Source organism: Vipera berus (genome assembly GCF_964194415.1).
Source record: "Vipera berus genome assembly, chromosome: 1".
NCBI lineage: Eukaryota > Metazoa > Chordata > Lepidosauria > Squamata > Viperidae > Vipera > Vipera berus.
The window spans coordinates 228,361,546-228,505,724 of NC_138202.1; the positions used below are offsets into that span (position 1 = coordinate 228,361,546).

At 37.8% G+C, this 144,179-nt stretch overlaps 3 protein-coding genes and 1 long non-coding RNA gene across 5 annotated transcripts in view; 3 read left to right on the forward strand and 1 right to left on the reverse strand.

The window, feature by feature from the left end:
* The window catches only part of LOC308675616 (microcephalin-like), an 11,446-nt gene extending 1,572 nt beyond the window's left edge, over positions 1–9,874 (forward strand). The window contains exons 3-7 of the mRNA XM_081341060.1: positions 1,676–1,794; positions 6,022–6,106; positions 6,532–6,646; positions 8,183–8,323; positions 9,401–9,874. Coding sequence (XP_081197186.1) covers positions 1,676–1,794; positions 6,022–6,106; positions 6,532–6,646; positions 8,183–8,323; positions 9,401–9,495 — 555 coding nt within the window. The 3' untranslated portion in view covers positions 9,496–9,874. The remainder of the gene's footprint in view (positions 1–1,675; positions 1,795–6,021; positions 6,107–6,531; positions 6,647–8,182; positions 8,324–9,400) is intronic.
* Positions 9,875–19,389: 9,515 nt separating this feature from the next.
* On the forward strand, positions 19,390–52,318 carry LOC308675621 (microcephalin-like). 2 transcript variants are annotated; one of them, XM_081341075.1, is made up of 5 exons: positions 19,390–19,548; positions 20,976–21,013; positions 22,810–22,972; positions 26,301–26,378; positions 51,887–52,318. In XM_081341075.1, the coding sequence occupies exons 2-5, from the start codon at positions 20,994–20,996 to the stop codon at positions 51,953–51,955; spliced, it is 330 nt and encodes a 109-aa protein (XP_081197201.1). In that variant the 5' UTR covers positions 19,390–19,548; positions 20,976–20,993; the 3' UTR covers positions 51,956–52,318. The 2 variants fall into 2 exon arrangements, with proteins under 2 accessions (XP_081197201.1, XP_081197202.1); XM_081341076.1 differs by lacking the exon at positions 51,887–52,318 and adding an exon at positions 45,688–46,125.
* Positions 27,223–74,853, reverse strand: ANGPT2 (angiopoietin 2). The gene is made up of 9 exons (XM_081341092.1): positions 74,425–74,853; positions 51,462–51,617; positions 45,671–45,792; positions 39,178–39,410; positions 37,316–37,446; positions 34,363–34,473; positions 33,014–33,180; positions 31,563–31,693; positions 27,223–27,509 (listed from the first exon to the last, which is right to left on the reverse strand). The coding sequence occupies exons 1-9, from the start codon at positions 74,713–74,715 to the stop codon at positions 27,349–27,351; spliced, it is 1,503 nt and encodes a 500-aa protein (XP_081197218.1). The 5' UTR covers positions 74,716–74,853; the 3' UTR covers positions 27,223–27,348.
* Positions 74,854–133,722: 58,869 nt separating this feature from the next.
* Positions 133,723–141,978, forward strand: LOC308660643. Its single transcript, XR_014024770.1, has 5 exons — positions 133,723–133,884; positions 134,590–134,733; positions 136,650–136,856; positions 139,621–139,708; positions 141,801–141,978. It is a non-coding gene; the product is annotated as an uncharacterized lncRNA (long non-coding RNA).
* Positions 141,979–144,179: the final 2,201 nt, after the last annotated feature.

The following is a 144,179-nucleotide window of genomic DNA, read 5'->3' on the forward strand; positions in this document are numbered from 1 at the left end:
GAATGTGTGAGTGAATAGGTTATTTCAGTTCTATTGATATTAAAGATATCAATAGGCACATACCAAAATGATTTCAGAATTCACCAGTGCCTTCCCCAGTCTCTTGTTGAGATGAAGGAACCAAAATAGTTGCTCACCAACAAGCAAAATCTTTCAGTAGTTGTAGAGAAAATAGGCAATTTGTACATTAAAAAAACTGGAGATATTTTTTTAATGGAACCCAAATCAGGTACCCTTAATAGCTATAGAAAGTTTAAAAGTGATGTTTTTCTTAAGTCAACTTCAAGTAAAGCTGCCTTTCAAAACTCCTTTGTGATGCAACTCCATCACTTGTTTTATTTGCTTGCTTTTGTAGTATTCCCACACCTGAATACTGGAGATACGAGAAAGGAAATGGTTTCCTTATTTTTGTTGCTGCTGATTTATAACATTTTGCTTGCTAAAGTGTTCCTGAAATTCAAAGGTTGCACATTATTCAAAGATCTGGGATAGCTTCATCTTTGATTTCATAATGTCTCCATGAAGTCTTTGAACTACATCCTACTCCAACACCAGATTGCAACTAAGTCATTTCATATTTCTTTTTTATATATTGTCTGTTTCTTTTTAATTCCAACTACTTTTTATATACCTTGCATAAAGTGTATACTGTAGATCCACCATGGCTATTTATCAGGTAAGGTGCAGCATATGAATCTCAAAGGAATAAAAATGGTTAAAAAAGGAAAGTAGGAGATAATAGAAGAGGAAAGCTAATTAAATTTAGCTCACGATCACACCATTCACTATATCAGGGTCTCTACCCACAGCCTACTACCTTGTGTGAATAGAGGGCACTCGTGCATGAAGCTCCGTTTGTTCAAGCGGCAGGCCCGTACACCCACCACTTCAGCCATTGGAGCTGTGCACCATTGTGCGCACCTTCCATTCACACAAAACCATCTATCTTCCCCCACTACCAGACCGCCAAGCCATAAAGATTGGAGACCACTGCGCTATATCTTTCCATGCTATCCTTTTTTTGCAAGCTAAATTTCTGTTTACTATATATCTATATCAATTTGTGTATCTTTTGTTTAATATGTCCTTGTCTTTGAGGATTGCATCATCTCAATTTATTTTCTTAGTCATCTTCTTCCTCTTGGCCTGTTCACTCTTCTTTAATAGACGCGGTGGCTCAGTGGGTTAGGACGCTGAGCTTGTCGATCAGAAGGTCGGCAGTTTGGCGGGTCGAATCCCGAGTGCCGCGTAACAGAGTGAGCGTCTGTTACTTGTCCCAGCTTCTGCCAACCTAGCAGTTCGAAAGCACATAAAAATGCAAGTAGAAAAATAGGGACCACTACGGTGGGAAGGTAACAGCGTTCCGTGCGCCTTTGACGTCTAGTCATGCCGGCCACATGACCACGGAGATGTCCTCGGACAAGCGCTGGCTCTTCGGCTTTGAAACGGAGATGAGCACCGGCCCCTAGAGTTGGAAACGACTAGCATGCATGTGCGGGGGAACCTTTACTGAAGGAGTTAATTATTGTCACTTAAAATCTACAAATTCCCTGCTTACCTACAAAAAGCACACAAAAACACTTGTCACTTTTCAGTAGAAATGAAGAATCTTAAATATTTTGAAAAACCATTTACATAAATATTTTTAAATGCTTTATTCATTTATATTTTGTAGATTTCTAAGACTTTGAATAAACAAGTTACTCATGTGATCTTTAAAGATGGATTGCTGTCTACGTGGAATAGAGCTCAAAAAGCTGGAATTAAACTAGTGTCAGTACTTTGGGTAGAAAAGTAAGTATTGGTGTTTAGAAATATACCATAGGGGAAAATATTACAAGAATAATATTAGTACAATCAATGTGGATTTCAGATATCCCCAGTACATAATGTTATATCTGAATAAAATGCAAGGAGTAACTATTGGCTACTACTCTTGAGTTATTATTATTATTATTTATTGTAGAAGGCATGATAGCTCAATAGTTGAGTGTGCGTGGTCTAAATTTAGTCTAGCTTCAACCAGCTTGAAGCACTGGGTAAAAAGCTGCTTGAAGAATTGCTGGCAGAGAATAAATTAATAGGCACTGGTAATAATAATGGATAAGATAAAGCGATGATCTGCATCACTGTAGGAGCTTCAATAAATATATCCTGTTGCCAATTGAGAAGTTGTAATAAAATTGAAGTTAATTACAAATATGTTTTAAATATACCATTTAAACTTCTAATCTTCCAAGAAAATACTAGACTATTATAGGCATAATTAAAAAGATAAAATTTGTAATAACATTTTTATTAAAGTTCTTAAACTGCATTACTGTGATTCAGAAGTTAGCTTAGCTCTCCATTGCTGTTTGAGTGATGAGAGCTCCTATGGTAGTTACACATTGCAGTAATTGATTTTTTGTTTTGTGCATCACATACTCCATTGATAAAGACGTAGTACCTAAACTGAAGCTTACCACAAAAAATGCAAGGAAGAAAAAACAATTCATTTTAGAATGACCACATATGCTGTTTAGAATTATGATTTAAACCTTTATTGTACCTAAAATCCTGAGACTCATTTTTGTGGCATATACGTTTTCATCTTTACTAATAAAGTATGTCAAATTTCTTGTGTAGAATGCCATATATTGTTTGCATCTGTTAGATCACTAGATGTCACTAAAACCCCATTGCTAGTGTCTGAATGTTTTTGTTGCAGATTTCTTGTTTTCATAGCTTTACAGGTAGTACTTGCTTGCACATGGTAATTGAGACTGGAACTCTGTTGTTAAGCCATATGGTTGTAAGATACAGTCACATGACTGTATTGACCCCAGACAGCAGTCCCAGTTGCCATTATTAGTTGAATCCCACCACCATGGTCGCTGCATCTTTGTGGTTGCAGGATCACCATTTCCTGATGTCTCCTGCCATTTGATTTTGCTTGTCAAATCTAGCAATGGAAATTGCAAATGGCAATCACAGGATGCTGTGATAACATTATGAACCAATCACTGAACACTCAAATTGTGTTACCAAGACTATAAGGACACTGCAACAGCTACAACTAAAAGGACTTTATATTTTGAGTACAGCTTTTTTGACTTCTGAGGATCATGGTGTTTCCTTGTTTCCTAGAATATCCTATATATATTGAAACATTTTCCAATGTTCTTGTTTTAAATTCAGTGTACAAGTAGTCCTTGACTTGTTCAATGGAGTAAGTTAATCAGACTCTAAATTTGCTATACAGGTACATACATTTGACAATTACCTGAACTTATGACAGTCTAGAAAAGGGTGCTTTATGGCCTGTAAAGGACTTCCAACCATCGCAATGTTGTTGTTAGCTGCGAAGTCGTGTCCGACCCATCGCGACCCTATGGACAACGTTCCTCCAGGCCTTCCTGTCCTCTACCATCTTCTGGAGTCCATTTAAGCTCACACCTACTGCTTCAGTGACTCCATCCAGCCACCTCATTCTCTGTCGTCCCCTTCTATTGCCCTCAATCTTTCCCAGCATTAGGCTCTTCTCCAGTGAGTCCTTCCTTCTCATTAGGTGGCCAAAGGACTTCCAACCATCGCACTACATTCCCATAATCACATGATTACAATTTAGTCTCTTGGCAACCAGCTCATACTTACAGTGGTTGCTGTGTCCTGCTCATATGATTGTGATTTGCAAGGTTTTTTTTCTGGTTTCCTTTTTTTTTTTTGCCATTCCAGCAAAAAATAGCCATTGGGGAAAGCGGATTGGCTTAACAACCATGTTATTCACTTAACAACCAGTGTCTCACTTTATGACCATTAGTCATAAAATCAGGACCAGTTATATTGACTTACAATGGAAATTCCAGTCTTCATTGTGTTCATAATTTGAGGACTACCTATATTTTTCTGTGAAAGAAATAAATCTGTATTTAGAAGTACACCAGGTCAAGGAATAACATATCAACAGGTGGGACAGCATATTACAAAGTAGACAAGAATTTGAATTTGTATTCTGAGCCCTTTTTCAATTTTTTCATTAGTGCTTTCTATGTCTTCTTGATATGAAAATAAAATTGTACATTTCTTGTACATTTCATTCTTTTACTAATACTCTGATGGTTCTGTTTCCAATATTCACTTTTTTACCTCCCTGCTTCTCTTAAGTAGACAGAATGAAGTGTTGCAATATTCATTAGAGTTGCGCAGCTTGTAGCAAATATTAAAAATGAAACAATTTATTAATTTAAAATAAAAATGAGAAACATTGTAAAATAAATTTATTTTTATAAATACCACTGAATAAGTGGTATTTTGGTAAGTAACCCAAATTATGTGTAATACATTTTGTAAAATAACAAATATGTTTATATTTGTAAACAGTAGAAAGTACTGTAGCACTGGCACCCCCTCCCCCCAGCAGAGCAGAGAGATTGAAGAGGAAGAGATTTCAAGAGAATAAGCTGTTTTCTCTGCTCCACATAGGAAGCCATGTGATCATGCCAAAAGCAAAAGGGTCAGGCAAAGGACAGATTGCCTACAGCAGAGGTCTTCAAATTTGGCTCTTTGATGACTTGTGGACTTCAACGCCCAGAATTCCTTAGCCAGGCAAACTGGCCGAGGAATTCTGGGAGTTGAAGTCCACAAGTCATAAAAGGGCCAAGTTTGAAGAGCCCTGGCCTACAGAAACTGCTTGCTTTTTTTTTCTCACTCCTCCCCTCCCCCTCCTCACAAATACAGAGATTGGAGAGGAGATTTCAAGAGAATACTGTAAACCAGACATGTCAAACTCGTGATGTCATGTGACATCGTGCAACGTATCAGAGCCTTTTCGCCATTGCCAGCAATGGGGTGGGCACACTTTCCAGATGACGTGTCTGGCCTGCGGGCTGGCAGTTTGACACCCCTGCTGTAAGCTTTTTGCGTAGGATATCTGGAGCTCTCAGCCCCAGGCTGCCAGTGTGATCACATTGCTTTCGATGTGTAGAAGAGCAAACAGTTTACCCTCTTGCAATCAAAGTCAACAAACAAATTTTATAAGTAAAATCCCTTTCTTTCCAATATCTCTGCTCTGCAGGAGGAGAAAAAAAACATAGGTCAGGCACAGGACTCTTCATATTACTGTAATGGTGTTCATGTGACTGAGGGACACTGTAAAGTGTAAAGGTTGTAAATGGTCCATAAAGTTATTTTATAATACATAGTCTAACTAGATGTCCTGTAAGTTACCCATAAATTATGTTAAATGTTATAATCAGGCTATGAATCCTTGGGAAAGATTATGGAAAGCAAAGAAACATCTCTTTGGCAGTTATTTTGCCTTGTTCTCTGTTACTGACTATAAGGTTCAGTTTTCCAGTTTGACCTGGCTGATTTGATAAGATCAAGCATGACAGATGATTGGAACATCTTGGCATGCTTATAAATATGAATTTACAGTTATGCCGGGCAGCAAGAGGCTGCTGTAGGCAACTGGCTTATTTTTCAAGTTTTCAGAATTGAGGTACTGAGCCAGGAAATTGTCAACTCAAGGAATAGTTTGTTCTGTGTTGTCTGTAACTGAAATTTTGATACACTCATGGGAGGGATCAGAGAAGTGAAGGCCTTCACTTCTCAGAATGGAAAGCAGAATCATTGACTTGATTGACATTTTAAGTCCTGCTATAAAGTCTTGGTTAGGCTCCAACTGCCAGCAAAACTAAAGAATGTGACCTCTGCCTTTACAGTTTTTTTTTCCTATCTAGTGTGTAGCCTACTAGCTCTTTTACAATTGTGTGCTCTATCTTCACCCATCTCTATATGAATATAGCATGGCATTTGTAATGTGACTTTTATAAGCAAACGAGTGGTTTATTTGTTGACCTGGATTTTCTGGGCAAGCTTTGCTTCTCTGGGATCTTAGTAAGATAAAGATAAGGTAAAGATGGTATGAAATTGAGCATGATTTGTTAGAAATATGAGAGGTTTCATTCACTTAGAACCATTAATAATAATAAATCTGTCTAATGCTAAACCAAATGTATATTCTTAATGCTTTCTCAGATGCAGAGAAGTTGGAATGCATATTGACGAGTCATTATATCCTGCAATAAATACTAATGAAGGGTTGCCTCAGTTTATTAAAAAGGTCTGTATATATAATGACCTATTATTTTAAGTGCAGTCCTTAAATTTTATTTCACATTGCTCTTACTTAAAAGCCTTAGTTGACTAAAGAATTAAAATTGGCTAAGTATTTTCTCAGATTCCAATGTATCGATGTAAGATATAGAATTCAAAAAAGTCTAAAGTAATTTGGTCTGTTAACTTGAGATGATTTGCTAGTGAAAATTTAATTTGATAAAATCTGCAAGAAGCTGCTGGTTGCCATAATCCCACTCAACCTTTGTTTTGGCCCCAGGTTTTCATTTGAAAACATTTTGCATCATGTGGAGATACCTCAATACAAATATTACAGTGATGTGTGAAAATACTTTTTATTTTTGTAGAATTGGTGCAGTAAGGAGAATTATTTCAAAGCTTACAAATCAATGTAATGACTCTATTTTGTAGCACAAATGCATGCAGCCCAAAGATTTATTTGGAAAAACTCCAGAGAAAGATCGTAGATTACAAAGAAGAATGGAAACTATGGTTAAAGAATTAGAAATGCAAAGAACAGCAACAGGCAAGTATACGATCCATTTGCACTGTTAAATCTCTTTATCCTTTGCACTGAGAAATAATGCTAACATATGGTAACGAGCATAATTTTCATAATAGCTCCTTGAGCTAATGTTAAAAAGTGGAAGATCACTGTGAAATATATAGAGAAATATAAAACATGGAAGGGGGGTATTCTTGAGCCTTCTTTCTTACCTCCATCTACTGAAATATTTTACGGGAGGGGAGAGAAGGATTGACATAAAGAAAACACACTTCACCTTTTTTTCTCACCAGTTCCCAAATCTCTCTTCTCATTATAGATAGTCCTTGACTTACAATCACAGTTGGGACTGGATTTATGATAGTTGAGGCAGCCAAGTGACTGCCTGACTTTACAACATTATTTGCATCCGTCATTAAATAAATCACTGTGATCATTAAACAAATTCATAGTCATTAATGCTGCAGTTGTAAGTGCCTTCTGAATAGGCGTTGTTTGCCAGAAGCAAAAACTCGCAAATTATGGTTGCATAACCATGGGACACTGCAACCAGTGGTAAAGATCAAGCACCCTAAAATATTATCACATGACTGGAGGGGGATGGCACAACATTTTATAACAATCAGTTGTGCTTTATGGGCCTGTCATAATTTCAAATGGTTTTAAAATGACCAGTCATAAGTCAAGGACTGCTTGTATCTTGCCTTGAACCTAGAGGAGAGATCAAGGGTCAGACAGTGTGCTGACTTTCCGTATTCCTTTGGGGAAGACGTTGTTCAGCTATACTCAGATAAGGTAATAACAGTAATCTTTTATACTTTTTGGAGACAGAAGAAAGGTCATACATAACCTATCCAGGGCATTAGCTTTGAATAGAAAAAGTAATGTTTAATACATTCTCCAAATTTGTCATGCAAATTGAATAGGAACATCAGAGCCCACAATTTAGGCTCTAAACCTTTTCATTACATGGATTGCTATAGGGTATTGCAAAACAAATAACATACTGCATTTGAAATATTTTTTGTTTCTTTTTTTAAGTGTTATGCTTTATCTAGAGGCAATCTGTGTATAAAGTAAATTTCCATTCTGCAGATACTGTGTATTATATTAATATTCCCTCTGATTCCAAATATTGGGCAACTGTCAGTAATAAATACAGTACACTTAGTTACTATGAAAAATAAAAAATGACTATGCAGAAGTACTAACCAGTTTTTTTTATAAAACTAGAACAAAATTTTTGAAAAATAAGACCATCTTGTTGCACATGTCTCTGTAATAGACTGTTGAACTGTAATAAATTAGGTATTTATAAGTGTCCATTACAGGTAAAGAATAGATTATTCTGTCTAATTGGTTAGAATTGACCAAAAGCTTTATTATTGGAAGATCCTAATATGTTGCAACATTTTACTGTAGATCTTTTTTTAGATTATTTTTAAACTTCCAGAATGTTACAATAATGTCCAAGTTCCAAATATTACCCTTTCAAAATATTGTATATATTCTTTCTTCTTAAATCTAAAATTCTGTTGCTGATTTACCATTTTTTAGAAACAGACATACCAGTTTTATTATTTGAAGATGATGGTTCACTGGTGTACAGCCCAGCAAGTAAAATAAAGTATCAATGCAGTGTAATGGAGAAAAGAATAAAGGACATGAAGGAGAAAAGAGAAAATGTTTCCCCTACTGGTATGATGATAAACATTGTTTTTCATTTGTAGGATGCAGAATTATTTTCTTTTATTGCTGGATTTTTATCCGTATTAGTTTCATTTTGCCAATATTCCCCCTCCCTATCGTCACATTCTTGTTAGAGAATTGGCTATTGAAATGAAATTGAATCTATATATTCTTTTAATAAAGAAATGCATCTTTTTCCCCCTCAGGCTTATTTTGGTCTCTTTTGCTTCACTCATTATTTGAACAATTATAAATAGAACTTCGGAAACAATAGGATAACCATATGCTGGGATGTATTTTTTTCTCTAGACCTAACAAATCAATGTTATTGATTTTTATAATCAAACATATTTTTAGACACGGGTGGATGTAAGGTGGTTTTATTACTGTTCCCTGTCCAGTCATTGTTGAACTGGGTGCCTATATATAGATTGATTAAATAAAGGTTTCTTCAGTTATGGCTGCCACTGCCATAATAAAATGAAAAAACACATTTTCAACAGAAGAAATTGAAACTACAAATAAAACTGTTGAAAAGCTTTTATATAAAACTGTAGTGGGGGAATGCTGGAATTCTATAAATTTTAGACATTTAAATGAGTACAATACCGATATATTGAAGATGGAATTTAAAGGAATACTATAAATGTGTTCAAGCAGACATTATGAAAAAAGTCATGTGCTGCAAAGACATTAGAAAATGGTAACACTGTAGGAGAAAATAGAGTAATAGGGAAATAGAGAATATTTAATATTTAAATATTAAATATTTAAAACCCTTGCCAACATTGATTAGATGAGATGTATCATTCAGATGACATATTTAGTTGAAGTCTCACTGTTTCATTTGTGTGGTAGTTTCCTATCTGTAGCGTGCTGAGCTCTTACCATGGCTTCGTATGATAGTTTAATGCAATCCTCAGAATGTGTAGATTGTTAATACCAAAGTATCCAAAAAATTAAAAGCACTGTAATGAAATGTTAAAAGAACATACATGTATTGAATATGCAACTACCTATTAATATTGGAATTAAATGTCTTTGAGAATTGCTTACTTAACAAAAATCTAATAATTCACATTTTAGCTTCACAGTTATCTCAGATGTCTGACACTGACCCTGCTGTTGTGTCTACAACATCAGCATTGACTTCAGGTAAAGAAAAAAGAAAAAAAATGTAAATAAAATCTAAATGTTCACATTCAAAAATATCCAGCAGTTATGTGTAATTGATAATACTGTAAATAAATATTTTGAATGACCCTGCAGTGCTCTCTTAACAGATAAGGAATCTATGGAATATTTTATTGAAGAAAAATGCTGCTGTAAAAAGTGTCAGTGCTCCTAGTATGTTTTATTGTTTTGATAGTGCTAGTATTATTAAAAAGAGCTCTACTAATACAGTAATTATTGGAGCATGCATATGTATTTTTAGTTTTATGTTTGAACTGTTGGGATCACCTACTTTTTATTGCTGATTTAGAAATGATGTCTTGGCAATCATGTCTTGGCTTAAATCTTGATATCATTTATTTACACACACACACACACACACACACACGACAGAATCCCCTCCCTATTTCTCTTCATGGTGCAGAATGATTACACTCACATTCTTCAGTTAACTAAAGCTTCCTGTTTTATCCAAACATGGAAACTGATTGCCCAGTTTGGAGGAACACCAAAAAAAGATGGACGACATTGATGGCAGGAGTAGACAAAAGAGAGCGGTTCTCATGAACTGTCAAGGAGATTTATTTGATTTGTGTCTTATTTCTGCCCAATGAGTTTTGGAACTATGTTCCTTCCCTAGGGCAATCTGCAAATATATAAAAACACTTAAATATGCTATTTGCAAACATTTAAAAATATTTTAAAACAGAATGATTGTAAAATATTGAAATACCAAGTAAAACATCTAAATAATGAAAGCACAATCTACAGCAATGTAATAACTAAGCTGACATTCTTTTCTAATACAATATGCATAGTTTAGAGTTTGTCAAATAATTATTTGGCTCTTCAGGTTCCTTTCTCCTGTCTTCAAGGTTGAAGGAAGGAAAATTAAAGTTTCTGTTTTGAAGTCACCACTATTTGTATGCATGAACCTAAATAAATTAGTTATGGTGTATGCATAAGCTAGTTTCAAAGTGCTTAATAATTCTTTGTCTCATTAAAATATTGTTTAACATTATGTAATAAAAGGCAATCAGAACCCAAGACTACTTGAAAATGGAAGTTTACTCTTATCCAGATAATGAATCTTAGTATTAGTAAATTTAGTATCAGGTCAGTGTAAACAAGAAAACACTTGGTGGAACTGTCCCATTTTTTATTTATATTTTTTTCTGGTTCTATTTTTATTTTATTTTTTAAAAAGTTAAAATACAAAACTCCAATTTTTTTAAAAAAAGAAACAAAAAACACAAAGCAAGTCATAAAAACCCTAACACATATGTACATATTATCCCCTCTAGTTGAATACTAATTAATATATTACAACAACATTAGTTTCCCACCTCTTGTGAAACAGATCAAAAAAATTTTAAACTGTTAAATCTATTTGCAGTTTATTAACTTGTCATCTATATGCTATATTAATGACAAAAAGAGAGCCTTGGTGGAGCAGTGGGCTAATGCCTCCTGAAGTAACTCCAGCTGCCTGCAATTAGTGCAGGTTCGCATCCCACCAGGCTCAAGGTTGACTCAGCCTTCCATCCTTCCGAGGTAGGTAAAATGAGGACCCAGATTGTTGGCGGCAATAAGCTGACTTTGCAATAATGCCGCTTGGGGTGGGGGTGAAAAAGCTCTAATAAGCAGGCATATACATAGAAAGAAGGCTATTGCTAAGCACATTGATTTGTGCTTTAAATTGTAAGCCGCCCTGAGTCTTCGGAGAAGGGCGCGATATAAAATGAGATTAAAAAAAAAAGTTAACAAGAACAATAATAATAGAAAAAGGCAAGATTAATGTTTCAAAACCTTCTGTTGACAAACTTATTGTAATCAACTTTTAGAAAATTTGCCATGGCTTCTTATCTATCCCATATTATCTGAAGAGTTAACTGATTTGTCCTGGATCAAATATCCATGTTTGTTCTTAGTACTGTCTCCTATCAATTGTCGTTAGGTTAAATATAATAAATCCAATCTCCAAAATCAGTCGATCTTCCCAAAAACGTCCAGATGAATTTTTTTCCCCAGTGAAATGTGTCCCCAATCTCCTTAGGGAAAACCAATTTATCACTTCTCCAGTCAGTCAAGTTTCTGCTGTTGAAAAAGAATAGAGGCTTGAACTTCAGGGAGGCGTGTGCAATCAACTCAGCTAGCTCTAAGTCTGTAAAATCCATATTTCCACCAAATCTGCTGCTTTCAGATCACATTCCTTTTGTGAGTCTAATATATCTAGAGCTACATCCATCTGAGTATTTTCTACAGCCTTTATCATTTCATCAAACTTTTTTTTGAAAAAAATTCAATTAGGGATTGCATGTTACCAAATGATCTTTTTTCAGATGTCACCCCCATTTGTTTATAATCTGATACATTTTTGCTCTGTGTAACTTAGCAACCATAGATAAGAGAACATAGGCATTGAAGTAATATTTCTTCAAAATGAAGAAATAGAAAAAGAAGCAAGATGTTTTCTGGATATTTCAATCCAAAATTAAAAGAAAAAATTAAAAAAATAACCTCCAAACATTTTACAAATTGGTAAAATGCAAAAACTGTAGTGAGAATCTAATGTAGATGTAAATCAAATGAAAGTACTTTCACTACTCAGGAACACGCCATGTTTTCCTTACAGAAAAGCAAAAGTTATGTAACATAAATCAAAGGGAAAAGGAAAAAAGAAGAACAAATAAAGTCCAGCAGGGAATTAAAATAATTCGGCATTCAACCTGCTGGTCAAGTTTTAAAAAACAGAAAGCAAGTTTAAACAAAAGCTTCATAAAGTTAAGTTAAAACCCAAGCATGTTTTTAAAAAACAGAACTGCCAAGAGGAAGATGAATAATCGGTGACCTTCCAACCGCCCCCAAGGGAACTGGAATCTTCAAGACTCCCCTTCCCAGGTGGCTCCATGGCCATCCAAAAGCAATCTTGAAGCACTCCTAAGGACTCCCATTTGAATCCAGGGAGCAACACTGCCAAAGAACCAACTTTGATAGCAAAATCAACAGATCATTGGAAGGAAAAAGAAAAGTTCCTACCATTTAGCAGCCATCTTGGGGAAGAGTCCCAGCTATCCCATTTTTTAAAAACAATTACATAAATGATTCAATTCATTATGCCTGAACTCCTTGGTATCATCCATTGTCATTATCCCTTGTCTTTAATTAAATGTAACTATATATATTTGATATTCAAACAAAACTAATTCAGGCCTAATTAGGCTTATTTCAAACAAAGATACACTGCTACATAGAAATATTTTATTTTTTGTAGAAAAAACAATGAATGTACAATAATGAATTCATCCACTAATGCTCCACAGAAGTGGTGGACGTTAACTATGGGTCCCTTAAGTTCCACTTGAGAATAGCCAAAGTATTACAGAAGAGCAGATTTGGTCTTTGGACAAGTAGCATCAAATGTGACAATCTTGTTTTTACTGACTGAACAAAATATTTGCAAAGGGCATTTCACAAAGAATGCTGGAGTGTTTGAATAACCCCTCTTCAAATCAGTGAAGCAATTGTGTTTTTGGAAGCTTGTAGAACTATTTCGGGGGATGTTCTGTTCCCAGTTACCTGTATATGTACGCATAGCCATTTCCCTTCTTTTTGCTGTTAGTCCATTTCAATGTTTCATCTTACTCTAGTTTTTTTTATTCATATTCATTTTAAAAAAATGTGTACTTTTCAATAATGAACTGTTTCTGATTACAGAACTTGAGAGTAATCACCTTTCAAATTCAAGTTTTGCCAATTTGGTTGGATGTCCTGAAACCGAGACCCTTGGGAAAAAATCAGGCAACTGTTTAGCTAATACTGAAAATGTGATGGATGTTTCCAGAGCTGAATTATATACCTCTTCTGATTCCCCAAGAGACTCTCAACATACAAGCTTAAAGCAATTGAGTGGTAAAGGTTTCCATAAAAATTCAATTCTACTTAATGACAAAGGATGTGATTTCCCTTTCAAAAAGTCAATAATGGATATGCCTTCAACCCCAGAATGCAAAGATGGTATTGACTGGTTTTTAGCTATTGCTGATAATCCCCTTCCTCAGGTGAAAAATGTAGACCATACAGTTTCTGCCGAAAATCTGGTCCATTGTGAACTTACTGAAAATACCAGCAGCAATAGTTCTGAGAATGACTTTTCTTTAATTAATCTAATTGATACTCCAGTAATGACTAAAAATTCTTCTCTTCGCAAACAACGACAATATAGAAGGAAATCAAGCCTTAAACTGAAGGCTTCTATATCACAGGATAAAGAACCTCAGAATAATTTCTTGCTTACATTGCTTACTCCGGTTAAGTCTGCTAAAGATCAAGATTCTTCTTTTGAAGATTGTTTTTCATCTTCTAATTTTACTAAAAATAAAATAAGAGCCAGCCTTCTTCCATGTCAGCAAAAGTTACAAAATGATAAGGAAATTATGCATAATTCTCCCAGAAGCAAATTAGAAGGTATGTTGCAACATTCTAGTCCAATAAGTGCAAGTTACAACAGAAAGAGGAAAAGAGTGACTGATATTACTGAGGATGCAGTTAGTGAGGCCAGCCGATCTACCCCTCTTCAAAGGAGAAAAACAGGTGTAAATTGTACATCAAATGGTGAAAATGAAAACATAGTAGAAACGTCAGACTGTTTTTTAAATTCCAACATTCGGGGACAGATCACAATCAGTTCTGCAGCTGGTAAGTTGTTATTGAAAGATAATCGTCCAGCAAAATAACACCCAGAATTATTTTAAATGTTTGAAAACCTTCACTCTAAAATGTAATTGAGCACAGAGGTATTTTTGGAATCTCATTTAAAAAGAGGAAATTTTCTATGCATAAAAATATGTAAAGAAATATTCTATGTTAAAGATAGTTTAAATATACAGAAGGACAAAGTCGTGAAAAGTTGTTATATATATCTGATGACAGAATATTATTGAATACTTAGTATTCCATCCATATAATTTCAGGTTGGTTCCCTGTGTAGTCAGTTTTTAGCAGTGTTAATAAGAATTTTGAAGTACCTGTTTAAAATGCAGTATAACAAAATTGTTTTACTGCAACCAGGAAGCTAACTGGAAATTCCCAAAAATTATAGTTTGAAAATTTACAGCTCTAAAGGAAGGACAATTCATATAAAGAAGTCTATATTTAAGTTTTGTGAACATTTTGCTGAACGAATGAAACTTAGAAATTGTCGTTTTAAATTCTTAAAATCCTGTCTAAGAATCTCAAAAATGAGAACACTGGAAATTTGTGAACATTGTTATTTTATTCCTGAAAACCACTGAAACAGGCAATATAGATTTAATATGTCTATAGACTCAATGAGGTTTTTATTACTGGAAAACATACCTGATGTGATTTTGTACAATAGTAATGCTGCTGTCTAGAAAGCATATATTATTTCTGTATCTTAAAATACATATTAAAAAGATTCATTCTATAAAATCTACAAAGTGCTAGAAATAGGTTATTATGTACAAGAATTACAGGTTTAATGTCTGAGTATTTTTAACAGATGTTAAATGAATTATGAGAATAACATGTTTGGCTTCCTAAGTATAACTGAATGTTCTTTTGCTGATGCATACAGTGCCTTAATTTCAAGAAACATGTCTGTGTACAGATGTATAAAGCACTAACCATGGAGAAGTCTTATTTGATCTTCAGAAAGTGAAATAACTACATTTTAAATAGTTTTCAATAAAAATATATGAAGGCTCTACTGAAAAGAATTACTGTATTCTTTTAATTCAGTTTAAAAATATAATTACATATTGAATGTTCATGATTCTCTGCAGGAATTAACTAGTAAAGTAGGTTCGCTGTTATAAAATGATAGCTTTATTCTGTAGCATTCTCTGCTTTTTGAGAATTCATTTCATATAGAACCTTTGTCTAAGTAAGAGATAAGAAACTTAATTGATTTGTGATGTCAGCTTTCAGGAAGATTCTTGGAGTCTGGTAAAAATTCTGCTGAAATTGCTTTCATATATATCTACTTGGTGATATTCCTTCAAAAAAAAAGAAAGCTCTTCACTATGCTTATGTACTTGATTGCTTAGCCTTCCACGGACTGTAAAATTTAGTGTACTGTAATGTTTCCACCTAACTAAGCCAAGGACTACAGCAATTTGTAATGTTATAGTCTAATTCTGTGCATGTTTATTCAAACTAAATTAAACTCAGGATCTTGACACAGATCAGTTAATAAGTACCGATTGGATTATATGAGTCTTCAGTTAGCTAGGTTCTTTTATATCTAAAATCAAGGGTTAGTCTGAATTCAAATATGATTTACATCTGGAAATTACAACTTGGTTAGTTCATCTGTTAATGGAAATCTATAAGGTACATTGACTGAAACCTTCAGTTATGAAAATAATACATTGATTCTGGTCAGTACAGGAATTAATAATCCTTCAGGATTATAGTATTTGTTTTAAATGAAATTTCTTAGTTTAATGTAATAAACATTGGCCTCGGGTTCTCCTCACATATCATTCTAGAGAAATTGTGGACACCCAACTTTTTACATTGAACTGTATACACAGAACCAGGAGTGGCAGCTCCATTCTGTATATTTAATATTTGATCCGATATACACATTACGACTGCATTGAATCTCATATGTAAGATAAATTACTTATGCTCATATTTCAAACAAAATTAGGAAGTTCAGACGTCTCACAAGCATAGTATCTATATCCAGTTGTTAAAGCCGCCATATCTTTCTTTTAGGCTATATAGAAACCTTGGGGTGGGAGGGGAGACATACTGTAGCTCTGTAATAAGTAACAGAGAGGTGCTGTCTTGTGCAAATTGTAAAGCAATTCTTCTGAATTATTTTTTGCATAATGGTTAGTACATGTGTTTAATATTCAGCCTTACCCAAAATACAGATTCTTTCCTTACCAGGAGCACCAATATTTTAACTCGTATAAATTTCTTACCAATATTTTGTAAATATTTATTTGGATATAAAATATAATTTAGGTGTAATGCTACCTAAATAGTTTGAATTAATAAAAGTATAGTTGGGAAATTTGTTTATCTGAACAGGCATTATTGTACTATAGAGCAGAGGTCCCTAACCTTTAGGCCACCAGGGACCGGTTCCATGGAGAAAGGTTTTTCTGCAGACCGGAGAGTGTGTGGTTTTGTGTGCTGCCTGTATCCCATGGATGGGGCTTTGCTTGTTTGTGCAAACTGGTTGATGGCATGCCACGGACCAGTACTGGTTCATGGACCAGGGGCTGGGGACCCCTGCTATAAGAGTATGTACATGCTGTCTTTTTTACCAGCAAATCCAGGGCAATGGGTTATATAATCACTGAAGCTAAAATTTTAGTTCCAATTATGTTATAGATTTGTTTTCCTTGACAGCTCTCAATATTTTAAAAAATGCATCATACATTGGGAGAGAAGTACTGCTGTTTTTATGATACGCCATTTAATTACTCCACATGTAGCATTATTTGCTGAACGTGTACTTTTTAGTCTATGTAAGATCAAATTCAGTAAACTAGAATGAATATGTACATCTGTACATGATTTGTGAGCCTGCTGGAATCTTAAGTTTTTCATTACTAATCTAATCGTCTTTTTGAATGGCAATAGTAAGACTCTAAATCACTTAATTTATTTCTCATCATTGCACTGGTATCAGTTCACCAGATTATGTGAGAATTAAATATTCTCGTTAACAGGGTTGATTGTAAGAGACTTACCTGGCAAATTTTACAGTGATCAGCATTGGAGACGTGTTTTTCCATGTATTTTCATATTACAAATGCCCAAGTCCTATAGAAGAATTAATAATGCATTTCCTTTTTGGCACAGTGTTATATGTCAAATACTGGCTAGAATTTGAAGTACCCCAGTTCCCAGATGCAACTTAGCACTTTATGAACAGCTATGTCTTTATATGGGCAAATAGATGGGGAAGAAATGGAGGTAGTGACAGATTTTGTTTTCCTGGGCTCCAAGATCACTGCAGATGGGGACTGTAGCCAAGAAATTAAAAGACGCTTGCTCCTGGGGAGGAAAGCCATGGCAAATCTAGACAGCACACTAAAAAGCAGAGACATCACCCTGTCAACAAAAGTGCGTATAGTCAAGGCTATGGTCTTCCCAGTTGCAATGTATGGCAGTGAAAGTTGGACCATAAGAAAGGCTGAGCGCCAAAGAATTGAGGCCTTTGAACTATGGTGCTGGAGAAGACTCCTGCGAGTCCCTTGGACCGCAAGGCGATCAAACCGGTCAGTCCTAGAGGAGATCAATCCTGACTGCTCTTTAGAAGGCCAGATCCTGAAGCTAAAACTCAAATACTTTGGCCACCTAATGAGAAGGAAGGACTCACTGGAGAAGAGCCTAATGCTGGGAAAGATCGAGGGCAATAGAAGAAGGGGACGACAGAGAATGAGGTGGCTGGATGGAGTCACTGAAGCAGTAGGTGTGAGCTTAAATGGACTCCAGAAGATGGTAGAAGACAGGAAGGCCTGGAGGAATGTTGTCCATAGGGTCGCGATGGGTCGGACACGACTTCGCAGCTAACAACAACAACAAATGTCTTTATATGACCTCTTTATACTGTAAAAGAGATTTCTTGTAGAAGTGAAGTATACTTAGTGTTTGAAGCTTGTTTATATTTTTATTAAAAGTCAACATGCACTTGGAGTTTGGGAAAGCAATTCTAAAATAAAAGTTAATGTGGCCAAATCACGTCTAGAAAATACCATACTACTGATACTGTTTTCACTAGCCGTGATACCTTTATTTATACGATCATAATCTTAGAATATCATGTACAATGTAAGAATTTTTTTTCTCTCCCATTTCCTTACAAACCTAAAAGGGTAGTTATAGAAATGCTTAATATATTTTGAGTAGAAAAGTTGTTCAGAGAATGGTATTCATAGGTATCAATAGTATATTTACAATACTACAGTATTGTATATAGTATAGCTGTATACAGTATAGCTAGAATAGAGTGAATTTTCTTACTTCATGGTATATTAGGGCACACACCTCTTTTTTTGTGCCAAGAGATCTTATATCAGGAAATTTGATGTTCACAGTTTTTCCCATTCAGCCAAAGACTTCATTATATATTCCATAAAGCTCAGGCTACTGTCATGTTACATGTTGTAATAATTATGTTTTATCGTTAGTAGGTGGAAATAAGATTGAATGTGGCCTGAAGATACAGAGCAACCAAGTATGAATGCATCTGTTACTAAGGCTGAATTTAAGAGCAGACATTTTAGAATTCAAATAACACATGTGAAGTATATGAAATTGGAGTGTTTTTATAGAGGTGTGTAGCAGTTTCAATCTTGGGTTGTGAAGCTGTTCCAACAATTCTGGAAATGTTCTGAAGTATAAGAGCTTACTATGAATTAGATTTGGTTTGAAATGAACAGAAACATTTCTAGAAAGATCTAAATAGTTGTTTTGAACTGTAAACTGTAAACATTTCAACTTTAAAATATTTTGTCCACCACTGCTGTTTGCTTCTAGTAATATAAAGTTGCAGAATGAAAATCTAACAAAGTTCTGCCATGAAAAGTTGTGAAGAGGTAATGGGCTGCAAGACTAACCTTGGTGCAAGCTGTGGGAAACTCGGCTGGTTTGCCTGCCATAAAAATAAATAAAAGCAAATACTGTACTGCGTTCAATTTTTTAATTCAAATTAGGAATTGCGAAAAATCAATATGAAAGGTGAGTTTTTGAAAGACTAAAATGATTTTTAAAATGTTTACTTAGAACTGCAATTAGTCCTTTTTAGAGAAGCCATAAAATGTAGAGAAAACACAAAAACCAAGGATCATTATGAAAAATATACAGGAAAAATGCAGAACTACGATTGTGCTAATACATTAACAGCATTTACATTTTTCATAGTATAGGTTAGAATTAACTCTGAATGGATCTGGTTTTTAGATAATGCCAAATTTTCAACGAGTGATGCCAAAAATGCTGCTTGTGAACTTTTGGGGAACCATGTGAATGAACCTGATAGGAAATTAAAGATTACTAGGAGAATTAAAAAGGTGAGTTGGTATATCATGGCTATAAGACCAGTAGAAAGAAGTGCCTTTCATTTCTTCCTTTTCCCAGGTTCAGTGATGTCTTTTTGTGTCAGGTCTGGGGAACTCTACAGTCTGCAGAACTAGGTGAGAATCCTAAGGGGAGACCAGAAAATGTAATGTTTAGTGGACACAGAATCATAGCAAACCACTGAATAGCTAATCTATCCAGAGGGAAAATATGATCGACTGGACAAGCTACACTGAAGTCTGCAGCATTTTATTACATATTCTTAAAATTGAAGTTTTCTGGATTTGGTAAAATCAACATTTGATTTGGCAGAACACAGTGTGCCATGCTACAACCATGAAATGGTTCCTATACTTTATAATCATTTTATTTTTCTTTAATTCAAGTATTGGAGCATTCAGAGCCATTACCAGCCACCTGATATAATAGCAGGAGGATTTGCAGCTAAACTTAAGATTGCCTTTTACCCATCCACACATTCCCCTTTCTAATTCATGGAAGCAAAAATTCATTAAACTGATGAGCAGCAAGTTTTTAAGAAGCGTCTGTCACAAGACATTTCACCTAGTACCTGGATTTATTCTTCTCAATGTCTATCAATTGGTCTGTTTATTTACTATACAGACCTTTCCACATGGTCAAAATCTAAGCAATGTGTTTAGGTAGAACATTGTATTTGTTTATTAGTAGTTGGAAGAATTGCTGTTATTGAAGAGATGCCTATAGTTTGTATGTGCTGAATTGTTCTGTACAGCTTTTCAGCAGTCTAGATACTGAAAATACAGCCCAACATTTTATAATAATAAAATAAATGTGCTTCATATATGGGGAAAGAGCTTTACAAATTTCAGAAAGCCGATTCTATTTGATCCATTTAGAATATTCACTTAGAATGGGTGAATCTTTTCTGTAAATTATGGAGACAAATATTTGCAGTTAAAATACAATACTGGCAACCTCATGTTGAATTAACTTAGGTAGCTATAGATTAAAAGTACTAGACCACCAAAGCTGTTTTCTAGGAATAGTCTTTTGCTCAGGTGACCTGTACACCACTTTTTAATACAGTGTTTCCACTGCATTCTTTCTTCCCCATTGAATGTTGAAAAAATATGTTCAAGGATCATATAAGTGCTAATTTTTCATGGTCCGCGCTGAGAGATGTACAGTGGTACCCTCTCTAACTTTGCAGCTGAGAACTGAGGACCACTCAGGAATCCCATACATGAAGAAACCCTACATGTGTGCACAGGGCTCCTTCATGCAGGTGTGTGTATGACAAGAAGCTTCACTTCCTAAATGTTGAGATGTATGAAAAAAGCTTTAATCTTTGTATGATTTAGATATTCATCAGAATTGGACATTGTTAAGGGCAAACAAACATGTTGATTTATTTTTCCTTCTTTCTTTAAATCTTTAGCCTTTGAGAACATTAGTCATGACAAGCATGTCCCCTGAGTAAGTACCAGGTATTGTGATTATGTTTCTATCTACACATATTTTCATATCTCTAGTTCATAAAACTGCCTTCTTTGTCTAGTATCCTTCAATGTTTGGATTTCAGTTTCCTAAAATCTGAGCCAATGTGGCTTCTAATGCAGGCCTATGGTAACATTTGGGAAACAACACTTCCATTAATAGTTTATATTTGTATGCTACAATCAGAAAAAATGTAGACATATATAGACTTCAATCCCTAGGATTCAAATTAGCTTTGGATATATAATATACATTTTCTAAATGTCTTAAAACACATCATAATAATTTTAATTACTTAAATCATTTTTATGTAAGAGGAATGAGTAAATTAGATTGGACTGTAGCAAAAGTATGGTACTTTTAAATATGGATTCTGTTAGCACAGAGTTAGGAAACAATTTTGTTACAATCTGTTTGCTGTATGATGAAAGAATGCATGCTTAGTCAGAACTGCATTCACTATGTGCTGTTCCCTATTAACTGTGCTTCAAATTGCAGTATGGAATAAGACCAATTTATATAAATGATAAGTTATAATTTATAACTTATAAATTCAGAGATTTTAAAAAAACAATTCAAATATCAAATTAATAACAGCACCTACCATCCTGCTGTCCTGTTCCAGTAGTCACCATCAGATCCCACATGTTCTCTCAACACTTGTTATGGCTTTTCCATGGGAGCAAAATGGAGGCCAACTGAACCACTGGAGGTTGCTATTCCCTCCAGAGAGACATTTATCACAGAGACCACCACCACCCTCAATATACTTCATGAAAATGGGCACCTTAAACATTCTTTTCTGGGATGGATAGATAAGAGCTGCTGACTCAGGAATTTTGGGAGTTGAAGTCCACGAGTCATAAAAGAGCTGAGGTTGCCTACCCTTGTTATAATGGATAGGATGCTTCTGCTTGGAGATACATGGGAGCCAAGCCACATGGTTTAAAACCAGGACTTTGAATTTGATCCAGAATCTTATTGGAAAACAGTATAGCACTCAGAAGATTGGTGTGATCTAATTCATACTTATTTATTTATTTTATTTTAATCCCATTTATATCCCGCCCTTCTCCGAAGACTCAGGGCGGCTTACAATTTAAGCACAAACCAATGTACTTAGCAATAGCCTTCATTCTATGTATATGCCTGCTTATTAGGGCTTCCCCCCCCCCAAGCAGCATTATTACAAAGTCAGCTTAATTGCCCCCAACAGTCTGGGTCCTCATTTTACCTACCTCGGAAGGATGGAAGGCTGAGTCAACCTTGAGCCTGGTGGGATGCGAACCTGCACTAATTGCAGGCAGCTGGTGTTATTTAAGGAGGCATTAGCCCACTGCTCCACCGAGGCTTTGATAATAGGTGGGCTTCTACATTCTGCACCAATTTCAAATTTGATTCATGTTCAAAAGTATATAAGTTCAGCTTGGAGGCAATGAATTACCATGCTGTGTTATTGTACCCTTACTTAAGTAAAGATGTGCAAGACATTCAATGCTAGGAACATTCTGACCCCTGAAACATCTGTTCAGACCTCATTGGAAATATCTCAGCGTCAAATAGGGCTGTCCCAAACTCCATTCCACAGCTAGAAAATAGCTCATTGCTGAGATCAGACTACTTTCAATGAAGTGGGCTCAAAGTCAGCATACCTTTTGGCCATTTTAATGTTTTGTACAAACCTCTTATAATGCTTATATTGTAACTATAAATCATTTCTGTAGAAATGTAGTAAGTTATTAAGTTACTATTCTACTCTCTGTTTCTTCTTAAAGAATGCAGAAAGTAACTCTGCAGGTGCTGAAGAAGCTGGGTGGTTTTCTGACTTCTGATGAAGTATGCAAAAGTACAAGTCATGTAATTGCAGGGAGCCCCCGCCGGACTTTAAATATACTTATGGGAATTGCTCAAGGCTGCTGGATTGTCTGTTATGATTGGGTAAGTAATACAATGACTGTCAATAGACTTTCTTTTTCATTAAAAATAGGTTCATTATCTGGTGACATTAATGGCAAATGAATAGATGTAGATACAGTGTGAAATATTAAAGTGTTGCTGTTAATCAATGTTGCTTAAGTTTATTAAGTATTAATCTTACAGCAAAATAAGCATATAAATGCACAACATTATTACCACCTTTTTAAAAAACTGAAGATGAATATTTCCTATAAATCAGGAGTGTGAAATGTTTTGGTCACATTTCACATTATGTGGATGGTAGAGACTTGCAAAGTGAATTTGGCCACATGAATACTTGTAGGTGGGACCAAATTCATCAAATTCACATTCTTGACTCACAAGAGTGGAAAACTATGCTATAATTGTCATCAGTCATGGAGAGAACAGGCCCCAAATATCGAAAAAGTTCCTGGTGCCAGCTCTAAACTTGAGACTCATAGAGTCTAAACAAAGTTAGAGAGAACTCTACATTAGAATAATTTTGCAGTTAAAATGCTAAAATCCAAAAGATTTTCTAAACAGATCCTTCAAGCTCTTCTGTTCTCCCCCTCTCAGACCAAAGTATACTGGAGGTACCAGAAATATGAGAAAATAAGAAAACCTCTCAACAAAAATAAAGGCTGGCTTACGTTTTCCTGGACCTTACCTGTTTCTTGGATTAGTAATGTACAGATAAATTGGAGGCTCCAAAACTGGCTATTGAAATGTTCAACTGGGTGCCTTTTTTGTTTATATTTTCAACTTGGTGTATGATCATTGAAAATCCCTCTTCTAACTTAAGAAATGTATTTATGAGATTTAGCCTTCCTGCTATTGTTACAAAATATCTACTGAAATAAGACAGTAACCTAGGCACTCGAATGATAACCTTGTATTCAAAGTAGACATATTGATTTTCAAAGTAATAGAAGCAGAAGTCAGTAATATCCCACTTTCCCAGACTGGAGAGGAATCAAGTGCAGCTGCAGAAACAGGAAAGCCTTTAATGTCAAGGGATTGATGTCACAGATGGATTGTATTTTCTGTAATCATATTCAAAGAAATTATCTTGATTCAGATGCTTCTGAACCAGGATTGTAAATACAACTGATTACACTCCCCATTATTGTATGTTACATAATTTTTAAATTGCAACTTTTCTGTAGCTGATTTTTTCTTTTCTTTTTATAGTATGGTGTTTAACCTATTCAACGCTTCCTTGCCTGTTTGATTTGTAATACCTGTAAATTGAGTATTTTTCTCACTAACTGGTTTCTTATTACTAATATCCATTCTGATGTGAATGCCTAGAGCAGGGGTTTCAAACTGCCGGCCCACGGGCTGTATCCGTCATGCTGAAACCCCACCCACCCCATTGCCAGCAATGGGAAAAAAAGTCACATACGTCATGACACGTCACGTGATGTTGTGAGTTTGACTCCCCCTGGCCTAGAGGCACATGATCCATGTCAAGATGTAGAGCTGATAACTTTTGAAATAAAAATGTGGAGAAGTCATGCTACAAGATATTAGTGATGTAAGGGTGAACCTTAATTTCAGGTGGAATGGAAAGACATCCCAGAGATTTTGTGATGAAGCCCAGGAATAAAATTACCTATTCCAATGTGATATATTTTCTATTAGAGCCAAGATGAGAGGAAAATTGCATTTTTTCCTGCCAGCTGGCCCCAAAATATGATGGAGGAAAGAATTTTAAGACGGGGTTTTTTTAAAACAAATTATCTCTTAGAATCCTATAAAGATATTATAAATACTTTTTCATCTGATGTCCTGCAATTAAGGAATATGTGTATATCTCTAAATAAACAGTTCACCATACCAAGATTATATGCAGAATATTTCAGTTTCTTATCCAATATTTAATGCTTCTGGGCCATTCATTCTAGTATGATTTTATGGGAAATATAGGGAGTTTCAGCAAGTATTTGACAATGTTTTGCTTCAGATAATAAGAATATTAAATATTTTTACAGGTGAAAAATATGAAAGAGGACACTCAACTATATTTTTTACAGAGGGGCTAGTAGAGGAAATGGCACATTTAAGTAGATAACCACAGAGGATGTCATTTTGTTCCTGTGGAAAAAGTCATTGACTCGTTTTAAACTGCATTTGTTTTGATCTTTTATTATAGAGTCTTTGTAATGTTCCTTCTGGGACTGGCACGTTAAATCACTGTTTTGAACATACCACCTGTTGACCACTGATCAAATGATGAACAGTATTAATTGTTGGAGTTTTTCTTATTTTGCATATATACGCTAACCACTGAGGAATGGATTTGGGAGTGGAGAATCTGGAACTTATTAACAGATTCAGACAAGAAATACTGTTCTTGAGACATACATCGTTTGTTTCAGCTGTGCTTTGTGAAGGAACTGTTTTGTAGCAAATTAGCAATTTCCGGGACTAATTAATCTTAGGCCAAGCAGTTATAAATGTTGGCAACTGTCTAAAGAAATTGTGAGAAAAGTGGGCGGCACTTCAACCTATGCACTGAGAATTTTCTGGTTTCCATCACATCTCCTCCCTAGATGTATCCATTATGATTAAAGACTTAAAAGTCCTCATAAGGAATACTTTTGGGCTATATAAGGAAAACATTTGTATTCACAATCTTGCTGCTGAATACATGATCCCGGTTTTAATCAATTTGTCTGATGGCACAGGAATAGTGGTTCATTGCATGTTGATTTATCAACCAGTAAGTTAAGATTTTCACTTTCCTCAACTATTTTCAGTTCATCTCAGTCAGGGGTGTCAAACTACCAGCCCACGAGCCGGATGTGTTATCCAGAGGCCTCTCCCACCCCATTGCCGGCAATGGCAAAATAGTCCTGATACGTCTCGCAACATCACATGACGTCGCAAGTTTGACATGTTTGATCTAAGTCAAAGTTTCAAATAAGCTTGGCTTTGTGTTGCACAGCCCCTGGGGCCAAGTTCATGATCTGATCATATATATATATTCCAAAAAGCTTTGTGATTAAGGGCTGTTGATTGAACCAAGCATACAAATATATTCAAATTCCATGCACTATTGATTATGTCCTTAAACATCTATTTTAAGACTGTGTATAGTCCACAAATTTAGAAGCCTGTTTCTATTGTGGGGTAAACTTTTGATGAGATTTCAATAAAGTAAAAAAAAAATGCTGTACACAATGTATAGCTAAAGCATAGTTATCTGGGATCTATGAAGCAAAACTTGAATATGCTAACTATTCCGTTGTTAATTATCTACTTACTACTGGATACTTTACACATTTCGAACAGATCTATTAATTCTCAGTGGTTCACTGTGTAGGTTTTGTGGTCTCTGGAACATGGCTATTGGATTTCTGAAGAGCCATTTGAACTGTCAGTGGATTTCCCTGCAGCTCCTGTAAGTAATATTTTGCTTTTTAATTTATCAGAATATGATAATGATGTGATTGTCATATATCAAAGTATAAGCAATGGAAAATGTTGACAGGGAACTGTATATCAATTAATCCCAAATCAATGTTCCTCAAGAGATGTTCAAACTTTTAATTAGCAGTTTCCCTTTAAGCTAAAGTAAATAGAAGCAGATCTTTTAATCTGTCCAAAATACTGATAAATTATCATTAACAGGTATTATTTTAACAGAGAAGAACAAGAAAGAACAACAGTCCAATAATCTTATACATTATACTGAGTTCACATGTAGAGTTCTATAAATTGCAAGGGTATTTTGAGCTTTAGAATACCGATACAAATATCTGATATGCAAGGTATAAAAATAGTGGTCTGTTATATACTCAGTATTGGATTTTGAAGAAAAGATATGTAAAATATAGAAATATTTTATACAGTCATTAAATATACTATGTGCTACCAAATATCCTTGAATATGTGACTACTAAAAGCAATAATCTGTATCTAGGCATTAATTACAAAATATTTACATACTTACAAGGAACAGCATGAATACAATATAGTTTACAAAGCAGTGCTCTTTTTAAAATAACAAGAGTTCAATTGTAAGATATAAAGTAATGTTTAAGACTGAGGAAATTTTAGATAATCTAGATATATTTCACAGTTCCAGTTATGCATAAACTTCATGAATGTTCATGAAAACAAAGTTCTTAAGGTTCTGCAGAATCCTTCTAACATTTTCCTTTTAAAATCATTATTGCATTAGTTATTTCTTCTTGCATGACTGAACTGTGTTGAAATTCAGCAATGCTGAAATCAGGACTAGAAATATTGGTTCCTATAGGATGCATATGCATGTTGTTCAGGCAGAAAAATTGGTCATAGTGTATCCATATTGTCAAAGTATATTACAATTATGTCAACATAATATTCCAAAAAGTGTAGATTTTTTTTTAGAAATCTGTTGGGCGGATCATCATAGTTGTGGCCTTTAGAGAATAGCCTGCTCCTTTCCAGTAGTACCATTTAATGCCTTTAAATTTGTTTGTGTTCTGTCGCAATGGATAGTATAGACCATTTAGATTGGAAGGCCCACATGCATCAAACCACCATCCTGTATAAAAATAAAAGGAAACAGGAAACGAACAGATTCACTCTATTTATATTTCGTAAACTGGATGTACCATTAATTAGAATATTCACACATAGTTGACGTATTTTCCATATTTCTACCTCAAGCCTCAACCTAAGGTTCAAATTCCAAGTGCTAATTCAGAGCACCCTTCTGACAAAAGCTGCTTTAATGGGCTAAACATGAAAAAAGCCTCACAAAAGAGACAACTCTTAAAGTCAATATTTGGTATTATGGAAACCATCTTGATCCTTGTTTATCACTTACACCTCAAATGAGCTACATTGCATGGTGATTGATTATAAGCACTGAGCCGATTAGGCAAAGAGGATCTTTACAGGCCCCCAAAACTGAACATTCTTTAAAACATAATGTTGTTGTTGTTGTTGTTGTTAGTTGCGAAGTCGTGTCCGACCCATTGCGACCCTATGGACAATGTTCCTCCAGGCCTTCCTGTCCTCTACCATCTTCTGGAGTCCATTTAAGCTCACGCCTACTGCTTCAGTGACTCCATCCAGCCACCTCATTCTCTGTCGTCCCCTTCTTCTATTGCCCTCAATCTTTTCCAGCATTAGGCTCTTCTCCAGTGAGTCCTTCCTTCTCATTAGGTGGCCAAAGTATTTGAGTTTTAGCTTCATAATGTGTCTATAATATTCCCTGGGGACTTCCAGGGAAGCAGTGGCAAACTAAAAACTCAGCAAAAGTAAAGTCAACAGCTGCAGTAGAATGAAGAACCCCAGTGAATGGATCGTCCTTGAAATTTCTCTCGAGCAAGGAGAGGACCAGGATTGCCTACATGCATTCCATACAGTGGCTCTTCACAAGGAAACTGTAAGACAACAGTCTCTGGTGAGATTTAAAGTTTTGGGAGCTGAAGAAATGTCATCTCTACCCAAGCTCTTTCTCGCTTTGTGTGTATGTGTGTAAAGATTTTGAAACTAATTTTTAAGAAATGCTCCCATGGAAAATTGGTGTTTACAGCCAGATTGGTCTACTGGTTAAGGACCAAGCTAGAAACCAGGAGTTCTTGTCCCACCTTAATTTTGAAAATCGGGGAGCTTTGGGTCAGTCACTCTCTCTCAGCCTAGCCTACTTCATGGGGTTGTTGTTATGAGGAAAGAAGGAAGGAGTATTATGTACTGTATATTCACTGCCTTGAGTTACTTATAAAGTAATAGATAAGATAAAAATAAAATAATAAAGAAATAATAAATAAACAAACAAACAAATAGGAAAAATGACAAGAGGGACTTTGATAGTTGGACACTAGAGGGAGCCAGAAAGAACTGAAATTATAAATGACTAATTAATATAGAATGGAACAAAAATATATGAACTTGGAAGACTTCAAGGATATTTGGGAACTATGCACTCATAAATTACTCTTTAAATTGTCTGCTATTATAAAAATATATTCAGAAATAATATAGAAGAGGAACAGATTTTACTGGATAAAACAAACTAGGGCTAACTCAGATGTAGTTCTGAAAGTGGATTTAAAAATGTCAGGCTTATATCTTAATAATTAAAGGGGCAGACAAATAATAAATCAGAATGGCTTGGATAACTTTCTTGTCTTGGTTTTACAAAAGAGATTTGTTAGAAACTTCTTATGAGTTACAAAATCAACTTTTGGGACACTAGAGAGATTAAGATTCTTAAAAGTAGATGGAATGAATACAGAATTATTCTATTTGATCAGGTTAAACATCTGTATGTTGTTTCTGATAGTTGTTAATGGATTTTCTTGATTATGACTGAATGATGAGACTTTAAAGATTTCTTTATATGTAAGCAGTAAGATATGGAAAGGAGATCTTTTGCTGTATTGATAAGTTACCATATTACAAATAAAATAAACTTAAAACTAGTTTATTTGCTTAAGATTAAATGAATGTTATATTTCCTGGTAACTCTTAATGGACATTTGCTGATTTGGACTGAATAACAAGGCTTTATCATTTGTTTATAGATAAGAGATGAGATATGGTAAAATGATCTTTTGTAGAATTATCAGAGAGGATGATAAAAAAAATCTGCATTAAAAAGTATCAAAAGAAAAAAATGCTCTGTCATATTAGAATTACAGTCTCTTTATTATTTGTATCCATAATAGCACCATCTCCAGTTTTATAAATATAGCTTAGTTCAAGGATTCCCAATCCTGGCAACTTTAAAACATGTGGACTTCAACTCCAAGAATTCTAGGAGTTGAAGTCCATGCATCTTAAAGTTGCCAAGATTGGGAACCCTTGCCTTAGATCCTTGTAAAGAATATAAAATGCAGCTTTCTTGATTAGATCAAATGCTTGTTTAGCCTAGCATCCGTTTCCCATTGCAATCATCCAGACTTCTATGGAAAACACAGCTGCCGTATTCTTTCTTTAGTTTAGTTTTGACCAAGTTATATGCTACTCCCAAATTATTCTCTAAGGTTTCACAGCATGACTGTATAAACATTAAATAAACCATGAGTGTAACTTTTTTTTAAAGAAAAAAACAAAACACCCAAACTAAAAACTTCAGTATAATTTGCAAACTGATAATAAGACGGCTTCTTTCAATTCAGCAGAACCTGTTCCAAAATGAATTAACTGTATTTCTCAACAATTATTCACAGATATGCTGGTACTAATCTGAAAAGTATTAGATACCCATCAGTAAAATACATTTGGCTCCAACTCTTTTTAATAGAAATGCTATGGAGTAAATAGGGGTAGAGGGCACTATACAACTTCTAGACTTTTCCCAGATTACATTGTTTTCTTTTTTCCAAGCAAATCAGTTTAATTTTTTATTGCATTTCATTCAGTAGCTGATGTTGATGTTAATGCTAATGTAACAATACTTTTGTGGGGGTTTCATGGATCTCATTAAAGACAATCATGTGGAGGTTAACTCAGGGACCCAGGGCCAAGTGTGCTAATTTTGAGATTTTTTCAGATCTCGTTAAATTCTCACCAATTTCCTGAACTATTTCTCTGTATCTGTGCTGTGATTATAGCCGTGCACTGGTGCGAAAGAGTGAAAACAGCATTGATTGGACTATGCTTGCCTCCTCTATTCTTTCAGAGTCTCTCTGCTGTTCCAGAATAACTATTGAAAAAGTGACTTTTACAGTTATAATATTTTGAGTTGGTTTAAACCAGGGGTAGGCAACCTTGGCTCTTTTATGACTCGTGGACTTCAACTCTCAGAATTCCTGAGCCAGCAGGAATTCTGGGAGTTGAAGTCCACGAGTCATGAAAGAGCCAAGGTTGCCTACCCCTGGTTTAAACAGTCTCCTTCTGGTGGAGCTCAACTCCTGGTAACTTCACATATATGTCTGTGTCGTTTACTTTGCATAGTACAGGAAGTCCTCAACTTACATCAGTTTGTTTAGTGACCATTCAAAGTTACAACATCGCTGGAAAAGGTGGCTTGACCATTTCTCACACTTATGACCATTCCAGCATCCCCACATTCACACGATCAAAATTAAGACACTTGGCAGTTGTTTCATATTTATGACAGTTGGAGAGTCCCATGGTCATGTGATCAGCTTTTGCGACCTTCTGACAAGCAAAGTCAATGGGGAAGCCAGATTCACTTCACAACCATGTTACTAATTTAACAATTGGAGTGATTCCCTTAACAAATGTGGCATGGAAAGTCATAAAAAGGGGGAAATTTTGCTTAACAAATTTCTCACTTAGCAACCTAAATTCTGGGCTCAACTGTGGTCGTTAGTCAAGGACTACCTGTACAGAAAGTTTTTGGCACTGCTTCTGGAAAGAGTTTCAGCTTCCCAATCTAGCCTAAAGTGCTGGTAATCTTCCATGCATGTACTAACTAGGCTTGATCCTGCAACTTGCTAGTATAGTATACTGGTAGATTTGCCTTAGTTTTCTTACACAAGTCATTCTGATCTTTCCACTTTTATTATAACAGCTGGCACAACCAAATGTATCTTCTTTTTACTTTATGGTTAGACAAAGTGCCAACAGAAATAGAAAAGTGTGAGAATAGGAAGAGAAGAGAAAATGCCGCTCTTACCTCCTGTTAACATTTGTGAACATTTGCAGATGCATTTGTCGTTGTCGACATCCTTTGTGCTAAACCCATTTCCTGGTTGACTGATGCTGCTTATTTTGCCGGCTGTACCCGTGAGCCCTTTAAGGTTGATTCTGTAGACAAGCAAAATGGGAAACAAATTATTGCAGGCTAAAGTGGTTGCACTGGCTTTTCTGTCGAGAGGAAATATTTTCCAAGAAGTATCCTGTTCCCTTCTCTGGTTAACAATCTACGATTTGCCTTTTGGAGAGTATGCCAGGGACTTTTTGTCAACAGCATATGTTGTTGTGAAAAAAAGATTAATATATTTTCTCCTGAATTGTTGAACTAGCTTTAAAATAGCAACAATAATAACTAGAAGTAGTAAATCTTAATCAGTTGTTTATGGTTGTATCTAAGAAGTGGCATGTACTGTACAGGAAAATACTTTGAAATCTGTATGTAAGAAATTTCTGATAAAGACTTCGATTCTACTTTGTTCCTTTTTAATACATATTGTATCAATCCTTCATCATTTTGGAATTCATACAGAAGTGAGAGGAGAGAAGAGTTAGTTGAATCAGTGACCTACGGTATATTTCTTTGGTTATTTTATTTGTTTGATTGTTTTTATTACGTTTATTTGCTGTCCATCTTGCCACAAGGCTACTTCCAGCTAGGACTGCTAAGGTTCACTATATATGGGGGAAAGGGGAGGGTTGTACATATGAACAAAAGTGGAGTAAAGAAGTTAAGGTGGTGGATAAGGAGTAGGGAGATTTACATTTACATTTCAGAAGGAAGTATATTTGCACCTGCATATGTAGAAATTATTAATATTGTAAAGAATTGGGGTAATAAGTGCTTTTGTTTTCATGAACGTAAGCTCTGTTATACAACAGCTATTTCCAGAGGAAGAGGTAGTTAGATTGCAGTAAAAATGTTTTTTAATTTTGCTTCTTAGTCATAAAACTCATCTAGTGATATCTGGTAGCTATATTCCTGTTTTCAGTCATCTCTTCCTGAGAGTATGTTAATTTAATATGAAAATATACAAGAATTGTGGATATAATTATTTTGTGATAAGTGAGATTTGTAGCACACATTAGCATAATATTCTAAATCCCTTATTGATACAAATGCCAAAGTAAGTTTCTTAAAATACTTTTCAAAATACTGATTGCTGGTTGGTATTGTTTGGAAAATTATGCACCAGTGATCAAGGACAAGTAAAATGAAAATTGTCCCCTTCAAGTCTTCTTAAAACAAATAATCATTCCAAGCTCTGAGTAGAGGACTGGCATATGAGATAGGTATGTTTACGCATTTTCCGCAAAACAGATCACCCTCAGTCCCACTTCTACGTAACACAAGAATAGCATGCAAATGGCATTAATGCAATTACTAGGTAATGTCATAGAAGAACAACTGTGCACTCTTCTGTGTTTACTTACCTGTATTTTAATTCTTCATCTGCTAAGGAAAAATGCTCATATAAAGAATATGCCTCATTTCCTTCCCAGTCTTTCAACTGTATTCTCAGAACATATTGCTTCTGGTTGGTTAGGTGATAAACCAATTCATTTCCTAGCCAGTATTCTCCAGAAGGGTTTCCAAATCCCTGTAATCCAAATTAAATATTTAAATGTATTGTTTTGTTTCATTTTGAGGTCAGCACTTCACATCTTTAAAAAAGTAATGTCGTCTGAATTATGTCAAACACTCTGAATTTCTCCATTTTGGAAAGTGAACTTGTTTAAACACGGATTTAGAAATGGGAAAACCAAGTGGAGTCATTTATTTGTTAGCTCTCGAGAAAATTGCATAAAAAAGATCATACATATTTTTAAAAACATAATTGTAAATTAAATATTACTGTGTTGATAGACCATGTACAACAAATGAAATCTATATTTCATTTTACAGCAGAATTGCCTTATGTATTTTTCTCCATTGACAGGAAATAGTATTCAGGTTTTAGTGAAATAAAGTAGTAAGTAGGAAGGAGATGGTTGCAATGATTCTTGGGATTCTTCCGATTTTGTTACAGCAAAGTTTTAAACTATGTCATCAGAATACATTCTTTGAGATAATACCTCTTGAAAAGATTATTAGTAGCTGGTAACAATTAGGTGATAGTACTCAAGGGATGTCCAGTAACAAAGAAAACCCAGGGCATGGGTAGATACAATTCAGCCATGTTTATCTAAGTAGGCAGATGGGGGGGGGGATTAGGCCTTTATTCAAGTTTGTTTTTAATAAAAGCAATTCAATAGAGATAGCAGTGGAAAAGAGAAACTGCCAAAAATATCAGTGTATGAATCTTTTAGCATGGATGAATCCTCTACAAATCTGAAAGGGGAGTAATATCTGTTGTGTATTGGTACTGTAGTCCTTTATTTACATATTTCTAAAACATATACACATATTTGTAAATAAACACCGGTACTGTTAGATTTCCTGTGACTGCATTCAAGAAAACCCGTTCCAGGGTAAATACTAAAATTTTGAGATGCCCAGCACAGAATATTTGAATACAGTATTTATCTGCATGAAATGCTGTTTATCTTTTATATTCTACCTCAACAGTACAGTCCATGGCCTAAGAAGCAAAAGACTATAGGTTTAATTTTCTGGCTTCTTCAGTAAAAAAAGTTATTGGATGTTAATGCTGGAAAAATTTAAAATTACAACTTAATCAGAGTGAGACTATGTCACTTAGAGCACCAAGGAGATATATATTCAGAGTCTAATAAAAAATACTATTCAGAGTTCACTCAGCTTATCATATTGTTCCGCTTACCATTTTATATTCTGCCCACGTTCGGTCAAAATCTACATTGCCATCTAAGCGTCGCTGAATAATTGTCCAGCCTCCTCCCGCTGTCTCCATATCACAATATGTCTGATAAGTCTGTCAGGACATACAGATATAGAAATCGTTACTCATTTAATTGATTTTTATGCAAGTTAAAGAGTTAACAAAACTAGGCCTGTTTATGGGAGGCAAAATTTGCTTGCGTGTGTGTGTATACACACACACACACACACACACACACACACACTTCCCATGTGACATAAAAATACAGTTCCATAATCATGTTATACTCTAGTATTATGCCTGGTACATAGAAACAACTATGAGTAGAAGTATGACAATGTACTCCAGCAGTACTTGCATGCAAACAAACATTCAGCTTTCTCTCTGTGTTCATTTTGAACAGTACTAGGAAACTTTGTGTCAGGGCCTGTAGTATTATGTCTGTTTATATGAACACATATAATGAAAACATGTTCCTGAAGTGACTGTGAAAGCTGTCTAATTCTCCATCAAACAGATCCTGTATTTTGCTGCCAGTTTTGATTTTCCAAACACTTCTGTTTTTGTTTCTGAAACTTTGTTGTTGTTCCTTTTGGGGAACCAGGCAAAATCTGTAGAATTAAGGTTTCCATAAGAAATATAATGGCATAGAAAACATGCTCTCTTTAGAAATCCATTTCTCGCTTCTGGACTTTTGTGCTTGAGGTGAAAAAAAATGAAACCTTGATTTTGGGTTTTGTTGATGTGATAGGTTTAGTATTAGAGAAATAGCTAGTATATAATTAGGTAAAAGTAAAAAACTTGAGGTTACATGTTATTACTTATTCTGCTGTGCCAAAAAGAGTCAGAAGTCAATGCTTTTATTTTTCTTTTCCCTTTTCCCCTATACGTTTTACTCTTCCCCTTTTCCTCCTTTGTTTTCCTATTATTTTCATTTTCTTTGTATTTTTGTATTTTATTTTTGATAAACTAATAAAAATTTCTGACCCTCCAAAAAAGAAATACATGACTAATTCTAGATATTTAAGGAATTACATTTAATAAGGCTATTCATTTAGGGCTGAATATTATTAAAAGGCCTAACTAAGAGTTGAAAAGTGCAAGAGGGTCTCCTGTTTTTACACAACATTCACAACTATACCAAACATTGCAGGTGTGCAAAGCTTGTTGCGTCATACCCAAAAAGACTTGAGGCTGTAATTGCTGCCAAACGTGCTTCAATGTGAAAAGTCTGAATATTATGCCAATGTGATATTTCGGGGTTTTTCTTTTTAATTTATAGACATTTCTAAAATTCTCTTTTCACTTTGTCATTATGGGGTACTGAGTGTAGATTGAGAAAAAAATGAGTTTCAACAACTGTAGGATCAGGCTGCAACATAACAAAATTGACAAAAGTGAAGGGGGTCTGAATATTTTCTGAATGCACTGCAAATGTGGTCTATTACATCAGAACTGGGGGGGCGGGAAATGTCCAGTTAGATCAGGGGTGTCAAACTCAATTTCATTGAGGGCCGCATCAGCTTTGCAGTTGCCCTCAGGGGGCTGGGTGGGTATGGCCTGGGTGGGCGTGGCCTACTGGGTGGGCGTGGCTAGAGTGCATATGGCCTGCTGGGTGGGCATGGCCAGCTCTACATCGTTCGCATCAAGGGTGCCTATGGGGGCCTGGGCAGGAGTGGGACAGATCTGAGGGTCTCTGGCAGAAGGAGGGTCTCTGGGCCAGGGCCAAGGCAGTGGAGGCCGTTCCCTCACTGTTTCCAGGATGGCTTCGCGGGCCACATGAAACCACTTCGCGGGCCAGATCCGGCCCCCGGGCCTTGTGTTTGACATGTCTGAATTAGATCTTGAGTTGCACCTCTCAACAATAACCTTCCACCCCACAGAGCTAACAGCTTCTGTATTTATGAGGTATTTATGAAAGGTTTGCAGGTCAACCATTCATTTATTCATCTTCCTGAGTTTAATACAAAAAGACAAGGCATTTGGCCATTATTTTGTAATGCAAGAAATAGGAAAAGCAAGATGATGTTAACAATATCACAGTAGTATACCTTCAACAAGAAAGCAAGCATGTCAGTTTTGCACTGTGCTTTTTAATGAAAGCTTGCAGGGGGAAGAAAACAAGATTAGCAACAGTACATTGTGCTGCAATGTTTATAAGTCTCTGGAGAGGCCAGAGTGTGCATTGACAGGAAAAGATCAAAACATAAACAGCCGAAGTCTGGCAAATAAAAGGCAATTTTGCCCAAAATAAAATGTAAAGCAACATCAATAGCACCGTAAATCCTGGTCTTACAAAAAGGCCATCAATATTTTCCCTAAAAAGGTAATGACAGTAATTCTGGTGTTTGCATGGGCAGAACGAAATCCACTAGGACTGTTTCTGCAAAACTTCAGTTTTCCTGGAGTAGTATGTGGGATTCCAGGCAAGTTGCACCAAAATTAATGAAGGTTAAGCAGTAATAGTGTTTGATGGATTACACTCCTAAGGCTAAGGATAATCCATTAAACTGTTGCAAATAAAGGAGGTGATGGCAGTCTAAACACTGTAATCATTCTACTCTGTGCAGCAGGTCTGGGAATAAAAATTGTCCCATCAATCATCCTGCCTAATTGTTGACCTAACATTGACCTCACTTTGAGACAGCATTATGCTCCTATAGATATTTTTAAAAAACTAATATAAAAACCCATACTTTGAAATGCATATGGTTGACGTATTCTACTATATGCTAAAAATAGTATCTCTGATCAAAACTGGACTTAAGATAATACTTTCAATATGTTCTGTTAACCTGAAAGTTAAGATTCTCCTTTTTCTAAACTTGAAAACTGAGTGATTAAACTTTTTAATTTACACAACTTATAACTTAAAATATTTCTGATACTGAAAAAGTTTCCCATTCTGATTAACATAACCAAGAGAGTGTAATACCTTTTTTTCTTCTCCTGTGTTAGATATAATTAATGTGTAAATACCACTTGCTGTAAACCCCATCTTGAATGCTTCTGAGCAGTCTTTGAAACTGATCTGTTCTTTTCCAGTGATCAAGGCACTCTTAGATGCTAAAAAGCGAAATGCAAAAACATATTTAAAAAGCTGTTATAAAAATGTCTTAAATTCAGTTGCAATGGAGATTTGATCTATATACTATATACTGTTTTCTCCACCTGCCCCGTCTCTACCATTTTTCCAGCCTCTTCAGTCTGTTTACTGTTTAAGTAAGGTCTATAAATCTAGTTTCCTTACAATACAAGTTTGCTTCCAGTCTTTAATTGTTTTTCCACACTTCTTTGATAGTTAGAACTTAATCCTCTTGACACTGGCAAATGTTCAGGATATTTTTTCCACATTGCAGTTAAGCCAGTATGGTTTATTTACTTGTTTGTGCGCTACTTAAGAGATAACATCAGCAAAAACATTAGCAGTTTCAGAAGTTCTCAAAGAAACTATTTTTAAACTGTAATACAAATTGCACAGAATCAACTTCCTTAAACAAAACAAATATCTTATGAATTGATTGTGGAATGCTTACAAAGACAAGCCAGACCCTCAACAGTATGGTAACCAGTGGAAAGTTCTTGTTCAGATTGTCATTTGATCAGATCTACCTTCCTTCAGAATATTTTGTTCTTTTCTGCTCCCCGTTATCCCATCTCCCCTGCCTCAAATCATTTGCCCATCATTCCTTGCCCACCAAACAGAAGTATCCACAAGATGCAGTTAAAAAAAGGCAAGACGGTAGCCATGACAATGCAACCAAAGCTCTGCCTGCCTGTTATGCATGTCACATGTATATCACATGTTAAAATCAGACAAACGATCACACTTTTCTGCCTTTTTTTTACTATATTCTTGCTATATTCTGAGGATGCTCTGCCACTTATGAAGTTGCTTAGTCCCAGCTGAGTATTTTGGATTTCATTTGTTAAGATTTCTGTAATGGATCAGACCTTACAGATGCTATACATCTGCTGATAATTCCCTCCTGTTGAATTCTGGATCCACATTCAGTAGCTACATTAGACTTAATTATCTCATAATTTTGCAAAAGAAAAATAGCACATCTTTTTGTTGAGGAAATATTTTATTTCGAAGGGGTGCTAAAACAGCAAAACACTCACAAAGCTAGAAAAAAGTCAGCTTTGACTCTTCAAACAATGGTTTTAACTCTGATACTGGAGAACACAGAGAATTGTATTTGGCAGAATTCAGCCCACCGTGGTTACATTCTCACAGTATTAGAGCTTGTTCTGTCCCTCTGAATGACCCACTGGTTTACTGTTTTCCATATTAGTATGGTATGAGGTTTAACACCCACACATAGAAGTGGACTCCCAAGATTTAACATTAGTGCCAAACTGAGGGTGGTTTGGCCACTCTTAATCCTTCCTTTATTCCCAATATGTGGCTAGGGAATAGGTAGGGAATAAAACTTTCTCAAATCAATACAAACGTGATATAATTAGGCTTTATATTAACAAAGAAACTGAGGGTGACTGTGGGAAGGGAGGATTTTAAAGCTGAGGGAAATTGCAGGGAACAGAAAATGCTAACCAAAAGCAATTAAAGAAAATATTTGTAGTTCAGGATTGAAATGTGGGGTTCTTGATGCTTTCTGAGCTTGGTTGTTTTCTTGCAGATGTTTCATAACCCAACCTAGGTAACATCAGTACGCTGATGATGTTACCTAGTTTGGGTAATGAAATGTCTTCAAAAGCAATTCTCTAGCATTGCAAGAATGGTGTACGTGTATTCTACATCGGCAGGATAATAGTGACTTGTATTTTACTTACGTTGTGGCATTGAAATCATAGCAAACAAGTTTTGCACAGTTTCCCTCAGGTCATGTTGCTGCTTTTGCAGGAATGAATTGTTAGCTGTAGCATTGACTAGCTGTTTCTCTAGTTCTTCTATTATGGAGTTCTGTCTAGAAACAAGTGACTGAAGCTTATCTTTCTCTTCTTTCATTGACTGTAGTTGGGATATGTGTTTGCTTTCCATTTCAAGGACCTTTTTTTCCAAAAGGCTAGCAGAAAGAAAAATCATCAAGATTTGATTATGGCAATATTGTTATGCAAATTAAATCAAATAAATTACCTGAGCTAGTGGAAGTGCTCATAGTGGTCTATTATATAGTCTGATCAAAATTTACAAAAATGACATTCTGCTCAACCCCATACATAACATCTCCTCTTTATTAGCATGGGCTAAATAACCTCAGATCCTAGTTAGTAAGATTATTTGAATTCATCATCTCTTTGATTTCTGATATCTTTCCTCCTCCCACCAGATAAGAAGTGTTACAACAACAGGGTGATCCCCAGTGCTAGGTATGTTTTATTCTGGAGAAAAATAAAATGCTATGTCCAAATTTATAACCTATGTAAAAGAAAGACAATATGTATTATTTTATTTAATATACAGTAAATCTACAACAGTTCTTATTTTGCATAATTTAATCTGATCTTGATAGACATGAAAAAAGAGTTGGAATATATATTGATGCTAAATCCCTGTTTCTAAAGATTGCTTCATTTGCTACTTTAGAAAATGAATAGTAAAGTTTTCAGGACACTGAATTCTGCATTCAGTTCCAAGTTTTATATTCCTCCAAGACTCGTAAGCTTGTTTAAGTGAGAATGCTTTAGAGCAGTGATTCTCAACCTGTGGTCCACAGACCCCTGGGGGGGGCGCGATGTTTTCACGGGGCCACGAAGAAATGTTATGATTTAAATCTTAAGTTAAATCTCAGGGGTCTGTGGCCACAAAAGGTATTTAAAGGAGGTCCATGGGGAAGAAAAGGTTGAGAGCCACTGCTTTAGAGTACTAACTATACAAGTCCATTGAATATAGCACTGCATTCAGTGGCCAAAATAATCTCTCTTAATTCTGCAATTTTAGAATTGTTATATGTCATACCTCTGTATACACCACTTTCAGATAACTACAGTTGAGCTTGTGTCAATATTGATACCTATTAAGAATCTTTTCAATGTTCTCTGACCTCTGTTTTATCATTATGATTACCTCTGAAAGTCATGGGAGGCCACATGCCACATTGATCTCCTTTCTTAGCAATTTACAGAACACTTTGAATCAGTATGATTCAGTTTGATTTTTGTTTTTGTTTTGAACGTGCTAGATTGATCACAGTCCAACAGAATTTAAAACCTTCCACCACCATCCAACAGCTGCATCATGCTAAAAATCTGAGCTCTGCCCAGTTATATGATATAAGCCTTCACTGCCTACTATAGCCTTGGTTGCCAAAAAGGTCCTGTCTCCAGATGCCAAATGATTATCTCAATCTACCTAGAACACTACCCTAGACAATTGGTCTCATAAAATCCAACTGTTAGGGTCTTCAAACCTTCTAGTCTCAGTGAAAAATGTACTAGTACCACCTTTGAAATGATTCAAGCTCTGAGTTAGCTATCTAGATATTATTTTGCTTTTGCCTCCAGAAAGTATAGAAACAGATTTTATAGTGTCTGTTCCAAAATATTCTTGTTTTACAAATATTTGTGACTTGTTAATAGGTAGCAAATGACATTTGTTATGATCCAAATCTATTCCTTCCCTTATCCCATTAGATGACATATAAATAACGAACCCATGTTGATTTTGCTCCTCCAGGAGCAAATCTTGTTTGCATAAAACAAGCCTAGCAGGAGCATACACAAATATAGCAAGAGAGTGAAGACAAAAGTGAAAACATGCCCTTTCCCCTCAGCGTTAATGTTTACCAGAAGTGAGAGGTTCTTCACGCATCGGAATTTCTACCGAATAATAGTTGAGCTCATTGTAAGTGCAAGCCTACCTTATACTATTCTTAAGAATAAGCCTCCATTGTTTTTAATTTTGGAAAGCAGCTTGTTGATCTCCATTATCTTTCCACTAAGATGTCAACAACTCACTATAAAGGCAAGAACTATTCAGCTGAATGAATGTGCTTGCTATCCAATTTAAGAAACAGTAAGGTTGGCTTCTCAACACATGGATCTAGCCAACTGCATAACCAGCCAACAGCAGACAAGGTTCACGGAATAAGTGAAGGTCACAATTCTCCAGCTGGTCTAATGTGATCCCAGTCCAGCAAGAAATGTTAATAATCCTGTTGACTAGCTGCCATTCAAATATCTTGATTAAATAACAACAGATTCAAAATTGTTTGATGTTGTACACCAAACATTGATCCAGGCAAAAATCAAATATGTCTCATTTGTACTGGATTTAAAAAGAAGCATCCCCCAAGATTGGATTTCTTTTTATAACTCAGTGGTTTAAAAATTGTTATGTATCTGGAAGGTTACATATTAAGATAGATGACTTTCTATATCTGGAAGAATGATAAATGGGAGGAGGGATTTCAAATCCCTAATGGGTTAAACTCCATCGAATTTGGATAAGAGTTCATAATGTAACTGATTGATTGTTTGTTTTTAGGGTGTTAGAGTCAGTACTAACCCCCGGTGACTGACTGGAATACTCCCTGCAAATTTTCTTGGCAAGTATGATAGAATCTCCCGCTAGGCTGCAGGGAGGTGTTAAGAGAGGCCCAAGTTTGGAGTCGTTGTACTGCAGGAAGTGGCACAGGCCTGACCGCCCTCAGAATCCCTGAAGCCTTATCTTGCCATTTGCAATGGAATGCAGTCAATCTGGTGAGATTCTTGTAACATGCTGGACCATGTCCACTATGGACATAAAATTCCTATTGAGACTCTCCATGAGTGGTTCTATTTGTTTTCGCCAGGTTGCCTGCTTCGTAGAGCTGAAAAAGAATGACTGGCTCAAGGTCACCCAGCTGGCTTTGGGCCAAAAGCAGAACTAGACCTTATGGCCACCTGGTTTCTAGCCTGATGCCTTCATCACTACACCAGATGACTCTCTAAAAGGCTACAGTGGAAAACATTCAACCTTGCATTCTTAGTTACTGAGTTATTTTTAGACTATAACTCCCATTATTGCTGTCTTCTGGTCCTGTGGTGGAGAATCTGGTGGTGGTGTTCAATATCGGGATCTGAAAACAGGAAATGCAACTGTAAAGGAATTCATGAAAAAGAGATGGAGCTATTTGGTTTCAGGAAGCAACTCCTTGCACCTCAAAAAATATTGTTGTTCCAATGTTGCTGCAATGTTGTGATGGTGATGATGATTGGCCATATAGTTAACCATATGTTTAGATGGGATTTGGTCTTTTTGTCCACCTATCAAGTCCTTCCCAAGGACCAGGGATAAAAGCAGATGATGTTCGTTGATGGTATTAAAGATATCTTTGCTTGATTGTAAGCTGTTCTAAATAAACCTGCCTTTTTCAATTGGTTATTTGTCAGTGCTGGTGGTGTTCAAATGGCATTCCAGATGTTTTGCAATTATACACAAGGCACCTATCATTATTGGTGCTTTCTTTTGCTACAGTTGTTCTACTTCTGTTTGCAAGTATTTCTATTTTGTGATTTTTCTCCAGTTCTTTCTATTCTGCTCTCTCCAGGTACTGTATTGCAATGTCTACTATCCAGAGTTTTCCTTTCCCATATTGGCACTTGTTAAATCTGGAGTGTTATGTGGCAGATACTTGTCAGTTTGAATTCTAAAGTCTGAGAGCACTTTAACTTCTTTATTTTCTATTACTTTGTCTGTTTTATTTATATAACAAGAAAATGTATATGGACATCCAATAACTCACAGTGACTTCAGGCAGCTTACAGAAGTAAAATCCCAATATAAAACCCAATAAACCTCCAACAGTTCCTGCTTGCAGGCTATAAATAGTATTTCTTGCAGATCTTCCAGTGCACCATTGTTGCTACTTCTCATGCCTTTGTTTGTAGTCAGTCTGTACAGTCTTCTTGCAGCAGCTAAGTAGGTGGTCCATTATTTCTGTTTCTTCAGCTTCTTTGCAGATACTGCATTTACTGTCTATAGCTGTCTTCTCAATTCTGACTTTATGCATTTGTCCTTAAGGCTTGGTCTCATGCAGCCAGAGTTAGCTCCTCTTCAACTTCCCTGCTCTTAGCCATTGCCAGGTCTTGTTATCTGCTTTGCCTGCTAATTATTTTATGTACTGGCCATGTCTCTTTTCTATCCTTCATTTGTTCTTTCTTATACTATCTTCTGTATTCAGTAAGCCATACTGGTATACTAACTTCAGGGCATCTTCTTCATTGTCCTTCCAACATTCTTCCAGTGCCCTTTTTTCTTCTTTAATTGTCCAGTGTATTGTAACATTCCATATCCACCTATGCTCCTTGGTAAATATACTGTACCATGTCAACATACTGTAGCTGTGTGAATGAAGGGCAATGAATGACAATGTCATTATTTTTCTGGTCTTTCTATTCAGGATTTCAGCTCCATTCCACCATTCAAGCCATATATCTAATAATTGGAATTGCCAGGTTTTAATTGACTTTACGGTATTTCCACCACTGACTTTGGTCTTTAAGATCATCTTCGCTCTTTTGATATATTCACTACAAATCTTATTTTTATTGTGCTTCATGTTGTTAGCTTGAAGGATGTCCAAGTATTCTTCATCCAGACTCTTGATGTTATTTCTATAACACGTCTTGATTCCTTCAGTTTCTTATTCAATTGCAATAGGAGATTCTGCCTATAGCGTGCAATTCAAGCTTTGTATCTGCTGATCTTCTTAGCTGTAATTGTTATTTTTGTTTTATTATTTCCAGTGTTTCGTTAATCTTCCTTATTTCTGGTGATATTTCTTGATCAGATATTTTTTTGGTCTTGTTCTTCAGCTTCTTTCTTTCATGTTCTAGCTCACTTCCATCTGATCATAGCATGGTGATTTTATTTTCCAGCCTGACCTTCCATTTTGGTGGTGCACTCTTTGCCTTTTTTTGTTCTTTGTTGGTTTGTCTGTACAGTCCAAGCTACTTTTGGCAAGGCTTCATTTTATTTGCCCTAGGTAGACCTTTGCAGTTCTTCCAGTTCTGCTTTTGTGAATACTTTATTTTGTTTTATAAATTGACGTTGATCTGCTAGCCTCTGTCCTGTTATTTCTGACTCTGGATGTTGTTCTTTCCAGAACTCATGCATTTTTTTTCAGATATCCTCTTCTTGTTGATTTGTAATAACAGATCATTATTTTGTTTTGTTTTCAATCTTTGTATATTTGCAGTAGGTAAGCACCTTCCATAGCCCTGCGGCTGCTGGCCCTAGTTGCTCAGCCAACAATCCTCAGTCCTATAGCCCATTTTTCACCAGATATCTAAGAATTTCAAGCACTTAGTGGGGTTCTTGTTAATCCGGGCAATGACCAATCTGTTATAGGTTTGTATAAATTATGTTTTACCATTATGTTCTCCATTCAGCTCCTTTGAAGAGCTCTATCCAATAGGCATAGTTCTGTTCCTCAGAGCACACAAGCCCCACAACCATGTCAAGATAGTGCTAATTTCACAGAACTGGGGGGGGGGAATATCTCCCATAGTACAGGTAATCTTCAACTTACGACCACAGTTGAGCCCAAAATTTCAGTTGCTAAACAAGGTACTTGTTAAATGGATTTTGCCCCATTGTACATTTTTTTGTCACAGTTGTTAAGCAAATCACTTCAGTTGTTAAGTGAATCATGCAATCATTAAGTGAATCTGACTCCCCCCATTGACTTTGCTTGTCACAAGCCTTCTGGGAAGATTACAAATGGTGATCACGTGACCTCGGTACAAGGCAACTGTCATAAATACATGCCAATTGCCCGAATTTTGATCATGTGACCGTGGGGATGCTGCAACAGTCAAAAGTGTGAAAAGCAATGCTGTAAGTCACTTTTTCAATGCCATTGTTACTCTGGTCACTAAATGAATGGTTGTAAGTCAAGGACTGCCTGTAACTGAAAATATGTTGTAAAATAAATTGAAATTCATTTATCTGTATTGTTACACTGTCTAAGCAAGCATGAAAAACCCTAGGGATATGTGAATTGTTTTCCCTAGAATAGTTTGCTTGGTAATAAAGAAAAAGTCCCTCAAGTTTTGGCATTAGTGCGAATTGAGTGACTATAAATAATATTTTTTTTTAATCATCAGTTTTAGTTTTTGCCCATTTTGCCTGTTTATGCATTGACTAAAGACATTTTTGTATTTTATTTCATTTTCTTTTTGAAAGTGTGTTAGAGGATACTATAATTATTTATTTATTTGTTTGTTTGTTTGTTTGTTTGTTTGTTTTATATACCGCCCTTCTCCCGAAGGACTCGGGAATTATACTATAGGAAAAAAGATAATTGATTTCTATATTCATGAGTCAATAAAAAACTGTTACCTGTTTTTTTCTTGCAGTTTACCTATCTCATTGGTCTGATCTGAAATCTGCATTTCTAGTTTGTTAGTTGAGATAGAATGGGCCAGCAGTTGAAGCTCCAGTCGTGTTGTCTGATTTAACACCTACATTTGGAGGAGGGGGAAAATGAAGCATACCTGATCATTTGAAATAAATTACTATCAATGTTGTAAAAATAATAACCTTATAATCCCAATGTACCTAAATCAGCAGAAAATAAACACTTTCTGAAATATGCGTTGCTATACAGTCATAAAGCTACATGGACTTAATACCTGTAATTATTTTTGTTCTAAGAAGGGTCTCATACACAACCAAAAGCATCTATAGAAGTGACAATAAGATAATTCTGATGTGTATATACTTGAGTATAAGCCGACTCGAGTATAAGCCGAGACCCCCAATTTCACCCCCAAAAACTGGAAAAAGTTATTGACTCGAGTATAAGCCGATCTGCCGTTCTGCAAGCCTCCGATCCGCGCTCTGCAAGCCTCTGCCGCCAGCAGAGGCTCGATCCGCCATTTTGCAAGCCTGAATACACAGGAATACCCTGTGTGGCCGCGGCTCTCGGGGAAGCCCTGGCTGTCCGCTTCCTTGCTCCACGCTGCCATTCAAGGCCCGCGCGTTCCCCGGGCAAATCGCGGCGCCCAGCAGGCGAGGAAACACGCCCGCTCCAGTCGCCCCCCCTTCCCTCAGGAGACGCGAAGCAAGTGACCGCCCAGAGCTTACCGAGGACTTGCGCGCGGCCGAGGCTTCGGTGCTTCCAGGATCGCGCGCACCTCTCCCAAGCCGCCGCCATCCGGAGACCTGCCGAAGTTTGGGGAGGTTTGGGGAGGTGCGCGCGCACCTCCCCAAACCTCCCCAAACGTCGGCAGGTCTCCGGACCTCCGCGCCCTGCCTGCCTGCTTCTTTCCGCAGCGGAAAGAAGCAGGCAGGCAGGGCGCGGAGGAACGGAGACCTGCCGACGTTTGGGGAGGTTTGGGCGCCTCCCCAAACCTCCCCAAACGTCGGCAGGTCTCCGGACCTCCGCGCCCTGCCTGCCTGCTTCTTTCCGCTGCGGAAAGAAGCAGGCAGGCAGGGCGCGGAGGAACGGAGACCTGCCGACGTTTGGGGAGGTTTGGTCGGCAGGTCTCCGTTCCTCCGCACCCTGCCTGCCTGCTTCTTTCCGCAGCGGAAAGAAGCAGGCAGGCAGGGCGCGGAGGTCCGGAGACCTGCCGACGTTTGGGGAGGTTTGGGGAGGTGCGCACGCACCTCCCCAAACCTCCCCAAACTTCGGCAGGTCTCCGGACGGCGGTGGCTTGGGAGAGGTGCGCGCGATCCCGGAAGCACCAAAGCCTCGGCCGCGCACAAGTCCTCGGTAAGTTTTTTTGTTGACTGGAGTATAAGCCGAAGTGGAATTTTTCAGCCCAAAAAGTGGGCTGAAAAATTCGGCTTATACTCAAGTATATACGGTAATTTTTTTGGTAATCTAAGGTAATTTGACCTTAAATTACCTTCAAGGTCAAGCAATATGGTGTTTTTTTGATATTTTTCACTCTGCATTCCACAAGTGCCAGTCAGTGTCATCCAGGATCAGTGATTTTGGTAGTAGCAGTCTCAAACATCTAGAAGGCATCAAGTTGCCTTTTCATGGTAGAGAGGAAGTCAAATCCCCATTCTGTCAGACAGCACACTGAGTGATTTGGGCCTAATCTTTAACCTTTCTATTCAGCCTGCCTCAAAGGAGACAAAATGAATGGAAACCCTTCCACATAGTATCTTACATTGAAAAGTGGGATATAAAAGCAACAACCATAACCATATCATTGTGTTGCAGAAATAATACCATTTTTGAGTTGATTGTGAAGTAGTAGAGTAGAACAGAACAGAATGCTTTTGTAGTTTCCTTTCAGTCATTTCTGTGATTGATTAAGATGAGTTCCAAATTATGGATTGAGATAAAGCACTTGCCCAAATTGTAGCTTTGCTTGTAACTTTCTGTCAATAAAAAGTCAGTGCTACCCTGATGATACTGTCAAACCTGTCTCCTATGCAGAATGATTCTTATTTTAAATGCTTTAAAGGAGATAAGTGTTTTAAATGAGATAAAAAGAAGGGAAAGTTGGGAATTAGCAGTTGAAATTCAACCCATCTACTTCATTCCAGTCATTCCTCTTTATTATTTAAAAACAATACTGGAAATGTCTTTTTTTTTCTATGTATTCAGAGAGAATTTTTATGGGTGTATGTAGTGAGGATCCATGTTCCTTTTTGCCAAAATGACACCGTGGTTTCGGTTTTAATACGCTACTTTAATGACTGCTTCTTACACCTTTTTTAAGTCTCAAGAATGACATCTGTTTTTAAGAATGAGGAAACAAAACTGTCATGTGGAGCTTTGTTTTCCGTTCTATTCTGCTACATGTTTTGTAAGCCGTTATTGTGTTTCTCACTGTGTATTTTTTAAAGTTTTAATTCATCAAGATTTGGCTTCAGTTGGCAGGATGAATTTATTACTCACATCCTTCATGTTGAACAATCATTCAGGACATGATTTCACACTTAAGTGTATTTCCAAATTGTTGGCAAAGCTTTATTTATTTATTTATTTATTTATTTATTTATTTATTTATTTATTTATTTATTTATTTATTTAAAAAGATTCTTAGGGTTGCCTGTTCTGGTATCAGATTTTGGATGTTATATGGCATAAGGCAAATATAAGGGAAAAAATAGTCTAAACCTTTAATGAAAAGCCTTACAATAAACTTAGTAAATCATGTGATGTACTATCCAGCAGTCATCTCTGGTGAGAGCATTTCATAAAGTATGAAACTCTTTCCAATGAGAGAAAGAGCATCTTCTTTGCAAAATGTCCACTGAAAGATTTTAAAGCAGGGGTCAGCAACCTGAAACAGTGAAAGAGCCACTCGGAACCGGTTCCCTCACAAAAAAAAAAACTGGGAGCCGCAAAAACTGTGTGCACATGCGCGCAGGCGCAGAACAGGGTTTGACTGAAGAGTGGAGCCAAGGCGAGATATGCACCTACCCTGCATATTTGAATTGATTGGTTGAACTTTCTTAGTCCCACTTTTTTTTTTGGACTGCACATGGCAGAGGACTGGGAGCCACAGGAGATGGCTGAAAGAGCCACATGTGGCTCCAGAGCCGTGGGTTGCAGACCTGTGTTTTAAAGGATGAGCAGCTTGATATGGAGGCTCACTTTTAAAAAGATGTTATACCAAAGCCAAGATATTGGAGGCAATAATTTTTCAAGTATTCAGGTCATTTTAGGATGAATCATTGGCCTACATTGTGCTTAGAAGGAAACAGACAACTAACGAAACACTTTAAAAATTGGTCTTTATTTATTGAAGTTTCTGAACTATCTTTAAAATTAGTCATGTCAGAAGGATAGTGAAGTAACTTATAAAATCACTCCAATGCAGCCAATTTTCTATCACTAGAGCTTTGCCTTTTGAACTGAGATTCTGGGAATTTTATTTTTTTTGACAAGTTTTGCAGCTGAACAGGTTTGAAGACTCCTGGTTAGTTAGCCAATTTATTATGTTTATTAAGTCCTGTTCAGAATTGATTTACTTAATGTGAATCTTCTGTTTTCATGGAGAAATTGGTCTGTAAAAGGACCTTTGAAAAACATTTGAAAAACTCATCTGTAGTTTAAATTATATATATTTTTTTTCATTTCCTTTTGCATCATGTTTAGATTGTTTTGTGTTTTATGCTTTGTAAATTACACAAAAGCATTCCAAAGTGTTGTTCTTTTAAAACAGTCAGCAAAACAGTTTGGTTCACTATTCAACATAAATGTTTCAGAAACAGTTGTTGCTGGATGCAAATACTTTGCAAACGTTTTTCATTTATTGTGAGGTATGTAAGGAGTTTCAAATGAATTTATTATTTCAAGAATTCTATATTGTTTATTCTGTAAATGCAATCATTTGTGGTTATTCCATAATAACCACAGTTTTGGATGAAATTTGACTTGAGATCTCTAATGAAGGGATACAAAGAGGCAGAGAGAGAATGAATTTGAGTATGGGAATTTAAAGGAACCACAATTGATTTGGGACTTGGACATCAACTTGAAAAAATGTGACCATTTATTTTTCCTTGGCACTTCCTGTTATCCCCTAACCTTTCTCCCACTCAGTTTAGTCTTTTCATTTATCCTTCAGTTATAACCGTTGAAATACTAATGCTGATTCAATTTCCTCACAGATTATGTCTTACATAAAGGGCACACAATTTGGGCCCCTCTAAGATCTGCTTCAGCTCTGTTTGATGGGCTGTAGCAGATTAAAAATAAATAAATCTGGATTTGGATCTGGGTTCAAGTCAATTTCTCTTTGGTTTCTGTTCCTTTCTATGTTAAGAAAAATGAGAATCAAACCTAAAGAAACATTTTCAAAAATTCTCTATAAACAGAAAGACATATATTTTCCAGGGCTAAAATCTCAAAAACTGTACTGGTATTAAGAATGGAATATAGTCATCTTCCAATAATGTACAATGCCTTTATTAGATATTGCTCGACATTAAGTCAGGTCCTTCTTGCTCACTCCCAGTTTTCTTTGCTCATAATCTAGCCACTGTTAAAGGTTAAAGGTAAAGGTTCCCCCGCACAGCGCTTGTCCGAGGACGTTTCCGTGGTCATGTGGCCGGCATGACTGGACGCCAAAGGCGCACGGAACGCTGTTACCTTCCCACCATAGTGGTCCCTATTTTTCTACTTGCATTTTTACGTGCTTTCGAACTGCTAGGTTGGCAGAAGCTGGGACGAGTAACAGGCGCTCACTCTGTTACGCGGCACTCGGGATTTGACCCGCCAAACTGCCGACCATCTGATCAACAAGCTCAGCGTCCTAACCCACTGAGCCACCGCGTCCCTCTAGCCCAGACATGTCAAACACAAGGCCCGGGGGCCAGATCCGGCCCGCAAAGTGGTTTCATGTGGCCCCCAAAGCCATCCTGGAAACAGTGAGGGAACAGCCCTCACTGCCTTGGCCCTGGCCCAGAGACCCTCAGATCTGTCCCACTCCTGCCCAGGCCCCCATAGGCACCCTTGATGCGAACGATGTAGAGCTGGCCACGCCCACCCAGTAGGCCACACACACTCTAGCCACGCCCACCCAGTAGGCCACGCCCACCCTGGCCATACCCACCCGCCCCCCTGAGGGCAACCGCAATGCTGATGCAGCCCTCAGTGAAATTGAGTTTGACACCCCTGCTCTAGCCACTGTTAAAGCAGCTATCAAAGACAAGGCCCATACACTGCCCAAGTCTTTCTCATATAAGTTTCTTTTCTCTATCCAACTCAGTTGCAAATAGATCAAGGCCAGATATTTCAGGGTATATTCATATGAACCCAGTTGAAGCTGTTCTCTCGGGAATGAGTGATTTTAGAAAGAAGAACATTTGTATTGAGTTTCGGAATACATTATTAGTATAGTATTACATTCTATATGTATATAGAATTAGATGGGGGGGGAAACATGGTTATCCATGCATCCAGCAGATGCTCAGTCTAATATTTCCAGTGCTGGAATGTATACAGTTCAGAATAAGAAGAGGTGGTCATTTTCCTCACAGAGGCATTTTGAATGATAATTTAACTACAGTCTTCTGAAATACATTAGTTTTATTTTTCAAGGTTGAGCATGTTCATTTTTATTAGGCAAATGTTTCTCATGAAACTGCAGATTAAATGCTTTTCCAGGGCAAAAATATTACTCTAGCTGGCAAAACATAGTGCTCTTGTTACGGTACTTACATGTGCTTCGACATCTGTTAATTTGCGGGTCTGTTCTGCTGTTTGATTTAATAGGTTTGTGCCTAATTCAATCATCACTGCCGTCTGATTCTGAACTGCATTCTGCTGAATCTCAACCATTTCTTTTTTCATATTATCTTGGATATAGTTCTCAATCTGCATACAGAAGAAAGAGAAGATTTGTTACCTTAAAGTCCAGACACTGTTTTGTCTTATTTTGTTTTTAGATTTTGTTTAACAGGTAAGACCAAATGGGGAAGTCTGTTGTAAGCCACACAGACTGACTTCCTAAGCTAAATCTAGTACATCTTGTTTTCAAATAGCCAATGTTAAAAAAAGAGAGGAGATAAAATTAAAATAAAATACTGTTGGCTCCAATGTAATATAGACTATTGAACATTAATTATTATTTTTGGTCTTTTCAGAAAACTCTTTATCATCATTTCTTGCTTAAGAAAAATGCAGACAGATTGCCTAAAGAAAATAAAGTATGAAGAGAGTTTAGATGTGAAGTATGATGTGACTAAACATTGTGATACAAGTGTGTCCTTTTTTGTCCATTGAATGTTGAAAAGTATATGATTCTAGGTCTCTCTGGATATGCTATTACACATAAGAACCTTGGAAAGTTGAGTGGATATTCAAACTTATCTACACGGATGCTTCCCACTATTGTCACCTCTGGTGGCATTGGATCATTGTACACTTTGTTTAAGATGAGAGTAGTTTAGACAAATGCTCAGCAATTTAGTCATCTTCCTGAATCAAAAGTTCAAATATGTAAGAATATCTCAAACCCATGTTGCTGAGATTAGACATGAAGTCTGGTATGTTATTTGTACATTGTTACTCAACTTTAAGACAAATAAAACATAAAAAGAGTGTGAAACAATATCTTTCTTCGAGGAATGCCAAAATAACAACTGTTTCAAAATTATCTTGGGTCACGTTCCCATAAGTGTTTCAGCATGTGTGGCCAACATCATAATCCAAGATTTAATGTTTTTTTAAAGGTGCTGTTTATATTAAAAATTTCTTGGTAGGGTATTTTCTCATAGATTATAAATTCTTTGAAAACTAATTTTCTCACAGTCCATTTTTCTTATTTCTAATACAGGCCTTAAAACTATTGTCCTCAGCATTTCAATTGCTGGATGTCTTGTCACCTTTCATCATTAAATTCACTTCAACTAAAAAAATAAGTTAAAATCTAATTTGTAATAGGAAATAATTGTTTAATATTTGTGGATTATGTCCCTTCATTTTTCCTTCCCATACAATATTCAATTCATACTATTTTAAATTCTTTCAATATAGAACATTCCCTAGTTTTATTTCCTCAAATCAGCCTTCCTAACTTAATGCCCTCCAAATATGTTAAATCTCTAACCTCAATAATTCTCAGTGAAGATTCTCAGTCACCCAGATAGAATTATCTGGAAGTCAACTCAACTTCCAGATTCAATTATTCTCAAAATTGAGAATTGTATATATTCCAGATAATAGCACATATATATTTTTTATTTTATTTGATCAATAAATATTCAGGGTATTTTTCTTTTAACATTCCAATGAGGCAAATTTATTTCTATTTATATCTTATCTTCTGGAACCTCAAAATTGCATGCCACCTATTTCCTCTATTTTTCTCCCCCATAAGAACTCTGCGGGTTGGTTTGACATGTGAATGAATGATTGATAGGCCCAAATTTATACTGTGAGCTTCAGTATCTGAGTGAATTTTCCTCATCCTAGCCCAAAACCTAGTGGCTTTAAGGGGCTGGCAATTTTCTTGCATTGTTAAAACCAAGACCCTAACTAATTAATGTTACCTAGAATCTACTTGAAGAAATTCAGCATTAATTCCATTGCTTGCTATGACTTACTTTCATTACTATTGAAGATTCATCAAATCTTCCTTTGGACTTTGCCTGACAAACTAGATTCAGACTGTCTGAACTGACTGCTTCTCTTTGGAAGAATGTTAGTGGGACATTCATTCTTTATTTGAGGCAGGAGTAAACAGTCTGTAGTCAATGGCCCATAGATTAGGCCCATAACTATCACACCAATGACACTTAATGACAGATGCCAATAGCTTGCAATACATTTTTTCTAATTTAAAAGGTGTCCAGTAAGCTGAAACATCTGCTTTACATGTTAACCACCAACCCCAACCGGCTTCTCCGAAGCTTAACATCTTATCCCCACACTCTCTTACAATAGCATCCTCCTGCCCTCTCATTTTCAAAGGTTTTATGTATGTATGTTTGTAAAATGTAGCTCTGACTCAGGAAAGTGTTCTCGGCCTATGCTTTAAATGTTGTGGGAAAAGGGAATATAATTAGTAAAGATAAAAAAATAAACTTTTTACTTAGATACAATACCATTTCTTGAGCACTAGTCTCAATGACATTATCCAACATTTGAAAAGGAAGGATTTGCAAGTTCCTCTTTAAAATAAGACTGTTCCTGAATCTTGTGTACATTTATTTCACAAGGGGAAAAAATCAAATGCTAGATTAACAAATTGTACTTTCCCAGATATTTTTACTTAGTCTTCATCTTTGTGATTTATAGTTCCACTTCAGTGCAAAACAACTAAACCTTCTCCTTAACAAGACTTAGTGTTCCTTTTATTAATGTCACCAGGCATTTTTGTTCTTGGCAGTAATAACGATATATGGAATGATATATATCAATTTTTGCCTGCTAAATGCTACCTTTATGAAGAACATATGTAAATGTTACAATACATGATGCAGATCATTTTGAAGAAGAAATATCTAGCTAGAACATTAATAAATAGTAACACCAAAATAGGTTGTGGCCTGAAGGCAATGAACTAGAGAAAATCCAAAGAGTTTGAAATTGGACAGCTTGCATTTTCTTTGAACAGTAGATCTCCTGCTGTCATACGGTTTTTCAAAGTCATGTTTGAAATTTCACTCCTTCACACGAAATCAGTTGTTTGATCTCCAGCCCAGGGCCAAGACTAAGAAATCTACTTTGAAGAATTAGGGTTCCTGTTTGTCTTGGATAGATAGCAAATTTGGAAAGGTATGTACATGTATTCAAACAACATGTGTTTAAACTCATCATTTGCTAATTGCTAATGTGCTTGTCTAAAATTTCTTTTGGATTAGTAATAGAGTTGTGTAACTTCATCAAATGTAAACTTGTCTAGGTGAAAAATAAATACAGATAGTCCCTGCTTAATAACATTAATTGGGACCGCTCAATGAAGTGGTCTTTAAGCGAAACATCACATGACAATGTGACTTACAATAGCAGTTCCAGCAGCTGTGTTCATTAAGCGAATCACCATGGGTGTTGAGCAAAATGTCACATGACTGCGACTTATGACCTATAGCTTTTCCATTGACTACTTGTCAGAAGCCAACTGAGAAAGTGGCAAATGGCAATCACATGACCATGGGATGCTACTATCATCATAATGCATGATAGTTACCAAGCAAGCATGATAATGGGACCAAAGAGCTACTGCAATGGTTATAAGTGAGAGGATCGGTCATAATTCACTTTTTTCAGAACTTCAAACATTTGCTAAATGAATGGTTGTTAAAGCAAGGACTACCTATAAATGCAAACTCTAGATGCAATGAAATGTTCACTTTGAATGGCCACTGCTGATACTGACAACATGATCAGGCCTATTAGTGGATTTGTTACTAGATTTGTGTGAATCAATATTTAATTTTTAGGCCTGGGCATATATTACAAACTATTTTCATTATTATATTATGTTTTGTCAATTTGAGCCCTCTCTGTCATAATATGGACAGTGATATAAATTATTTAGATAAATACATAGACCTGCTTCAGAAGTCTTAGGAACCTTAAAATATCTTCTATATGCCAAAAAAGGCTGTGGTTGTCACAGCAGAATTAGAGGGATATTTCTTTGGATGTAGGCTTTTTTATTAGAAATACTTAACAATCAGAGCAGTTTTCATGGCAAAAACTTTGGACTGCCCCTAGTACCTTGCCAATCAGATTTATCTAAGAAGTTAAAACACTTTTTAAAAAAGAATTAGAACATGTGTTTTGGTCTCTTCTTGGATATATTTTTAGAGCACTTGAACATGAACTTGAATGTGTTCTATAGAATATTGTGATGAGTTGTAAATTGTGAGAGTGTGCTACAGCAATAGGTTTGGTACAGCAAGCTGAGCATGAATTTACTGAATATAAACAAGTTGCCTGGCTTATAAAATCTTGATTTAGAAAATAGGAATGTAAAAAAAATGTTCTGTCACTGATTTACAATCCCTTAAGGTTTTGATCTGTTCATTTTTGTAAAAGAAAACGTAATGCTAATATAAGCTCAAAGCATTCTCTACTACTTTCTTTTTTCTCATGCAAAGCTGGGTGTTAGGTGCCAAATACATAACAAAAAAGTTAACTACAAAAAGTTAAAAATCTCAGTCTGGGAATTACATTTTTAAACAAGATTGTGCATCTATAGTATCATGGCAAGCCTTATTTCAGAGTAAGAATGGCTATGAATAGTCTGCTAAAATGGCATATATTTCTCAGAAATAATCATTTTAAAAGGAATTGCACCATTTTTTTCCAGATGATTCTCTTCAACTACAACTGTCTAGCCCCAAACCCGATGGATGCTCGCAGTTTAGCTCTTCTGTGAATATATCATAATCTCCCATGCATCTATATTTGGTTGTCCTTCCCCTCTTTTTTTAGCTTTCATTTGCTAAATTATTTGTTGGTCACGGTGTTCCTAGCAGAGCCAGTGAACTATTTGGAACTTGTTCTGACATTGGGATGTTTGGCTATTTGTACTGATAGCCTATAATTAATGCACTTTAAATCTGGACACTTGTATAATTTAGTAGTTTTATGAATTGGTGCTGCTCCCTATATTCTCACAGAAACCATAAGTGATTGTGGTACAAAAGAGAACAAAAGATCTTTCATTTTCAGGTTATGATTTTTACAAATAGCCGATAACAAATGGAGGCCCTTGGCATCTGCCACCCTCCCCCTAACAAATAGAAGCTTCCTACTCCCCAAGAAATGTTTTTATTGGACTCAGCTATCCCACAAATGAGAAAGCCTGAGAGTTCCCACATTTCCAGCCTGGTGTTGATCACGTCTTCAAGTCAGGATATACAAACTCTGAACAGGATTATATTATCATGGTAAAGTTGTCAGTAAGCTGTCATTAATATTTGCAGTCCCTTCTAGCTAGATTTTGAAACTTATTGGTCTTCTTTCAGTGTTTGCTTTAAGATAGATATAGATATAGATATATAAAGTGTTTGTTAAGTATTTAGAATACCTTGCTAGGCCCCAAATCTTATCTCCTGTTTCAGCCTAACCCAAGGCCATCCACAGGTTGTAGTCACAATAGTGACAGTTCATATTTGTGTAAATTTTTTTGGATTGCTAACAATCCCTTTAACTCTTTGTTAGCAATCCAAAAAAATTTACATATATATATGTAAAAAAAATTACACAAATATGAGCTGCCACTGCTGTGGCTACTGCCTGTAGATGGCCTTGGGCTAGGCTGAAACAGGAAATAAGATTTGTCCCGTGTCTGGGACTAAGCAAGTGTATTCTGAATGCTTAACAAACATTTAACACATATCTTCCTTGCTTCTCAGCTAACAGAGAGAGAGAGAGAGAGAGAGAGCGCCTGTGGCCTAGGGGTTAAAACAACTGCTTAAGACGCAGTTGGCCCAGGTTCGAATCTCAGAAGGGTATGGCTGACTGATGAGAACAAATAAGTTTGAAATGATCATATCGGTCTCCCTTTATTCTTTGTTAGCAAGCCAAAAAAAAAATTTACACAAATATGAGCTGCCACTGCTGTGGCTACTGCCTGTGGATGGCCTTGGGCTAGGCTGAAACAGGAAATAAGATTTGTCCCGTGTCTGGGACTAAGCAAGTGTATTCTGAATGCTTAACAAACATTACACACACACACACACACACACACACACACACATATATATATATATATATATATATATATATATATATATATATATATATATATATATATATATATATATATATATATATATATATATATATATATATATATGTATATGTATATATATATATATATATATATATATATATATATATATATATATATATATATATGTATATGTATATGCAAATCCCAGAGAGAGAAGCTGTAAATGTAAACATATGCAGCAGAATCGGAAGTCAAAATTAGGAAAGTTTACAGAATGGAGAGTTTTTGCCATACTCCTTTTCCCATTTTCCCTGATCTGTCCCTACCCATACCCTCTCCCATGCTTTTTGATTTGTGAGCCTGTTCCTTGGTCTCAGTCCAGAAGTAACATGACTGTTTTCTACATGCCCTCTTGTCCAGTTAAAAACTGGAACAGTCATCTTACAACTGACAAGATTAAGTGCAACATTCCCAATGTCCTATCAAGTAGAGCAATTAATGTGTTGGATTAGGAATAGGGAAATCTACAGTCAAATCCCCAGTTACCTGCAAAGTCTCTGAGTGACCTGATCTCTCAGCCTAATTTACCTTCTAAGATTCTTACAGACCAGTAGCAAATTCTTAGTTTGCCTGTAACATTTTGTTCCTCTATATTACTGTTAACCTTCCAAAGGAAAATCTATGATCTGGACTCCTTTTGTAGGCTTCTAATATCAAAGACAGTGTGGGAATTAGCAGCACTGCCCTTGAAAACGTAAAAAGGGGACTGGAAGGCGTTGCCACCCTGAATAAATTCACATGGGCAAAAAGTCTTTCTAAAAACCAGAGGCTTGGTATGCAACCTGCCTTAAAGAAATGTATTGGCTAGAGAAGTTTCAAGATGAGATATGAAAAGTGAATCAGCTTCTATTGTGAGAGATTGACAAAAAAAGAGAAGATGGGGAAAAACTGTGTCAGATGCCCATAGCTTTAGATCATGATTATTTCTGTCCTCCTTGCTTGTTCTATGGCACTAATTCCAGCATGTCTGTACTATTATGACAGATGTAATATATCAACTACTTTACCTCAACTTTTCTTAGGCTTTCAAAAGTTCTTGCCTTAGTATTTCTGAGTTAATGGCTTTTTAAATGGAAACTCCACATTTTAGAAATAACTTTTCTAGCTGTAGCTGCAGAAAACAAAAAATTTGCAATGAAAAGAGGTTCAGCTGGCACATATTATATCACAATAATAATTACCCTCAATATATTTTCTTGACATCTTTAAGATATCCTCTTGCTTATTTTCTTATTGATCATTGAAGATCAATATGGATTTCTAAATTATGAAAGGTCCACATTTGATTCCAGTCATAAGGAGAACATTGTGATAGTCCCTTTAGCTATGCTGTTTCATAGCAGGATACATACTGAGTTAAAATTAATTTAAGCAGGGAGCAGAATTTGTGAGCTTCATTGTGCCTTACATTATTTTTTCTAGTAATTGAACACTGGATAAAACAAAATCATAACATTCAATGCAACATACAATAATTACAAAATTCAACAGTACTCATGAAAATTCTCTTCTATATAAAACTAACTTTCAAAGGATTATACATTCAAACCACTTTGATTAGGAAAGCTAATATTATTTTTCCCACTTTTGTTTTATGCTTTGAATGTTAGAATTTGTTCCCGTCTACAACTTCTTTTAAAATATGATTCCAGTAAAAAGGATTTAAATATTTTGAATATGCAGGAAAATGAAAAAGCATTATACCAAGTACATAATTAGAGTCTGGAAAAGAGTCAAAAGTGGTTTGCAGCCTTTTATATTTCAGGCAGGAAGTCCCCGTAGATTTCTGTTGTTTGTCAAGAAAAAACAATCCCCTTGAGAATGCAGATGGGAATGCTTGGGAAGCCTACAGTATTAGTTTTAAATACGGCCTGCTGTGAGCAGCTCTGTCGTTTCAGACCTCCAGTAAGCTTGCTTCTCTTATCTCTTTTTCCTGTCAACAATTCTTTTTTTTTAAAGGTGAAAGTGGTTAAATGATGCCCACCTAGGCTGAGCGAGATTAGAAAATGGTCAAAACAAGAAGCCTAGCACATAAACCCTCCTGAAAGTAGAGGTGGGAACCAATATCACAGAATAAGAAATCATATTTAATGAAAACCATTTGGGTGCACAATGAAAAGAAAAGTTATTGCCTCTGAAGTCAAACATAGCAACATATTTCTCATTGGCTTTTTAAATATTAGCTTGGTTTTCCTGTTTCTAGATAATTGGCACAACTCCATCCTGGGGCTTATTGATAAGGATACTGGATGAATGCAAAATCATTAGGCAATATTTGCCTAAATCAGAAAACGATGGTTGCACTCAAATCAATTATCCTCAATGTAGATCAAAAGCTACCATCAGAGTTTCTTAAGCTTTTATAGTTGGATATGTGTCCGTTTGTTCTGTTTATACTTGTCTTTCAACAGGATCACTTTCAACAAGTGCCACTGGGCAGTTTACAATGAAAATGCAATAAATGTCAGGATATAAAACTGTTAAAGGTCTTAAAGATCTTTAAAGATAAATGTATTCCCTAAAAGATGCTGGACAATTAAATAAGAATAGGGATAGACTAAATGGATTTTTGTTTTGATTCCAGTATGAAGCTTCTTCACCAATATTTACTACAATCTATTATGCTAAATGTAACTTGTGTCCATTTTTCATACTTTATCTCTGCTACGCTGAGAAAGTGTATATGTATTGCTATTATTGCACTTCTGGATTTTTTTCAAGAAATGAGAACAATTTCATTGCTTTCACAGGTTAAGTTTGGAAGTATAATCATTCTCTAGTATTCTTGGTTATCAGGATCATAATCTCCAGCAACTGTTAAAAAAAAAACCTGAGCACTTTCCAAAACTGAGAAAGTAACTGAACCAAGCTATCATCCATCAAATTTAATAAACCTCTTGTATTTTACTGAACTCTCCACCAACTATACATTTCCTTGGAATAAACAGATATGCTATATCTTCATCGAGGTGAACCCTGAAATCAAAAAACTGTTCATGCAGAAAGGGCAATAAATTCAATAGGAATCAGTATTTGAAATAAAAAGGAAATAAATAAAAAGATGAGTAGAGTTAAAGTAAAAATTACCGTGAGCACCAAGCCAAATTAACTTCAACAGTCCACAGGAAATAGTTTAATAATGTAGCCTCCACAGATTTTAAACAGAAAGCAATTTTATACAGAAACGCTCACTTATGGATCAGAATCCAATATCGCACAAGTGATAACACCATTCCCTGTTTTTTTTCCGCAGCAGGCAGTAGCTTTCCAACCCATTTTCTGCCTGGAGGATTAGCCAGCGCTCTAGAGCAGGTTTTCCACAATCACCAGGAAAGAAAAAGGAACCTCTCCATCCCAATTCTGCTGACCGCTTTTACCCACTCAGATTGTGTCAGGCGAAAAGGACTGGAAAGAAAATGCCTTCTAATGCAGGACCCATAGGGAAAAGCATGATCTTATACTATTTTCACAGCATTTCACACCATTAGAATATTTCATTTAAATTCTCCTTTCAACAAAATACTGTGAGATTCAAGCAGTTCCTAACAGACAATATGTCATCTTCACTGCATTTTTTTTTACATGCCATGTATTGAAAGCCAAATGACCTTTCCTTAAAAGAAAGTTGGATTTCATTAGCAAATGTTTGTACAATTCTGCTATCTCCAGTATTACAAATCATTAGCAGCACTGCTTTCTCTATACAGCATGGAACAGTAATTCCTGGATTTGGTACTAGGCACGTTGTATATTATTTGGCAGAATGCATTTTTTTTAACTGGAAAACCCAATTCTGTGGTGGTTCCTATCATACAAAGATCCTTCCTCCCTGCTTCCCATAAAAAGTTATTGGGGCTACAATCTTTATCTTTGATGTATTAGTTATTTCATTAATTTTTACACACACACACGTAATATACACACTTGCTCAATAGTGGCATCTTTCACTGTAATCTAAGTGACCACGACTTGTGATTTTACTGCCAGCTTTTCTATTAACGCCACTTGTCAGAAGATGACTGTGACGCACACAGTGTTGATCACATGACTGCAAGGACACTGCGACAGTCAGTGCTTTTTTTGTAAAAGAAAAAGGTGCCGGAACTCACACATGTCATACAACCCGCCTTGCCTATCCTACAAGGTTCCATCCAAAAAAAGGTGCCGGAACTCCGTTCTGAGGGTTCTACGACAAAAAAAGCCCTGGCGACAATCATAAGTGCGAGGATTGGATTAAGTATCTTTTCGCTTCCATTGTAACTTTGAACAGTTGCTCAACAAGCGGTCAATAAGCAAGTACTGTCTATACTGCATTAGTATGTAGAACATATACAAGTAAACATGCTGAATATTTAATCAAATAGATAATGGGTTGTCATTTTTCTCAAGTAAAATATATGAATGGAGGGAGTCCAGTTGATCATTTTTTCCTTCCTCAACTGTCCCTACCCTCAGTCATTCTGTTACTCCTTTCTTGCTGACTCCCCTGACATCTCTATCCTACAGATTGCCCTGCACTGTCCCTTGTTTTCCTGTTCACCATCTTCACTTATTTCAGTTTTCCCTTGCCTCTTTTCTGGTCTTTTTCTCTTGCTTGCCTACTTTCTATTATACTTTTTGCTTTCTCTTCATTAACACTACCAAGTAGTCTTGCTGGCGTAAGATTTCAGAATAAAGAGTAATGTGCTATTTATTATATTTATTATCCCATTGGCTTTTATTTTATATTCAATCAGAGCTTAGTCGGCCTGTTAGTTCGCACCTTCTGGCCTCATTTACTTATGTTTGAGAGGAAACAAATCAAAGACTGTTTCTAGTTTGTTGAATCATAAGACTTATTTGCATATTACTAAGTAGATGGATGCAGCTTATGGGACAGACTGTGTTTGTAACACCTGGTCCCTGTCTTCACAGAGAATCATGACTTGTACAGATCTCCTTTAATTTTTTTGTCAGTCTTTTAATTTAATGGAAGTTTCTCTCTTTTGTCTCAGCATTATTTTTTTTGGTTGAATACAAAAAGAAAAAGCCAAGAAAAGAGAATTCAGTTCAAATAAGAGCTGTACAGAACTGGGGGGGGGGAAAGAATCTCAATCCTATAATTCAAGCATTTTAAAAATCTGCAATAAATTTACATCATTCTAGTATGAAAATTATGCTATGGTAATTCAATATTAACCCTCTAAATTCCTTTTGAATATAGCTAGGCATAATGATTTGGATTGCATTTTTGAATTGGCAGTTTGTTCGCTTGGATTGTTGAAGAATATTATATTATTTACAACATTATAATATTCCAACATATAATCTGTGGGATACATTGACCTTCTGGAGTAGCTTTGTGGGAACACAGGTGGTTGCAGCTCAGTATAAACTGACCAAAATTCTTACAATCATGTGTCCCCAGAGAAGCTCATGTGTAGAAGCTTTGTATACAAGCTCTAATGTTTCTAACTGGAAACACAAGCCCTCATATATCTATGTATTTGGGGTTATGCCTTGCCTTCTGAAAACATTTATATCCTTCAGGTGCCAACTGACAAGCCTCACATTCTAGTTTTGAAAGCAACTTAATTGTTTCTTCATTTCTACATAGCAATTAAAACTAGTATTTTTTATTTTTGCAAGCTCACTGCCTGTGTTATAATTTCCAAAGAGTACCCATCTGCTAATTGTCATAGCCAACAAAAATAAAATAGTACTTTGAAGGAAATTGATTTCAGAAACAATGTATTTTGAAAGAATATCCCAGCTTGCAGCCCATGAAAACACTTCAGAAGCTGCTAAGCTCCTGTTTCGAACGGCTCAAAATTATTCTTAATGGCATGACAAGGTTCCACATGAGCTAATGAGAAATATCTCTAGCTACAGTGGTTTCTGCTAAGGATAGACATCTATTTTCAAATATGAAGGAGGCTTTTATGCTAGAGAAATTTGGAGCAATTTGCTTCTACTAAGTATATCTGTCCTTCTGTTTGGTTAGTTGGGACTATATTTACTGCCCAAAGAATTAAGATTGAAAACTAAATATATCTTTATTCATGTCTATCATGCAACATTTAGTTATAAGCTGCTTACACAATACAGCAAATAGCAGGGTTTGCATATCATGTTTCATTAATATGAAATGCTGTGTAGGTATCTGATCATCCCACTCTTAAGAGTGCTAAATATTTGTCATTGGCTTTGTATTGGCTAAGGTAAAGGTAAAGGTTCCCCCGCACATGCGTGCTAGTCGTTTCCAACTCTAGGGGCTGGTGCTCATCTCCGTTTCAAAGCTGAAGGGCCAGCGCTTGTCCGAGGACGTCTCCGTGGTCATGTGGCCGGCATGACTAGATGCCAAAGGCGCACGGAATGCTGTTACCTTCCCACTGTAGTGGTCCCTATTTTTCTACTTGCATTTTTACGTGCTTTCGAACTACTAGGTTGGCAGAAGCTGGGACGAGTAACAGGCGCTCACTCTGCTACGTGGCACTCGGGATTCGACCTGCCAAACTGGTGACCTTCTGATCAACAAGCTCAGCGTCCTAACCCACTGAGCCACCGCGTCCCTTCTTGTATTGGCTAATCAACATCTTAAAAAGATTCTTTTGATGTTATATTTTATTAGCCAAAGAGGAAAACATATTGCTATCAAGGCAAGACATATTAATATCATGGGAACTAAATTTTACGATAGATTAGTAGTGAGAAAAGAATCAAATGGGGACCTCCCTTCACCCTCCTCTATTTAAACTAACTCCATGGTTGCTTCATTCAGATACCAATTCCAATCCACTCTTGGCTAATATCTTTCATTCCCAGTGCTTCCCGCATCTCTTCTCTTTGTAATTTCATCAGGTATACATTTGAGTAAAATAAGTCACACTGGATTGCTTTCAGTTTCAGCATAGAGCTCCACACAAAAAGGTCTACAATTTCTGTTAAGCATTACAATAACAGCTGTAATAACTTTATCATAAGTATGATACATATTAACTAAAATATTAAAGGATTTGAAAAGCCCGATATTCTTTTTCCTTTGCTTGATTTACATCAATTTACAAACCACAGAATAAAAAACAAGGATATTCCAAAATAACTTTTGGTAATGGGCCAGTGTTTTAAATAAAAAAATTAATATTCTGTCTATACCTTTTCTTTAAAAAAACACGTACTGTACACATCCTTTATTTAACATTTCTGTCTATTCCATTAAATTAAATTTAACAAATCCTACTGCAAGGCATAACAAAAATGTTTATTAATAGCACTGCTTCATTTACTTCCGACTCTACTGATTACTATTGTTCTCTAATATCAGTGAGAGAGAGAGAGATTCATTCATTCCTTCACCACTCCAGTCCTAATGGGTTCTGAGCAATTTTACAGATATTAAAATAACTATAAAATATATTAGTTAAATCACCAAAGCTAAAATAGCTTTATTTTATATAAATTTTATATTTTTATATAAATGTATACCTGTGGCTCCACAGCCAGCACCTAAACTCCTTTGGATAAAGCTAGGATTTCCTCAGCCTCTAAAAGGTGTTCTGCTTTTCTAAGCAAGTAGGTAGAATCCGTGGTGCTGCTGGCATAGCACATATGCTTTTAGAGTGCCACAAGATTGGCCTGTTTGTTGCAACAGCCAAACACAGCTATCCCTCTGGAATTCTGATAAAAACATTGTGTGATTTATTGGAAGAGAAACACATAGTTCCTGGTTATTCATATTTTGAAAGGGAAAAGCAACATTTAAATCTTCTCATCTTGTAGAAAAAAGTATGCCGTTCTGAACACAAATGAATGTACTGCATGAGGCAGACCAATGATTCATTAGGCACAGTAATGCCTGCTTTGATTTGCAGTGGCTTTCCAAGTTCTTGCCTACCTCCTAGATCCTTTAGAACAGACATGTCAAACACAAGGCCCGGGGGCCGGATCCAGCCCGCGAAGTGGTTTCATATGGCCCGCGAACCCATCCTGGAAACAGTGAGGGAACAGCCCCCGCTGCCTTGGCCCTGGCCCAGGGCAGCTGGGAGCCAATGTACAATTTTGTGGTGGCCATCTATGCTGAAATACATTCAGTCTTACCTTCACAAGGCCATCTGAAAACAGTGAGGGACCGGTCCATGCCATGTCGGCACTGCCCCCTGGGTGCACGCTGGGGAGGTATTACCCTTTGTGAGAAATGAAGAAATGCACCATCGCCTGGAAGTGGCCAGCACATGGCCCTGCCTACTTCGGGCAGGCTAGGGGCTGGGCAGCATTGCACTTCTCTTCAGATTCGTGCCACCTGGCTCAGCCTCTCGGCACTGTGAGGAGAGTGCCCTGCTGCCTGCCAAAACCGGGCAGGCTGGGGACTGGGCAGCATTGCACAGGTAACATCGATTCTCATGCTGCTCATGGCATCCCCTCCACCAGAGCCCACCAAGCCGGATATGTGAAGTAGGCGAGGGCCATGTGCTGGCCACTTCCAGGCGATGGTGCATTTCTTCATTCCTCATGAAGGATGGCACTTCCCCAGCTGCGTTTCTTGCCTGTTTTTCTCCCTCCCTCATCTCAAATATTTTCCCACTACTCGAAGGAAAGAAGGAAGGAGACGGAGGGTCTAAGGGAAGTCCTGCTTTAGTCCTTCCCTGCTGCCCTTTCACCATCTCCTTACCCCCTCCTCCTGGCCTATCCTGGGGGGTCTCCCATCCTATTTCTAAGGAAGCTTTGGATACAAAGCCAGGTCTCCTCACATGGGAGTGGGCCTCCCTCTTGACTTTGCCCTCGTACCCATCATAAGCAACCTGGCTAAGGAGAGCAAGCACAGCAGGTGCAGCAGGGCACCCCCTTGGGGAGTGGGGCTGGGCTTAGTGCCGCGGGTGTTTGACGGCTGGGCTGGGCATTTGACCTCTGTCCACTGTCCAGCTTCCCCCCCGCATGGCCTAAGAGGAACAGTGAGGCTCCTCCAGTGGACCATGCCTTGGCACTTGCCCCGGTCCCGTCTCCTTCTGCCAGAGACCTTCAGATCTGTCCCACTCCTGCCCAGGCCCCCATAGGTAACCTTGATGTGAAAAATGTAGAACTGGCCATGCCCACCCAGTAGGCCACATGCACTCCAGCCACGTCCACCCAGTAGGCCGCACCCACCCTGGCCACATACACCCGGCCCCCCCGAGGGCAACTGCAATGCTGATGCGGCCCTCAAGGAAATTGAGTTTGACACCCCTGCTTTAGAAGGAAGTCTGAGATTTTAAACGCAACGAAGTGGGGATAAGGCATGTCTTCTACCTCTATGCTGAATTCTTCTCAACTTGTGACAATACTTGCCTATTACCTGTCCTTGGCAAAAAAAATTCTGTGTTTAATAAGGATGCTAAGGTCTGATTTCTTCTGTCACTAGTTCTAGGAATAGAGTCTTCTGTATGCCAAAGTCACATAACTCTCCTGGTTTAAGAGTACTCATTGATAAAGTATGAACAGAGTTTATTTCTACCATCTATCCAGTAAAATAATATGGCACTGAATCAGTGGGGCCAATAAGATAGTATTTGTTTAACTCTTCTACTGATGGGAAGGAATGGCCAAGACAAACATTTGCTGCTCTCAGGAGAAAATCTTTTCACTCTTGCCTCTGCCTTGTAAAGAAATGTAGCAGCATCCTGTAAGTTCCATATTCCAAAGGTGATAAGAAGCTCCTTTTTTTAAAAAAAGGGCTATGTTTATGCCAGCTGCATCCAATAAGGAAACACAGGCAATGCCAAATGACTCCCCCCACTTGAAGGACAAATGAACAGAAGATTTTGTAGCACCATCCTCCATGAATATAATGCCAAAAGAAAAGAATCATTCTTCACAGACCAGAGTGGGAGGATAGCCAAGAGCTAACGAAGATACTCATCCATATCTCTAGTAATCAGGGCAGCAACAAGTGCTTCAGTTGTGGAAAAAGCTTCAAGGATACAGATACAGTACCCACCTTCCAGTCAAAAAAGGCCAGGCACATAAGAGAAGGGCTAAAAAAATGTTAGTGAGTCAGCTTATGGCTGTCTTATTTCTGGATTTCATTTAGTTATTTGCTTGTTAAATTTGTTTGCCCCCTATCTTACCATGGGGCTACTCTAGGCAGCTTACACTAATAAAAAGGATGAAAAATGAAAGTGAAATAATAGAACAATAAAATACACAATGACAAAAGAACACGGCAAGAATAATGCATCAGTACGATAACCCAAAAGATTGGATGGGTGGAGAGCAGAACACAAGGTGGGGGGGGGGGAGGGAGAGGTAAGTTCTGCCATCAATCTAGCAATTTTTATATACCGTCCAATTCTCAGGGAATCTGGCATGGCAGTCTGTCAGGAATTGTGCCAGAAACAACAAGTAGACCACAAGTCCAAAGCTAAGTTTCTATCTAAACCCTTCCTGGGAGGGGGGCTAACTACTGAGTGAGACCCAGTGCTAATAGAGAACAACAAAAAGAAGGTCTTGCTTATGGGATGTAAGAAAGATGAGTTCAGGACCATGAAATAGCCCCTTGTCCTCTTTTTGGAGCTGAAATAGGATACCCTCCCCTTTTTGTTTAGGGATCAGATGCTGTAGATGTCACTGGTCCAAACCAGCCCTCAAGACTACCACTCCCACATTGTAGAGGGGGAAAAAGATGAGGCTCTGATTGGAATGGCATTACAACCATTCAAGTAGATGGCCACTTGCAGAAATTTTGCCATAACTGAGAAGCACATTCCTCAGACAGACATAATTGAGATTTGCATATGTCTGGAATTTCCAAAACAAAGCAGAGGACGGGGTTTTTTTTCCCCTCACCATTCTCTAAGAATTAAACATCAAAGAATTAGCAATCATTCATTAATCATAGACAGTGTACTTACTGGACAACTTTTCTCAGGAGCGTTCTCCATTTTTTAATCATTCCCACAAAGAGCTGGAACTAGAAAGCAATTCTGAATATCCCGCATCTCATCAGAGAGCTCTCAAAATGAAACTAAAAGCAACAGTAGATCAATTTTGTGGCACTGGTAGACCATGGTGGAAACATGCCTCCATATTTCTTTATTTTTCTTCAATTTCATTTATAATAGCAATCAATTTCAGTTCAAACCTCTTCACATTGTTCTGGTATTAATCTCTAGAGTGTTTACCAAAGTGATGGCTACATTCATAAATAATCTGAGGACTCATGATATGCACATCTGTGGATGCCTCGATGATCTACCAAATCCAGCACCCAGACCAAAGTTGCCTGGAAAATCACAGCTTTATACTGAATATTTCATAGACATGGCCTAACAAAAGAAAAAAAAACCTGGGTTGTGTTTTTTTTGGCAGAATATGCACAAAAAATTCAGAAGGTAATATAAATGACCTTCAGATCATTTGTGTTATAAAGCTAGCATACTTGTAGGATATTATGATAGTTTCATAGATTAAATTAATGGACATCCATCTATTCCCAAAGCTGACAATTCCTAGATTCAAATTGCCACCAAAGCATATCTCCAGTCTTCTCATTGATGGCTTAGTCCAGTTAATCTGTTTCGGTCAGAGACCAATCAGGTGCAAGTCATGATCAGTTCCAGCCTATTGATCTGAGCAGCTTGCCTAAGGGATTATTCAGAGCTGGTGGTCAAATCACCTTTTTTGATCAACTGGTTGGTGCTCAGAATAGTATGCTGCATCTGGACTGCTTGAGAACCAAAAAGTTACTGTACTGTGGCAAGCAACCTGGCTTGAAACCTCTGCAAAAATCTCCCAACAATAGTTGCAGAGTACACAAAGGGATCCACTAGTGTCATAGTCAACTAGTAAGCCAACAGAATTTGTTTGGGGGACAATGGAAACTATTTGCAAATGTATTCCTGCAGATTGCAGAGAAGTGAAGAACACCAGAGATTAACTTGTTTGTAGACACACAGCACAAGCAAATGTAGGAGAACATACCAATGGAAGCCCCATCATCACTTTTTCTCCAGTTCTGACACCAGTCAAAATGACATGCAGGAATCAGTAGGTGAGGGCTTAATTCATCCTTGTCACCTACTATTGACCCCTGGTTTTGGAATGAAGTCAGCAAGGCAGACACCTGCACATTTGTCAACAAACCCCATCTGCCTTCTAGATAGCAGCCAACATAATTCAATTTAATTCTCATCTTTAAATACCCAACCATGTCAAAGTTGTATCAGATGACCGAATAGAACTTCCTAGGATATTGGAAGGAAATGTACCAAAAACAGAACACCAGACGTTCTATTCTCTTAGGAGATACTGTGGTATTCATTTAGGTATGTCCCAATAAGTTGGATAAGTTGTTTTAGTTGTATTACGTAGTGTCTATGCAGTAATAGTGAAAATAACACACAAATCTTGCAGCTGAAGGGGAGGTTACCTAAAGGACAGGAAGGAAATTCTGCTTTGGCCCTACCTTCTGTCCTGGCAGGTTCATTGTCTAGTGACCCGAAGGCCACTTTGCAGTAAATCCAACTACCATTTAACTGAAAACACTTCAAATCAGTACAAGGTTTTAGGATTCAGGAGCCCACAAGAAACGAAAACATATACTATGAAACTATTGACAGACATCTAGACAATATCACCAATTAACCCTAGCAAGAATATTGCATGTCTGGCTCCATACAGTTGCCTCCCAACAATATGACCGAGGCAACAAGCTAGCAGTTGTTCAGCCTGTTTTCTGATGTATGTGTTGATCTCCCAGAATGCTGATCATGGTAATCAAATAAACGTCACATGCCTATTATTCCTCATGCAAGCTATGAGTGAAAGTTAAAGCAGATCGTACAGTCTCAATTGCTTACTTTTCCTTAGGTGTTGTTTCTCTGTGAGAAAGATCTTTAGAACATTCTTGCAAATACTTTAGTGTACTTGGCAGAATAATCATAAATAAAAACTGGTACAGTTCACAAGTTGCTAGGATTACTGCCAGGTCAGTTGTGTTTATTATGGAGACAAAGCGAACTTTAAAACTTCTGTAATCTACTACAAATCAGCAGAGTTCTGTTAATTCACTAATGGTATTAATGCTCTGCAGTGCTTTTTTTGTAAAAGAAAAAGGTGCCGGAACTCACACATGTCATACAACCCGCCTTACCTACGCTACAAGGTTCCATCCAAAAAAGGTGCCGGAACTCCGTTCTGAGCGTTCTATGAGGAAAAAAGCCCTGATGCTCTGAGCTGAATCTATGCTTAAATGCTAGCTAAACTGAATCCCCTGATATCATACTTGCTGCTAGTCCTATCTACCAATATCCATACATTCAGTATAGACATTTTCAGTGTAGAAAACTAGGTATTTGAAGTACGTGGGTGATCCAGAACTGTCCATGATCAAGTGGCTGGTTCACTGATTATACAGACATCAGAGATAAGGCAAGTTAGTAGGTGTGAAATCAGCAGTGGAGATAAGCAGTATGATAAGCAGTCCATATACTTTATTACCATTTCAATCTAATGAATGGATTAAATATCTGACTAGCATATGCAGTTAAATCAATTAAACCATGTATTTGATAAATAAAATGCTAGCCAACTCAGTCAGGATAGCTACAGTGTAGAATCTGTAGGTTTAACCTATGTGAGGGATCTTCAAATGTTATTCTGCCTTCCTGTAACTGTAGAAGAATAAAATATAAGATGGTTCTTATGCAGGTTCATTGCTTCTGCTTCATCAACAAGCATTATAACAATATGATAGATAGATAGATAGATAGATAGATAGATAGATAGATAGATAGATAGATAGATAGATAGATAGATGATAGAGAGATAGAGAGATAGATAAGAAAGAAAGAAAGAAAAGAAAGAAAAGAAAAAAAGAAAAAAGAAAAGAAAAGAAAGAAAGCATAACCATGGTTTATATAATAAACTTCATTGAAGACAACCCCGAAATCCTATCATGGAATACTTTTGCTGCAAAGTCATTGGAGCTATCTACTATTACAAAATTGGGTCTGGTACCTGCTTGCAGTCTGATAGAATATTTATTAAATATAAAATATTCCTACTCTTCTATTTCTTGCACCTATTATAGCTTGCAACTGAGTTCAGAAATAGAATTCTATTATCTGGTTAACTCTTTTAGAAATTCATTAATCAGTTGTTATTATTTAGTCTACACCAGACGTTCTCAAACTTTGCAGTACCATGGCCCCTAAAATGAAAAATGAATTTTGGGAGACCACCCCACCTCTTTAAATAAAATTGATGATTTAATTGGCGTTAGGATTGGGAAAGAAATAATACTGTATACCATTTAATTTTAAAATTAAATTTTAACCTAGATACAGTTAAGTCTAAACGGTTACTTAAAATTAAAAATTGGCCAAATTGGTGAAGCTAATACAGAAATTCCAGGATTTGTGCTTAAAAAGAAACAATATGGTACAGAGGATTAGAAGTCCCATATATTTTATTTTTTTATCTTTCTCCCAAAATGTGATTTGTAGAATTTGTTGAAATATATTGTTGTGAGTTGGTTTTTAGTTTTAATAAGATATCAGAAATATTAGTATTTTTTGCAAGAGGTTAAAAGAGATTACACATTACACATTTATACTAATAACGTTAATCTTATTTTAACTGTAAGAACAAGAGTGCCCAAATGTAGTTTTCCAGGAATTTGTGAAATGTTAATTTTCTTTTAGTATCCAGGATGTAACTTGGACATTGTCCAGCTTTCTATTGTAATGCAAGCACAGTGAATTCAGTCTCTTCCATTCAGACAGTTCACTGTCCATTCAGAAACACAACACTTCCTTTTGATGATTGATTCAAGATGGGAAATGCAATACTGCTTGATGATGCAGGCAACATTATGAGTAAAACTATTATAGATAATTGATACTAGAAATAATTAAATGTAGACAGTAGTAAACAAGGTCTGTTCTCCCAACATGAAACTAATATTTATAAAAGCAGGAACAAATCTACATTAATCAGATTTTCCAGCATAGAAGTGTTGATTTTAAATATATGTACTAGAGATCAGAAGGTTGCAAAAGGCTAAGTTAAACAAATTATAAGCTAAAAATAAATGTGAGAACCAAATGTTAAAAATGGAAAGGTGGCTCTCCAAATGTAGGACTGTAGTTCTTATGGCTTTGCTAAGTTGAATGGCCATAAATAATTATAGAGAGATTTACAAGCAAAAAGTAAAGATAATGGAAGCTAAATCCAAATAGTTTTAATCCAATTTTTTTGTTCAACTGACAAATGCACTGTGAGAATGTTGAATGTAATCCAGAATTTCCTTGGTTGGTTTTTTTAGGATTTATGTTGTTAGTCCACATTTTCTTTTTGAAATTAACATTAGCATCAAACCATGCTCATCTCTGCCATTTCCACTGAATGCCTACAGCTTATAGTACAATCAAAATGTTTAGTTGCTTAGGAATATATCTCATTCATTTCACTGGGATTTCTCCTGAGTAAATATATATAGAATGACTCTATGAGAAAAACACATCTTCCTTCCCCTGTCCTGACCACTTTCTACAGGGGAATGATCGAGAGCATCCTGTCATATAGCATCACAGTCTGGTTTGGAAGCATCACTGCTATATTGACTATAGCAGCTATCAATTGCCATTCACAGTGCAAGAACAGTTCAAACAGACACCTTTAGACAATAAATTAAATGATGTGCAATGCTTTTACAGTATTGTGTGATGTAGCTACAGAATCCTATATAATATACAAAGAAACATACTGTAGCAAAAGCTAGAATTCTTATTAAACTTCCTGTGGAATGAGTGTCGCCTACCTAACTGGAATCTAGTTTTGAATAAATCTGACATTTTTAAAATTAGAGCACATGGGATATCATGTGACCACACATTTTTATTTAGGTTGACATCAGTGCCTACCTGGAAGTAAAGCTCATTGTAAAACATAGAGATTTTCTGTATTGGTCATGTAATTATTAGGTTTCTTTTGTGCAGGAACTTGTTCTGACATTTATTTTATTATCCATACTTCACATTTCCCCGCATTCAACCAGATGAGTTACTGGCATCAAAATATAGTCTTGAGAAAACATAATTTCTCACTATGCAATGTTATTTTACCAAGAAGAATATAATCTAATGTTCAGTAAGTATTATCCCTTGAAAATGGACCTTCTTTTGCTCTAGACTTAAGTTACTTGTAAATCATAGACAATAATTAATACTTTACTGTCAGATTCTGTCGTTCATAGATCTGTTATTCCACAACATGGTCAATGATATTCATGTTTTTGGCATTATGACCCAAATGCTTTGAATCTCACATAGGGAAGTTACATGTCTTGCTTTTTAGCCATATATACCCAGTTGGTTTTCATTCCTTATAACTGGTGCACAGGTGAGGGTGAGTTGCTTGCTGATTTTTGCATGAGACAGCTTTTAATAGGTTTTCCAATGTGTAACCTGCATATAATCCAAATCTAATTTTAAACTGGGACTAAATTCTGATGGAATGAATATCTGAAAATGCGATGCCAGATATAACTCAGGAGCATGGAGGTATGCAGACACCCACACATGCAGCACAGTTTTCTGAAAATATGAGCGCACACACACACACACACACACACACACACACACACACACACACACACACACCATTCATAGATGGCTCATATCAGAGCTTTCTTCAAAAAGCAAAAGTATAACATTTTAAAACGCATTATTCGATGAATGATTCTGCCCAGGAAATAAGCTTCCTCACTCTGCTTTCTTTCTGTCACTCTGCTGTCACTTTCTTTCTGTGACTCTGCTGTGACAACATGCAATTTTATTAACTTTGGGCAAAGTTGTTTACTAAGAATATCCAAATACTTTGCCCTGAAATATAACCTACTCCACTATAAAAAAAAGAAGAGCATATTAGTGCTATTCAGCATGAGCTTCTATATAGAGCAGAAAAGAGACTCTTTGTTACCTTCATTAGCCATTGAGTGTTGTTTTCCAGCATATTTTCCAGCAGCTGAAGCCTCTGTATGGAATCATCGTACTCTAACGGGGCATCTCTTTGCACAGCATTAGAGACATACGAGGTAGTGGAGGAAGACCGGCAATTGTCCATCTCAGGCAGAAGGAAAGTATAGCTGCACAATCCGTGCTGGACTTGGTATTGCTTCTTGCCTAGAGTCTCGAGGCTTCTCCGAAAGGAATTATAGCCTGCTATTAGAACAAGATTGCAGCTCAAGAGAAAACAAAGAGGCAGTTTCATCTTCTCCTTGGTTAAAAAAAAAAAATCAACCGGCTGAACTTTGTCAAAGATTCAGATGGATCCTGAGAATCTCTCTGAACAGTCAGTCAGCACCCCGGTGACATGTGCAAAGACAGACGAAAGAGTTTCTTCCTGTGTCCCGAGAGCGTGGCTGAGTGCAAACTGTCACAGGCAGATTTTCCTCAGCTGCTGCTTGATCTGTGCTCCATTTTCAGGTGTTGTATTTTCATATATTTTTTCTTCATGCAGAGATATAGATATAGAGAGATACGATAGACACACCAGCAGTCCACTGTTCTCGTCTTCAGAAGCACTCCTAAGACAGCTCAGGAGGCATGTGCAGCTCAAAACACTCCTCTCTCTGCGGGTCTCTGTTATCTTTCTGGTGAGGACTGCTTTGCAAGGCAGCATGACGGTTCAGAGCATGCTGTTTTATTCCTGTCCTGAGTGGCAGGAAATCTGTCTAGGGGGAACAAGGGATCAGCTGTGAGAGCAGTGTAAACTTCCTCAGTGAAGGGACTGCGACATCTGTCATAGACGCTGAGACGTAATGCATCCTTCTCTTATGTAGGGTGCGTTTTACAGCAGCAAGAAGGCAACCATTCTTGTTAACACTTTAGAAGCAGTCACATAGATTCCTTTCTATCTTGCTGGGAAGATGGGAAAAATCCCCTTGAGTTTCACCCGGTTGACATTGTGGGATTTCCTTAACATTCTGTGTAAATGGAATCTTTCTTTCTGACAAAAGCAGACTTCCCTTTAACTGTGGAAGAGAATTCAGTGAATATTTGACCTAACGTATTAAGAAACCATTTACTGCTTTTAAGAGGTCAGTATATAGAACCCTGGGAGTTAATTTTGGGAGAAAGAAACCATATGCTGAAAATACACTTTTAAAATCTCCTTTGTCTCCTCCAATTTCCCCCCCCACACACAAACACACACACACACACACACACACACTTATAAAGGAAACTCATGAAGGCCTATTTATGTAGAGACCCTACACTTCAAATATTTATTTATTTATTCATACATTCATCCAATTTCTTTAGCCATCCATCTCAACCAATGCCTCTGGGCAGCTTACAATTCAAAAAAACAGATTACAGTTAAAAAAAACAAGCATTTTAAAACAGTAAAAACACTAAAAACATCCAGATTAAATATACATAGCAGCTGAGATACTTGACCAGTTAGGTGTACAACCAGGAAATGGGGCCCGTAGCACATTCGGCAACCCAGGCAAATATGAACAGCTAATAGGATTGGGACCATTTTAATCTCCAAAGGGAGGGTGTATCATAGAGCAGTGGCCACTGCTAAAAAGCCTGTCTTCTCATCCTCACCACCCAATACTCTTTAGCTGATGGGACCTGCAACATGCCCAATTTGTTAGATCAAGTTGGATGGGTAGAGTCTACCTTTGCAAAAAGATGATTCCCAAGGTACCCTTGTCACAAACCATGTAGGTACCCCAGATACTAACAGACACTTTAGGATTTCTGTCCTCATCCCATCCAAACCCTCTGTGTCCCTTTCCTCTCTCTTTGCTTTCTTTGCCTTGAAAAAAAAAAAATAAGTGAAAGATTACTATAGCATTATTTATGACATTCCATGTGTTTCTGTCTCTGTGACAGCATGCACAAACACAGGGATTTTTTTTCTTCTAAGCCTTTCCCTAAAATTAATACTATGTAGAAGCTGTTAGAATCAATTGGCTTCTTCTGCACCCATTCTTGCAAATTTTTGGGAAAAATGCTTTAGAAGAAATATAGAAAAAAGGCAGACTTTCTTTTCTTTACCATCTTGCCCACTTTGATATCCTCCATAGTGTTGGGGCCATAGTTTCCAGAATTCTTACTCAGCACTAGTCTAGCCAGATGTATCACATTCAATGACCTCTGATTCTTAGGGCAGGCTTTCCCAGTCTTAATCTCTCTTCAGATGTATAGGCTTTAACTCCAGAATTCCTCTGGCAGCATGATCATTGCTAAAAATTTTGGTAGTTTACCAAGAGCAGGGAAGGCTGTCTCAGAGTATTTTGGTATTCCACCTCAGACATCAATGTCTCTTCACTTCATACATCATAATAGTTACGATAAGGTTTGAACTGTAATATTATATATATTACAGATTTTTTGTTAAGGATGAAAAAGAGCCTTAGGAGATGTGTGTGTGTGTGTAATTTTTTGGGGTTGCTAACAAAGAATAAAGGGAGACTGATATGATCATTTCAAACTTAATTTGTTCTCATCAGTCAGCCATACCTTTCTGAGATTCGAACCTGGGCTGACTGCGTCTCAAGCAGTTGTTTTAACCCCTAGGCCACAGGCTCTCTCTCTCTCTCTGCTAGCTGAGAAGCAAGGAAGATATGTGTTAAATCAAAAAAATAAAGGGAACACAAGATAAGACATCCTACTATTATATACAGTACATTTATATATACATATATATATATACATATATATATTTCCTAAGGCTCTTTTTCATCCTTAACAAAAATCTGGAATGGGGAGAGGGAATGCCTTATATAGCCCCTTGACACACTTTCAGAAATATACGAAAGTCATTAGTTTGTGTTTGTAGTGTTAATAAAATGGGATTGTAGTGTGTGTGTGCGTGTGTGTGTGTGTGTGTGTAAGTGATTGGATTAGCACACCAAGTCTGCTCCCAGAATCATTGTGTATGATACCTCCGTTTCTGTATTGCAGAATTTCTGATCATAGGGAAGACCCTAAATATGTTCAGTTGAATTCATTTCAACTTCTTCAGATCTTCCCATTGAACCCTAGAGGCATGCTGGGAGGGAGGGAAGGGAAGGAAAAAAGCAGTACTTCCATGCCTTTGAACCTGAAGAGATTCAGACTTCTCTGTATGTGTTTATCCAAATCCTTTTTCAGAGATGCCCATTGCTAAGCATATTCCTGGGCAAGCTTGTAAATAAGTAATTCCTATCTTTCTGAAAGGTAACGTGGTGGCTCAGTGGGTTAGGACGCTGAGCTTGTCGATCAGAAGGTCGACAGTTTGGCGGGTCAAATCCCGAGTGCCGCGTAGCAGAGTGAGCGCCTGTTACTCGTCCCAGCTTCTGCCAACCTAGCAGTTCGAAAGCACGTAAAAATGCAAGTAGAAAAATAGGGATCACTATGGTGGGAAGGTAACAGCGTTCTGTGCGCCTTTGGCGTCTAGTCATGCCGGCCACATGACCACGGAGATGTCCTCGGACAAGCGCTGGCTCTTCAGCTTTGAAACGGAGATGAGCACCGGCCCCTAGAGTAGGAAACGACTAGCACACATGTGCGGGGGAACCTTTACCTTTACCTTATCTTTCTGAGCAACCTAAGAAAATTGCACAATTTGATAAAGGATGGTTGGAAGCTTTTTTTCTTTTTTAGCCAATAGTTGGGTTGCAGTGCAAGATTACAAGGAGATGTATTTTAAAAACATGGTTTGACTAGTCATAAATTTATCTGTAATAATTGTTGTTTAGTTATTCAGTCGCTTCTACATTTCATGACATGACAGACACCATTTGCAATCTGTCAGTAATTGCTGCTTTGCAAGCCTGCAAACTCAGGTTTGTGACATTAGTGATAGTCTCTAGCTGCCTGTTTCTATTATCTTTGATTTGTCTAGGTACCAGGCTCTTCTGCACTGATTCTTGTGCATTGTGTCATATTTCTCTAGTAAATTGATGCTCCCTCACCTCTCCCTAGATAAAACCCCTGCAATCCCATCTAAATTAAAGACTAGAAGCCTTGTTTACCCTCTCACAATACAGCCCAAGGGCAGCTCTAACAAGTGAAATGGAACCTAGAGGAACCTCAATGTTTCATCCTCAATCAACCTGATGACCTTAACATCTCCTTAACAAGGGACTTCCCCATTTTTTTGCCTAACAATAGAAATAACTCCAAATATACCTATGAGGACCTACCTAGTTTCCCCCAAATTGACCAACAAATAGGATTGCCAGGTAAAGGTAAAGGTAAAGGTTCCCCCGCACATGCGTGCTAGTCGTTTCCGACTCTAGGGGCCGGTGCTCATCTCCGTTTCATAGCCAAAGAGCCAGCGTTTGTCCAAGGACATCTCCGTGGTCATGTGGCAGGATTGCCAAGAAGCATAGAATTAAGTTGCTTGCAGGGAGTACTTCAGAAGTGTGTGATAAAACAAGAGAGGATCAATAATGAACAAATGCTGAACGAATGTGGATTGAATTCAAAATTGGATGACTAGTAGGAAAAAAATATGTTGGGGTAGTGTGACATATAAGGAGAATTAATGAGGGCTGAATCACAAAGCAATTATATAATGAGGAAAAAATGGCTTGAGCGGATAAGAAAGACCAAGAAAGAGATGGTTGGAGGAATTAATGAGATCATTGTAGGGAGAAAGGTGAAAAGAGGCAATACATGAAGTAGAGTATGAGTGTGATGGAAGCAAGAGTGGTTTGCAAGGTAGAAAAGTATGGTGAGGTATACTGAATGATGCTCACCTGAGCTAGGTTTGACTATTTTTCCTATTTAATTTCTTCAGTTGAATATTCTGGACATCTTTTCTGTACTTTGCATATTGCTGCTTACCTCAAAAAGGAGCAATCATGGATATGTATGTGCATTATATTCCCTGAGTTGACCAAAACCGCGCTGAACTGTGCAAGCTTTATTTCCCATTATTGATATTTGCCACAATCAATATCAAGATAATTATATTGCATGTAGTCTTGGAGCCTTACCCCGCCCTCACATCTTTATTGCAATACCACTGCATAAATGATGGAAGGAGGACACAATAAAAAATAGAGTTAGCGGAAACTAGTGGACTTTCTTGAAATGCTAGACTTTTTTTCACATTTTACCTAGTTTTGGTCTCATGCTGCCACTGACTAAATTAAGCATCAAACTGCTAAGGACAAGATTCCATGGCAAGCATAGCAAGAAGCCAAATCAAGGCAGCAAGCAGAAAATGTAATCTCTTCCCTACCATTTCCCTATTCAAAAAATTACAAGGAACACCCAAGGAGTCAGAGAAACATTCTAATGGTCCATAATGTCAAAAGTCATTGATTGATTGATTGATTCTTCTACCAATTGGCTGCAATTGGGAGAGACTCCAGAGGCATTACAGATGTTTTTAAGGGTCTACATGTGAACCATAGATTAGAGGTTGCCAACTCTTAGGTATTTTCTAGTGTGAGAAACATTATTGTCTATAAAAATATCTAAGTTTATTATAAGAATGCTTTTCTTTTCCAGAAAAGAATAATGCTAGTATAGACAACATACTACGTTAAGCATATTTTACCATGCTTTGCTTGGCTAAGTATATTGACTTTTCTGCTAATAACTATACTTTCTGAATTTGTTACACTAATTGGATGTTGGCCTCCAGAATAGTTGCTTTCTCAATGGTGTCATTGTTGAATGAATGAATGAAGGAGAATGGTTGAAATCTCCCACATAATCCTAGAATACAGTTTAACCACAGGAGCTGATGAGGTGAAAGTGGTAAAACCAGAAGATAAATTTTTGCCATAGTCTCCATGATCTAAAATGTACTTCTCACCCACACTGCTAGGAACTCTCATGATTCCATCTCCCAAACTATTATGAGTCAATACACCACTGATAACCCACATAAAGATCCTTGTATCATGGAAATAAGTTTAATTTCTGCAATGTTCACATAATTGCTAAATAATTGTCTTTGTTGTTTTGCTTGGCATCCAAAATATGCTTGATTACTTATTATTTCAGTAAAAGTACAAATAGTTGTTCATGGGTTCAACTTCACATGATGACAGTTGCTATAAAGAGACTGGTCCTAAAAATATAAAATAATAGTTTTTGCCATTTATTGTAGTTTTTAACCTTGGTTTTTGTTATTTTAACCGTGGGCAAAATGGAGGAATGGCTTCTTGTCCATAAAGTAGGTTGTTTTTAATATCATTATGCATAGTTTCATTATAAAACACCTTCCTCCTGGGATCTGGCAGTCTTCTGCTCTCTTAGCTTTTTGAAAAGCAATGAAAACCTGTTTTTACCCCACAACTGAAATGTGCCTAAAGCCTAGAAAAATTATTAGATATGTTGCTTTGGAGGATAGGAGTTTTTATGCTGTTTTTTAATACTTTTTATTGCTTTAGCGTTGAAAGCCATCCAGGGTTATGATATGTCAGATGGGTGGATATGTTATGTTACATTATGTTATTATTTAATAAAAAATATGTCAAATTGTGAGGCAGGATTGGAATCCACATAAACAGCCCCCGCTCTTATTTCTTTGTGAAGAAATCTCATCAACAGAAATCATCATCCAAGAAGTGTTCATTATTTACATTAATCAATTAAATAAAATAATCATTATTTGTATGGAAGCTTTCTTACTCATCTACAGGAATATTATACTGTATGCATATATAGCTATCACTTGCTTCTTTTTAAAATATATCTTGTCTCTGAGAGCTCATATAGTTAATGAGTAGCTGTTTTCAGGAATGCTGGTGGTATCTTCCAGCATTTAGAATTTATCTTTATAAAAATACTAGGGCTTTGCACAGAAGATGAAAAGAAGTGACTTGAACCTCACACAAGCACAGCACAGCACTTCTCTTTATTAAAATAATATGACATTTTAGGGCTGAAGTTACTGCTATTTGAAGAGGTCAACTCATTAAAGTCAATGCAACTTTTAAGGAATAGGAGAGAATTACTGTAGCACTTCAACCAAATAATTTTTGAAGCAGGCATAGTCTTAATAATGAGGTGACCACTTTTCATGTCTTCCTTATTAATACCTGAGAGGTATGAATGGCTAATATTTTGGACATTCAAATAGAGAATACTATTTGTAGAATATCTGCAATGAATATGGAATTCTGTTTTTTCTTGTGATTGTTCTCATATCCCATGCAGATGGAAAAATGCAAGAACACAGCTATGAAAGCTTAAGGAAGAACACTACACATTTAATGTCCATAGAAACTTATTAGAAGAACCCACTGCATGGAGAATCTTCTGAAAGGCTACTGATTATAATGTGTTGAAACAAAATAGCTTTTTTCCTCTAAAGTCTGGGACTCCTTTGCTAATTTTAAAATTAGCTAGCACATAACTTTTGTAGCAGCAGAAGTAACTTCTTACATCAGAGGACTAGTCTGTCAACATCATTTCCCTGTTATTTTAGCCAGACACCCCTGCCACAGGAAAGAGCCAGGACCCACAGTCTATTCTGTGTACTAAAAGATGGAATCTTCTCCCCAGGGACCAATTTAAGATAGCCCACTTTGTACTTAAAGTACAGATTAGAATTTATTCTTTTTTCGGAAAAAGAAAGTATTTACTCAACATGCCTGTCTTATAAAATTCGGAAAAGCCTTGAAAAACTGGCTCTTCCCCCCAGCACTAGGCCAGCCTGGTATGTGACCTAGTTTTACTGTGTAAGATATGAGTTGTTTCTTGCACAGTACGTATTACTGATTTGTCTCATAGTTTGAAGCCTATGTTAGCATCTGCAGGCAAGTGTAATCAAGTAAGCTTTAAGAGGCAAGTGTAATCAAGTACCGTAAACAAATTCCTATTCCTTTTTAAGTGTGAGTGCCTGCCATTTTGAAGCCAGTCACCATCACTGTAAATGCCATTAGTCAAATGCCAGAAGGTCCATGGTGAATGGGGAGCCATGTCAACTGAATAAGAAAATAAGATGAAATGTACAGATTTCCAGATGTATTGTAAGCAATTAATTTTCTTTCCTTGGACTATTGAAGATGTTATCCATTCAGTTGTGCATGACTCTTGATGATTTTATGGGCCAGGTCTCTCCACATCTTCCGATCTTGCACTACTTCTTTAAGTTTTTCTATACTGTGGCTAGTGTCAGCTTGGATGGTGTCCAGCCATCGTGTTCTTTGGCAGCCTGATTTCCTTTTACCACTAACTCTTCCAAACGTAATTGCTTTCTCCAGTGAATTCCCCTTCATGACATGGCCAAAATAAGTGAGACAGAGTTTTGTGATAGTTTTATAATTATACACCCCATTCAGACAACCTGTTAAAACATGGGGGGAAAGAATATGAAAAGATCTTGGGCCTAATTAGAACATCACAGTGAAATACTGAATGAAATATAAGTGTTGGAGTTCTTCCTTCGGATTTTGTACAGCAATAACAATACAATGAAAGTAAAGTGGGAGAAAAAGTAATTATTTAGGTGCTATGCTTAAGACAATGTTAAAAAAAAAATAAAAGCTGTGCGGTCTATTAGCACTTATAATTTCCTGCTGTTTAGTCTATTTGATGGGCAGGTAAAAAAAAACATTTTTGCAAAAATTTCTGGCTTCAGAAGAGGAAGCATAAACCTAGTGAAAAAATATGGTACAATATGGCATGACTAGTTGTTAGGGTTTCCTGAAATTAAAGATCCAAAATATTTCACAATCTGGGTTGACGTTCATGAAAATCCTACAGCATAGGTTTTTGCAGCTGGTATGCAGAGCAATTCCTTCTCCAAGGAGTTATTGCTTGTTTGTTGTTGCTTTCTGTTTCCATCCACTCAGTGATAAGCCTGAATGAAAATTTTTAACAATACCTTAATTTATGCTTATGATTTATTTATTTATTATTATTTATTTATTTATTATATTTGTATACCGCCCTTCTCCCGAAGGACTCAGGGCGGTGAACAGGGCACATATAAAATGCAAAATACAAAAGTTAAAAGAGAATTAAATAGGAGCCCGAGATAAAACAATAAATAATAGTATAAAAAACCCGCAATAAAAACCCCAACACATCCCCCATCAGGCCAGGCCGGCTTGTTCAAATAAATAGGTCTTCAGATCGCATCGGAAGGAGCGAAGGTCAGGCGCCGTCCGGAGCTCAACCGGCAACTGATTCCATAAGTCCGGGGCGCCCACTGAGAAGGCCCTCCCCCTGGGGGCCACCAGCCGACATTCTCTGACCGGTGGCACCCTGAGGAGGCCCTCTCTGTGGGAGCGCACAGGGCGGAGGGAAGTTGACGCCGGCAGCAGGTGATCCCCGAGGTACTCCGGACCCATGCCATGTAGGGCCTTAAAAACCATAACCAAAACCAATTTACTTCATTGGTCATTTGTTTATACCTGCCTGTATAACAACAGCATTTTCTGATTGTGGAATATTACAATCTGATTTTTAACCCACTAAAAAAAAAATAGACCGCTGTCCTATGCACAGAGGGATTTAGTTCCAAGTAAAGATGCAAATGAAGTAAAGATGCAAAAGAAAAGAGAAATAGAAAAGCAACAGTTGCAATCTCTGTTCACTCTTTATTTTTAGTTGCTTCCTTTTCCCATCTTCTCTCAAAGGCATCCCATTCCTTTGCCGTAGCAAAGCAATTGCTTATTTCCCTTTCATGTCCCTTTAATTGGTGGTCTTTGAACCAGGATTTTGAGAGTTAAAATATAAACCTGAGGTTTGCCAGTCAAGGTTCATTTATTCTGCAAATTGTTCAGATGAACTAAATTAGACCTTTCACTCTGATTGCCTTAGAAATCTTCTTCAATTTTTTTTTTGCTAAGCAATCTTTGTAAGCTTTATAGCAATCAGTTTTCCTGCTATATATTGATTTGAGATATTTGGAATTGAATTTAAAATTTAAGCTCTTTATCTCATACAGGAATCTCAGGATAGTTTTTGCTGAACATTCCAAATACAATATTTTATCCCATTTCTTTGTTGTCTAGGTTTTTCTTACACTTTTCATTCTCTTTCTTTACTTCTGCATCTTCCAGATTAATGGACTGGAGGTTAATTATTTTTTTACTATAATGACATATTTATATTTTCACTCAATCAATCTTAATGAAGTCAGACATTAAAAAAGTAATTATAACATTTAGAAAATAGACTAGTAAGGAGATATATCTATTTCAGTATTTAAGTTAAGTCAAAACATATGAAACCAAAACAGAAAATTTAAAGCAACTTTTCTGAACCATAGGTCCTGCTAGATCAGCATTGGGATTTTATTGCTAAGTTAAACAAAAGATAATTTAAAACCACAAATAGCACAGAAAAAAACCCCACTAAAAGCTCAGTTTTTAGGACATACTTGATATTTAAAACAAGACCAAGGAATGTGCATGCACATTTCCGTGCTCATAATATTTATTCCAATATTAAATCTGACAGTTATCCATCCAAGATTGTCTTCTTTTGGGGATCCCATTTAGTTTCACAGGAAACCAACCCTTGTCCAGTTGAAATCCGTGGGGTGGGGTTTTTTTGGTTTGTTTTTTTATTTCCATTGGTTGCAATTGCTCTACCACAAATAAAGTAGAAAGAGTATAGTGAAAGTGCTTGCTTCCTTGTATTTGCTTAAAATAGTTTTAATAGTTTTTGAAATAGTATTTGTTATTTCAGTTTTCCTATCTTTAAATAACTTTATTTTTGATAATGGGAAATCTTTAGTTATATTCAGTTAGCATAATTGTTGACTTCAATATATTATATACATTTACTTTTTGCTATTGAGGTCAAATTAGGGCTATTAGATCTTGAGGGCAAATATCCAGATGATCATTGGATGGCAGCAAAGAGATATAATTTCTACTGAGATACAGGAAGTTATTATGAAATTATTTTCTTTAGTAAGTGCACAAATCTTTGCAGGCCAGATCTGATAGCCTAGTTAAGGCCATGTCACAGCTTGGGGATATTTTTGATATATCCATGTTACATATTCAAAGGATTTGTCACATATAATAATTTTAAATTGCTGAGATAAAGATTACTGCTACTCATATTATTATTATAGTAATTTTGTAAACTAAATCATATTAATATGACTAAACTAAATTTCATTTTTGATGTGTGCTGTTGTACCCATAGTAAAAGATGACAATAAAGATTTATCTTATCTTATCTTATCTTAATCTACAAATATTATATACCATGTTTTCTCTACTAACTTTTATGTTGACTTTTTAGAGGAAAAAATATGCATTATTTTTCACAGACATATATATATATATAGTATGTGTTTTTTTAAAAAAACCTCTTAAGTCTTTACTCTTACTTTTAACTTTGAAGCTTCCCTCCCACACACACATACATACTTCATACAATAAGAGCTCTCCACCTGCTTTAAGCTGATAATCATTCATCAGTGGATATAAATACACGTTACCTCAACTTTGGAGTCATGCAGCTCATTAAAAAGTGATGTCACAAAAAAATGAAAAGGAAGTGAGAACTTGCATAAAAGGAATAAACAACAGTTCTAGAGCAAAAGGATGCTTATGGCAACAGTAAAGTAATTAGTTCCTGACATCTGTTTCCCTCACACACAAAAAGGGCAGTCATATGTTAACCCCTTTTTAAATGAAAGCTGAATATTTGTAAGGAATGTTGATATAGATTATGATGTCTATTAGTGTATTGTTCACAATGAATGCATTTCCTACAACCTAGATCCATCATCCCAGCTGGTTGGCCAAACTGAATAGTTGAATGACTACAAGCCTGTTGCACTGAATAGCACAGAATGGAAAGGTGATTGCAAAGGGATATCTTAGAATCCCATTAGTAATGATGGTGAGGATTTTTCCTACATTCAGTTGTGTGGATTTAGAACCACATAAAAAGGAAAATTCCAAAGAGGTAGTGCGCCTCAGCCCAATTGCATGAAAGTCTTTTCTTTTTTAAAAGTATATATTTATTCATCAAATTTATATGCTTTCTATTTCACTATCCTGAGTGGGTGGCTTACAATTAGCATTAAAGCAGAAATATAAAAACATTAGAATTGAATGAACCTTTTATTGTCAAAGTACAACCATGTATACATTGAGATTGGCTGAGCCTCCTTTCGTCCCCCCCCCCACAACTCACAGTGACAATAAACCCTCCATCTTAACATTAATTAACATTAACAACAATTAAATAGTTGGTCCCTTTACATCTCCAGATATTTATTTCGTTTAAAATTATATCTGACCTTTATTGCATGACTAGCCACAAACACTGATCAAAAGAGTTGACTAATTTGTAAATAACCTCTACAATAATATCCTTGTTGCTCCTGTTTGTACAACAGTAATTTAAAAGAAATCTGATAAAATCAAATCCAGTAGCATTGAGCTTGCTGTGAATAAAGAATTTGCCATTTAAAAAATCCTGACACTTGAAGTTCCTTAAACTAGATTGTAGAGAAGCAGTTCTGGAGAGAGGAAGTTACTCTGAGTATCTGAGGGATGTGAATTAGAAAAAGATCTCTGATCAGCACTCAGATGTGGTGATGCTACGGGTTATAACTGGACAAATGCCAGAGTCCTGGAGAACCCAACAGCAGACACTGCCTTTAATATCATGGTTTAAAAACAGAGTGAATATGGTCCAGGGTCAAGAAAAGAAGAGCCAAGCGCCAACATCGATAGACCAAAAGCCATTTTAGATCAACTGAAGGGATTTGAAATCAGTGCAATCTTGCAGGTTTCAAGGTGTCTTCATTGTTCCAGTTGGAGAGTGCAGAACTGGGTAGAAAATGGAAAATTATGTCTGACATCTGAATCTGTTTACATAGGGGTAAGTTAATAAGGAACATCTGAGTATGTCATTTTAGAAGTTGAAAAGGGTGATGAAGGGACTTGGTACGTGTGCAGACACACCATACACACACACATACACAGTCCTTGATTTATGACTACAACTGAGCCCAAAATTTCTGTTGCTAAGTGAAACATTTGTTAAGTGAGCTTTGCCCCATTTTACAACCTTTCTTGCTGGAGTTGTTAAATGAATCACTGTAGTTAAGTTAGTAACATGATTGTTAAGTGAATCTGGCTTCCCCATTGACTTTGCTTGTCAGAAGATCGCAAAAGGTGATTACATGACCCTGGGAAACTACACACACACACACACACACACACACAAACGAGAACAGAGAGCTTAAAAACACTGGAGCAAAAGGTAGTCTGTACCATATTACAGCTTTCTTATGTGAATTTGGAAACTTTGATATTCAGGCAAGGGCTATAAATATTAACTGATTACTAAGGTGTTGAATATAGAGAACCAGTACAGTATTTGTCTGGTTAATTAGAGTAATAAACATGAGATTAACCATTAACCATAACCATTTCATAATAGGAATATTGGCTTATTGAGGAAATAAAAACATACATATAAAATAGATAGATAGATAGATAGATAGATAGATAGATAGATAGATAGATAGATAGATAGATAGATAGATAGAGTCTATTTATGTGCATTATTAAAAGTAGCTTTATCATATGGATTATTACACTTTTATCACCAAAGATCTGAGGGGCAGAAGAAGATATGCTGGGAATCTAACAGCAGGCTGTACATTAGACTGATGGGGCAAGATAGTTGCAAGCGGTCCCACTTCTAACTTTTAGTATTCAACCCTAGATCATCTGATCCTAAATGCTTGTTGGCTGCAGTTGCTTGTATTGTGTGTCACCCTGAGTCTCTGTGGAATCCAACAGCCTTATTAATTTGATAAACAAGCAATAACATAAATAATAGAGCATTCGTTATATGAAAGCAGTTCCACTCTTGTCTAGTTTATGCACATTATTTACAGATAAGTCATTTCTTTATTTTTAAGGTTAATATAAATGAAATTAAGTTAGCTACCAATGTTAACATGATTATGTTTAAAAGATTCTCTAACTCAAAAGGTATGAAGATTGGGTCTTTTAAATTTTATGACAAATGCTGGTTTCTTAGTTCTGTTAATAGTGTTTTCCACACAATTTATTGTAGCTATGACAGAAACATTGAGAGAAACAAATCTGTAGAATGTACTATTTATAGTTGTCTTGTATCATAGAAAAAAAATATCATATTTTGTCAATGTTAGACCCTGGCCGCTTTGTAGGAATCTTTATTGGCTCCTGCTTATCACTCACTTGGCATGCTATTTTCAGCAATAAAAATGATAATATTTCAGCTTTTTGAAAAAAATAAGGATTTTTGAGATCTTAAACTAGCTGTCAGATTTAATCCTAAGAAGCCAAAATGGTAAAGGCTTGATTGATTCTATTTGCTATGCTGAATCCAGTGAAGGCTGAAGCTGTCCAAGGCAGAAATAAAGGAGTCGGAGGCCAAATAAACCAGTATACATACTTTGCAAGTGCTTTCAACATCCAAGGCTGAGAAATGAGTGGCAGAAAGTCTGCAATCACATAAGAGTGGGAAAAGAGATGTAGGATGAAACCCAAGTGTAAATATGGCCAGATTCCAGCAGTTACACTGATGTCTGTCATCCTAAGAGCTTCTTTTGAATCTGCAGGACAAGGAGATGATCTGTCTGAGATCCACCCTTGAAACTTCTACCACTAAAGTAGAGCCAGCTTGGTTAAGGCTCCAGGCTAGAAAGCGGGACACCATGACTTCAAGTCCCCCCCCCTTACCTATGAAAGCCAGCTGGGTGACTTTAGGCCATCACTCTCTCTCAGCCCAGCTGCCCATAGTTCCTTGGATAGATAAGTAGGCATGTATATTTGTATATTTGTTAAATTAATAAAATAAAATAATGAGGGAGTCTCTGCCAGCCAACCAAAGATTTCTAGTTGTAGAGCAAGCAGTGGAACTTGCAGATAATAAATTAAGTAAAACACATTAGTGCCAGTCCTTTGAAGTAGGCCAGATCAGGAAATGATGCAAGGAATATAGAAATGCTATGTTCTTGTGTAGGGTATAACAGAGGAAAAAAAAGTCTCTGCTCCATCTTAGGGGTGGGGTGGGGTGAGCCATATTGAAATCTCTTGCTCAAGCTTCCACCTTTCCTACAACTGAATTGTGGGGTTTGGGTTATTGTTGTTGTTGTTGTTTTTGCCTTAACTATTTCTACAAAGCTTCTTCGAAGTTTTGCATGTATGTATTCTACTGTGTATGTATTCTACTGTGATTGGCACTCACCAGGTGTTGAATCTAGCATTAATACCTCCTTCTGCACATGTCTTTGAAAATCAATACCATACAATTTGCTTCCAAATAAACATGTAGAATGAACACCAGTAATTATTTGTGTAGCCATTTGTTTTTCAGCTTTATCATTTTGCTCCAGAAAAACCCTGCTACTTAAACTAACAGTGTGGTTCCTCAGTATAATAGATTGTTATAGTTTTATACGTTTCCAAACAAAGATATTTGCCCATGAATCCTGCTTTTATGTTTTCAGGTGCAGCTGTTCAAAACGTTAGATAGGAAGAGGACTTGCTATTACTTCTGTACACTGTTATAAACAGTGTGATAAAGTATTTAATAAGACAAAAGGCGTAAGTTCCCTAAAATCTCTAGCTTGTTATCGCTAAAGAATGCCCCCCCAAAAAATTGTATTCTGCACAGGGTATACTACTGCAATTAAAGATTAATGTCTGTTGTTCATTTACATTTTAATCCAAAAAAGAAATCCCTACAGATCTGGAGGAATGTTGAAACGTTTTTCTTTATATTTTCCTGCATACTTTCTATTAGCATATTAAATATAATAACGTTAGCACTAACATTTGGTTAAAATTATTAGGAACATGCAAAACATTTTTCTCTTCAGATGCCTCGGCCTCAAAATGGCTATTTTGAGTACAACATAGGCCAGGGGTGGTGAACCTTGGCTCTTTTATGACTTGTGGACCAACTCCCAGAATTCCTGAGCCAGACATGCTGGCTCAGGAATTCTGGGAGTTGAAGTCCACAAGTCATAAAAGAGGCACGGTTCCCCACCCCTGACATAGACCATAAAGCAAAGTGTGTATTTTTCCTTTTGGGTACAGTTAGCCCTCAACTTATGACCAATCACTTAGCAACCATTCAAAGTTAAAAACAGACCTTAAAAAGTTAAATAGCCTGCATTTATGGCCATTTGCCACATCCAACGATCCGGTAATTGCAATTTAGAATGTTTTTTGCCAAAAACTAGCATTTACTTCTGGTTTCTGAAGTAAAAATTGTGGACAATGGGTTCATTTAACTATTACGGTATTAACTTAACAATCGTGGTGATTCACTTAAAGACCAATTAAAAATGTCATTAAAATCAAGTTGCTCACATGACACCTTGCTTAATGACCAGCACAACGTATGGCCATAACTCTGGGCTGCATTACAGTCATAAATCAAGGACTTCCTGTATGCAATAGAACACATTGCTTTATTCCAAACATGAAACAAATCTTGCTTTTGAGTGGCATCATCTCAGTTTTGGGGCATGGCACCAGATTTGGGGCTTTGTTCTGTGACTTGCAATTGTGATTTTTTTTCCCCAAACTTTTTCCAGCCCCCTTAGTATTGTAGTAGGGTCCAATGAGGTCCCTGCTGCTACTGGTTTAGATTAGATGAGGGGATGTTGTGGGAATGGAGTATTAAGGGAAAGGAAGCACATTCCTATAGAGAAAATAGCTTGCAGCTGTTTTGTTTGTCAGCTAGTCAGTAAATTGTTGTATTCTGAAAAACCTCACATATAAATGGATGAGTAGGCGGGAGCTGTTTTATTATTCAAAAGAATGTGTGCATGCTAGTTTGCATCACCTCCGGTTATGGTAAAAATGACTGCTAATGAAGTCTTGGAATGGTTGGCAGGACTTTGAGGTGAATGATTATGTTTTTTTGTAGAGTTAACATTATTCATGCAATGAAGAAACGTCAACAGTCTCCATTTTGACAGCCAGCTGCCACCCCATGTGCAAGCAGAAATGTCTTGAAAGGACAAAAAAATTTTTGCTTTTGCTGAGTTTGCACCTGGTAAACAGACTGCAGGAAGAAAGATAAACTCCCACAAATACCAAGCTAAAAATGCAAAATCATAAAGAAATTTGTCAAGGGGAGAGATGTATGGAAAGAAATATTTTTAAAAATTGTTTGCTTTCCTTGTTTGTAATCTCTTGGTTGGTGACTTAAGGAAATTGAAAAGACCTTCATCCTTTCTGTTGTAGAGGGATTTTTGATAATAGATACTAACACAAACAGGTATCTGATTTGGTGAGAATAGAGTTGTGTGTTTCCATAGTTTGCTATGTGGAATTTAAAAGATGCCCTTAGTCAAATGTATGCAGTTTGATTGGTAGGCATCCTTTAGTATGGACTACTTTGGTAATAGATTAGTAACTTAACTTTAACTTAGTGTACAATAAGGACAATGCAATACCACAATACAATAAACAAAAATACAATGATCAATTACTGCAACCATTACCTATTCGCATTCACCCATACTTTAAGCAATATTATTTTTCTACTCCCATAAAGCTAATGAGAAAAAGAAGTATTTCATGCATTTTTTTAAATTTCAAAGGTTCAAATTCCAGTTACAATTCTAAGTGGAATCTATTCCAAAGTACAGGTGATAGATGAAAAAAGCCAAACACGAAATGATCATTCTAATGTGAAAAAATACCGTATTTTTCTGTCTATAAGACACACTCTTGTATAAGATGTCCCCCCCAATTACAGTATTGGTACTTCTCGGTACCATCACACAAGGGAGGCAACTTCCTCCAATCAGATGGCGCTCTGTGGACTTGGTCCTCGTCAATCACTACTGAGGCAGCTTCCCAGGGCCTCTTGCGGCTTCAGCCCGAGCTGCACCAGTGAAAAACTGGTCATAGAAGGTGGATTCAGTGGGACCGGCGGCATCCTTCGGGCAGCACGATCCTCCATCACCAGGCGGCATCTCGGGCCAGCTTTCTCCCCATCCAGGCGGCATCTCGGGCCAGCGATATCCTCCTGCACCAGACGGCATGGCAGGGGCATGTAAAGAACCCACACAGGCCTGCCCTGGCTGCGGAGGTTACCATTATTTTTTCGTGTATAAGACGCTGCACTTGTATAAGACACACCTGATTTTTGAACAGGTTATTTGCAGGAAAAAATAGTGTCTTATACAGAAAAATACGGTAACCAATCCTGATTATGCAGACAGAACATGATGCAGGATCAAATTATTAAGATTACTAGGTTTTCCTATACAAGGTATTCAGAAAGTCAACACTGATAGTTTCAAATTATATTCCCAAAAATCCAACCAGTTTAAATATTAGAGAAGAGAAAGCATAGGGATCAATTGGAAGAGGTCCCAAATCACACAAACTGTGCAGTTCTGATCCTGAATCAAAGCACGAGCGTAATCCCAGGAAACTCTATCAGCAAACTGCTATAATAATCTAGGCAAGACAACACTAATCTATAATTAAAACATGATTACACTAAGTAAGATCTGTATCACTGATTATGTTCTTGTGGCTATTATACTGCTTTTTGTTATGACAGGAGCAGATTATACCTGGATAGTGTTGCCATAAATGTGAAAAAAAAGAAATCATCTAACCTGAACCTAAAAACTAAGCACTGAAGTACGCTCACAAATAATTGAAAGGTATCAGAACAAGAATCATTCCATGTAGCCAAACAATGCAACAGGATAGATAGGGAAGAAACTAATGGGGGGAAAAGCAATCAGCAACAGCTAAAGAGTTTGAGAAGGACTGTAGTATTTGGTGAATAAGGGTGTCCAAAGCTAGAGAGAAGTCCAACAATGCCAGTCCTGATGAACAACTATTAGCCTTAACGCTCAGCAAATCATGAGCAACTCCAACCATTGCCATCTCTGTTCAATGAACCATGTTCAGCTTGACTCAAAGGCCTTAAAAATTGTGAGCTTTTTCTGATGGAACACCAAACACATAAGAGGTTTTGAATTTCGTTTTCACAGCACTAAGTCACCTTGAAATTTCTTGACCATTTCAAAGACTACAGGTTCAAAACAATACATCTTTTTTTTGTGTCCATTCCTAAAACTATTCAGTATAGTTTTGACTAGTGTTGATTCCTTTTGCATCTCTCCCCCTTTGTTTATTATCTTCAACCACAAGACAAAATGGAAAGCCTGCTTAGAAAATAAATTGTATGGATCCATTACATTTTTAAAAAATATTTCCCTCTAGGAAGTAATATTCAGTCCCAGTCTCTCTGGAAACTGGTAGAAGTCTGTCTGCTATTGGCATCACTTAAGTCTCATAACAAAACTGAATCAATCTACATGTTCAAGTAGTGAAGTGCTGAGAACAATGATCCCACGTAGGGAAGATCCTTAAGGCTTTTGCACTTAACCAAATACTTGAAGAACCTCTAAAAGAACCTCTGACTTTGAACTGAACTTCTATTGACTAGCCATCACCCAGCCTATTTCTGAGTCCATCTACGTATATGTTCAGAATGCTATTTTTCCACATGTACATGATTATAACCAAGATAGAAGGTTTTTACTCTAACCACATATAAAATATGGTTTTGGACAAAAAATAAAAATACAGAGGACCCTTTTGAAAACTTTTGAGGGAAAGATATTGTCTACAAAATAGTGGAGGTGCCATCATCTCTTGGGATTGTAATACAGTACAATAAAGAGCTTTGCCTCGTGGCCCAAACCTTTTTGTCTTCTTCCCTCTCTGTTGTTTCCTGTTCTAGAACAGAGGCCTGTCAATGGCCTCTTATTCAGCTCTACAAATTAAGATAGTAGTAAAGAATTAATCACATTACAAATAATTTGCTCTTGGAGCAAGCCTGTCCTCTAGAGCAGATGCATAAAAATAGTCTTGTCATTCTCTTGGTATCCAGTAAAAGAATCAGGCAGTGCAATGTTCTTCAGATGTTTGCTATATCTGCGATGAATGATGCTTGTTTTTGTGAGCACTTTAATTAGAACGTTTTTACATTTGCCAAAGAAAATGTTGGACTTCAGACAAAACTGAAATGGTAGGAACAGGGCTTGATGTAATAGCTTCTTTGTAAAGGAAAGCCAACATGTTTGGTATTTTGCTGAAACAGGAAGTTCAGCAACCCATTAATAACAGTTACAAAAAAAAATTATCAGGTGTTAGTTGAGTCATCCACTCTTGAATATAATCACATTATCTCCATTAAAAAAAGTTTTAGCTTCGTTTAGTGGGGGGGAGAGAAAAGAGGAGGAAATTATGCACCTCTTTACATTTTAAGCAGGAAGTAACCTGCTGCAGTCATTCAGCACTGTCAGCCTTGTTATGTGGAATTTAGACAGCCTTTTGCATTATAAAATGTGCCAGCATTCTACAATTTCTAGAATCATCTGCAATGTATGCAACATTAGCTTAGAAACAGAATTTGAAGTTTTTCTTTGAAGGTATTCTTATAGCCTTCAGTATCTTTAAAGCAACTGGATGCTTGATAATGAAGATTCTTCTCATTAGTCATAGACCTTTAAGAAGAACAACTTTATTTGGGGGAGAAACTGCTTCAGTCTTAAGCCTTAAATCCGTAATGTGAAGATAGATAAGCTTGGTGTATTTCATCTTAAATATGTTGAAGAAAGCTGCATGAAAGAGAAGTTCTAGTGTTTTCCAAAAAGTTATTGTCAATTATTCTAGTAGCTGGAACACAAATGATGTTGGCACATTTTGAGGTGCTGTTGGATATCTAACAGCAACTCATCTAAACTTAAAAAATAAAGAACATGCTCTGTGCTTTTAATAATTGTAGATTGTTTTATATAGAACAGATCTAATGCATATTTTTGGTTAATAAAACAAAAAACTCACTCTTCACATTATATTCCATTTGTTTAGCAAATAAATCTTTGGATAACTTGTTTGCCAGGCTTTTGGTTCAGAAATCTTTATGATACTATTAATGTATTGTCATTCCTGGAATAGAGGTTATTTCAGTACAGCTGACTAGTAAACATGCAAATAATGTTCAGTATAGCAAAGGCAAAGATTACATTAGACCCTGACCCAGAATATATATTATTGTGATCCAAAGAATTGTGAAACTAGCATCATGAATCTGAGGGCAATGGTCTAAAATAGGAGCTCTGTTTGTTATAACCAACCTAACTACTTATAAAACAAAGGAAAAGGATTTTTACTTGAATTTATTTTGTATACAGGTACTTTCTGAGAGTTGTTATCATTCAAAATATACACTAGAGGCCTAGGTTATCTGTAAAATGTATTTCTGTGCTCCAAGGAGAGTTTCGGTAATAGTCTACAATAATCATCACTGAAAGAAAAAGCAGCTAAATAACTTCTTAAAAGGAGCTTTAGGAGCTTTTTGGAATCCATCAAAATATCATCTGCTACAAACTCTTTACAATCAGATTTTTTTATTATATCATTCCCCTTATTAGTAAATTTGGTAAGTTAGAAGTGAGGACCTGAACAAGAGAAATGGAAAAAGAATAATTGGGCTGAGGGGTGTTCTGTACCAGCCTGCTACCGGCCCTGCAGAAAAGGCAACCCCTTTATAAACGGCAAGAGGCTGGAATGACGTCTGCCAAAGTTATTACTACAAAAAACAAACAAGACACGAACCAAGATTCAGGAGCTTTGAAACACTATCTGAGCGGTTGCTTTCAGCAAACCAGCCCTCCCCAAACATTCCCTTTATAAAGAGTTCAGGGCGTGGCCTCTCTCTGCCTCCTTCCGAGAAGCCCCACAGCCTTCCTCTGTTTACCCCTACTTGACTGCCTCCTGCGTCGGGCGTCCTTGAAGAGGGCCAGCTGTGGGTCATCTTCATCCACACTGTCAGGCTCACACATCTGGGTCTCCATGGTGACCAAGTGGGAGGGGCCTGCCTGAGGGCTATCATCAGCAAGATCTTCAACCCCCCCAGCAAGGTCTTCAACACCCCCCTCCTCCTCTGATTCGTCTGACCCAACTGCCGAACCCACAGGCTGACCCTGAATCACAACAAGGGGGTCCTTGCTCTCCAAGCTTGGTTGTTTTTTTTAACAGACATTTGATTATCCAAATCAGGTAACATTATCAGCGTTAATAATTGGGCTTCTAGAAAATCACAAAATATAATGACCTGCAAATAGAAATAGAATGATTGTGGTAGAAGTAAGGAAATACGGTACCAATAGTAATAGTGATTAAGTGGTTAAGGCATCAGGCTAGAAAGTGGGAGAGAGTGAATTCAAGTCCCACCTTAGGATGAAAGCCAGCTGGGTGACTTTGGGCCAGTCATTCTCTCTCAACCCTACTCATCTCACAAGGTGGTTGTTGTGGGGAAAATAAGAGGAAGGTTTGTTGGATATGTTCCCTGCTTTGAGTTATTTCTAAAGAGAATAAAAGCAGGATAAATAAAAATAAGTGCCTTGGGTACAATCCCAAAACATCTGGAGCACCATTTGAACACCATTGGCATTGACAAAAGTCATCATTTGTCAATTGCAAAAGGCAGCTATACTTGGGACAGCTCATGTCTTGCAAAACAACTTCTGCCTATCCCAGGTCCTTGGGAAGGCCTCAATCGGTGGACAAAAATGTCAAATCTAAACATCTGGCAGACTATGCAATCAACAATTATAACCAAATCAACAACTTTCATATTGGATAAAATAGTTAACTATTAATTGATAATTAATGCATTTTTACATTTCTTTAATGTAAAGCTCAAATCTGCTCTTTGTCTTAATCATGTTTTGAATTGAGGTGCGCGGTGTTATTCCTGGTGGACACCGTGTTTGCACTGCAGAAAAAAGTAGTTCTCAAGTACAAATTGAACATCTGCCAGAAAACAGATTCCTCTGCCAAACCTTTTCACAAAATTCCCACGGAACACTGCTTTTCAGACAATTGCAGAAATTAACTTTTCTTATCAGTGTGTGAGAGAAGTAGGGTTTATCTGTAAAGCTGTATTTGCGTCACATTGTCAGCATTTTACTTTTTTTCCCTCTCTGTTTTAGGGCATGGTACTTACATGCATTAGTATAACATAAAAAAGATTTTTAAAAGATAGTTGTAGTAATCCACGACAAATTGGCCGAGCTGTGATTCATAGGGTATTAACATTTGTTAGAGGCAATAGTGGTATATAAATCAGGATAATATAGGCAGTCCTCGACTTACAACCACAACTGAGCCCAAAATTTCCATTGCTAAGCAAGACAGTTGTTAAGTGAATTTTGTCCCATTTCTTGCCATAGCCGTTAAATGAATCACTGCAACTGTTAAGTTTGTAACACGTTTAAAGTGAATCTGGCTTCTCCATTGACTTCGTTTGTCAGAAGATTGCAAAAAGGAATGACATGACCCCAGGACACTGCCACTGTCATAAATACATGCCAATTGACAAGCATCCAAATTTTAATCATGTGACCGTGGGGTTGTAAGTATGGAAACCTGTCATAAGTCAGTTTCTTCAGTGCCGCTGTAACTTCAAACAGTCATTAAACGTTGTAAGTTGAGGACTACCTTATAGTGATGATTGGAAAAGGGCTGATGTGGTTCCCATCTTCAAAAAAGGGGGGAAAAACAGACCCAGGAAACTACAGACCAATGAGTCTAACATCAATACCTGGGAAGATCTTGGAAAAGATAACCAAAAAACAGATCTGCGAACAACTACTGTAGAAACAAAGTTATAACCAAGAGCCAGCACAGGTTTGTCAAAAATAGATCATGCCAAACCAATCTTATCTCATTCTTAGATAAAGTGACTAAATTAGTAGACCAGCGAAATGCTGTGGACATAGTATACTTAGACTTCAGTAAGGCATTTGACAAAGTAGATCACAACCTGCTGCTTAGTAAGCTAGAAAAAGGTGGGATAGACAACAACACCATCAGATGGACCCTGTAGCTGGCTGACAAACCGTACTCAGTGAGTAGTCCTCAGTGGTACTACATCCACATGGATAGAAGTAAGCAGTGGGGTACCACAAGTCTCCATCTTAGGTCCCGTAGTCTTCAATATCTTCATTAATGACTTAGATGAGGGAATAGAAAGGGAACTCATCAAATTTGCAGATGACACCAAACTGGCAGGAATAGCCAACACACCAGAAGACAAGCTCAGGATCCAAAAAAATCTTGACAAACTTGAACAATGGGCCCTATCCAACAAAATGAGTTTCAATGTGGAGAAAAGCAAAGTTTTACATTTAGGCAGGAAAAATCAAAGGTACAAGTACAGATTAGGCGAGACCTGGCTCAAAAACAGCAACTGTGAGAGGGACTTTAGAGTCCTAGTGGACGATCACTTGACTATGAGCCAGCAGTGTGCAGCAGCAGCCAAAAAAGCTAATACAATCCTGGACTGTATAAACAGGCATAAAATCAAGATCACACAAAGTATTAGTACCGGTTTATAAAACCCTAGTAAGACCACACCTGGAATACTACAACCAATTTTGGTCATCATACTACAAAAAAGATGTTGAGACCTTGGAAAAAGTTCAGTGAAGAGCAACTAAAATGATCAAAGGCCTGGAGATTAAAACATACAAAGAACGGCTGCAGGACTTGGGTTTGGCTAGTCTAAAGAAAAGAAGAAACAAGGGTGACATGATAGCAGTATTCCATTATTTGAGAGGCTGCCACAAAGAAGAGGGGGTCAAATTATTCTCCAAAGCACCAGAGGGCAAGACAAGAAACAATGGTTGGAAACTGACCAAAGAGAGAAGCAACCTGGAATTAAGGAGAAACTTCCTGACAGTGAGGACAATTAACCAGTGGAACAGCTTACCCCCCAGAAATCATGGGCGCTCCATTACTGGAGATTTTTAAGAAGAAACTAGACAGTCACTTGTCTGAGATGGTATAGGTTCTCCTGCTCAAGCAGGGGACTGGACTAGAAGACCTGCAAGGTCCCTTCCAGCTTCTATTCTATTCTACTCTACTCTACTCTACTCTACTCTACTCTACTCTACTCTACTCTACTCTACTCTATTCTATTCTATTCTGATCAAAGTATTAGATTAGGAGTAGGGAGAGCAGGTTCAAATTCATCCTCAGCCTTGGAAGTTTACTATGACTTTGGTCCACCTCTCTGCTGTAGTCCAATTTACACCTCAGGGTGGTCATGAGGAAAATTGGAAGAAAGAGAATGCTTTGTATGCCACTTGAACTCCTGAATGAAAAATGGAATAAAAATCTAACAAATAAATAGAGAAACCAGGCCATAGATAGATTGTAAAGGAGAAAATTATTCTATGTGATCGCTAGTGTCAAGTATGACTTGATGGCACATAATCACCAATCAGATCTTATATAAGTCTGTTAAGATGTAAATCCCAATGTGTCCATTAAGGCTTAATCTATATTCTTTGAGATTAAACATTTAGCCTCTTTAAAATATGGCTCATGGAAAATGCCTACAAAGGGATTAGGCAAGCCACAAGATGACACGGGTTGAGATGCTAGACATCAAACGTTGGAAGTCCCTCCATGTTCTTTGTCTCTGGATCCTGTTGCATTTCACTGTATTATTGTACCGTTTAGTTCCAAAATGCAAACTATAAGTGCATGAAAATATTGATCCTCTGTTTTGGATGGGATGTTGCAGTGCTATCAGCTTTGAGAGCTCTAGTTTCTTGTTCAACCATACTCTCGAGTCAGTATGTATGTCTGAAATAATGCCAAATTATATGAACTTTTATGGGAAAAGGGGGGGCGTGACAGCTCAGCAGTTAAAGACATTGAGCTTTTCAGTTGGGAAGCTGACAGCTCAGGTTTAAGACCCGCTGCATGATGGAGGGAGCTCCCAGTCTTGCCCCAGCTCCTGCCCACCTATCAGTTCAAAAGTATGCAAATGCAAGTAGATAAATATGTACCACTTCGGTGGGAAGGTAACAGCCATTCCATGCTCCTTGGCGTATAGTTATGCTGGCTGCATGACCACGGAAGTTCTTTGGACAACACTGGCTCCCTCAACTAAGAAACAAAAGGTGAACACCACCCCTAGAGTCAGACACGGCTGGACAGGGGAAACCTTTATCTTTACCTTTTATGAAAAAAGAACATACTAATAACATTGGACAGTACCTTCCATGACTTATATCAAGGAATTTGTATGGATATTTGCAAGCCTTATTTTTAAGTGCTTTTGAAAAGATGGTGGCAGTAGCTCCGAGAAAACATTTCTGTGGATTTCAGAACTATCTTTGGAGGTACAAAGTAAGCACAATGAAGGATATGGAAAGGAGCGAAGATAGCTTCCTTTTTCAGCAGCAGATTTTTATGAAAATGTAGAATTCTCTACATATATTTGCGATGGGAAAAAATGCTGCTAATATAATAGCCAAATCCTAAATTCAAACATATTATTCAGATCTTATCCCACTGATTTTACAGTATGACCTTTTGTAAAATCAAGCATATATTATGTGCTTACATTTGAACGATTTCTGTATAAACTGAAAAAAGCTACAAAATCAACCCTTACCTAACCTGCATTTGGAAAGAAGTTCAGCAGCCCAAACCTCAGATTTTCTATTCATAATCCAAGTTTTATTTGTTATAATAAGATAAAATAATGCATTTAAAAGTATAACACGCAACTTGGCTTCCCCAGTTTGAACTTTTCAATTTTGGCTGATTTTGATTGTTGTAAACCTATAAAATAACAGCCTTTTTCATATAGTTTTCTTGTCAATTTAAGCTCATTTGTAATATAATAGGAACCACAGTGAGCATAGAATGGCTTTTCTTTATGGCCTCAGCAATTATAAGCTTTAAAGAACAATGTTGAAGAAACAGGAGTACAATAAATTCTTTAAACCATGTCTCTCAAAAATGTGTAAAACAGCAGGATTACAATCAAGTTAAAGCTTAACATAGGCTCTTTCTAACATGCAGACTCTGCTGGATCTGAACATAAACAGAGTTTGTCAGTTCTAATCAGCTTAGATTAGAAACTTTAGAGCTCCATGCTATCAACCTCGACAGGACAATTTTAGCACAAGGTCTTTTAAAATTGGGTTTGATTATTAATTTTAGATATGGTAAAGCTAGATTTATATCCCGTGGAGATTGTTATTCTTCATTTGGACTTCACTTGTTAACCTAAATGGGTGGCATGAGAGATTAGTAAAAAATAAAATAAAATAAATAAGCTATTTTGGGTTTTATGAGAAGTTTGTCTCATATTTATCCTGAGGTACTTCTAAGATTAAAAAACTGTACATGTGAGCTAGAATATTTGGCTCACCATGGGGAAGAAGCAACTTGGGGGCCTAATTGGCCATAGAAGCTTCTCTTTTGACTCACAAGACTTTGTTACAGAATGCGGCCACCCTTTCCCAAGGCCCTAATTTTTTTCCAGACTCAGAGACTTTTCTTTTTCCCTTCCCCATCCACAGCTGTCTTGGAGGGGAAGGAAACTCTGATGTCGAAACAACAGCTGCAAATTTAAATTGGCAATCTGTTCATTATACAGGTAGTCCTTAACCTATGACCACAATTGAGCCCAAAACTGATCCTGCAATGATCATGTGTGAAAAATGGTCATAAATCGCTTTTTCCAGTGCCGATTTAACTAAATGATTGTAAATTGAGGACTACCTCTACCTGCATGATATGAAGTGAACAGCATGTTTTTTTTTCTTCCTCTTGTATTCGCATGAATGTCTCCACTCTATTTTCAGACTGAATCCTGTCTTTTGTTTACATGGGCACTGATGGGCATTGTCCTAATTACCAATATCAGTAAGAGCAAAACTCTTAAGTTAACTCTATGATTTAAATAGTCATCATAGATATGTAAGTCTGCTCCACTTTATATTTTTCAGATGTATTTATTTTTTTAATGTTGCATTTATATCTTGTTTCTTCTCCAAAAGCACAGATTAGTGCACTTGGCAAGGTGTTCTTCATTTTATCTGAACAACCAACACTACAACTCTGTGTTGGGTTAAGAGATGGTGGTGAAACCAAAGTCATGCACTGTTCAAGAGTCAAATGTTGATTTGAACCCGGGTTTCTCCTCTCTCAGATACAGTCCATTAGCCGATATGCTAGATGGATAGAATGCCAAGATAAAGCTATAAAGATTTATGAGCTGCCTTTTTGGAAAAGAAGCACAACATATCTTATGATATTATTCACCGTTTATATCAAATTCCAACTTATTTTACTTTCCTGCACAATAAGTGAATGTAAACAAGTCTTGTGACTCCTGAAAAAGTTGACTCACTTCCTGTTTTGTGAATTCTGATGCCATTATGCTGGTTCATATCCTGCCTTTCTTCCATCCGAGAGCATAAGGCCATGTCACATAGGGCTCCCACATGTCACCCAACTAAAGGCCAGACCAGCTTGGCTTCTGGAAGGCTTCTCCTCCTGGTCACCAGGTCCCTTAAATGTTAATAATACCATTATCTTTTTCTCCCCTAAAATAAGAAGAGACAAATTTGTGGGCCATGCTACAAACTTGTATCATTTAGAGGGCTAGGATTGGAGTAGGACTCACATAATTCCAATTTCTCTCTGAAAAAAACCAAAAATTCTTAGATTAGGAAAATAGACATACCGGGATGAACAGTTATATTTAACACATAGTAGCCTGTATGGCCCCTTCATGGATTACTGCCTCCCCTTCATGGATTACTACCTTGTCGTGGCAAAGGGGCTTGCGTAATTCAATGAAGCTATGAGCTATGCCGGGAGTTCCAGAAAAACATCTACTTCTGCTTCATTGACTATGCTAAAGCCTTTGATTGTGTGGATCACAACAAACTGGCAAGTTCTTAAAGAGATGGGAGTACCAGACCATCTTATTTGTCTCTTGAGAAACCTATATGAAGGTCAAGAAGCAACAGTGAGAACTGGACACGGAACCACTGATTGGTTCAAAATGGGGAAAGGAGTCTGGCAAGGCTGTATACTGTCACCCTGCCTGTTTAACTTATATGCAGAGCACATCATGAGAAAGGCAGGGCTAGATGAATCAAAAGTTGGAATTAAGATTGCCAGAAGAAATATCAACAACCTAAAATATGCAGATGATATTACTCTAATGGCAGAAAGTGAAGAGGAACTAAAGAGCCTCTTGTTGCAAGTGAAGAAGGAGAGTGCAAAAGTTGGGTTGAAACTAAACATTAAGAAAACCAAGATCATGGTATCCAGCCCTCTCAATTCCTGGCAAATAGATGGGGAAGAAATGGAGGTAGTGACAGATTTTATTTTCCTGGGCTCCAAGATCACCACAGATGGGGACTGCAGCCAAGAAATTAAAAGACGATTGCTCCTGGGGAGGAAAGACATGGGAAATCTAGACAGCACACTAAAAAGCAGAGACATCACCCTGCCAACAAAAGTGCGTATAGTCAAGGCTATGGTCTTCCCAGTTGCAATGTATGGCTATGAAAGTTGGACCATAAGAAAGGCTGAACGCCAAAAAATTGAAGCCTTTGAACTATGGTGCTGGAGAAGACTCCTGTGAGTCCCTTGGACTGCAAGGCGATCAAACCGGTCAGTCCTAGAGGAGATCAGCCCTGACTGCTCTTTAGAAGGCCAGATCCTGAAGTTGAAACTCAAATACTTTGGCCACCTAATGAGAAGGAAGGACTCACTGGAGAAGAGCCTAATGCTGGGAAAGATTGAGGGCAAGAGAAGAAGGGGACGACAGAGAATGAGGTGGCTGGATGGAGTCACTGAAGCAGTAGGCGTGAGCCTAAATGGACTCCAGAAGATGGTAGAGGACAGGAAGGCCTGGAGGAACGTTGTCCATGGGGTCGTGATGGGTCGGACACGACTTTGCAACTAACAACAAGAACAAAGCCTGTATGGAGGGAATTTCTATCACAAGTTTTTTATACAGTAATTGGGTGGAAACCAGTTACTCATCCCCTCAAGTTAACCCTCTTGAAATCAATCCATTGTTTAGCTCCCTTGATTTCAATTGATTTATTCTTAAATTTGCACATCCCTTTGCCCAGCCATTGTATCAATTAGTGGATTTAATACAGACCACTCTCTTGATATTAATGAGGGATGAATAACAGTCATGGGGGAAAGTAATCATGCATAACTAACCATTTATAGTGGCATATCATCCTTCCTGGGAGATATTATTCATTTCACTATCCTATTCTTATACAATCTCATTTCTGCATAATTATCATGGGCATTGAATATGCTCTTTGTAGTAAAAGTCTCATTCGTCTGACCTGTTAAGTCCACACATCTGATGGCTTAAGCTTGCAAGTGCAAACAGTCTTAGCAATCATCAGATTTTTATTCCATTTCTTATATACCTATCTGCCACATTGCTCATTTACCTAAATATAAGTTTACTGAATACAAGGTGCTATTTTCTGAATAAATACAACAGAGGTTTGCCCTTTGAGATGGCTGCCCTTCTGGAATTCAACTGTTATTGTGCATTTCATTATCTTGTGTTAAGAAATATATAATCCTGCTTTCAGCTTAAAAATTCCCAAAAGAGCAAGAAACTGGCAGTAACTGAATACAAATTATTTTACAGCTAGAAGAAATCTAAGAAATGGTTGTACTTAGACAACATGCTTAACTACCTATTTCAAGTCTTAGTGACTGTGAAACTTGGTTGTTTTAAATCTTGGTTATTTGTGGCTTTATACTCTGTGAACCCATCCGGCTTGGCTAGTTTATGATTCAATATATTTTTCAACCCCAGAAAATGGTTTGATGCAGTAATACGGTAATATGATTCAGATTAAGGCTGTTGAGTCTGCAATGTTTTATTATGGAACTAGATGTTTTCTTTCTTTACATTTGTGTTCATTCAAAAAAATAAAGGCATAAAAATTGGGGAAAAAATAATTTAATTTAAACTCTTATTGCAGTGGAATTCATATCTGGCTTTATTATCAATATAAATAATAAAGCAAATATAGAAGAAATAATTTCTGAACATCAAGAACATTCTGATATTATTTTTAACATTACAGGGTCTATATTATTGATTTTTTTCTGTGTGTCAAGTTTGAGAATTTATTATAACTTTACACTAAATTTTAAGCAGTAGGCATTCTAATAGAAAATTTGTATGCAAGCAAATTGTGAAATATAGCAATATGTTCCCAAAACCAAATCCTTCATCCTCTATTAGCATTATATTTATTCATTTACTTATTTCTTTTCCCTTTTTCAAACAGATTTCCCGATTTCAGCACAATATTCTTAAAGAAAAAGGGTACCAAAAACTCTTTGCCAATCAACCTCTAATGTTCATATCTCGTACAAGTCAGCCCCCGTATCAAAAGCTCTGTGAGTTGGTACAGCTTTGTGGAGGAAAAATATGTAAAACCCTCCGTCAAGCTAAAATTTGTATTGGACAGTGCAAAGTCGGAAAGTATGTGGATATGCAATGTTTATCAGAAAAATGGATTATAGGTAAGAGATCACATTTTTACTTCCTAAAATATACATTTTATGTGTTCTAAAATGTAACTTTTATATCCTTACATTTAAATGAGGGATGTGTTTGAGATTTATTTGTTTGTTTGTTTATTTATTTATTTAGCCCAGGGATGGGAATTATCTTAAGCTCAGGGTTGTGTTTGCACAAATCAATGTATGGGTCTCTACAGCATTAACCAACATTAACATTAGCATATAGAACCTGTGGCCATTCTCTGTTTCTCCTATGCACAAGAAATTTCATGGCTTCCAATGTTGCAGAAGGAAATCTATCATTGCGCAGTGTAGCTTTCCCTTCCCTTCTTTTTTTTTCTTGAACTTCACGTTGCCTTTCCTTTGCACCTTTTTCTATATATCCCTACAGCAGATTTCAAGCTTGTATTGGCAGATAAAGAAGGGAAATGTTGGGTGGACCCTATTGAGTATATGTCGATGGCCATTTATACTATGTGTATACAGTTAAGTTGTATGTAGATATAGATAATATTTTTTATTATAGCATTATTCCCTGTTCCCCTAAGCTTACTCTAGAATTTCCCATGTCATCCATAGATTTTAAGTCTAAACAAATAGGATCATTCCAGTCCCAGAAGTTCCCAGGCTTCAAATCTGACACATTGCCTTGACTTGAAAATTGGTCCATCTCTGTGCCCTGGCGCAAAGTGTCCAAGTGAAGCAAAGCTGATTTGAGTGGCCACTTCGCTGAGAGAGGAAAGGACTTCTTTCTCAAGTTTGCGTTAGTGCAGGAGATTCCCAGGGAGATTCTCAGAGCAAGAATGTAGAGAATGTAAACATGTAACTGCCTTCAACTTATGGTTCAAGGAAGCATGAGAAACAGATGGCAAAAGCCTCTCTATGCAAGGAAAGAGAAGGAAGGAAGGAAGGAAAGGAAGGAAGGAAGGAAAGAGAGCACAAAGGATCTGAAGCAGAAATAGATATAAATTCTGCACCATCTCTTCCCCTGTCACTGACTGTCAAGTGATTGCAATGGCTTCCCTCCCTGAGACACTGATGATTTGGTTTCTAGTCACGCTTAGCCAAGTCACCAAGGAGTTACAGTCCTAGGAAAGTATGATGTTCTGCATGAGCACAGAAGTCCCTTTTAGCATTCTAGTAGCATGGCTACTGTGAAACCACAGTACTGAGGTTTCACAGCACTGTGAAACACTCTCTTTTTGAAAAGAGAGTGTTGCTCCTGAGGGGCATTTTGATCAAACTTATCAAAATGAAATGCCTCACTGAACTTCTGCACTTGCTTATACACATGGCCAAGAAGAGCCTTGAGTTGCTTTTACAGGAAACCAACTACATGACCTAATTATTGTGTCTGAATTGGCAGTGTCTTTCCCTGTGGCTACTTACTCTGCCCAGCTCCATTTTTGTTTATGTACATAGAGTTCATGAGTGGATGATGAATTTTTTGCACTTTCACTTCTCAATGGATAAAAGGGAATGTTCAAACTGGGATAATTGCAGTTATCTGAATGTGAGATCTCTTTTGGCAAGCAAGCCGAACTCACTAGTATGCAAGGTGAACCAAACCCTACTTTCAGTTAACCATTAGTCTTGTGTTTTGGTTTTAAACAGAGGTAAAAAGGCAGCTTCCATGCCAAATGTTGCCTTATCTGCAAATGAAAGACAAAACCATGTGTGAAGCAATATTAGTTATTAAGAATGTTCAGATCTTTTTTTGGGGGGGTGAGAAGGAGTCCTACTTCTGGCTTTTGCGGGTGCTAAAGAAGGTTAAGAGGAGGCTGTGAGTTGACAAAAAATGCCTCAGTGGGGTAAATGTCTTGTCTCTTATCCTTAACAGGATAAATTACAGCACCTTCTTAATGGAAAGATCTCCAGATAAAGCTGCTTTGGATTGGTGACATTCCTGTGTTAACAGTTTGGAGCATGATTTCTTTTTTTCTCAACCTACTGCTAAAATCAAAACGTCTAGACATTTAAAATCTTAAAACTGTTGGTTTTCTGTTCTGTTGAAAGCTCAACCAGCAGGTTTAACAGCAGGAAGACTTAAAAAGGCAATCCACCTTTTCCGGATTGAATAAAGCAGAAATCAGTGCTTCAAATATGATGTTATTAAGCAGTAATACTTTAAATATCAATACCATCTACTATCCTGTAAAAGTTATGGATCTATTGATTCAGTGCCCATTCTAAACTGCATCCTTCCTTTCTCTCTCCAGATTCAATCACCCAGTACAGGATCTGCCCTCTTGAAAACTACTTGTTTCAGAACAAGGTTTAGTCTGCATCAAGGATCAAATAACGTCATAAAATTTGGGTTGCATCTAAGAAATGAAACAATTAATACTGTTTTGTTTCAGGTTTGTGAGTGTTGAACAGGTTGAAAGCCAAATGTATGTATTGTAAAAACAAAACAAAAAAAACAAAAAAGGATAACCTTGAAACGGGGAAAGGAACAGCAGTTCTAAAATCTACACACAGTCTTTCCCAAAGCATGGTCTAGGCAAAAAATACCATGTCAACAGACGTCGAGTAGCACATTTAATAAAAATCGGTCAGCTGAGCTAGGACTTGAGACAATTCCCATTCCTTCTGTGATCCCTTAACCTCCAGAGCAGACACTATGTCACGTGGATAGAAATCTGCTCATGTAATGTTTGATTTCATCCACTAAACTTAACCTAAGGAACTATTTTATCTCACTGGATGTTACACTAAGCTGTAAATAAATCCATCTGATATATATTAAGTCAAAGCCAATAAGCAATGAAGATGTAGATGAAGCAGACTATTATTTTTTTAAAAAATCTTTATAAACAGAAAATCTTGTCTGCTGCTCTTTATGAACTTTTCACCAAAATGCCACTTGAGGGTTACTTAACAAATAAGGATCCATCCTTCATAGAGAACAAACACGTACCTCTTTATTAAGTAACTTGCTGCCAAAGCAGCAATATATCATGGTCTGAAATAGAAATATTTTAATAAAAAGTGACATGTGAACACATGGTTCCCAGTAAACAGCAAAATAGCGTTTTTTAAACTTATGTTTAAGTTTTTCTATCATGGTTTTTTAGCTCTCATAAATGTTTTACACACAAAAACCTGTCATCATTAATTTATGTAACCAAACATTCCAAAATAGTTTTCTCATAAATTCTCTAGAAATGAAATTTTAAATTGTATATAGGGGAATCTCTAGGGAAAGCTGTTCATTTTTATAAGGCACATATGTAACACATTTTACAGTGAGACACCAATAAAGATATTTACAACATGGTATTATGAAGGCTAATGTCTGTTCATGGTTGTTTTCAGTTGAGGAAACTTGCAAATTTAGGTTTCATGCAAAAAACCTAAATCAGGGATATCAAACTGCCAGCCCGTGGGCCGGTTGCATCATATGGAGACCACGCCCACCCTAGCTCCAGCAATGCAAAAAAAGTCATGATATGTTGCGACACATCACGAGATGTGGCAAGTTTGACACCATGACCTAAATGCCTCTGATTTTAGCTTCTGACAAGACCCTTTTGTCCAAGTGTTCATGAGTTGGTCAAAAGGTATTGACAAAGTGGATTTCTTTTGTATCTAGGGTGTACTAGGGGTGTACTTACGAATACAATTGAGCCCAACATTTCCATTGCTAAGCAAGACAGTTGTGTGAATTTTTCCCCATTTTACAACCTTTCTTGCCACATTTGTTGAATTAATCTGGCTTCCCCGTTGACTTTGCTTGTCAGAAAAATCACAAAAGATAATCATGTGACTCTGGGACACTGCAACCATCATAAATACATGCCAGTTGTCAAGTGCCTGAATTTTGATCACGTGACCATGGGGATGCTGCAATGGTTGTAGATGTGAAACCCAGTCATAAATCCCTTTTTTCAGTGCCATTGTAATGTTGAACATCCACTGAACAAATGGCTGTAAATTGAGGATTACCTGTAACCCATTTGAATGTTGTAGATATTAAACTGCTCTGTACGAAAAGCCGTTTCATCTCTACCATAGAGAAGCACGCGATTGCTCATCTACAGCTGAAAGGCTTGGCTTCACGGGAAAGCAATAGTATCTGAACACAGGGTCAGTAGGTCCCTGGAAAGGGATGCAGAGCTACTGGCCGAGAAAAAGGAAGCTCTCATGTCCCGGTGATTCCAGGCAGACTGTAATTTTCCTAAGGGACTCCAGGCATGCTGTAATTTTCCTGACACCATGCAAAAATGGTTTAATCCTGCCTTCTTTCAGGATACTTTGCTGAATGCTGAGTGCATCCACCAGTATTCTCTAAATGCTTCCAGTGCAAGGACTCTGTAGACCTGATCCTATTCGCTTCCAAACCCAGAAATGTCCGCCAGCTACCTTGAGCTACAAAACATTCTTGTTTTTCAAACGCTGAAAAAAAATTTAAGCCAGTGGATCATTGTATTTGGAAGTAGGTTGGCTATCCGGTAAGCAAAATTGGACAGAGCTTTAAAGTAGAGGAAAGATTTAATTAAATTAAAAAATAATTACAATGAATTACTTATGGGAAAGGTTTAATGAAAAGAAAGTGTCTTTTAAAGCATTGTAGCCCGATGATCAAAAGGAAGTTAATTTTGGAAAAGGTGAGAAAGAATGTGAAGGTACCAAGTCATTTCTATAGGTCTGCAGTAAAGTTAATCTAATTCAGCTAATTATATTTTATCTCTTGAGCAGAGCCTTGGGTCGCACTTAAATCATACAAAGTGCCCTTGAAGAAAAGATTTTTAGAACAACTTTGGATCCATGAAATTGTAGGGGAAGGGTCATTCAGGCCATTGATTCCAACCCTCCTCAAGTACAATTGCCTTTCTTGCAACCTGTTTCAATTCATCTGAATCCTTAATGTATGAGGCCAGAACTGGGCACACCACTTAAAATGAAGTGTGACCAGGATAGACAGAACTATTGCTTTCTGTGATTTGAAAATTATACCTTATTGATTCAGTCTAAATTGCCTTTGCCATTTTTTTATTATTTATTTTTTGCTGTTATATCACACTGCTGATTATCATTCAGTTTGTATTCAGCTGCTATGACAAGATCTTTTTTACACATATTATTGCCACGCCAGGTATCCCCATTAAATTCCTGATCTGCATAATTCTAAGCCAATAAGAAGCTTCCTATTGGGAGTCTATTGATATTTTTTCTTAAATAAATAGAAATGTTCCCCCACCGTCTGGTTTTACATGAAGTATAGCATTGTGACTATAGTAAATATTTCAGTGCTTCCTAGTAATTTGCCACAAAGAATCATAAAAGTTGAAGGCATTTTGAATGGCTACAAAAGTTGATGGAGCTGGCAGAGATGGCTAATTTGAATGTTTTGATTAAAGAAAAGAATACAAGTACCTTCATTTCAACATGGAGACCGCTTCTGGACTTTGTGCTTGAGGTAGAAAAAAATGTGAACTATGGTGCTGGAGAAGACTCCTGCGAGTCCCTTGGACTGCAAGGTGATCAAACCAGTCAGTCCTAGAGGAGATCAACCCTGCCTGCTCTTTAGAAGGCCAGATCCTGAAATTGAAACTCAAATACTTTGGCCACCTAATGAGAAGGAAGGACTCACTGGAGAAGAGCCTAATGCTGGGAAAGATTGAGGGCAAGAGAAGAAAGGGACGACAGAGAATGAGGTGGCTGGATGGAGTCACTGAAGCAGTAGGCGTGAGCTTAAATGGACTCCAGAAGATGGTAGAGGACAGGAAGGCCTGGAGGAACGTTGTCCATGGGGTCGCGATGGGTCGGACACGACTTTGCAGCTAACAACAACAACAGAAAAAAATGAAACTTTGTTTCTGGGTTTCACTGATTGGATTGATTTGTTGTTACAGAAATGGCTAGTTTTTACTATTGTGAAAAAGTAAAAAGCCGAGGCTTAACTTAATGCTTTATTTTACTGCAACAGGGGAAGTTGGAAGTCAATCTCTCTTTTTTTCCTTTCCCTCCCTTTCTTCTCCCTTTTTCCTCCCTATTGTGTCCTATTTGCTTTGTATTTTGTATTTTACTTTAAAACTTAATAAAACGTTTTTTAAAAGTTGAAGACATTGGTATTAATCTTCTGTTTCCAACTGTGGAATTTTTTTTAAATTGGCACTGTTATTAGAAGACTATTAATATGTCGACGCCTCCATACACAAAACGGAGTTATATTTGCACAAATGCGTGTAATCCATTTGAATTTTGTAGAATGCCCTGAACTCTGTTTCATTGTAAAATGGTTCTTTAAAACCAACTAACTAACCACAGTGGCTACTAATAAAACTAATCAGCAGCCAGGTGATGGTTGTTGGCACAATTAGTGATAAGAAGTAGAACTCACATTCCATATATTGTACATAGTTTTTCCATTACATAGGCCTCCAGTTGGATAACAAATTAGTAAACTCTGCTAGTGCCAATCCAGGCAGTGTATGCAGTAGGTTTCCTAAAGCATAGGAGAATTTTGGCCTTTTTGTTTGTTTGTTTTATGGGGGAAAATGGAAATTCTTATCTCAATGAATGCCAGTGGAAACTACCAAAATTACCTGAACCATGTAAAGGTTTTGCCAGCAAGCCTGGGGACGCAGGGGACAGGTGGACTAATGAACTGGCTCACTTATTATTAATATTCCTCTGCCTATTATTTTCCTTTTTTTGGTTTAGTTTTGCTTTTGTAGGTTTTTTTAAATGTTTTTTAACTATTTAATGGTTTTAGATAATGACTGTTTTGTAGTTTTACTGTTTTATTGGACTGTTGTACATCGCCCAGAGTTGCTTTTTGTGAAATGGGCAACCATATAAATCTGATTGATTATTTTTTTTAACACTGTGTAGCATCCATTTTAGATTCCCTAAACCCTCTGATCAAATACGGGTAGTCCTCAACTTACAACAGTTTATTTAGTAACCATTTGAAGTTACAATGACGCTGAAAAAAGTAACTTATGACCATTTTTCACATTTATGACCGTTGCAGCATTCCTATAGACATGTGATTTACATTTGGATGCTTGACAACTGATTCACATTTATGACAGTTGCGGTGTCTCGGGGTCATGTGATCACCTTTTTCAAACCTCTGACAGGAAAAGTCAATAGGAAAACCAGATTCACTTAACAACTGTGTTACTAATTTAACAGCGACAGTGATTCACTTAACAAATGTGGCCAGAAAAGTCGTAAAATGGGGCAAAATTCACTTAACAAATTTCTCACTTAGCAACAATTATGGTCGTGACTTGAGGACTACCTGTAACACTATTAGGAGAGGACTGGTAGTAGGAAACCACTGAATTTAACAGCAATTTCTCTGGGAATATAGAATCATTTTTATGGAAAATTCAGAACCCAATTTATATGCATAAAAGGTAAAGGTAAAGGTTTCCCCGCACATGCGTGCTAGTTGTTTCCAACTCTAGGGGCCAGTACTCATCTCCGTTTCAAAGCCGAAGAGCCAGCGCTTGTCCGAGGACATCTCCCTGGTCATGTGGCCGGCATGACTAGACGCCAAAGGCGCACGGAACGCTGTTACCTTCCCACCGTAGTGGTCCCTATTTTTCTACTTGCATTTTTACGTGCTTTCGAACTGCTAGGTGGGCAGAAGCTGGGACGAGTAACAGGCACTCACTCTGCTACGCGGCACTCGGGATTCAACCCGCCAAACTGCCGACCTTCTGATCAACAAGCTCAGTATCCTAACCCACTGAGCCACCGCGTCCCTTATATTTATATGCACAGGTGGGTATATTATGATCCTTGCAACATAGAGGTCTACCTACAGAATAATCTGCCTGTTATATTAGTATTAGGCAATTTATTTTCTCCACTACAAGCATTTTATAGACAATATTTTCTGAGTGTGAGGCATACATTCATAAAATTCTTACAGTGGGTGGGCCTGGTATACCCTTCCAATCTAGCCTATTTTCAATAATACTATATCTTTTTGCTGTAAATCTCCATTGCCTTCAAGTTCCCTGTACCTGCCTGAAAACGTCAAAGGACTAGGAGGAATAGGATGTTTCAGCCACATTCACGTGAATCACGCCGGATGGAAGTTATTTGTCTTTATGATAGTTTTTAGTGCCAATTTAACTTAAATTGACAATGAATCAGGAAATGCTTATCGGAATAAAGCCTGGAAATTTTAAACAGATGCGGTGCTTGACCTCTCTTGTTTCAGCCACCCTGTTACAATTCTGTTTTCACTGCCTTAGTTAGAAGTGGAAAACTAGACCAAGCACAAACTGATGAATGCCTGAACTATGTAGTGAGTGTTAAGTTGATCAACTTTTTAAAAAATTTCAAGTGAAAAACCGATGATCCAAACCTTTTAGCTGTGTCTTTGTCAAGCTAATATTCTCCAGATATATTTAAACATTATTCCCATCCCATTATCCCCAGACAGCAGCAGGAGGGATGAGCAAAATCTGCTAGGCACCAGGCTGGGGAGGCTCTTTGAAAAGCAGTGAGTGTGTGCATTTTGAAATTCTGATACTAGGAGAATCTTTGACATATCCCTAAGAAGGAAGTTCTCTCACCTTTGTCCAGGCTGTTTCCTCCGTATATAGTACGCTTGTTCATCTGATATTTAGACATAAATATCCTATGTCCTGTATTGTATGGTAGACATGAGATCATATTTGCAAAGTCTGTAAACACCGATCTTTTCTAAATTGCCCCAAAACAAGTGAAGTCATTGGTTTCTATTTTCTGCATTATTTATTTCTGCACATTTCTGCAGCCTGGATATTTGTTCTCCAGCAGGTCAATGAGAAATATATGAATGGGAGAAAGATTATGGTGCGTTTAGTGATTTAGAGTAAGCAGATGTTAAGTCCTGGACTGGCTTTAGTGGCTGGGGAATGGGAAGCATTGCGTTATAGTGTTCTCTTTCTTCCATGGCCAGTTCCAGTCAGTTTGGTAGGAGATGATACTTCATCTTTGACTCGATTGAGCGGGTACACAATTTGGGGGGTCCTCTTAGATTCACAGCTCCTGCTTGAGTAGATGGCAGCCATGGCTAGGAAGGCCTTTAAACAGTATCTAGTGCATTAATTGCACCCTTTCCTAGACTAGAAGGCCTTGCTCACGTTCACTCATATCTTGATCACCTCCCATTTGGATTTCTGGAATGCACTGTTCATGGACCTGCCCTTGAAGACCACCTGGAAAATTCAACTGATCCAGAATGCAGCAGCATGCACAGTAATGGAGGCCCCTAGGTTTGCCTATGTAACTCCTCTGTTGAGCAAGCTGCACTGACTTCCAGTTTCTTTCTGGGTGCAATTTAAGATGCTGGTCATCCCCTTTAATGCCCCATTTTAAACAGGGCAGGATTATCTGTGGGACCGCCTTTCCCTAAGGACATTACCCATCCGGCCAGGTCAGTTAGGTGGCCTTTTGAATTCTCTGCCCCTGACTTTTGTCAGGTGTCCATCTTCCTAGTCTTCTAAAAAGCTTTGAAGACCAGGCTTTTTCCCAAAGGGCTGGGAGATTAGGTGACTGCACATTAGAAGTTCGACTTGGTGCCAGGTTTTTATTGTTTTTAATATGCTTAGTTTTATAGTTTTATTATGATTTTTATGCTGTTTTAACTTTTGATTGGGAGCTGCCCAGAGTCAATTATAAAATGGGTAGCTATATAAATGCTTTAAATAAATAAATATGGAGCATTTGTCATAAACAGAAGTTGAATGTCAGTTGCTGAATACACAGTATGAGTGATAAATGATGGAAAGTGTGAGAATAGAATGCTTAGCAATTTGTTCATCACTGAATAGGGAATAAGATGAGAATGCACAATGGTTCCTTAACTGCTTAATGTATTCATGGAGAAATGTATAAGGAAAATTTCTGCGACAATAGTGTGTTGGTCAAGGATATAAATGTGTGTTATGTTATAATATGCCATGATATTGATTGAAAACCTGAATGATTGATAGCTAATGTTAGACTAGTTATATGATGCCGTGAGGAATATGGACTTAAAAGCTAATGTAAGGTCAAAGTAGCTATGTTTCACAGGAAAAAAATGAACAATTGCAAGGTATGCATATGTAGTTGAAAACTACAGCAAGGAGATGAAACCTATCTTATACACAGGAGAGGTTTAGTCATATTGGCACATATCAAGACTTCCAAGAAAGAAATGGCAAACTGAACACATCTCTGCCAACAGTGGAGCCAATAATCATGGGAGAATATAGAGCCAGCCAAGTAGATCAGCTCTTTCTGATTCATCTGCAAACAAGGAGACGATTTCAAGACTGCCAACAAGTCTTCCTTGTTCCATACAGATGCTCCTCACCAGGAGACTTCAAGACAATGGTCTTTGGCAGGTTTAGAGCTTTGGCAGAAGAGAGAGGAGCCATTTTCACTTATACCAGGGGCGTCTTTTTAAAGGACAATGGTTCGCATACTTCTCTAATTACTTTGGGAAATGGCTTGTAATTGCTGTTCATCTATTAAGAACCTTGGGATCAAGAAGTTTGATAACACTAGGTAAGTTATCTTCACGTCTTAGCAAGAGACGATTTAAATACAAGTTTAAGGAGTTTTTTATTTTTAAAAAATGGAATAAACATCAAAAGGGTGATTAGAACTTTGATTTTGGAAAATTACAAACAGAATAAAGGTTCAGATGGATTTGAAATAAGAGTTTGGAATTAAAATTGTCCACGTTCCTGAAAAATAATTTGCTTTGAAGTCTTAAAAAAAATCATGATAGGATGGGACTTTGAAGGTTGGTCACTAGAGGGAACCAGAGGAAACAACAATACCATTACAGAAGAATATCACTTAAATTTGACTTAACTAATACAGAATAGAGCAAAATAACATTGGATGTATTGAAGGATATTTTTGAACAATGGACCCGGAATTTAACAGTGCCTGCTTCTATAGATACTGAATAATAATACTGAAAAGTATTATCATTCTAGTATTTTAAAAGCTTGAAGTACTGTGTTGAAAATAAAAAGTAAAAATTGTATGTGTTGTCTTCACCCATATATTTAGGATGTCATTGGCTTTACTCATATATATTTTATAACACAGATTTTATTTATTTAATTGTTTTCTTGTCCATTTCTAAGGTTAAAAAAAAGCCTAGCAAGAAAATTATTTTAAAAAACAATATAATAATACTCTACAAAAACATTCAATACATACTGTAAATACAAACCAATGCAAAATAGGCAATGTTAGTTTCAAGCAATATTATTTTTAAAGTAACCACATTGTTGTACTATTCATACAATTATTTATATTATGGGTATAAAACATTTTTTATGCCAGGGGTTTTTATTTGGTCTTTGGATGCATTCCAAAAAACTAATGTAGAATATTGCCAAAAAAGCCAGGATGAAAACTTATAATAAAATATTAAATGCACTTTATAGGGTGAGTACATTTAGTCATTTCTCTCTTTTCTCATAGAGGCTGGGAACTTGGGAAGTACCCTCAGGATTTAGGGGACAATGTCCCCAGGTGGTACATCTCTGACCAATAATAGTGTCCTGTCAAAGCATCATAATGACTGTTGTTCAGTCGCTAAGTTGTGTCTGACTCTTTGTGACCCCATAGGCCATAGCATGCAAAGCATCCCCATCCACTGTTTCCCAGAGTTTGTCCAAATCTATGTTCATTGTGTCAATGATACTATCTAAGCATTTCATCCTCTATTATCCCCGTCTACTTTTGTCTTCCGTCTTTCCCAACATCAGGGTCTTATCCAAGGAGTCCACTCTTCTCATTTGGTGGTCAAAGTATTTGAGCTTCAGCTTCAGTACCTGTCCTTCCAAAGAACAGTCAGGGTTGATTTCTTTTAGGATTGATTGATTTGATCTCCTGACAGTACAAGGGACTCTCAAGAGTCTTCTCCAGCACCACAATTCAAAAGCAAATGACCAACCCTGGATGCTGGTTAATGCTTGCAATGAAAGGTAGGGCAGTACAGTACTAACTCCATTGGTTTGCATCTTTACTATTTGCTTAATTACCCTTCTTCTAAGCTCAAAATAGTATCCCATTTTATGCTCACAGCCACACCATGAAGTAAGTTGCACTGTAAATATTGTCTGGCCAAGGTCAGCTTTTTACTTTTTTATTTATTAGATTTTTATCCCTTTATTGTTTTTTGCAAATAACACAAGGTGATGAATATATCCAATACTCTTCCCTTCTTTTTCTCCACAACAACAACCCTGTGAGATGGATTGGGCTGAGAGAGAGTGGCTGGTCCAAAGTCACTCAGCCAGCTTGCATGTCTAAGGAGGGACTAGAACTCTCAGTCTCCTGGTTTCTAGGCAAGCGCCTTCACCACTAACACCACTTCGCCAGACAAACTTCAGATGAGTTTCACTCTATTCTCTTCTGGGATTATAATCCATTCAGAAATTATAGTTCTCTTCTGCTGAAATACTGAAAAAACCAAGGCAACTATCCATGTTTTCTTACCTGTCTGTAGCTTGAATCCTCCCCCCCCCCAAAAAAAAAAGAGTTGCTCAAGAGAATTGCCGTGAAATGAGAAATTGCAGTTGCTGGGGAGGGATTGAAACACTAAAAGAGCAGCTCCTGCATGATGGCTGTAGTTTAAATGTCACTTGATAAAAGTTCACGCTGTTCCCCTAATTCCTCCACCAGCAGGATTCCCTGGAATCAGACCTATAAATGAACATCCCACAAACGAGATGATACATGGCTACTATATCCATAACGCCCTTCCCTGAATCTGGAATCGGCAGATTTCCTACTTCTGAAATTGGCTCTTTTTTTTAATATGTGTCACATTGACACTTATTTGTATGAAATAACATATATCACAAAATGTTATTCTTTCCATAGAGTTTACTATTTTTCAAACATAAAGGTTATCAATTTTAAATGACTGATAAAAGTGCAGTATGTCTGTGGCAATTTGTTTCCAACTGAAAAAGATCACTATTAATAGGCAGATAATGTCTGGGATTTCCACAGCCTAAATGCTGCTATAAATAGTAGTTGAAAGTTTCCCACTTCATGCTTTCAGAAAGAACATTCTCCACTTCCTTTCATACAATACACTTGGGAGTTACATGAGAGCAATATTACTAAAATCTATGTTAGGCAAGTAACAAAAATGTATGGCTAAATTCATGCAGAATCCATTGGAAGAGATATAGGGCAGTCAGTCACACATTCAAAGTTACTGCACATATTTACATCCTAACCCAATCACTTTGATTATTTGGAATATTATTTCACTTTCTTTCTATTTAAAAATTTGATAGATAGAAAAAAATGGGATTTTTTTTGAGGTCTTTTACAAGCAGAAAACTAACTAAAATACTAAAAAGTACCTCTTCAGAAAATACAAATTATAACCTTCCTGGGGAACTGATTAGAATTAAGCAACAAATAAATTTCAGTTGCATAACCCAAATAACAATAGAATATCCCTAACTTCATAGATATATTTTATTTTTCACCCCTGATTTATTAAGGAAGCTTCCCTTGGTCTCATGTGCTCCAGATGTGTTGGGACTCCAGTTCCAAGTATTCCCAGGCCACCATGTTTTGCCATATTGACTGAAGAATTCTGGGAATTGCAGACCTAATTGGAAACCTCTACAGCAGGGGTGTCAAACTGCCAGCCCGCGGGCCAGATGCGTCATGCCGAAACCGCACCCACCCCATTGCCGGCCTTGGAAAAAAAGTCACAATACATCGTGACACATCACGTGACGTTGCAAATTTAATACCCCTGCTCTACAGCCTGAGCAAGACTGCTTTAGCTAGAGTAAAACCCAAAATGCTTTAACCTTGACTTCCAAAGGTTTATCTGATGAGGGAAAAGTGATTTCATATACGTGTAGGTCTAAGTACTGTAGACTGGTTGGTTTTTTTTGCTATTTTTGCTGTAATGTTTGTCCTAGATGCCAATAACGTTAAACAGTTAGTATATCCTTCATTTCTCCCTTTGTCCTCCTTTCCAAATGTCTGTGACCTCTGTTCCCTGTTCAGATATCTGGTGACCCTTCTTAAAGCAAAAATCAAACTTTATGAGGAGTTGCTTCCAGTCAGGAATGGCAAATTGATGTCCTGCAGAGAATGGGAGACACTGCGGCTAAATATGGTAGCTGGATGTGGGATCCAGACTAAAGAAATCTCTCCAGAGAAAGGTCATTTCACAAGTCTAGCTTAAAGTAAACATATAGCACATCTGTGCTGCAAAATTTCAGATTCCTCAGTAGGAACAACAACAACAAAATTACAACTTGAATTATATGAATGGGATGGTGCTTAACGGGTGACAAATCATTGTATCATATCCCTATTCCTTGGTTCTCTTGCTTTGTTGGCAGTAAAAGGTATAAAATATTCTCTAATCTACATCAATATGGTTTCAGCTGATGTAGAGCTTCACAATTATATTCTAAACTGCAGAGATACTGTATTTTGAATAGATTCTGCATTTCACATGTTGTTCCTCCAAAGGTCAAAGCAACTGAGATTTTTACAGAGAGGCAAGAGAGAAAGCACAATTTTATTCACTATATTGGTGGAGAATCATTATAAGGAGATTTAACTTTAATTTTCCTACAGCTACAAAGTAATTCTGGTTCTCCAAATCTAATGTTACACCTGTGTTCCCAGGTTCAGCTTGTGGTCTCCTTAGTATTTGTGCCTCAGTGTTCGATTGAAAGTGATTTGATTATCATTTTCAAATCACTTTCAACCGAAAACTGAGGCACAAATAGTTCTTTGGAATACAAGAAGACCCAGTGAATTTAAAATAACAGCAAACTTTACTGGTTGCAATGTGTAACTATTATGCGCACACACACTCATCCACACTTATTGTCCAAAGATGACTCAGAGTTGGTGGACTTCAGGACCCCTTTTATCCTCCCAAAGTCCTTGCTTTGTTCTGGTCGGTGGGACTTGGGGAGGGGATTCCTATGTGCTCAGACCCAAGTTCTTTTGCCTGATTCAGGTGATATTTTCTGTTTCCTTAAAGACTTACCGTATATACTTGAGTATAAGCCGACTCGAGTATAAGCCGAGACCCCCAATTTCACCCCCAAAAACTGGGAAAAGTTGTTGACTCGAGTATAAGCCGATCCGCCGTTCTGCATGCCTCGGAGGCTGGATCCGCGCTCTGCAAGCCTCTGGGATCCTGGGAGGCCTAATGCAAGCACCAGCCTGCCTGCCTCAGGTCTCCCCCACCCCCAGATACTGGGCTTCAGCACAGCTGGCTGTCTTGCCAAAGAGAAACATCTGGGAAGGAAAACCCTGTCTTACCTCTTTCCCAATTCTGCCTCTGCCCTTCCTCCTACCAAGGTGTTCTGGGACTAGTTCCCTAGCCTTTTGGAGCTTTTGGTGTTCGCCCATCAGCTGTCTACGGGGAGGCAACAAAGCTGCCTCTCTAGGCTTTGAGAAAAGGCCCCTTGCACAAAAGGCAGCTTCAGGACGAGCTTCCAAAAACCCTTTCCTTCCTTAACGCCCTCCCCACCTTCCCCCAGAAAGCCATATTTCTTTTTTTTTTATTGAAATTTTTTATTGAAGTTACAATATTATCCCCTCCCCAACCCACCCCAGAACCCCTCCCCCTCCCCCATATTTCTTCAATAACAAAAACATAAAAAGCTGGTTGGGATGTACTCGCTGATTTCCCCCCCCCCTTTTTTTAGATGCTAAAACTAAACTCTCCCTCTGCCTTCCAACCAATATCCCTTTTTAAAATCTTACCTTGGCTCCAGATGGAAGAGTAGAGGAACTAAGCTAGTAAGGAGAGAATTTTTTTCTGCAACTTTTTACTCCTGAAGTAGTAGTAGTAGTAATAGTAGTAGTAGGAATAATAATAATAAATCCCTAAAAGTTGTGCCAGAAAATGGAGGACGCTGGGTCTTTGCAAGTTTTAGCTGTCTGTCAGACTGCCTGAAAAGGGCGGCCTTCAGGCAGCCAGGCGGACAGCTAAAGCTTGCAAAGACCCAGCGTCCTCCATTTTCTGGCATAACCTTCGGAGATTACTTTAAAAAAAAAAACAAAAAAAACCTTCAGAGGAAAAACAGCTGCAGAAACATTTTGTCTCCTTGCTGGCTTGGTTCATCTACTCTTCAGCCAGGAGGGAGTCCAAGGCCTAGAGAAGGAGAGCTTTGCAGCATCCCTATGGACAGCTGATGGGCAGACAGCTGAAAGAAGCAGGCAGGCAGGGCGCGGAGGAACGGAGACCTGCAGGTCTCGGACTGCGGTGGCTTGGGAGAGGTGCGCGCGATCCCGGAAGCACCAAAGCCTCGGCCGCGCACAAGTCCTCGGTAAGTTTTTTTGTTGACTGGAGTATAAGCCGAAGTGGAATTTTTCAGCCCAAAAAGTGGGCTGAAAAATTCGGCTTATACTCAAGTATATACGGTAGTTCCTTCTTAATTACTTTCTCTGAGGGAGCTTTTCCAGCTTTTGTCCACCCTGCTTATGTGTTTGCTTCACCTTTAGGTATGGCAGTTTAGGCCCAGTGCTTTTTTTGTAAAAGAAAAAGGTGCCGGAACTCACACATGTCATACAACCCACCTTGCCTACCCTACAAGATTCCATCAAAAAAGGTGCCGGAACTCCGTTCTGAGGGTTCTACGACAAAAAAAAGCCCTGCTTAGGCCTATCAGATTAATTGGAATTTCAGTTGCAGATCCTGCATATTTTGGAGGATGAGAATTTACAGAAGACAATTGCAATTAAAGCTACACCCACATTATGTCGTAAAATGGGATTAATATACTTTCTAATATGTATCTGTTGTGTTGTTCATGGTCCACTTGGTTCTGGAAATTTCAGCTTGTATATATACCCCACTCTTTCTTATAGCAGATGGGACCACTGTGGGGACTATCACAGCTTGAACAATTTACACAACTGGCTTTCAGCAGCATGGAAGCCAAAATGTTCAAGGGAAAAATGTAACTGGCATTTCCTGAGATTTTTCTTCCATAGATAGTTTATTATTCATCACATTTTTATATCCTGTCTTTCCTTTCCACGAAGGATCATAAGCGATGTAGTTGACATTTTCTCAGCATTAGCCTCACAACCTTGTAACACGGATTAGAATGAAAGATACTAACCCCCCAAATAGTAGCTCATGTAGCCCAGTTTTATGGTTTTTTTTCCCCTCACTGCCAATGGCTCTCCTACTTTTGCTGCAATTGAACAATTGTTAACTCAGAATGCCAGGGCTAGGAATTTCCATTGCTAAGGAAAGTGGTTAAGTGTGAGTCATGCCCAATTTTATGATGTGTTTTTTTTGCCATGGTTGTTAAGCAAATCACTGCATTTGTTAAGTGAACCATGCAGTCATTAAGTAAATCTGGCTTTCCCGATTCTGCTTGTCTCAAGCTGACCAGGAAGGTTGCAAATAGCAATCACATGACCCTGAGATGCTACAACTGTCCTAATTATATGCCCGCTGCCAAGCGCCTGAATTTTAATCATATGACCATGGGGGGGGGAGAGGACCTATGATGGTCATAAGTGCGAGGAACAATTGTTAACTCCCTTTTCCCTGCACCTTGGTAACTCCGAACAGCCACTAAACGAAGAGGTTGAAGACCACCTGTATATCGCGGTGAAACCCCTCTACTGTTGTTCTTCGACCTCTTTTACCATTGCAGCCCCCGCTTCTGCTTTATTCTAATCCAGGGGTCTTCAAACCTGGCCCTTTTATAACTTGTGGACTTTAACTCCCAGAATTCCTCAGCCAGCATGCCTGGCTGAGGAATTCTGGGAGTTGAAGTCCACAAGTCATAAAAGAGCCCAGTTTGAAGACCCCTGTTCTAATCTAATAGTCTACTTCACTCTCGTCTTTGACCTAACTTTAGTAGCGACTCCGTGAGCCAGGGCAGGGCCCTCCGAGGCGTTGGCGCTCAGCCTTCCGCCTGCCGCGGAGCGAGGAGCAGGGCCGTCCCCGAGCTGGCCGCCGCCGCCGCCGCTCCGTCCCTGCCTGCCCGGCCAACTATTCGCGTCTTTCCAAAACGACAAGCCCTCCCCGCGAGAGACGAGCAAGGACAAAGGCGGAGAAAGCGGATTCTAGGCCGGCCAACCCCTGAAGTCTCCTCGGCGACTCCCGATGGCCTAAGCCAGGGGTAGGCAACCTCGGCTCTTTTATGACTCATGGACTTCAACTCCCAGAATTCCTGAGCCAGCATAGCTGGCTCAGGAATTCTGGGAGTTGAAGTCCATGAGTCATAAAAGAGCCGAGGTTGCCTACCCCTGGCCTAAGCGGAGCTGGTTTGTAGCCGATGCCGGGCGGGAGGAAAGGTGTGCGCGCCTCAGGCGGCGGCGGCGTTTGCCTGAGGGTGATAGCTTTCGTGAGCTCCGCCCGGCTGCTTCCTCCCCACGTGCCCGCCCATACTGTTTCCACTTCGGTTGCCGAGGGCCGTGCCTTTTTCTTCTTCCTCCTCCTCCTCCTCCTCCTCTCCCTGGGCGGCCGTCGGAGCCCGCGGTGAGGAGAAGGAGCGGCGGCGCTTGATTGAGTGCAGCGGCGCCCGGCGAGGGGAGCGGAGCCGAATCGCGCGCCCTGTCCCGAGAGTCCCGGCGGAGGAGAGAAGATGCTGCTGTCGCTGGTGCTGCACACTTACTCCATGCGCTACGTGCTGCCCGCCGCCGTGATGATGGGCACCGCGCCCACCTACATCCTGGCCTGGGGGGCCTGGCGGCTGCTCTCCACCCTGCTGCCCGCCCGCTTCTACCACCAGGTGGACGACCGGCTCTACACCGTCTACCAGAGCATGGTGCTCTTCTTCTTCGAGAACTACACCGGCGTGCAGGTGATTGGCGGCTCGCGGGCTGGGCTGGCGGACTCCATTCTCCCGCTCGGCCCTCCAAGCCCGCCCCTTCCCTGCAGCTGGTTTGGGCAGAGAGGGCAGAAAGGGGCCGGGGAGCAAATGGAGAGATAGGTGCCTCCGCAGGCTTCCCGGCCCGAACAAAGGAGCCGGCAGGAGAGGCTTTGGGGGCCTGGTTGAGCTGCCGACCTCGCAGGGCAGCAGTCGGGAAAACGCAGAGCCCGCTTGTGTGCTCTGTTCCGACTCAGCAGCATTATATATATCAGGGGTCTTCAAACTCGGCCCTTTTATGACTCATGGACTTCAACTCCCAGAATTCCTCAGCCAGCATACCTGGCTGAGGAATTCTGGGAGTTGAAGTCTATGAGTCATAAAAGGACCAAGTTTGAAAACCTCTGATATATATTGACAAGAGGAAGAAAGCGAGCCTTGGCCTCGTTTGGCGGGGTCCTTTCTGAAGTACTATGTCTCATAGGTTGCGTTTATTAAATTTAGAAACCACCAATTCCCATCCCAGAGGATGGAAACGTTCTCAGTCATTCTTCCTATACATTGGGCACAATTTGAATACCCAAGCTATATAGTAATAGTATAACCCAGCTTTAAGAATTGAAATAAATATAATATTGTTACGTGTAGCAACATACACACGATGACTTTTGCAAGAAAAGACATGATTTTTAAAATTAGATTGCATTTAAAACTCCACTGTTGAAATATAGAATAAGCCGGTATATCTGTCAGTGCCTTTGATTATACAGTGTCAGGTTCTTGTGTTTAAATGTATAGGTGGAATCAGTAGAAGGCCACATAATCTAAGCCAGGGGTGTCAAACTGCTGGCCCGCGGGCCAGACGTGTCATCTGGAAGCTGTGCCCACCCCATTGCCGGCAATGGCAAAACCGTCCCGATACGTTGCGCGACATCATGTGACGTTGCGAGTTTGACACGTCTGATCTAAGCAGTGGAGCAATACTGCATTGAGATTGAAGAGGGCATCTTAAAAATAATTAACATTATTTCTTCTTTAAAAGAAGAAACAAAATTTAACCTTTGATTTTAAGTTTTTTTATATAATTTTATATAATTAAGATAACTGTTTTTTGTCCTTTCCTAGATAATTCTGTACGGTGATTTGCCAAAAAGAGAATGTGATATATATATATATATATATATATATATATATATATATATATATATATATATATATATATATATATATATATATATATATATATATATATATATATATATATATATATATATATATATATATATATATATATATATATATATATATATATATATATATATATATATACACGTGTGTGTGTGTGTATATAAAATAATCAAAGTACAGGTTTGTATATTGCTGGTTTCTCTATAAAGTATTTTATGTAATGTTAATAATTATAATGCTGCCTGATATGCTACAAAGCATGGGAAAATCTAATGCTAAAATAATTATAAACATATGAAGGGTGAAGTAGAACTATAGGTAATCTTCACTTAATTACCACAGTTGGGACCAGAGTCTTGGTTGTTGAGCAAAGCGGTCAATAAGCAAGATGCCCTCAACTGTTTCACTGAACAACTGCAATCCCAGCACTCCCCACTGCGTCATTACAGGATCTCACATATCACAAAATGAATTGAGTCTCTCTCCATGCCTGTGTAGTATATATCCTGTGTAGTATATATAAAAGAAGCCAGATAAAAGAAGCATACAATAAGATGGGGGAGGGTCTTCAAGATGCTAACCATTCCCAAGTTTGCAAACCCTATGTGAGTTTGCAGAATTCAAACTCTTTCAAAAGGCCAGGGATGTGGGGGCCTGTCTCACTTCCGAGGGGGGGATATTCCAAAGAGAATACTCTTTTTTCTGGACTCCACAAGTCGAAATGCTTTAACTCACAGGTGTCAAGTTTGATCGCTTCCACAGATAACCCAGTGGGGCTTTAAAAGTCATAATCAACAATGTGAATTGGACCTGAAAGCAAACCGGCACCTAAAGCAACTTGCACAACAGAGGTGTTATATCTGCCATCTCTATGAAATGTATTTGATGCCCATCTTGTATCCAGCGACTCTGAGTGGCAAATTGCTCTCATGATTGCATTTTGTCCTGGCTGAATCTGGAAGAGCCCTGGTGGTGCAGTGGTTAGAGTGCAGTATTGCAAGCTAATTCTGCCCACAGCCAAGAGTTCAATTCTGACCAGCTCAAGATTGACTTAACCTTCTGAGTTGGTAAAATGGTGGTAAAATGAGGACCCAGATTGTTGGGGGCAATATGCTGACTCTGTAAACTGCTCAGAGAGTGCACTAAAGCACTACGGAGTGGTATATAAGTCTTATTGCTATTCAAGGATAGCCCCATGTAGAACACAATACAATACTCCAAGCCGGAAATGCAAGAAAAGCATCTCAGTCCAGGAAGGGCATAACTGACTCCTCAAGCAGGAGCAGGATCTATCGTGAGTTGGTGTAAACCCATCAAAGACCAGAGATGAAAACACTTGGATACAGAGAAGCTCCCCCACTCGCGGCCATTCCAGGGTTCAGGGTGAAGGCTGTTGTTCCCCATCCAGACCCCTACACCCTCCAGGTATGGCAAAAGAACATCCACAGCTGCGTTTTGCCTAGAAATGGAAAACAAAAACCTCCAAGTTAGCTAACTAGAAACTTGTACAAGAAAATGAAAGATGCTGAGTCGTTGTAAGCTTTATCTATCCCACAGGTCTGCAACCCGCGGCTCCGGAGCCGCATGCGGCTCTTTCAGCCATCTCCTGCGGCTCCCAGTCCCTCTGCCATGTGCAGTCCAAAAAAAAAAGTGGGACTAAAAAAGTTCAACCAATCAATTCAAATATGCAGGGTAGGTGCATATCTCGCCTTGTCTCCACTCTTCAATCAAACCGTTCTGCACATGCACGCATGTACGCACATGTGCACACATTTTTTGCGGCTCCCAGTTTTTCCTTTTGTGAGGGAACCGGTTCCGAGTGGCTCTTTCACTGTTTCAGGTTGCTGACCCCTGATCTATCCTGTAGACCCCAGTTAGGACTGAAAGGCTAGCCCAATGTTTCTCAACCATGGCCATTTGCAGATAGGTAGACTTCAATTCCTAGAATTTGCCAGCCAGCATGGCTGGCTGGAGAATTCCAAAAGTTGAAGTCCGTTTATTTTTCAAGTGGCCAGGATTGAGAAACACTGGGCTAGCCTGTCAACTGCCCTTTACAGACAGTGAAAGAGACAGCTAAAGCTTGCAAAGTCCCAGCACCCTCCATTTTCTTGCATAAGTTGGAGATGAAATCTTTTTTCCCCCCCTCCAGTTCTAGGGGAAAAAATGCAAAAAAGCCACTCTCCCCTTGTTTGTTTTGTTTTCTGCTCTTCAGCCTGGAGTCAAGGTAAGGTTTTTAAAAGGGATAGAGTGGAGGGAGAGTTTAACTTTAGCATCTAATTGGGGCGGGATGGGGGGGATCAACAATTCTGTTCCTGCCAGCTTTTTTTTGGTTTTGTTTATTGAAGAAATGTGGCTTTCTGGGAGGGAGGGAGAGAGAGAGTTAAGCAAAGGAAGCTCATCCTGCAAGGGATGGCTTCCCAAAGCCAGACAAGGGATGGCAGTAACAATAGCACTTAGATTTAGATACCACTTCATAGTGCTTTATAGCAGTCTCTAAGGGGTTTACAAATGTCAGCATATTGCCCCCAACAATCTGGGTCCTCATTTTACCGACCTCGGAAGGGTGGAAGGCTGAGTCAGCCTTGAGCTGGTGAGAATCGAACTGTTGGCAGTCGGCAGAATTAGCCTGCAATACCGCATTCTAACCACTGCACCATCACGGCTCAGACAGGAAAGCTTTGCAACCTCCCACTTTCCAGCTGATCAGAGGAGAAAGCTCTGGTTCTTTTTTTTTTCCTCCAGAAAGGCAGGTGTGCCTAGTGTTTTGCTTCCCCATTGTTTCTCCCTAGCAAGGCAGTCATCTGTGTGGTGCACTGAAATGGGGCGGGGGGAAGCCCTGAGAGGTGGGCTTGTGCCTGGGCTAGGCCTCCCAGGGTCTCCCCCACCCCTGAGCTCCACTTGACCCATGCATTCATGTACCAAATGCACTGGAGAGAGCAGGGACAGCTGGTCATTACTTGAGGCAGTTCATTTAATGTTTTCCCAACCTTCAACCCCAATAGGCAAGCTCCATTATGTTCGTAACTCAAGGACCACAGGTAGTCCTTGATTTACAACAGTTCATTTAGTGACCTTTCAAAGTTACATCACTTAACGTGATGTATGACCATTTTCCCCACTTTATGACCATTGCAGCATCCCCATGGGCACATGATCAAAATCCAAACACTTGGCAACTGGTTCATATTAATGATGGCTGCAGTGTCCCGGGAACGTGTGATCGCCTTTTACAACTTTCTGTCAAGCAAAGTCAATGGGGAACCAGATTCACTTAACAGCCCTTGTTACTAACTTAACTGCAGTGATTCACTTAACAACTGTGGCAAGAAAGGTCGTAAAATGGGGCAATACTCACTTATCAAATGGCTCGCTTAGCAGCATAAATTTTGGGCTCAATTGTTGTAAGTTGAGGCCTACCTGTATTCCATGAAGCCTTCTAATATTTTCTATGAATGTTGTGATGTACGTATGGGAGATTTTTTTTATCTTTTTCCCAGAAGGGGAAACGGGTAGAGAACATCAAAGATTGCTGTTTGATCACATCAAAAGCTCTGTATAATCCAGCATCCTCTTTCCTACACTGACTGGCAGGTAATAGTCCTCTTGCTGCTGATTGTCACCAGCTTTATATCCTACATGCCTCAAAATGGTAGAAGTCATGTATACTATAAAATTAATGGAAATGTTGATTTCATACATGATTTTATCTGGATTATTCTTTTTCTTCTTTTCCTTCATATCTCTAGCTACAAAAGAATTCAATTTACTGGGTTGGAACAGTTTTTTTTCCTTATCTAGTTTTAATTTTTCTGAATATTAATCTTCTAAACAATTCATTAATACAGTACATGAAGACACAAAACTATTTTTTTCTTTAAAGCCATGTTGTGCAGATTTGAAAAAAGATCTTTTTATGCTGTTTGGAGAACAGCTAGTGGAATAATTCAGTAATTGCATTAATAATTCAGTACTGGAAATAGTGTTTGCTGGTATTTAAGAAACAATTCTGTACTGGCTGATGAGAAATCTGCAGTGCCAAGTGATATGCATGTTTTATTCCCGTTTTTATACCCGAACCCTGTGCCAGATCTGCATAAACACGAAAACACTTCCTCTTCTTCCTGTTGATGCTGTGGTAGTGATGTCACTCGCACTCCACTAAAATTTTCCTGTGACAGTTGATTACAGAATTGTGATGGAATGTATATTTCCTACCTCCAATAAACATCCTGTTGCAGAATGTGTGTATGTTCTGAATATGCAGAAAACAATGTTAGTTCAAGGGAAGCATGCTAGTAAACACATCTGACTTTGGGTTTCGATCCACAAAACAGGTCCTTAAATCATTGTAGGAGGAGGAATAAGTAATGTTTAAAAATTAGTAACAGATCTTAAAAAAATATTTTTTTTTACACAGTTTCATTTGCTTCCAAAAGATTCTTGCATACAGAGTACAGTGGATGAAGTGATTGTATATCTGTATCAAATAGTTTTTTTAATAAAAAGAACCATGTGCTAAAGGAAAAAAAACAGCACATGGGAAACAATAGACTTGATTAGAAAATTGCTGTTCCAGAGGGACCACAAAATGCTGCAGCCAGTCATAAGTGCTAGCAGGTGCCAAATACCCCAACTGCAATCACATGATATGAGGCGGTGGTTTGACAGTTGTCACTTTTTCAGAGGCCACCATAACTTTGAATCATTCAACATCATAAACTGAGGACTGCCTGTAAACCCTTTAAAAGAAAAGTGTTGCTTTCTGGTGCCTCTTTTTCTTACCAGTTTGTTTGTTTGTTTGTTTGTTTGTTTGTTTGTTTGTTTATTTATTTATTTATTTATTTATTTATTATATTTTTATACCGCCCTTCTCCCGAAGGACTCAGGGCGGTGTACAGGGCAATAAATATAAAAACAATACAAAAGTTAAAAATGATTAAATATAATGCCCAAATTTAAAACAACAATTAAAAACATATTAAAACCCCAGCCCTAACCCATCAAACCAGGTCAGATTGCTCAAATAAATACGTTTTTAGATCGCGCCGGAAGGAGCGAAGGTCGGGGGCCATTTGTAGTCACAAAAGTCAGATTGGATAACCCGGCGACAATTTGAGTCATTTGGATTTTTCATATTTTCATGCTTTCGTGGCTGAAAAATTGAGAGTGGGATAGAATGGAATTCTCTGAGTTGAAGACTGTATAACTGAAATTTCTCTGATTTTACAAATGCAGAAATAGGGACACTACATTAGACTAAAACTGACTCATAATAGTCTTGCCTTTGAATGTTTTACTGATAGCTGGAAAGAGGTTTACAAGATTCAACAATAATAATGATTGACAGCCTTATTTTTTTGCAGGAGAGGTGGGGAAAAGACATGTTCATGTTTTCCAATTGTTTTATAGAGGTTTTTTTATGACCAGCAGATACACCTTCGCTTATTCTTGCTATTTGATGTATAAATGTACACCTGTATGAGGCAACTAATTTCTGCCAAAATGAGGTGCTTTCCACAATGAAGGCAATTAGTCCAACTGCCATTCAAAAAGATTTGGCTGACACAGGTTTACTTTGTTTTTTGGAAGCCAGAATGAGCAGAGAAGATTGTGGAAACATTGCTTCAGAAAGCTGCTTCCAAGCAGTGCTTCTGTTAAAAGTTGATTGTAGCTTCGTCCTAAAAGCTTTCTACAACTCCAATTAGCTGGCGTGAGATGTTTGGCTCCTTAGCAACATAATGATAGAATGAGACTGGACAAAGCATCTGAGGGACATTCATAAAAAACAGAACAATCCAAACTAAGAAAAAGTCTTTTTTTACTCCAGTTAACTTCTCTTAACTCTTGGTATTATAATATACCAATCTTTGCATTAGCGCTTATGTAAAGTAGCATTCATAAAATCAGTATTGTATACCAGGGCTTTTCAACCTTTTCACCCATTGTACCACTTTAAGGATAAGGCAATATCCGAGTACCACCAGTCGCCCAGCAAGGCATCAAAAACGTGACCAAAAAAAAGAGGAAAAAAATGATAAAGTACAGGTAGTCCTCAACTTACAACAATTCATTTAGTGACTGTTACAATGGCACTGAAAAAAGTGAATTATGACCATTTTTCACACTTATGACTGTTGCAGCATCCCCAGGGTCATGTGATTTACATTAGTATGCTTGGCAACTGATTCATACTTATAACATTCAGTGGCCCAGGATCATGTGATCAATGGCCGGGGGGGGCGTGGCGTGGCCAGCTCATCACTCAGGATGTGGGGTACCTGTGGGGGGGGGCAATCTGGATCTCTGGGGAGTGGGACTGGGATGGGTGCCTTCCCTCTTCTCTCCCATTGTCCCTTCTTTCCTTTCTTTCTCTCCCTCTTTGTCACTTAGCAAGCAGCCTCTTCTGCAAGCAAGTGAGCTGGGCAGGAGACCAGGATCAGTGTTTCTAAGCGCAACTTCTGAGCGTGGCTCAGCTGATCCCAGGCTCCTGCCCAGCTCACTTGCTTGCGGAAAAGAGGCTGCTTGCTAAGTGAGCTGGGCAGCAGCCCAGGATCAGCTGAGCTACGCTCAGAAGTCGTGCTGAGAAACGCTGATCCCGGGCTGCTGCCCAGCTCACTTAGCAAGCAGCCTCTTTTCCGCAAGCAAGTGAGCTGGGCAGGAGCCCGGGATCAGTGTTTCTGAGCGCGACTTCTGAGCACGGCTCAGCCGATGGCGGGCTCCTGCCTGGCTCACTTGCTTGCAGAAAATAGGCTGCTTGCTAAGTGAAGCCCCAGGATCAGTGGGCTACCCAGCGCTGATCCTGGGGCTTCACTTAGCAAGCAGTATGTTTTCTGCAAGCGAGCTGGGCAGGAGCCGTTCGCTTGCTAGCCCTTCCCCCCCAAACACACCACTTACCCTTCCTCGCTCACCGCTCAACTCGCTGTTCCTCTGAAAACAGGCCGGTCTGCCCCTTTTATACTTTTTCTTCTCTCTGCCCTCCTCCTCTTCTCTTCCAGGTGCACCGGAAGCTCCAATTAGCAGATCCTGGGGATTCTGGCAAGCTCTGCAGCTCCAGCTGATCTCCAGGTCTGTGTGACTCCGTTTTGACTTGTTCCCTCCCCCACTATAATTAGCTACACTGGGCTCGCGTACCACCAGCCAGGGGCTCGCGTACCACTGGTGGTATGTGTACCACCGGTTGAAAAGCCCTGTTGTATACAGTATTTTAAATGAAAACACAGTGTTCCTAAAACTCCCCAGCTTCTCTCTTTATTCTTGGAGAAACCATTCCAAAATATTTCATTAAAAGAGCATTCAAAAATATTTCATTATAAGAGCATTCAAAAATGTTTTAGTGTATATAATAAATAGCAGCCTTTTATTTGTTTGGACTGGTATTAAATGGACTTATACAACAGGACTTTACATTCTCAATAACACTCGTAAATTTTGCCATGAGACAACATGGAACATGATTTGAGATATGGTGACCTGCAGGAATAAGTAGTGCACATTCATTGGCATTCCATTGTTGGTGAGGGAACATTGTTAAAATACTATTGTATGTAGCTAAATACATATTTCTCTCTCTCTCTCTCTCATGCACACCTGTGTTGCATAGAAAAATTAGGCTAACATCTCTTGATCTAAATTAAACAAAATTTATTTAGAGAGAAAGTCTGAGTTTAAAGCAGTGTACATCTAGGTTAGCAAATGTTATAGGAGATGGATGATTGGCCCGATACAATAAACTGAGTTTTGCTTTAGTGCAGCAATTCTGGCTGAGCTCCATATTCTTTCACAAATTATGTTTGTGAGAACTGATAGAAGCACAAAATAATTGTGTTATGATGCAGGGCTGGAAGAAAAATGAGACTTTTTTGACTGGAGCAGCCTCATTGAGGCTTAGTCTTAAGGTTGAATTGTTTAACTTAAAAAACTACTATATATTTTGTTTCCACAGATATATTTTGTGATTTATCCAGGAGGAGCATTTTACAATCCAGAACTACCCAAAGTAATTACAGATAGCCAGTCATACTGAAAAGAAAGGTAATGAAAACTACCAAGAGTTGACAAGCTTAGTGTCTTTAACAGCTGAGCCATCGTGCCCCCTCTAATTCAGTTTACTGAAGGTCAAAGAGGTAACAGCCAAAGCATGCAAACCAAAAGAGTCTCTGACAGACATATGCCTTATTAGGAGTGCACAAAATAGTCCAAAATCAGTCCAAGATCCCAAGAGCCAGTTCAGAACAGCACAGGCAGAATTCATATGAATTGTCATACAAGAGCCAGAGATTAAATAGTAGTTTCCAGCAAAGGACTATAAGTTAAGTCTGCCTCTTAAATCAGTCTGCAGCCAGCTGTTGCTAATCAAGAGGTTTACTTGCTTGGCAAGATGCTTCATAGAATGGCTCTGCTCTTCTCTCTACTCACCAGGCTACTCCAGCTGTACAGATGTTGCCAGTTTTTGATCAAACTCATGTGATTCTTGATTTGGTGCTCCTGAGGCTGAAATTCTACAGGTTCAGTTGGGGGCACCTTATTTACATTCAAAATTCACTGAATTGATCCGTGATACTGGGTAGACATGTGATCATTCTCCTGAAAGATAAGAAGGAAAAAAAATAGCTTGGGTCTAGAGAAAATCAGAATCAATGGCTGGTTTTATAGATGTCAGCTGCAGGATCTAGAGATGTTACCATTTTCATGGGCAACTTGTTAAATCTTTTTCTCTCTGCCTTTCCTCTTGGTTAGGTCTCACAGTTTTGAAACATGTGCTTATTCCACGGGTGAAGGCCACTCATGTTGCTGTTGATTCAATGAAGAGCTACTTAGATGCAGTTTATGATGTTAGTATGGATCATAAAGGACAAAGGAAAGTGGCAGCATCCATGACTGGTGAGTAGGTGCTGTTAAATTACTTTTAAAAAAACCTTCTCTTGCCTGATTCAAGCTGGGAGAATCCACATCCTTCATGGAATGTCTACAACAGGGGTCTTCAAACTTGGCCCTTTTATGGCTTGTGGACTTCAACTCCCAGAATTCCTCAGCCAGGCACGTTGGCTGAGGAATTCTGGGAGTTGAAGTCCACAAGTCATAAAAGGGCCAAGTTTGAAGATCCCTGGTCTACAACATTCAGGATGAACTTTTTTTGTGTCCCAAATGATATACGGTTGGGTTTAGCTTTTTGTTTGACTTCTAAGTTTCCAATTAATGGCTTATTTCCATTTTAGGTTGTCTTTTGGCCAGCAAAGGCATTTTTTTAGATAAGCTAGCGTTTAACATGATTTGTTGATTTTAAAATGAGGAGGGGGGCTCTTGGTTCTTTCTTTCTTTTATATGTTTTTATATTTTAATTATATAGTTATATTTTGTTAACCTTCCACAAGAACCCCAGTTTCTCATGTGGCCCCATCGGAAAATGAATTGCCAACCTCTGAATAAAATGTTAACAATATCTTTAAAGACATATCTGAGAAATCATAGATCTTGTTATTCAATTTTCAAAATTTAATTTGAAAGAAATATATGCAGCTTTTTGGAGCAAAAGATTTTAAAAGATTTAAAATCAGAGTCTAAAAAATCCAGACTTGAAACTTGGATCAGTTTTTAAACATTGTTAAATAAATAAGTTTGCCTTTAATTTTACAAATAACTGAAATTAATCATATTATAACTAAAGTATATATAATGTTCTTCTGGATTTTAGACCTTTTTTGTAAGGAGTGCCCAATAATTTATATCTGTATTGAACAAATTGAGTTCAAAGACATTCCAGAAAAACAAATGTTTATGAGAAGATGGCTTCACAATTTTTTTAGAAATAAAAACCAACTACCTTTATTACTTGCATTAAGAAAATTAGTGGCTGTGAGTGGGAAATACCACTCAAACTGATTTTGTGACACTTGTGACTGTAACTGTGAATCAATACGAAACTGGATTTCTTTTATTTTCAGGCCCATGTACTTGGTCCAATTTGAATCAGGATAGCCACATCTGTAAAATAATATTTTGTAAGATACTATACTATACTATAATATACTTTTACTAATTAAAAGTAGACTGATTATCTTTGCCTGATAATAAAAGATATTCAATTCCAGATTAGTTCAATAGAATAAAGTAACTTGATTGATTTTGGCTTTGAATGTTGTGTATATTCACCCAGTGGGAACTTATCCCATAAATCTGGGTTTATTACATAAATGTGCTGAGAATTTATGGCTTAGCTAAAGCTCCAGTCATTTTCATTTGAGTCCATTTAGCAGCTTTAATTATCTATATTTGCTTACTTAAAGAAAATACAGCTATGCAAAGCATTCAGAATTAGTCCCTCCTTCAGAAAGCGCATCAGTATGAACAAAACTGAAGATTAAAGCTGCCACATCCTTTGTTAGATCCATGCAACTGCTTCAGAAGACAAGAACACTTCCATTAGAATTGCTAACAAAATTGTCTATGCCTACACAGAGAGAGCTGACAATATTTCTTCCAGGTGTTGTGACTGCTTGAGCATTTCAGATAGAGATACTTCATAGGTGCTAAATTGCTTTGTATAACATCTTTTTTAGTGCTTTGTACAGCCCCAAAAATATGTCTGGCCAAATTACACACTGCAGTAAAATTTGTGCTATTTGTAGAAGATTAAAAAGTTCATTCCCTAATGTGTGAAAGAAAGAATTTCAGCCCAAAACTCGTGATTCTTGGAGGAAAGTATTTGTGATAAATTATCAGAGATAATCAGAGAATTGTATAAAAGTTTCTAACCAAAAGCATGTGATAAATAAATCTCATTTTTTCCTTGCTCCTAGATTGCTAAACAGGATTTTATGATGCAAAAGATTCTAAAAGAAGAAATAAGTTCCTAGGAAAAAGTCTTCACTCCAAACTAAGTCTCCAGAAAACATTGCCATGCTAAATGTTTTTAAGCGGCTTGATCACCACCATGCTACTAATAGAATCTGGAAGGAAACTACATGAAAACACGGATATATGTCAGCTTACTAGGCTGTCTCTGGGTCAGTATTAAAGCGTAAAAACTCTGCACTTTCGTTCAGTGGATTTTCTCTTGCTTTGCACATCGCATCAAATTCTTTCCTAAATTTATATTAACATTTTAAATAAAGTCTTATCCACTGAATAAGTCCAATTGCAAGTCCATTCTGCCTTATTGGTTTACAAAAGCCTCGGGAGCCAGTTCACTTGAGCCTCTTGCTTTGAGCCTCTCTGAATTTCTTCAGTTCCTTTGAATGAAACAAAGGAACTGTTCTCTACAAGGTAACTCCCAAGTAGTTTTAAAGCTGCTTGCACAAAGTCAGCCAAGCACACTCTTAACTTCCTGCACAGTCAAGTTAGGCTGGAGGGCAATTTAGCAAGAAAAGATTATATTTCTAATAGATTACTTGGCTCTCGATAGGTATATGCTGCAGGCAACTCAATTAAGCACAGGAAATACAGGTAGTCCTCGACTTAGGACCACAACTGAGCCCAAAAGTTATGCTGATAAGTGAGAAATTTGTTAAGTGAGTTCTGCCCCATTTTACGACTTTTCTTGACACATTTCTTAATTGCAGTTAAGTTAGTAACATGGTGGTTAAGTGAATCTGGCTTTCCCCATTGATTTTGCTTGACGGTTGCAAAAGCTGATCACATGACCCCAGGACATGTGACTGTCATAAATATGACCCAGTTGTCAAGCATCCAAATGTAAATCACATAACTATGAGGGTGCTGCAAAGGTCATAAGTGTGAAAAATGGTCTTGAGTCACTTTTCTCAGTGCCATTGTAACTTTGGTCACTAAATGAACTGTTGTAAGTCGAGGACTAGCTGTAGATGAACTCTTTGATAATCAGCTAAGGTGTGCAGGAATTCCCACTTGCTACAAAGTTTATCTCCCAGTTGGTGCCAGGATAATTAAAGTCACCCATTACTATTGTATGTTTCCTGTACACCTTAGCTAACTGACTACAAAAAAAATCATCTATTTCTTCTGCTTGGTTCGGTGGTCTGTAATATACATATATGACAATGTCATTCTTTTTTTCCTTTTACATTAACTCATACGCATTCAAGGAGGCTTTCGTCGTTTGTTTTATGCATTTCTGTAGAGGTGTAGTGATTTCTTACATATAATGCAACTCCACTTCCTCTTTTGTTAGATCTGTTTCTTTTGAATAGTTTATATCCTCCCAACAGTACATTTCAGTCATGAGTTTAACCCCACCAAGTTTAGGCAACTATATCATACATGTCCTCAGGTGCTAGGTGTTAGTTCATCCAGTTTGTTCCTCATACTTTGAGCATTAGTTTATAGACCAGACATGTCAAACTTGCGACGTCATGTGACGTCGCGCAATGTATCAGGACAGTTTTGCCATTGCCGGTAGTGGGGTGGGCACAGCTTTCGCATGATGCGTCAGGCCTGTGGGCCAGCAGTTTGACACCCCTGGTATAGACATTTGAATCCTTTATGGTTGTCCCTGCATTTGTTTCCTACATCTCCTGTTTTGAGTTCCTTCCCACCACTCCCTAACTGATTGGTTGCCTTGGGTTTTATGCTTGGGATTAGGTCCTAAAGATTGGCCACCCTCCCCTTCCAATTTTAGTTTACAGCATAAGCAAACACATTCTTCCAGATACAGTTCTTTCAGTATAAATTTTACAGATATCATTCTTTCAGTATAAACTTTGTTGGGTGCTGTCCACTTCATGGATGGTTATCCCAGGGAAGGAACGTTACATATACATCCATGGTGCAGAAGAAGAAGAAAAGGAGATGAAAAAGAACGAATTGTAGTACGTCAAAGTACTTTTCATTACTATCAGATGATGAGCATTCAGAGAATGTTGGAATAATGTTGCAAAGAAATAGAGCTCTTTTTTATCCTTGGGAATATCAGAATAACAGAGTTGGAAGGGACCTTGTAGATCTTCTAGTCCAGCCCCCTACTCAAGCAGCAGAACTATGCCATTCCAGACGAATGGTTGTCCAATCCCTTCTTAAAAACCTCCAGTGTTGGAGCACTCACAACTTCTGTAGGCAAGTCAAATATTTTGTCAGGAAATTAAATTGGTACCTTAGGAACAGTGTCTTCAGCCATTCAATATGTTCTGCATTGTTTTTCAACCACAGTAACTGGATTTGCAGAAGACCACTAAGATGAGAAGAAGTAAATCTTGTGGCTTAGTGCGATATGCAAACCCTGCCTTTTTGTCTCAGGGAACTAAAATGTGCCTCCATGGTGTTTAGAGCACTATAATTGTTTAAGTTAGTTAGATCAGGGGTCCCCAACCTATGGGCTCTTGGCCAATGAGCCGCAGAAATGGCTAGCCAGGGTGCGCTCATGTGGGCACGCATTCTCCCCCCACTGGCACTAGCGCCCACGGTCTTGTTTGCACATGTGCATGGGCACAAACAGGAACACTAGCGTGCAGGGGGATGCATGCCATTAGCATAGTGGTGTGTGTGCATGGCCCTTTTATGCATGCACGAATGGGTGCTAGCTGCCACAGGAGTGCACAGCCATGTGGGTGTGGCCCCATTTGCATGCATGCACACATGCACACAGTAATTTGGAAGGTGCTCTCCCCTCTGGGCCGCGAGCCCAGAAAGTTTGGAGAACTCTGCTCTATGCAAAATTTTGTATAATAGGGAAATCTATAAAAATAAATGCCTTTCTTTAAAAAATTGGACATGAGTGCCTTTCAGCCGTTAATCAACTGTGAATGTTTAATCAATCATTGTTACATACCAAATTTGTTTTTCTTTTCTGTGTTTTAGGACCTGGCACAATATGTAAATGAAGTGAAGCAAGATAATGAAACTCTCCATGAAATTAAGCAATTTCTATCATCAAATCGAAAATTTGGTAGGATTTTATAAGATGCTGCTTTTTTATTTTTTAGGGATTTCCCCCCTTTTGTAGACTTGTCATTTATAAACCTATAAGCAGGAAAGCTGAAAATGAAAATTCTGGCAGGGTTAAGACTAAAGTCAGGGTGGAGCACAGGCAATTTTGTCCAAAGGTAGAGTCAATTGCAGGTAAGAAACTAAACCAATATATTCTGAAAAAGGTTTGAACACAGATTCCAGAAAACTGGGATATTGAGAATCATAAGAGGGCTAATCAAGAGAGTTAGAATGGAAACAGGAACTCTTAAGGCAGGGGTCCCCAACCCCCAGTCCATGAACCGGTACCGGGCCGCGGCATGCCAGCAACCGATCTGCACAAACAAGCAAAGCCCCATCCACAGGATGCAGGCAGCTCACAAAACCACACACCCTCCGGTCCATGGAAAAACCTCTCCACGGAACTGGTCCCTGGTGCCCAAAAGGTTGGGGACCTCTGAGTTAGATCATTGTTAATTATCTGGTATTATCTGATCATGCTGGGAATATCAGTGAGAAATAGCTGAAGAACATAGCAACTTGTTCTTCCAAGCCAAGCATTTTCTTGAGATGCACTAATTAGGGAAAATGCAAGAACTATTCAACTTTTTCCTTATTCTGCTCGCCAGCCCCTCCCCTCCTTTTTTACTAAGGTATTTAGGTGTTCATAAAACATAAAAAGCTACAGAAGCAATTCTTAATTGCTCTAATTTTAGGTTGATTTAGAAAAGCGACTGAAAAGGAATAAGAATAGTAATTAACATTTAATGTCTCTCAGTCAACTATAATATAGCACACTGAAACATTTTCTCTTTCTTACACATCTGTGCGTGCGCAAATGCATATATGTAGTCTACTTTCTGTTGAAAGTTCCCAAATTGGATAAAATAAAGTAAGATGATAAAACCCAAAGTTATAAACACTGAAATCATACAAAATTCTGAAACCATAGAAGAAGACCATGGCGGGCTGGAAGGAGAAGCTGGACCACATCTGGAAAGCATTGTGCAGAGGAAGATTGGGGTTATGTTGCACTAAAGTTGATGGAAAATAGTACTTAAGAGATTTTTTTAAAAAAATAAAAAAAAACCTGGCACTGCACTGGATTGAACATTTTGGGAGCCAATTTTATGACATGGGTTGAATTACAGTGTAATCAAGTAATCGGATTAATTCCCACTAGGAAGAAAAGAATAACTCCACACAGACATTGATTTAAACACCTTTGGGAACTCCCATTTTATGACCTGCAAATGTGCAGTTCTGAGTAAAAGCCAAAAAATCCTTGTTAACAAGATATAAATTAACTTTCCGGTACAGATAGTCTTCAACTTCAGTGACCATTTGAAATTACAATGGTAAAAAAAAAACCACGAGTTAGGACCATTTTTCACACCATTGCCGTATCTCTATAGTCACATGATCAAAATTCAGATGCTTGGCAACCAACTTGTATTTATGATGGCTACTGTGTCCCAGGGTCACAGGATCTCCTTTTGGGACCTTTTGACAAGCATAGTCAGTGAGGAAGCCAGATTCACTTAACAACCATGACTGTGAAAAGACCAGCTTTCGTTTATTCAGCCTGCGTTTGCTTCTGCTGGACTTTTGAGCCTCTTTAAGGCTACTCATTGGGAGGGGACAGAACAATGACACTAACTTAACAACAGTGATTCATTTAACAACTGTTGCAAGAAAGGTCATAAAATGGGGCAAAACTCACTTAACAAATGTCTCGCTTATCAACAGAAAGTTGGGGCTCAATTGTGGTTGGAAGTTGAGGCCTATCTGTAGTCCATGAAGCCTTCTAATATTTTAATAATAATAATGTTGGAAGGGACCTTGGAGGTCATCTAGTCCAACCCCCTGCTAAGGCAGGAAACCCTATACCATTTCAGACAAATGGCTGTCCAGTCTCTTCTTAAAAACTTCCAGTGTTGGAGCATTCACCACTTCTGGAGGCAGGTTGTTCCACTGATTAATTGTTCTAACTGTCAGGAAATTTCTCCTTAGTTCTAGGTTGCTTCTCTCCTTGACTAGTTTCCATCCATTGCTTCTTGTCCTGCTCTCAGGTGCTCTGGAGAACAGCCTGGCTCCCTCTTCTTTGTGGCAGCCCCTGAGATATTGGAACACTGCTATCATGTCACCCCTCACCCTTCTCTTCATTAAACTACACATACCCAATTCCAGCAACCGTTCCCGATATGTTTTAGCCTCCAGTCCCCCAATCATCTTTGTTGCTCTTCTCTGTACCCTTTCTAGAGTCTCAACATCTTTTTTATATCGTGGTGACCAAAACTGGATGCAGTATTCCAGGTGTGGCCTTACCAAGGCATTGTAAAGTGGTATTATTTTCTATGAATATTGTGATGTATTTATGTAATAAAATCTGCATTTGTTTACTTTTCAAATATTTACAAACATTTTCATTTCAGGGGCCACCCCCCTTTTTTAGCTATTGATTATAACTAATATCAGTACATTATGGCACATTCTGTGATTTATTACAGCATTCTTAACTAAATTTCTTTGGCTAGAACACCAAAAATGGTACAAATAAATATGTTTGAGTGGGTTGTCTTTATTTTTTATTTTGGTAGCAAATTATGCACTCTGAATTGTTCTAAAAGCACAAAGCAATATAAAATTTCTCTGAGGATGACCTCAAAATCTCCTAGAAAGTTTTATGTGTATAGTCAAATATCCAGCTTACAGAGGTTGCAGTAAGTGTTAACATTCTTGGCTGATCTTACTTCATTGATGTCTTTAGTCTTCAAAGAAGACAGGGCAGTTAAATACTGACTTACCCATTTAAATTAAGAGAGTCAATAAGTTATTTACAACATCTGGGAATAATCTGATGCCTGTCTGAGTAAGCCCCCAGGGTTATTAAGAGAGAGAAAGTTCCTCCTCATTTCTGGGATGGTTACATTCAAACTCCCCTTCTCTAGAACTGTTTCAGTGAGACAGATGGGATGTGGGAAGTATGTAATATATTCATGTGCTTCATTGGCAAAAGATGTCCTTCATCGTAGTTTCAATATGTTCACAACATCAAGTTAAATTTCTCAACCTTGGCAATGTTCTTTATAATCAAAGGTTTTTTTTCATATTTAAAACAATGTTCAATGTTTGCCTTTGAAAATCAAACAATTTAATAGTTTATACGCATCTAGACCAGTATGTCTCAACCTCAGCAACTTTACGATGTGTGGACTTCCAGCTCCCAGAATTTCCCAGCCAGTGTGATACTGAGGAATTCTGGGAGTTGAAGTCCACACTTCTTAAAAGTTGCCAAGGTTGACAAACACTGATCTAGACATAATTGATTTTGATGCAGAAGCATTGAGAACTGTAGCCGAGATGCATTCTTCATTTAAAAGTGCTCAAGCAGTGGATTTTTGCCGGTGCCAGGTCTATTCTGAATGTGAGTTTCTTTGGTGACACTGGTTATCAAGTGATATCTGATTCCCAAATTGCTGAATTTAAATGCTCCTAGTGAGGGCCATGGTCTAGCTGCTTCATTTGTGCTCAGCACTGTAGAGTCACAACTGTGTTTGGATAGATCTGTTGGTATCAAATGTATATAAAAATAGGAACTGGAGTTCATTCCTGTCGTGAATCGGGTCTCTGAGTGCTGAATCTAGCAAAATGTGTTTATGAAAAGCCTGTGCTATGTTCACAGTTGACTTATACTGAAGAGAGGAACTTCAGCAAGATGGTTCTTCTATAAATAGATGACTTGTTCAAGAATAAATGCACTTACTGTACTCTTTAATAGAACATCAAGCCATGCTTAATCTTCATTGCCTTATCTTGTCTCCAACATTTCACTTCATATTTCACGTTTACTTATTTGGCTGCATAATTTGCTTTTTCCTGACAGTTCCATCCAAACAATATTCATAAAGGAAAAAGAAGCAAAGGGGAAAGGGAATGTACATGTTTTTTAAGAAGGATGTTTGTGAAATAATCCCAGAACTGAAGAAGCTTCTTAGCACTTAGCATAGCACTTAGACATATGCCACGTCATTGTGCTTTACAGCCCTGTTTAAGCAGTTTACAAAGTCAGCATATTGCCCCCAACAATCTGAGTCCTCATTTTACTGACCTCAGAAGGGTGGAAATCTGAGTTAACCATGCGTCGGTGAGAACTGAACTCCTGGCAGTCAGCAGAATTAGCCTGTAATACCACTGTACCACGGCTCTTACATGGACTTCTTGGATGAGAAATGAAACGTTTTCAAAGAATAAAAACCAAGAGAGTCCAGTTGCTTTTGGAAAAGCACCTTTGGGACAACCATGACTTGGATGATTGAGAATCTCAATAAACAATCCCAGAATTAACTAGCTGGGCATCCAACTGATTTGGCTAATTTCAAGATAATACTTATTCTCTGAAGAGTTCAAGAGCCCTGAAATATCTACTTTCCTCATTGGCAATTTGTAGC

Excerpts from the sequence above, each read along its gene's own strand:
- ANGPT2 (XM_081341092.1), bottom strand. The coding sequence starts at position 74,715 with ATGAAACTGCCTCTTTGTTTTCTCTTGAGCTGCAATCTTGTTCTAATA. Across the intron at positions 39,411-45,670 it reads AAACTGCAAGAAAAAAACAG|CCTTTTGGAAAAAAAGGTCC; the intron begins GTAACAGTTTTT and ends TCTTTCTGCTAG. Across the intron at positions 34,474-37,315 it reads ACACAGGAGAAGAAAAAAAG|ACTTATCAGACATATTGTGA; the intron begins GTATTACACTCT and ends ATGTCCTGACAG.
- LOC308675621 (XM_081341075.1), top strand. The coding sequence starts at position 20,994 with ATGACAAGCATGTCCCCTGA. Across the intron at positions 21,014-22,809 it reads ATGACAAGCATGTCCCCTGA|AATGCAGAAAGTAACTCTGC; the intron begins GTAAGTACCAGG and ends TTCTTCTTAAAG. Across the intron at positions 22,973-26,300 it reads GGATTGTCTGTTATGATTGG|GTTTTGTGGTCTCTGGAACA; the intron begins GTAAGTAATACA and ends TTCACTGTGTAG.